The 129,603-nt window shown below is 49.6% G+C and overlaps 3 protein-coding genes and 1 pseudogene across 3 annotated transcripts; 2 read left to right on the forward strand and 2 right to left on the reverse strand.

Moving 5' to 3' along the window:
- The first annotated feature begins 10,305 nt into the window (after positions 1-10,305).
- Positions 10,306-11,661, forward strand: LOC129401807 (zinc finger protein OZF-like; annotated as a pseudogene).
- Positions 11,662-48,014: 36,353 nt separating this feature from the next.
- On the reverse strand, positions 48,015-82,590 carry LOC129401808 (zinc finger protein 239-like). The gene is made up of 4 exons (XM_055124680.1): positions 82,488-82,590; positions 76,431-76,531; positions 76,171-76,289; positions 48,015-48,738 (listed from the first exon to the last, which is right to left on the reverse strand). The coding sequence occupies exons 1-4, from the start codon at positions 82,588-82,590 to the stop codon at positions 48,015-48,017; spliced, it is 1,047 nt and encodes a 348-aa protein (XP_054980655.1).
- A 4,226-nt stretch (positions 82,591-86,816) lies between these two features.
- LOC129401809 (zinc finger protein 239-like) lies at positions 86,817-111,363 on the reverse strand. Its single transcript, XM_055124681.1, has 3 exons — positions 111,251-111,363; positions 87,568-87,675; positions 86,817-87,402 (listed from the first exon to the last, which is right to left on the reverse strand). The coding sequence occupies exons 1-3, from the start codon at positions 111,361-111,363 to the stop codon at positions 86,817-86,819; spliced, it is 807 nt and encodes a 268-aa protein (XP_054980656.1).
- Positions 111,364-111,387: 24 nt separating this feature from the next.
- Positions 111,388-111,923, forward strand: LOC101559351 (olfactory receptor 7A5-like). The gene is made up of 2 exons (XM_055124682.1): positions 111,388-111,581; positions 111,647-111,923. Exons 1-2 carry the CDS (start codon positions 111,388-111,390, stop codon positions 111,921-111,923), a joined length of 471 nt encoding a protein of 156 aa, XP_054980657.1.
- Positions 111,924-129,603: the final 17,680 nt, after the last annotated feature.

Consider the following 129,603-nt stretch of genomic DNA (forward strand, 5'->3'; position numbering starts at 1 on the left):
ACCATAGAAAAGGGGGAGATGTGAGAAACGGCTAAGTCACCTCTTCTCACTCTGGCCATAAGGTTTGTAGGAGACCAGCTCAGGCCAGGAAGGATATATGGCTTAACTGAGGTAATTGATTAACAGTACCACTTGGTGGGAAGCAGCCCTGGCCATGAAGGATATATGACTGAGCTAATGAAATAAAGGTGTTAACTGGTGTTTACACCGACAGGGAGCTGGAAAGTTAACACACCTGTGTCTTGTATCCTGCGTCTAACTGATAAGTATCTAACTGAGAAGATGCTTACCTGATGTATGGGAATTGGGAATGACCCCCTAATTGGGAATGTCTTCTTGATATATTGTTCCTGTATGCTTTTGTTCACTTATGAGATGTTTAAAGCCATTTCTGCCTCTGGAATTGTTTATCTTTGTGCCAACTCCTGCAGCCTGTGTGCCCAGGATGGCTATATAAACCCTCTGCTGTAAGCCCTCGGGGTCGAGCTCTGGCCTCCCGCTTCCGCAGGACAGCTCTGCCCCAGCTAACTGGAATAATAAAGTCTCGGTGTGTGTTTTGCAATCCAGCGGGACTCTGTGTCTCTCTGAATACTGAGGGGTGGTCGAAGTCCTAACAATCACAGTGCTCCTGAGGCACTTCCACTCCACTGAGTTTATCTGTAAACTCCTCTCCATGCTTTCTTCCCCAACCAGTCTATCACCTTCCCCCTGATCAGACGCTGTTAACTTGTTTGGTCAGATTCCTCAGAAATCTATGATTTCATATGCATGAGTGAAATATTGTCTTTCTTCTACCTTTATGTCTTTTGAATAGTTTAGTTTAAAGCAATGTCCTTTTTGTATGGACAAAGGAAGACATTTAATATTATGCTTTATAATTTGGGGTTTAATTGACTTTGAATATTATTCACTCCCGGGCATCTGCTTTCTTGACTTAAGCCTCAGTTGCCCTTAGCTCCTAGCACCCCAAAAGCTGGGTCCTGATGAAAACTGAAGGGACTCAGGACAAGCTGTGAGCTACCCTGGCATCAATATGGGCCAGGCCAAAGTGCCACGATTCTTAATTATAAGTTAAGAGCTTGATCATGGACAAGTGCTGTCATGATCCAAAACCAATGACGAGACTAGGATGCTGCTAGGGATAGGAAAGCACTGTACATTGGCCTGAACACTGTAGTCTGAGATCTAGATGGCCCCAGGAGAGCAATTCTATAACCATAATGTATCTCTTACTGTGTCTGTACAAAATGACTAATATTGTGAATGTATGCTTGTTGGACCAATGAGAATGAAGTAGCATGGAGGAGGAAGAAGCAGGAGGAGAAGCAGAGGATAATGGAGATGGGAATGGAATAAACTGCAACTGAGACCAAGCAGCCTGTCCCTCATTCCTTCCTTCGCCTGACCATCATCGTTGGCCTTCCCGGGGTGGGAGAAGCTGCGTGAGACTCCTGAATGTGGATGGCGGCGGTGGGAGAGATAGAGCGCCTCTGCCCTGTACACCTTCTTTGTGTTTACACAATCATGGTTAAAAATCTGTCCTAAACAAAAAGAGGGAGATGTTTGGCTGGACTGAGCTACCAGGGAGAGCCCATGTAGACTGTACAATACAATGGACAGCAACATAGGGACCCATAAAAATGGGCGACATTTTCCCTGTGTCCTGATTGTTCTGGATAAAGCTGAACATTTGCCCCCTTTAAGCTGCCTTCAGAAAATAATCTCAGTATGTTAAAATGGGCAGTTTTCCTTTTCACAGAGAAGCCTGGCTGGTCTTTGACATGCATATATCCTGTCTCATCTTTGACCTAATCTCATAGGCCTAATCATTGACAATGTAGATTGCTAGCTCTGGCCCAGCCTAATGTTTGAGATGCAGATGTCAGGTGACTGCCCAGCCTTGTATTTGGGATGTAAATCCAAGTGCTTATCCCCGAAGAAAGGTTTTGTTTTTGTATTTTCTTTCCAGAGGCCAAAATTACTGGCCTGCAGATGCAAGGAAACAAGGCATGTTTTGCTGCCTCAATGTTCTTTCTGTAACTTCTCTTGATGCCATTGATGACATCACTGTATTGTGCCATTTAGAGGTACCATGATCAATACAAGGAGATTACTGAACTCTCTACCTTTGCCACAGAGTCAGAGAGCACCTGGACCCACCATGACATACATTTCTTCCGCATTCCTTGTCTCAGCACCTGCGACTGCATGAACCTTAATGCAACGGTTTATGGTGAAGAGGAGTGTGCTACCATATTCTCTGCAAGCAATCCTTTGCTCCCAGTTATTTGAAATTCAGGGCTGGAGTAATACTGAGTTGGGGGAGAGGGGGTGCTTGCCCTGAATTCAGCGGACCTGGGTTCGATGCATGGAATCCCATCTAGTCCCTTAGTCCTAGAGTGATTCCTGAGAGCAGAACGAGGAGTAAACCCTGAGCACTGCCTGGTGTGACCCCCTCTCCCCCAGAGAATTCTGAGAAGTGTCTTAGGTTCCCACTTGACCCAGCTCCCATCCCAGAACAATGTGTGAGGAAACTGATTCTTCACTGTTGGGGCACTGTTCTGGATCTCAGACCACAGACAAGGACCACAAAGGAATGCAATTAGTAAGCAGGTAGTTTGTTAAGGTGGCTAGCCAGGATTGTGCATACGCACACAGCGACATGCAGGTCCTGTGTGCGAGGCAAGACCCCGAGCTTCTCCAAAAGAGATCTTATATAGGCCTTCACCGGCCGGTACAGCAGAGCCCGCACATTTTATAGCTAAAAGATTTGTAACATTACAAAGTTTCTTAACCAATCCATTTAAAAGGACATCACTCCTTAGCCCATGGTTTTAGAGATCAGCATTCGCGCCAATATTCAGGAATGTCCCAGCTCTGGGGGCAGTCATGGGTCTAGTAACATGGTCTTGTGAGAGGCATCTTGTTATCTGGTCTGACCACCACTCTTCTTGCGACCTGGAGCACCTGTATCCGAATTCCTTGCTCAGGGGCAGAAAATCAAGTTATTCTGCAAGGTGGGCTCCTGTAAAAAGAGTCCTGTGGTCTGTCCAGGGCCAGTCCTTCACATTGAGAAAGCTAAACTAATTCCTACGGTCTGTTCTGGGCTAATTCCTCACACCCGCTTGCTGATTGCATTCCTGCGTGGTCCTTGTCGGTGGTTGGAGATCCAGAACCGTGCCCTAACACTGGGAACCCACACAAAGAGTTCAGCGAGTAATGTAACACAGAACTGGAGTTTATTAAGTCAGCTAGCTGAGGTCAAGATTTAGGCATGCAGGCCCGAGCAAGACCCTGAACAAGGGAAAAGTCACATATTTAACATATTTTAGTCAGTGCTTCTATCATAGCCTATACTGATGAATGTTTTCAAAAACATAAATGAAAATGCAAATTTCACAATTCAGAAGAAAACATACTTTCAAATAGTACAAACAAGGAGTTACAGATAGGTGATCTAGACACGTGTTCAGAACATTCTGGCAGCTACACACCCTGCTTATGTCTTGATGGCTTCTATAGACAGTGAATAGCAGTTATAAACTACTTGCCATGGAGAGTTTGCAGGACATTTCTTCTACTTCTCTTGCTGATGGGAGGTGGGGGGTTGGGTGGGGTGGGGGGGTCAAGCGAGGTTTTAAGAAAAACAAAAAGGTTTAAGTAAAACAAAACGTGAAACAGGAACCAGGCATGATGGAGTTGCTCCTGCCCTGCTCTGTGTCCAACAAGGGGAAAGGCCCCCTGGCTGTGGTGTGGGATCTCAGCAGCAACTAGGAGACCCTGCTTGGATGTTTTCCTGGACCTTAAGTATTAGTCCTCAAGCCTTATCCTACCTGATATCTGAAAGGACTGGAAGGATTTGAGCCTGTGAAAGCGGAAAGGCGGGGCGGCAGGTAATCAAAAATGCATCTGATTGGCCCTTTCCATCTCACCCGCTCTCACCTTCATCCAATCAGAGGTAGGGAATCGGCGGTGGGGGCGGGGAAAAAACCGCTGCTGAAGAGGCTCCCTGAACTCCATCAAGCCTGGCGCTGGACCCGCGGGGCCACCAGCTCCTGGGGAGGAGCGATAAGGCAGACAGATTACAGATCCAGAAGCACTGCCCGGCGCGCGAAGACGGCCTAGGTATTAGACCAGGCGGTCAGGAAGAAGCAATCGGGACCAGGTGAGGGAGGGTGGAGTCTTGGAGTGGGAAACGGGGAGAGGGATGAGTGACGTCATACCCGAGGCTTGTGAACCCAACAACTGAGGAGTTTAATGAAGTTACTTTTTTTGAGGTGGGGGCTCACGCCCAGTGATGCTTAGGCATTACTCAAAAATTACTACTTGCGGTGCGTGGGGTACCTCTGGGATGCTCGCGATTGAACCTGGGTCAACCGCACGCAAAGCAAACGCCCTACCCACTGTGATGTTGCTCTGGCACCTTAATGAACTTTCCTACTTTGGGGCGGGGTGGGGGGGCGAGGGAGGTCACACCAGCAATGCTCAGACATTCTTTCTGACTCTGTATTCGGGGATCACTTCTGGCAGGGCTATGGGAACCCAGTGGGGTGATGGGAATCGAACCCTCCCCATTTGTCCGCAAGACAATTCCATTAACCTGTTTCAGGGTACTTAAGAGTGAACAACTTTTTTTGGATTGTTTCATTTTGCTTCGGCCACACTTGGTAATGCTCAGAGGTTACTCCTGGCTCTGTACTCAGGAATTACTCCTGGTAGTGCTCAGGTGACCCTATAGGATGTGGGAATCAAACCGGTGACCACGTTCTCCTCGCTCTACTCTGGCTCAGGCCTCATGAACTTTTGTTTTTCCTTGTAGGGTTACACCTGACGATGCACAGGTGTTACTCCTGGTACTGCAGTCAGGAATAACTCCTGGCGGTGCTGTGGGAACATATGGGATGCTGGGAATCGAACCTGGGTTGGATGCGTGCAAAGCAAATACCCTATCCTCTGTGCTATCGCTCCAGCCCAAAATTGATGAACTTGTAAGCATCTGAATTTTGTCTGCAGATCAGTTCTGAAGAACCCACGCACTCTGGAGTGAAACCTCCATGGTACTAACATACTTGTTATTTTTCTTGCAGCAAGTCTGGAAGCTTCCCCATGTAGCTTCTTCTTATGTCCAGATCCACTGTCCCCTGACCTCCAACCTGCTGAAGTAAGATGGTGAGTTTGGGCTTATTTTTTTTTTATGATTATGATGACAATGATGCTGATAATTGTGTCTTTTGGGCCTCACACGGTGGGTGCTCAGGGCTGACTCCATGTTCTGTGATCAGGGATCACCTCTGCCGGGTCCTAGTGCCTCTATGGGATTGCAGATATGGAACTTGGTTTGGGCTCATACAAGGGAAGTGCATCCCCTCTGTCCTATCTGCCCTTCCTCTCTTTTCCCAGCTTTTATACTGGTTAGTGGCTGAGAATTCCATGCCAGTCAGCCTATGGATGGGTTTCACCTGTGTGGTGACCCCGCCCCCCAATTTGAACCCCTTGAGTTCTGCTGCTAAGGTGTGATGGCAGGCAGATGAGGAGAAAGAGGCAAGAGAGGACAAGCCTGAGGAAAGTAGGTGGAGTCTGTTCTCAAGGTTATGTCCAGAGGTTTTACCCAGAAGTTGTTCGTGCCCTGCCTTGGGTGTTCTTAATGAGGACTTTCATAATGCAGACAGAAAGGTTGAATCATTAGTGCTTTGTGGTTGATTTCTATAAATTTAACCACAGAAGTCTTTACGGATTGCTGTCGGTGTGCCCCACAAGGAACTTATGTAAAGTGGGGAGGACAAAGACGGTCACTATCTCCCCCATCCTCCTTTGCCACCCGGGACCCAGGGTTTCGGGATTCCTGTCTCATCTTGCAGAAAGGAATTTCAGGAGTAGTAGTTCAGTGAAATTACAGTTTTTATTTGGAGGTTTCAAAGGGGAGGAGGGAGAGAAAGCGAGAGAGAGCGGAGAGAAACAGCGCTCAAGAGCCAGAGAGAGCCCCTACACACATCCCAGCATTAGACAGGAAAGCATGAAAATCCACATCTCAAGAGGGGAGATGCTGGTGACACATGTGCTCAGGCACCATGTGTGCTTGGGCAAGTGGGGGCAGGCAGCTTTTGGGCTCAGACATCCTATGAGCTCCCTTCCTTTGTACAAGGTGGCCTCTATGAAGGTTTTCCAAACTGTCCCCCTGTGGGGTTTCAACCTAGGTAAAATTCCATGGCTAAGACGGTTGCCAAAGAATTGGGAGTGATGGTGGTCTTCTTTGAAATTCCTTTCCGGGTCTTTTATGTCTTTCAGACCTTCTCTGGGTCTGTTGCTATAGATAGGTGCGGGTCTTACCAAATCTAAATTCCTGTTTCTCTGCAAGGTTGGCCTTTGCAACTTCAGTGCAATTACTTCCAAGGAAATTTTCTGTCATCACCTAGGGAGGGGCCTTCCCTATCTGCCAGCCAACCTACATCAGAATGACTCCTGACTCTGAGCTCAGGGATCTTGGCTCGGGGTCCTGGGGGACCTAATGGGAGTTTGGCGATAGAACCTGGTTGGAGCATGCAATGCCAGCGCCCTTCCCACTCTGCCATTGCTCCTGCTCCATAAGCAAGTCTTCCTGTTGGCCATTGTTAGGCCCCTTGATGCTACATTGACAGACAGCAGGATCTCTCCAGGCCTTTAGGGAATCCTGCAGGTCGCCAAGAATTATCTGTCTGAGCAAGGAGTCTCTGGGGTCTGAGGAGTTGAGCAGAAGCTTCCTTTTTTTTTTAACTTCTTATTTATTTATTTATTTATCTATTTATTTATTTATTTATTTATTTGCTTTTTGTGTCACACCGTGATGCACAGGGGTTACTCCTGGCCTTGCATTCAGGAATTCCTCCTGGCAGTGCTCGTGGGGACCATATGGGATACTGGGAATTGGACTCGGGTCAGAAGCGTGCAAGGTGAACGCCCTACATAGTGTATTATGTCTCCGACCACAGAAGCGTCTCTTAGGCATCACTTTATAACAGGAATCTTGGTCTAGGTCTTGGGAATGTGAAGTGGGTTTCCCCACATGATGCAGTTAGGTCACCCACCAATTCTTGGGGGTGAATGGGAAGGGCTAGTCACAAGGCCACTGTCAGTTTCCACATTTTTTGTGTTGTTTTTTTTTTTTTTTGGCTTTTTGGGTCACACCTGGCGATGCACAGGGGTTACTCCTGGCTCTGCACTCAGGAATTACCCCTGGCCGTGCTCAGGGGACCATATGGGATGCTGGGATTTGAACCTGGGTCGTTCGCGTGCAAGGCAAACGCCCTACCCACTGTGCTATCTCTCCAGCCCCAGTTTCCACATTTTTTGAACAAAGATTCCCCTTGTCACTCCCACTTTTGCTTTTGGGGTAACACGCAGAGATGCTCAGGCCTTACTCCTTGCTCTGCATTCAAGGATCACTCCTAACAGTGCTCAGGGAACATTAAGAACGCCAGAAATCGAATATACGTCCGCCATGGCCATGTGCAAGACGAGTGTTGTCCATGCTGTGTTTTTGCTGAAGCCCCGTCCCTTTGTCACTCTTTTGAAAAGTCCCCTCAGAGTTTTCCTATGTGTCTTGGCCTGGTGCTGTCATAGTTCATGGCTTTCAGCCCTTGCTACTGAGCTCTGCGTTCTGCACACATCCTGGTGTTCCCCGTGGGGACCCTGATTGTTTAAAGTAGATTAAAGTAGGGGCTGGAGCAATAGCACTGCGGGTAGGGCGATTACCTTTCACGAGACTGACTGTGTTTGATTCCTAGTATCACATATGTTCCCCTGAATACTGGCAGGAGTGATTCCTGAGTGCAAAAACCAGGAGTAATCCCTGTGCATCACTGGGTGTGCCTCAGAAACCAAATATAAATAAATAAATAAATAAATAAATAAAGTAGATTAAGTAAAACCCAGGAACCTAATGTCGCCCCCCTGCGTCCCGCTGCCCCCCACCACCCAGGATGCAGAGGGACCTGGCTGGTTGGCATCTGTGTGTGTTTCAGGAGTCAGTCACCTTTGAAGACGTGGCTGTGATCTTCACCCGGGCCGAGTGGTCTCTCCTGAATCCTGCCCAGAGGTGCCTGTACAGAGACGTGATGCTGGAGGCCTGCAGGCACCTGTCCTTCATGGGTGAGGCTCAGGCTCGACCCTTTCCCACAGCTCAGGGCACGGAGTCCGCTGCCCGCATTCTCGATGGGGCCATGGAACAGGGCTGTAGGGAAGGAGGGGCCTGTTAATGGGCACCCTAGCCCTGCCGAGGGGCATTTCCGGCAGGCAGACGGATTCAGCCTAAGTGCTTTTTCTCTCATTTAGGGCCACACGGGGTAGAGCGGGGTGTCAAGGCCACTGCCTGCACCTCTGTCTCTTGCTGTGATCCTAATGCTGGTGGTTGGTTCCCCCAGTGATCAGGGGCCCAGGGATTATCCCCACAGTGCTGGGTGAGGGAGATGGTGTCCACGATTATATTGAGGGCCAGGAACATGCAAGGCATTGTGCTACATTGGAGCTTCTTCCTGGTGGCACAGGCCCCACACCTGGAGTTCCAGAAACACTCTTGTTCATGCTCAAGGGACACTGTGGGGTGCGGGAGTCTGACCCACCTCATTCAAGGCAGCTGCTTCCATGTCTGTTGAAGCAAACCAGTTGCATCAGTCCTATTCCAGTTCTTTTATGTTCCCGCAGAGCATCTTTTTTTTTTTTTTTGATATACACACCTGGTGATGCTCAGTGCTGATGCCTGGCATTGCTTGGAGGAGCCTATTGGTTGATGGGGAGTGACCCGGGTCAGTTGTGTCCAAGGCAAGTGCCATCCCGGCTGTCCTATACCTCTGCCCCTCCCCAGAGCCTTCCTTAGGGACTGAATTGTCTTCCTGCTTGTTGCAGAGGGTTTCTCTCCAGGAAAAGACAGTGGTGCTCTTGGGCGTGGCTTGGAGAATAAGTTGTTCAGTGAGGACATCACTGTGGCGTTCATGAGCAATGATTTCTGTAATCATTTAGGAGAGAAGCAGATGTTCCCTCATGCTAGTGACCAGCAGCAAACGCAGAAGCGACAACAGAAGTGAGTGAATTCGCCAAGAGGGGAAGGGAGGAGGGTGTTGTTGGCGGGTAGAGGGGTGGCGGAAAACATCTTGGGAGTCTCCAATGTCTTTCGAAGTAAAACCAGTATGTCAAAGTAGTGCAGGACTGAGTAGTTTCCCGTTCACACTGTCCCTTGTGGGCCTCCTCTATTTACCACACCTGTGATGAGCATGGCTGACTCCTGGCTCTGCACTTAGCAATCCCTCCTGGATGGATTATGGGGTCCAATTTGACCTGAGTCCTGCAAGGTGAGGGTCCTGGGGCATGGCTGGCAGCCTCCGCTCGCTTCTTAAGTGGTTTCTACCCAGCACCCTTCTCGGAGAGAAGTTCCTTCTCCCGCTTCCCCCATACTACCCCACCATTTACAGGTTTAAAACAGGGCTCTGCATGTAAGGCTTTGATGAATGATAAATCAAGGATTTATTCAGAGGAATATCCAGAAAGCCCTACAGTCAGGCCTGAGGCTATAGTACAATGCTTAAGGTCTAATCTCCAACATGGTTTTTGGCTTCGGATTTCTTGCTTCTGAGTGATCCCTGTGTCCATAGCAAGGAGTAGACCCTGAGCATTGAAGAGTGTGGCCCCAAGATAGGAGGAAAAAAATAAACCCCCAACCAAAAAACCAAAACAAAACATGATCAAGACTGGTGATTGATTGTTGATATTCATTTATTATTTTGTGTAGTGAGCATTGCCTAGTCCTGAATCCTGGTCTTACGCTTAGGAATCATTCCTGGGAGCGCTTGGGGGACTTGATGGTGTGCAGGGGATGGGTCCAGGGCAGCATGAAACACGGTTCCCGCTCTCCCACTGTCCTGTGGCCTCAACCGTCGGGATGATCTTGCTTTTTTATTCATTGTGTCTCATCATTGGCAGATACCTCTTTCCAAACAGTCTCGGTTATGATCATGAAGCTCCTGCACAAGCCAGAGGAAACTCGAGGCATACTCAAAGCCTCACTGCACCCCAAAATCCTGCTACTTCTTCAGAATGTTCTTCACTCCAGCAACCCCCAACGCTTCCCCACAGCTCTCTTCCACGTGACCTCTTCAGGAGGGCATCTGCTGTCTGGCCGCTGAGGGGACCCCCTCTCCCAACTCGGGTGTCTTCAGGCGATGCACTCTGTTGGGTGCTGGCACCTGGAGCCCAACATCCCAAGAACGCAAAGTGTGTGGGGAGACTTTCAGTGTCACCAACCTGCTGACGCGTCATATCAGGGAGCGCCATGAGGAGATGCCTTATGTGTGTGAGCTCTGTGGGAAGGGCTCCTGCTACCCCACATACCTGCAGGCTCATGCTGAGATCCATGTTGACCTCAAGAGGCCCTTTAAGTGCCCTGAGTGCCCACAGAGGTTCCAGTATCCCTGTATGCTGCGCGACCACGGTAAAGTGCACTCTGCGATCAGGCCATTCACCTGTGAGCCGTGTGGGGAAAGCTTCAGGACTCACTCGCAGCTGCTGAAGCACAGCCGCACCAAAACTAGGGAGAGGCCGTATGACTGTGAGCAGTGTGGGAAAAGCTTTGGGAGTCGCTGGGACCTGCATATGCACAACCAGACCCACAGTGGGGAGAGGCCTTATGACTGCGAGCAGTGTGGGAAAAGCTTCAGTACTTGCTCAGGCCTGCGTATTCACAGCCGGACCCACACCGGGGAGAGGCCGTATGCTTGCGAGCAGTGTGGAAAAAGCTTCAGAACTAGTTCAAACCTGCATGTGCACACCCGGACCCACACAGGGGAGAGGCCGTATGACTGCGAGCAGTGTGGGAAAAGCTTCAGGACTCACGGGGTCCTGTGTATGCACAAACGGACCCACACCGGGGAGAGGCCGTATGACTGCAAGCAGTGTGGAAAAAGCTTTGGGACTCGCTCGGACCTACTTAAGCACAGCCGGACCCACACCGTGGAGAGGCCGTATGCCTGCGAGCAGTGAGGGAAAAGTTTCGGGACTCGCTCGGAACTGCTTAAGCACAGCCGGACCCACACCGGGGAGAGGCCTTATGACTGCGAGCAGTGTGGGAAAAGCTTCGGGACTCACTGGGTCCTGCGTGTACACAAACGGACCCACACCGGGGAGAGGCCGTATGACTGCAAGCAGTGTGGAAAAAGCTTCGGGACTCGCTCCGACCTACTTAAGCACAGCCGGACCCACACTGGGGAGAGGCCGTATGCCTGCGAGCAGTGTGGGAAAAGCTTTAGTACTTGCTCAGGCCTGCATATTCATAGCCGGACCCACACCGGGGAGAGGCCGTATGACTGTGAGCAATATGGGAAAAGCTTCAGCACTAGCTCAAACCTGCGTAAGCACAGCCGGGCCCACACCGGGGAGAGGCCATAGGACTGTGAGCAGTGTGGGAAAAACTTCAGCACCAGCACACTGTTGCATAAGCACCGATGGACCCACACTGGGGAGAGGCCTTATGTCTGCCTGGAGTGCGGGAAGGCGTTCCGGGACAGCAGCTCAAGGACCAAGCACATGCGTATCCACAGGCGAGCGGCCCTACATGTGCCCACATTGCGAGAATATTTTCGCAGCCCAGACACCCTCCTGTTTCGTCTGATGGCGCACACGAACCACAGTCCTTTATAGTGTCCTGAGTGCGGCAAGGCCTTCGTCTGCCGATCCTACTTCAGAGGTCACCTGCAGACTCACCAGTCGACTCAGCCCCTCACCTGCGGGGAGTGTGACAGAGTCTTCAGCCCCCCCCCCCCCCCCCAGCACCTCAACGAGCACGTCAGGAAGCATTTTGAGGAGCAACCATTTGTGTGCCACTGCGGGCAGGGTTTTGGCCAGGCTGCAACTCTGCACACGCACGTCTGCCTTTCCCACCTTGGGGAGAAGCTCTGAACGAATCTTCTGCCCTATGCCAGAATACTCCCCTGTTTTCTACCAACCTGTGGGTAAAGAAACCTTGATTTTGCAATAGCATGTGGGGACAACTCTGTGCCTCAGTTTTCCCCCATACCCCAAAGCTCAGGGTAAATCTATTTCTTTTTAAAATCATGTTGGAACTACAACTGATGATGCTCAGGAATGGCTTTGAAGTTCTGTTCCCAGCAAATTAGTCCTGGTGATTATCAGGGGATCCTTTGGGATGCTGGGATCGAAACCTGGGACAGCCACATGGAAGGCCAGTGCCCTACCTGCTGTGCTATTGTGATGGGCCCCGGAAACTGTAATCTCGGCTGCTGTGAAGTTATTTATGACTTATGGAGCCTCAGGAGAGAGTCTAGTGGGGAATTATATTAGAGTGATGTTATGTTTTTTGTGTTTATATTTCTTTGGAGCCCACACCTGCTGCTGCTCCAGGCAAATTCCTGGCTCTGATCTCAGGGATGAATCCCGCGTGCATTGGGGGACCCTGTGATATGTCCCAGGTCCCACCCAGGTCAATTGCTGCATGGACAGCACCTTCATCTTTACTATGGCTCAGCTCTAAAATTCTATTTTATTTTAACTGCTCCATGATTTCCACGACTGTTTCAGGTCGAGTTTGCAAGCATCAGGTATTTCAGAGAATTTTTTTTTTATCTGGACACTGGTTGGTTCTCAGGGTTTCCTCCTGGTTTTGGAGTCAGGGATCACTCCATCAGTGCTTGGGGATTGTTCAGGGTGTTGAGAATAATCCCGGATTGGCTGCATGCAAGCTGGGCCCCCTGCTTACTGTCTTACTGCTCTGATGACACTGATGGAGGCAAAGCTAGCACTGACCACAGTGAAGATGCCCGTGGCTCAGCCGACTAAAAGCTGCCCTGTGAGGCCAGTACGATGTTCTGCCTCAGGACCCGGAGAAAGAGAAATGCTGGCACCGGAGGCAGACAGACGGTGGCACGAGTTGGTGTTGATTCAACACCCAGAGTGGAATCTCTTCACAGATCTGGGCTCAAAGATCATTTTTCTTCAGTCACACTCATAGGTACATCATGTCACATGAGCTTTGGTCACTATGATAAACATTGGTGGCTGGTCAGTTGGACAATAATCCTCCTAGCTGCTTAGACCTGTGCATCCACTTACCCTATTGTGTGAACATTTAGAGACGTTAGTGACTCTACACTAAATGTCCATTCATAATGAATGTCCGTTTTTTCATTTCCCAGGGGAAGCATTTTGGTTTATTCGCCCTACCCTATCAATGTGAGAAAAGAATCTCCCTCTCTCTATAGCCAGAGAGACCCTTTATTGTGCTCTGTTGTTGAACGAAGTGAAGGTTCCATGTATGAGAAATGGAGTGGGTCGCTGTGCCATGGGGACCACTTGCTCTATTGGCAATTGTGGTAGGAGTTTCTACATCGAAAGACAGAACAGTGGAGAGCATTCTGGCCTGGCACACAACCGCCAGGTTCTGTGTGAGTTTCCACCAAAGAACTTGCTGTGTGTCCAGTATTCTATGGAGCCTTTGGAACTGTGATAAATCCATTACAGTTTTTCCTGGATGTTGACGAACTCAGGTGGGTTGCAGTGAACTAATGGCCACATTGAGTTCCATATAGGTTTGTAGGGGTGGGAGGCCTGGGTAAACCTGAGCCCAGATCCTCTAATTAGGGTGAGCAGACTGACCCAAGTCATTGAGTGCTGGGGTTTCTTTTTTTTGAGGGGGGGTTACACACCTACTGTTTTCAGGGCTAACTCCTGGCTTGATGCTCAGTGATCAATTGTGGTTGGATGGGGGGCCTTTATGGGATGCCAGAGATTAAACTGGGGTCTGCCACGCATAGGGTAGGTTCTCTAACCACTGAACTCCCATCCCTGCTCCCTGAGGTTTCTGAAAACTGAATACTTTGAAGGGTTTTTTTTTTTCAGGGGTTGTGGGGTCCCACACAAGACGATGTTCAGGGATCACTCATGAAAGTGGTCGGGGAACTATATGGGTGCTGGGGATAGCTTAGAATTGCCGCCTACCTGGCTAGTGCTCCACCACTGTCCTTTCTACCCGGTCCCCGCTCTTTTCCAATTCCTTTTTTGCCTACTGAGGGGTAATCCTCACTATGTTACTAAAGGATCCCATCTTGCACTTTGGTCGTGATGCTGCTGTTTCTCTTTCTTGTCTGGAGTCCAGACTGCCGGTTCTGGGTTGCTGGAGGTGAGAACTTTCAGCCCTTTCTCCTCTGTTAAAGCCAGAGGAACTCGGTGTAACAAACTGTTTTCCTTTAGGTTATACCCAGCAGTACTCAGGTATTATTCCTGGCTTTTTACCCAGAAATTTGGGGGGTGCTGGGGATTGAAACAGTCAGTTGCATGCAAGGCAAGTGCCCCATCAGCTGAAAATGTGGGTGACTCTTACCCTGGTGAATTGTTCCTTGTTTTTATTCAAGAATATCATTATCCATTGGTGGAGTAGTAGTACAGTGGGGAAGTCACTTGCCTTTCCCATGGCTGACTGGAGGTGCATCCCTGGTATCGCTTATGGTCTCTGAGCACTGCCAGGAGTGATTTCCTGAGTGCAGAACTAGGAGGAATCCCAGAGCATCGCTGAGTGAGGCCCCAAAACCAAAATAAGACAATATCACTCTTCCTATGCTCAAACTGAATGAGGGCAACTCATCACAGCAGAGTTGAGGTGTTATAAATGAAAAGCATTTTCAGGTGACTTTAGGGGAAAGTTAAAGACATACACTTAGTTGCCATGGTGTAATATTTTCAAATCAAGTAATAATTATTTGAGGGAAATAGGGGAAATCATTTGGCATGAGGAGGGAGTGTTACAAAATCTCAGGTGTCTGTGAAAGAGTCCAACCTCTCTTGATTCAAAGCTTGGAAAGTAACTTTGGGAAATACCCTGAACTGGATGGTTAAAAAAATGTTTCTGTGGGCCCAGAGCAGGTAGGTCACTTATCTTGCACATGGCTGACCTGGGTTCAAAGCCTGGCATCCCACAGGATCTACGGATCTCGGCCAAGAGTGATCCCTGAGTGCATAGCCAGGAGTCAGCCCTGAGCATTGGTGGGTTTGACCCCCAAATTTTTGCATGAGAGCAGATGCTTAATAAAGTGAATGTGGGCTGGAACAGCAGGAAAGGCTCTTGGCTTGCACAAGAGTGGCCTGGGTTCAATCCTAGGCATCCTATTACGGTCTACAGAGCCCTGCCACTAGTCAGCTCTGAGTGCAGGGGCAGAAGTCAGCCATGGCAAAGCCAGTTATGTCTGCCAGATATATATATATATATATAATTATATATTTATATATTTCTTTTATGTCATACCCGGCAATTCATAGGGATTACTCTTGGTTCTGTACTCAGGAATTACCCCTGGTGGTGCCCTGGGGACCATATGGGATGTTGGGAATCGAACTCAGGTTGGCCGCGGGCAAGGCTAATGCCCTACCCACCTTGCTATGACTCAAGCCCAGATATTTTTAATTAAAAAAAAAACTGAAGAAAGTAAACTATTGAGTTTGTATAGAAGTCATTCCAAGTGAATGAACTTTCCTGGACATCCAGAATCAACTTATAATGAAGATCAGGTGGGAGGAGAGCAATTTTCTGCCTCTGCGTCTGTCATCAGAGGCCATTCCGCTCTCCGGGATAAGGGGCCTTTCAGGCACTCACAGTGTCAAGATTTCTTTTCAGAGCCCTTTTTTTTTTTTTTTCTTTTTGGGTCACACCCGGCGATGCACAGGGGTTACTCCTGGCTCTGCACTCAGGAATTACTCCTGGCTCTGCTCAGGGGACCATATGGGATGCTGGGAATCGAACCCGGGTCGACCGCGTGCAAGGCAAACGCCCTACCCGCTGTGCTATTGCTCCAGCCCCATCAGAGCCCTTTTTAAGTCTTTGTTCCTGAGGGTGTAGATGAAGGGTTCAGCATGGGGGTGACCACCATGTAAATCACTGAGGCCATGTTGCTGGAACAGGAGCTGTGGGAGGCAGAAGAACTCAGCCCATGCAGTAGAAGAGGGGGACCACGGAGAGGTGCGAGACGCAGGTGGAAAATTCCTGAGACTTGCCCGAGTGTAGCCATGCTGCTGATGGAGAAAATGATCTTTGTGTGGGAATAAAGGATGCCCGTGAAGGGTTTGCCTTCCAGCACCCAGATGGCGGTGTACAGCACGATGCCATTCAGCAGAGTGTCGGAACAAGCCTGTCAAGCCACTTGATTAATTTCACAGAAAAAATGGGGGATTTCCAGTACCATGCAGAAGGACAGTTGCAGCACCATGAAACTATGCAGTATGGAGTTTGGGGCGCTCATGACCCAGTATCCTACAGATCTGGGTTCATGATGACCGTGTAGTGCAGGTGTGGTACATGGCCACAAAGTGGTCATAGGCCATCATGGTCAGCAAGAAGTTGTCCAGTATGGCAAAGATGATGTGAAAATGCATAGGTGGTTGCTGCCCTTGTAGGAGATGCCTTGACTTTTCGCCTGGATGTTCTGTAGCATATTGGGGACGGTGGTGGAGATGGAGCAGATGTCCACCAAGGATACGTTGGAGAAAAAGAAGTTCGTGGGTGTGTAGAAGTGGGGGTCCAGAGTGATGGCCAGGATGATGAGCAGGTTCCATTTGACAGTGACCAGGTATGTGGATAGGAGTAGCTGAAGATGTGGGGCTGCAATTCTGCCTTCTTTGATAGTCCCAGAAGGAAGAATTGTGAAATTCTGATATAATTCTCTGTTTCCATGTATAGGTAAACACCAGGAAGGGGGGAAATTGAAAACATAACGGCTAGTTTTCTCCAAACAGAACATGACTAATGTAAGTTGAAATTCTACAGTTGCTATTTTTTAGAAAAAAACTTTGGCACTCTGGCATGGAAATTGTAAGAATCCCCTAGGTCTTATATGAATAGGAATTTGTCTTATTCAGTCTCCCACCTCCAAACGAATGTATTGTATGAATATATTTTACTTTAATTTTCAGTGGGATGGGAGCAATTTTTAGGGAGGGCCATACCTGGTGGTGCTCAGGACTTACTCTTGACTCTGCACTTAGGCATCAATCCTGGTGGTGCTCAGGGACCCTATGGAATGCTGAGGATAAAACCTACCTCAGCCACATGCAAGGCAAATGTCATACTCACTGTACCATTGTTCTGGCTCCTGAAAGAAATTTTGTGATTTTTTTTTTCTTTTTGGATCACATTCGGCAATGCAGAGGGGTTACTCCTGTCTCTGCACTCAGAAATAACTCCTGGCGGTGCTCAGGGGACCATAGGGAATGCTGAAATCGAAACCAGGTCGGCCCCGTGCAAGGCAATGCAATACCCACGTTGCTATCACTCCAGCCCCAAAATTCAATATTTTTGAACTGAACTATTTTTGTTTTTGTTTTAGGGCCACTCAGGCAGTGCTCTGGGCTTACTCTCTCCTCTGTGCTCATAAATCACTCCTGACAATGCTTGGCGGACCATATGGGAGTTTAGGGATCAAACCTCACTCAGCTGCTGGCAAGATAAGAACTCCAGCCACTATACTATCACTCAGGCTCCTAAAATACTTTTTTATTTAGGAACACTGTTATTTATTCAGCCACTGATTAAGCTGAATGAAGCAGACATGAACTCCACATTACTTAAAAAAAATTTAATTGAATATTCATGAGCATGAAAATTACAATTTGATCATTATTGGGCTTCAGTCATACAGTGATCCAACACCCATCCCTCCCCCAGTGTACATTGCTCACCACAAATGTCCCATTTCCATCCCACCATCCCACATTATCTCACCCCCACCCCCAGCCTCCCTCCATGACAGGCACTTTCCTTTTTGCTCTCTGTCTCCTTTTCCTTTTCTGCATTATGGTTTGCAATACATGTACTAATAGGTCATCATGTTTGCTCAGGGCATTCAGTGTTGAAATAAAATTCTTTATTTTTTCGGGGCCGGAGTGATAGCACAGTGGGTAGGGCGTTTGCCTTGCACGCAGCCGACCCGGGTTCGATCCCCAGCATCCCATATGGTCCCCCAAGCACTGCCAGGAGTAATTCCTGAGTGCAAAGCCAGATGTAACCCCTGAGCATCGCTGGGTGTGACCCAAAAAGCAAAAAAAAGCAAAAAAAAAAAATTCTTTATTTTTTCTTTTTGGGTCACACCCAGCAATGCTCACCAACTTGGCGTGTTCTGAGCTGTATTTTGCTATATTCATGCCTCCTCTTCCTTGTAGAGGAGCGTTGGGGCACCCTCAGAACGTGAGGTGATGGTGTGTAGGGTTGACTATAACAGGAATTCTTTCCAAAGGGCTTAGTCAAACAGAGCAAAGTGGGTTCAGAACTCTTCTTGTTCATAGTGAAGAGAACAACAAAAGAATCTTGCCCTGGTTGTGGCTGACCAGGTTCAATCCCAGGTACTCAATGCTCCCCAGAACCCTGTGGGCCCCCACGAATATCCCCCCAAAAAAATCCTCGGTGCCAGAGCTAAAGTACAGTGGGTAGGGCATTCGCCCTGCATGCAGCTGACCCAGGTTCAACCCATGCCATCCCATAGGGTCCCCCAAGCACCAGCACGAGTCCTTCCTGAGTGCAGAGCCTGGAGTAACCATTGAGCATCACTGGATGTGACCAAAAACAAAAAAACATCCTAGGCAGAAGTGACATATTTAGAATTTCCTGTGTCCCCCTGTTCATTCTCAGGCAGCTGGCTCTGGAGCACTGCTCACTGGGTGCCCCTCCATGCTGAGTTTGAGTGGGGTGAGCCCCAGGCAGCATGGACACCTGGACACAGTTCACCAGTTTATTCTTTGATGTGAGGCCCAGCAGGGCGGGGCAGGGCCGGAAGTTGCTGGACTCTCATCCCTTGCAGCCCTTCGCGGGTGTAAGCGAGTCGAATCCACCAGAGGCAGTTTCCTCTGGCACATGGATCCCTCAGGAATGAAGGCAGCATCACTGGGATCTGGGGTAACACCTGAACCCCCACTCCACCCCACCCAGTGCACACCTCCTGATCTGGCCAGGTGATTCAGGGGAGGAGGGGTCGGAGGCAGGGGTGCGGCAGCGTCCAGAGTTGAGCTGAGGCAGTTGGGGGCACACAGCTCCACCAGGGGACCCGGTTCCTTCTGGGGTTCGACTTTGTTCCTTCACTCGGGTACCGCCCCATCTGTCCAGCTCCCCAAAATGTCACGAGAAGCTAACGAGCAGTCTCAGTCGAACAGGAAGGAATCCAGTGGTCAACAAGGAGGTCCGGAAGCAGCAGAGTTTTGGGGGCACAGGGCAGGAGGCAGGTTATGGGAGGCCTGTACCATCTGCGAGCTGAACGTCCTTTGTATGGGGTACAGAGATGCTAAATTTCTAGCTAAACTTCTGCTGTGCCCCACAAGAAAGGAGTGGAGAGGTTTGGGGTCTCCCTGGGGGCTGAAGCAGGAAGGAGATTTCTCTTGCCTGACTGTGAGGCAGTTGCAGGAGAAGATAAATGGGGCAACTTGAGCCGCAGCTCCATGTGTGCCCACCTGGGGGTGTCCGGTCTGTTCCCCCCTCCTGCTATGCAACCCTGGAGACTCTCAGCTACCCAAAGAGAGGAGCCCCAGCTGGAAGCGACCTTCTGTTCGGGCTGTCCTGTCCGAAGCCCGTGGCTGCCTTGTGGAGCAGCTGCAGGACGCTTCCCTGGTGGCACTGAATTCCAGCAGGGTCAGGCTCAGGCTGTCCGGAGCCGGCGGCCAGGAAGCCCGTGAGGGGTCCGCCATCCAGCACCCAGACAGCATCGTACAGCACGATGCCATTCAGCAGAGTGTTGGAACAAGCCTGTCAAGCCACTTGATTAATTTCACAGAAAAAATGGGGGATTTCCAGGACCATGCAGAAGGACAGTCGCAGCACCATTAAATTTTGCAGTATGGTGTTCGGGGCGCTCATGACCCAGTATCCTACAGATCTGGGGTTCATAATGACCGTGTAGTGCAGAGTGTGGTAGATGGCCACAAAGTGGTCATAGGCCATCACGGTCGGCAAGATGTTGTCCAGTATGGCAAAGATGATGAGAAAATGCATGGGTGGATGCTGACCTTGTAGGACATGGCTTGGCTTTTCACCTGGATGTTCTGTAGCATCTTGGGACGGTGGTGAAGATGAAGCAGATGTCCACTTAGGACAGGTTGGAGAAAAAGAAGTATGTGGGCGTGTGGAAGTGGGGGTCCAGACTGATGGCCAGGATGATGAGCAGGTTCCGTTTGACAGTGACCAGGTCATTTGACAGGAATAGCTGAAGATGTGGGGCTGCAATTCTGGCTCCCTTGATAATCCCAGAAGGAAGAATTGTGAAATTCTGGTATAATTCTGTTTCCATATGTAGGAAACTACCAGGAAGGGGGGAAATTGAAAACATAATGGCTAGTTTTCTTGAAACAGAACATGACTAACGTAAGTTGAAATTCTACAGTTGCTATTTTTTAGAAAAAAACTTTGGCACTCTGGCATGGAAATTGTAAGAATCCCCTAGGTCTTATATGAATAGAAATTTGTCTTATTCAAAGTCTCCCACCTCCAAACGTATGTACTGTATGAATATATTTTACTTTAATTTTCAGTGGGATGGGAGCAATTTTTAGGGAGGGCCATACCTGGTGGTGCTCAGGACTTACTCTTGACTCTGCACTGAGGCATCAATCCTGGTGGTGCTCAGGGACCCTATGGGATGCTGAGGATAAAACCGGCGTCAGCCACATGCAAGGCAAATGTCATACCCACTGTACTATTGTTCTGGCTCCTGGTAGAAAATTTGTGACTTTTTTTTTTGGATCACATCCGGCGATGCACAGGGGTTACTCCTGGCTCTGCACTTAGAAATTACTCCTGGCAATGCTCAGGGAACCATAGGGGATGCTGGGAATCGAACCCAGGTCAGCCACCTGTGAGGCAGACGCCCTACCCACTTTGCTGTCACTCCAGCCCCAAAATTCAATATTTTTTATCTGAACTATTTTTGTTTTTGTTTTGGGGCCACTCAGGCAGTTCTCTGGGCTTACTCTGTCCTCTGTGCTCAGGAATCACTCCTGGCAGTGCTTGGGGGACCATATGGGAGTTTAGGGATCAAACCTCACTCAGCTTCTGGCAAGACAAGAACTGCAGGCACTGTACTATCACTTTGGCTCCTAAAATAATTTTTTACATAGGAACATTGTTATTTATACAGCCAGTGATTAAGCTGAACAAATCAGGCATGAACTCCACATTACTTTAAAAAAGTTAATTGAATATCCATGAGCAAGACAATTACAATTTGTTCGTTTGGGTTTCAGTCATACAGTGATCCAACACCCATCCCTCCACCAGTGTACATTGCCCACCACAAATGTCCCGTTTCCATTTCACCATCTCCCAGTACCCCACCTCCACCTCCCTCCATGACAGGCACTTTCCTTTATGCTCTCTGTCTCCTTTTCCTTTTCTGTATTATGGTTTGCAATACATGAACTATTTATCAAAAATAGTTCAGATAAAAAATATTGAATTTTGCCCTTTGGACCTTGCTGCGGAGCGAGCATGATGGAAGAGCCCAAGGAAGTTCCCTTGGACTCCAAGCAGCCCACTGAACTAATTCCGGCACGGGATTGGAGAACCCACGGCGGGCTGAGACAGTGGAAACCGGGGTCCCCCAACTCTTTTAACCTCTCTCTCTCAACCCCTTCCTCCCGAGCACAGCGCAGGGTCCGCGGCTTTCTGAGCGCAAAATGGAGACACCGAGCCTCTCTCTCTAGGTTTCTCCATCTTATGAGCACCATAAAAGGGTAACAGTTTATAGTGATGTTATTTCTGGTTGTACTTTCCCTGGACTTTATACAGAAACCCAAAACCTAATGTCATCTAAGCATCAGCAATATGTAATGGTTCCTTTTCAATGGGTCAGACTTTTGTGGGAGATCCTAACAAGAATAGTAAGTCTTTTGCTGAAATATTGAAGGCAATCAAAGTTGTAGCCATCTCTCTAGACTGAACTAAGCTATATCCCCACGCCGGCTGAGAAGAAATTTTCTTCTTTCTCGGGAAGAAACGCGGCGTGGCGTCAACCATAGTGTGATGTCCATTAAGCAAACAGACCTGGTGGCGTGGGAATGGGATATAAGGGGGAAAATTATGTACATGGGACAGTGGGACGCTGGTGGAATCTCGAGCCGGAGCCGATACCAGCACAAGACCTTTGGTTCCAGAAACTGCTTGCAGACACTCTACTAGACTATCAACTAAGCCAGAGCCCCACGCCTGCTGATGACGGGAAATAACCATCCTTTTCGGTTTTTTTTTTCCCCTTGTCAGGCAGCGTGGTGATTACTAAACAGGCGTGAACTCGGTGGCACGGGGCAAGGGGGAAAAAGAGAAGTTATGTAACAAACAGCGGGACTTAATATCTCTATATTCTTAGCAATGGAGAACTACCAAATGCCTCCTTGGCAATAGGACTGTCTTTTTCTTTTTTGGGGGAAACCTCAACAACGGTAGTGAGTTGTGTGTTGAAACATGGAATGTAATCGAGATAAAGCGTAAACGAAGTGAAACTTATCACTTACAAGGGTGGGGACTGGGGAGGTGGGAGGGGACGGCAGGTATACTGGAGGGGTTGGTGATGGAAGATGGGCACTGGTGAAGGGAAGGGTGTTTGAGTATTGTATAACTGACATAATCCTGAGAACTATGTAACCCTCCACATGGTGATTCAATGAAATTTAAAATAAATAAATAAAAGTATGCAAATTGTCAAAAAATATTGAATTTTGGGGCTGTAGTGATACCAAAGTGGGTAGGGCGTCTGCCTTGCAGGTGGCTGACCTGGGTTCGATTCCCAGCATCCCCTATGGTTCCCTGAGCAATGTTTGTTCAGGGCATTCAGTCTTGAAACAAAATTGTTTATTTATTCTCTCTGGGGCACACCCAGCAATGCTCACCAACTTGGGGTGTTCTGATCTGTATCTTGCTATATTCATGCCTCCTCTTCCTTGTAGAGGAGCGTTGGGGCACCCTCAGAACGTGAGGTGGTGGTGTGTAGGGTTGACTATAACAGGAATCCTTTCCAAAGGGCTGAGTCAAAGAGAGCAAAGCGGGTTCAGAACTCTTCTTGTTCAAAGCAAAGAGAACAACAAAATAATCTTGCCCTGCTCGTGGTTTACCAGGTTCAATCCCAGGTACTTAGTGCTCCCCACAACCTTGTTGTACCACACGAAAGTCCCCCCAAAAAATCCTCGGTGCCAAAAATAACGTACAGTGGGTAGGGCATTTGCCTTGCATGCAGCTGACCCAGGTTCAACCCATCCCATCCTATAGGGTCCCCCAAGCACCAGCAGGAGTCCTTCCTGAGTGCAGAGCCTGGATTAACCCTTGAGCATCACTGGATGTGACCAAAAGGAAAAAAACATCCTAGGCAGAAGTGACGTATTTTGAATATTTGTGTCCCCCTGTTCATTCTCAGGCAGCTGGCTCTGGAGCACTGCTCACTGGGTGTCACTCCATGCTGACTTTGTGTGGGGTGAGCGTCAGGCAGCATGGACACCTGGACACAGTTCACCAGTTTATTCTTTGATGTGAGGCCCAGCAGGGCGGGGCAGGGCCGGAAGTTGCTGGACTCTCTCATCCCTCCAGCCCTTCGGAGGGTATAAGGGAGTTGAATCCACCAGAGGTGACTTCCTCTGGCACATGGATCCCTCAGGAATGAAGGCAGCACCACTGAGATCCAGAGTAACACCTGAACCTCCACTCTACCCCACCCGGTGCACACCTCCTGATCTGGCCAGGTGATTCAGGGGAGGGGGGTCGGTGTCCAGAGTTGAGCTGAGGTAGTTGAGGGCACACAGCTCTGCCAGGGGACCCAGTTCCTTCTGAGGTTCGACTTTGGTCTTTCACTCGTGGACCGCCCCATCTGTCCAGCTCCCTCAAATGTCAACAAGCAGTGTCTATCGAACAGGAGGGAATCTAGTGGTCAACAAGGAGGTCTGGAAGCAGCAGTTTTGGGGGGGACAGGGCAGGAGGCAGGTTAAGGGGAACCTGTACCATCTGCCAGCTGAAAGTCCTTTGTATGGGGAACAGAGATGCTAAACTTCTAGCTAAACTTCCGCTCTGCCCCACAGGAGAGGAGGGGAGAGGTTTGGGGCCTCCCTGGGGGCTGAAGAATGAAGGAGATTCCTCTTGTCTGACCGTGAGGTAGTTGCAGGAGAAGGTAAATAGGGCGACTTGATCCTCAGCTCCTTGTGTGCCCATGTGGGGGTGTCCCGTCTGTTCCCCGCCGCCCTTCTGCTCCTGCAACCCCCGAGACTCTCAGCTACCCAAGCAGAGGGGCTCCAGCTGGAAGCGAATTTCTGTTCCGGCTGTCCTGTCTGAAGCCCGCGGCTGCCTTGTGGAGCAGCTGCAGGACGCTTCCTTGGTGGCGCTGAATTCCAGCAGGGTCAGGCTCAGGCTGTCCGGAGCCGGCGACAACCAGGTCGAGCAGCGGCAGGATGCGTCCCTGGCGGCACTGAATTCCAGCAGGGTCTCAGCCTGGCCCTACCGGAACTTCGGGATTGCGGGCAGAGCGGGTCAGGGGTACAGTGCATGGACGCGAGGACCCCACTGCGCCCTCCCGCCGCCCACTCTGCGGACCTGGCAGTCGTCCTGGGGGTCCGAAGACCGGCCACCGCCATCTGGTTGAGGCCCAGCGCCTGGCGTAAGGCCCCCTGGAAGCGAAGCGCGAGGCCCTGGCACCCCGCACCGCGTCCAGCCTGGTGGTCAAGTTCTGGCACTGGCAGGAGAAGGTCTGCCTGGAGCCGGTGGCCGGCGCTCAGCAGGGACAGGAAGGTCACCCGCACAGTGCTCACCAGGCGCCGTCTGTGTCCACGCAGGAGAACTGCTGGTGCCCAGGCAGGAGTCAGGGGCCAGCGGGCCACCAGGGTCAGGTCGGCCAGCCCTGGCTCTTCCTTCTGTTTGCACTTTGTGTTTGTTTTTGCACACCTGGCGGTGCTCAGGGATGACTCCTGGCGGGCCTCAGGGGAAACTATGTGGTGCCTGGGATCCAACCCCGATAGACGAGTACAAGGCCAGCGCATCCCTGCTGGACATCGCTGCGGCCCAACAAATAAAAAAAGAAAATTTTAAGCTTATAGTGTTGCATACTTCACATTCTGCCCCTGGGATACTAGTACAAGGAAATAATATTGTGGAATGGAGTTTTTTACGTAATAAGCCTACAAAACAAATTGACCACTTATGTGTATAAAATATCTCAAATAATTATAAAAGGAAGAAAGAGGACTAGACAATTAATAGGGAGTTCCAGTGCCAGATCCAGATCCAGATCAAGACTGAGAAGGAATGATTTCCTCTAGACAGTATTCCATGTATTCTTGTATTAATCCATCTATGAGACTCCTCGAGGGAAGAAGTTTTTATTTTTCAGAGCCTGAGTAGTGTTTAAATGCTGGAGACTTTTCATTGACCATGGGAGAAGAATCCAACGACTGGAGCGCTTTGTCAAACCAATCAGCTATCTTCTTTGATGGATCAAGAGATTCCTTGGGCTGCTCATAGCTGCTATCATGGGGCTCATAACAGAGACCCCAAAAATGGCCGTGGCAGACATAGCTCTTGTTAGGACGAGACCACCCCTCAGTACTCAGAGAGACACAGAGTCCAGCGGGATTGCAAAACACACACCGAAATTTTATTATTCCAGCTAGCTGGGGCCGACCTGTCCTGCTGAAGCAGGAGGCCAGAGCTCAACCCCGAGGGCTTACAGCAGAGGGTTTATATAGCCATCCTGGGCACACAGGCCTCAGGAGTTGGCACAAAGATAAACAATTCCAAAAGCAGAGATAACTTCAAACAATTCATAATGAACAAAAGCACATAGGCAAAAACAGAAGTAACCTAAAATATAATGAACAAAAGCATTGAGGAACAATATATCAATATGACATTCCCAATTCTATACATCCAGAAAACAAGGCATTCCCATAGATCAAGAAAGCATGGGGGCTGGAGCAATGGCACAGAGGGTAGGGCATTTTCCTTGCTCTCTGAGACCCAAGTTCGATTCCCTGCATCCCATATGGAACCCTGAGCACCGCCAGGAGTAATTCCTGAGTGCAGAGCCAGGAGTAACCCCTGTGCATCAGTGGGTGTGACTTAAAAAGCAAAAAAATTTAAAAAAGCATCTTGTCAGTTCAATACTTATCAGACACAGGATACAAGACAGGAGGCATCTACTCCTGACTTTCCAGCTCCATGTCTGTGTAAACACCAGTTAGTTCCTTTATTCTACTAACTCAGTCATAAATCCTTCATGGCCAAGGCTGCTTTCCACCAAGTGGTACTGTTAAAAAATTAGATCAGTTAAATCATATATCCTTCTGATGTAGGCAGGTAGATAGGGAATGGCCCTTGGCAATGAAACAGATTATGAAAGTCTCTGGGAAGGAGAATCCTGAGACTGACCCACCTTGTGGATACAGAAAACAGACCTGATAAGACCTTCAGCAGACCCTGAGGAGGTTGCACCCCTCCCCATGAAGTTCTTGGAATTCTATGGACCTCTCCCTTAATCTGATTAAAATGTGATCCAGCCTAAAGAAGACCCACCCTCCCTGGTAACCTCCTTAGCAACGGACTTTTACCTGGGAAGAAGCCCCATGTGGGGGCAGGTTGAAGAAACCCTATAAAGGCCACCTTGAACAAAGGAAGTGTGCACATATGCTGCCTGAGCCCCTGTGCTGCTTGTGCCCACGTGGCTGAGCACATGTGGTGCCCGAGCACATGTGTCGCCCGCATCTCCCCCGTTGAGATGTGTACTTTCATGCTTTTGTGTCCAGTGCTAGGATGTGTGTAGCACTCTCTCCACCCTTGGAGAAGCCCACGTTCTCTCTTGAGTGCGTTATTCACACTATTCTCTCTCCTACTTATCCCTTCCTCCTTCCCTCAGAAACCTCTGAATAAAATCTGTTACTTCACTGCTCATCTACTCCTGAAATTCTTTTTCGAGAGCGAGACAAGAACCCAGTAACTCTGGGTCCTGGGTCGTAGAGGTGGCTGGGGAGAAAGTGACCGTCTTTCTCCTCCCCGCTTCATGTTCGTCACCCGTGGGGCCCACCGACATCACATCCTGGCCTGAAATGTCTCCTACACACCTTATGGCCAGAGTGAGAAGGGACCAGTTCAGCCACTTCTCAGATCCCCCGCGCATTTTCTATGGTCATACTGAGGAATCTGCCTCTCACAATACAATGATGGTTAAAGTCTGTCCTAAACGAAAAGGGGGAGATGTTGGGGCTGGACTGAGTTATCAGGGCGAGCCCATATAGACTGTACCATACTACGGACAGGAACATAGACACCCACAAATATGGGCGAGATTTCTCCTGTGTCCTGACTGGTTTGGATGAAGCTGAATATTTCCCCCTTCAAGCTACCTTCAGAAAATAATCTCAGTATATTGAAAGGGGCAGTTTTCCTTTTATAAGAGGAGCCTTGACATGCAGATATCCTGTCTGATCTTTAACCTGATCACCTAGGCCTAATCCTTGACATTGTAGATTGCTGGCTCTGGCCCAGCCTAGTGTTTGAGATGTAGATTTCAGATGCCTGCCCAGCCTTGTATTTGGGATGTAAATCCAAGTGCTTATCACCCAAGAAAGGTTTTGTTTTTGTATCTTCTTTCCAAAGGCCAAAATTACTGGCCTGCAGATGCAAGGAAACAAGGCATGTTTTGCTGCCTCAATGTTCTTTCTGTAACTTCTCTTGATGCCATTAATGACATCACTGTATTGTGCCATTTAGAGGTACCATGATCAATAAAAGGAGATTACTGAGCTCTCTACCTTGGTCACAGAGTCAGAGAGAACCTGGACCCACCATGACATACATTTCTTCCAAATTCCTTGTCTCAGCATCCCTTGTCATCAGCACCTGCGACTGCATGAACCTTCATGCAACAGTTTATGGTGAAGAGGAGCAACAAAATAATCTAGTCTTGATCGTGGCCGCCAAGGTTCAATCCCAGGTACTCAATGGTTCACTGAACCCTGGGGGTCCACACACTCCTCCACCACCACCAAAAAAAATCCTCGGTGCCAGAGCTCTAGTAGAGCGAGTAGTGCGTTTGCCTTGCATGTAGCCGACCCGGGTTCAACCCCTGCCATCCCATAGGGTCCCCCAAGCACCACCAGGAGTCATTCCTGGAGTAATCCCTGAACATCGTTATCCTCAGCAGGCAGAAATAATGTTTTTAGAATTTCCATGGAAGGAGATTGCCAAGTCTTAGGCTCATTATTACTGTGTTAATTAAAATTCTTCTTAACCCACCCCCAGTTATTCTGACCGCTGTCACCGTCACCCCAGACATCTAGAGATGCTGGAGGTGAATCTCGCCTCTGTCACCCTCCTCCATGGAGAACAAAGGGCTTGGGAATTCTCATATGTCTAGGAACCCCAAAACTCCCAGGAAGGAGATGACATCCTCAGAAATGTGGGGTGCTGGGGTGTGGGGACGAGGGGCTGGAGACCTTGTGAACCGGTTGGTTTGAAGGGATGGTCCTGTGGCAGGGCACAGCCTCTCCTGTGTCACCCTGTTCGCTCTCTGGCAGCTGGCTCTGGAGCACTGCTCACTGGGTGTCCCTCCACGCATAGAGTGAGTGAGGCGAGCCCCAGGCAGCACGGACACCCGGACACAGTTCACCAGTTTATTCTCTGACCCTAGGCCCCGCAGGGTGCGGGCAGGGCTGGAAGATGCTGGACTCTCTCATCCCCTTCAGCTCTTGGCGGGTGTAAGCGAGTTGAATCCACTAGAGGAGGCCTCCTCTTGGCCCAGGGATCCCTCGAGAATGATAGTGGCATGTGGGGTCCAGGGTCACTTCCCAATCCCCACTCCACCCCTCCCCAGGCCACTGCTCCTGACCTGGCTGGGTGATTGGGGGAGGGGGTTAGAAGCAGGGGTGGGGCAGCATCTGGAATGGGGCTGAGGCGGTGGGGGAGGGGGGCATACAGCTTTGCAGGGGTCCCCAGTTACTTCTGGATTTCGACTTTGGTTCCGACACTCGGGGAACCCCCACCTGCTCTGCTCCCCTAAATGTCAGGGGAAGCCTCAAGCCATCTCGGGCTGACCAGGAGGGAATCCAGTGGTCAACAAGGAGGTCCGGAATCAACAGAGTTTTGGGGGGACAGGGCAGGGAGGCAGGTATGGGGGGCCCTGTATCAGCTCAGGCTGGAAGTCCTTTCTCTGGGGTGTAGGGGTGCTAAACTTCCAGCTAACCTTTAGGTGAGGCCCACCCCCCCCAAGAGAGGACGGGAGAGGTTTGGGGTTTCCCCGGGGACTGAAGAAGAAAGAAGATTCCTCTTGTCTGACCTTGAGGCAGTTGCAGAAGATAAATAGGGCGGCTGGAGGCCTCAGCACCATCAGTGCCCCCGTGGGGTCTTTCCGTCTGTCCCCCTCCCCCGACCCCCGAGACTCTCAGCTACTGAAGCAGACGGGCCCCACTGGAAGCCGAACTTCTGGTCGGACTGTCCGAAGCAGGTGTCCGCCACTTTGACCAGCTGCAGGACGCGTCCCTGGGTGGCGCTGAATTCCAGCAGGGTCTCCGCCTGGCCCTTCCAGAACTGTGGGGGTGCAGGCAGGGCGGGTCAGGGGCGTAAAACAAGGACACAGGGATCCCCCTGCGCCCTCCCGTTGCCTGCTCCTCGGACCCAGCAACCATCCTGGGGGCTCCTGAGTGCAGCAGCCGTTATCTGGTTAAGGTCCAGCTCCTAGCCTTCGGCTCCCTGCCAGCACTCGTGGGGCCCTGGCCCCCGGAGGCTGCATCCCGCCTGGTGGCCGAGTTCTGGCACAGGCAGGTGAAGGTCTGCCTGGCGCCAGCGCTCAGCCACAGCAGGGACAGGAAGGTCAGCTTCATGCTGCTCAGCGGGCCGCCCTCTGCGTCCCCTTAGGAGAACTGCCTGTGTTTGGCAGGAGAAAGGGCCAGCGGGCCGCCAGGGGCTAGAGCCGGCAAGCCCAGGCTCTTCCTCCCGTTTGAACTTATTATTCTCTTTGAATACCTGGCGTGCTCAGGGATGACTCCTGGCGGGGTCAGGGGACATGAAGTGCCCAGGATTGAACCATGGTCGATGCGTGCAAGGCCAGCGCATCCCCGCTGGACATCGCAGCGGTCCTGCTGCGCCTCTTTCCCTCTAGAGATGCCTGTGCTCTCTCCCTAGCGCGTGCTTCTCTCTAAACCTTTCTTTTTAAAATATTTTTATTTTTTTTATTAATTTGCCGTGAGATACAGTAACAAAAATTTCATGTTTGAACTTCCATCATATGGTCATCCAACACCCATTCCTTCACCAGTGCACATTTTCCATCACCCAAATCCCCAGTATTCCCCACCCCCCTCACTTTCCATACCTCCGCCTCTAGGAAACCCCGAGTCCCGAGTTGCCACCCTTCTGGCTGCTGATCAAGCTGTTTATCGGCCAGGATCTCATAGACTCAGAAACAAACCTCAGAACCCAGTGGCTTTTGGCAGAAATGTGTCCGGACAACGCATTAGGTTTCCAATACCGGACCACCCCAGGTGGGAATGGGTTTCGTGCCTTGGCCTGTTTCCCTTGGCGGCTAGGTTGCTGCCACCATCTTCCAGAGGCCTAGGGACAACCAGGAAGGGGCCCGCAGTGATGAGGAATGCGGAGCCTCATGGGACGGGGGCAGAACCAGTCCATTAGATTACAGTTTCCGGGGGCTATCACAATAGCACAGCAGGTAAGGCACTGGCCTTCCATGTGGCTGACCCAGGTTTCGATCCCAGCATCCCAAAGGATCCCCTAATTATCACCAGGACTGATTTGCTGGGAACAAAACTTCAAGCCATTCCTGAGCATCATCGGTTGTAGTTCCAACATGATTTAAGAAAGAAATAGATTTACCCTGAGCTTTGGGGTATGGGGGAAACTGAGGAACAAAGTTGTACCCCACATGCTCTTGCGACACCAAAGTTTCTTTCCCCACAGGTTGCTAGAAAACAGAGGAGTATCCTGGCATAGGGCAGAAGATTCGTTCAGAGCTTCTCCCCAGTGTGGGTACAGCAGACGTGCGTGTGCAGTATTACAGCCTGGCCAAAACCCTGCCCACAGTGGCGCACAAATGGTTGTTCCTCAAAAGGCCTCCTGACGTGCTGGCAGAGGTGCTGGGGGTGACTGAAGACTCTGCCACACTCCATGCAGGTGAGGGACTGGGTCGTCTGGTGAGTCTGCAGGTGGCCTCTGAAATAGGAGAGGAAGCGGTAGGCCTTCCCACACTCAGGACACTAGAAGAGACTGTGGTTTCTGTGCGCCACCAGATGAACCAGGAGGGTGTCTGGGCTGTGGAAACCTTTCTCCCAATGTGGGCGCGTGTAGGGCCTCTCGCCTGTATGGATACGCATGTGCTTGTTCCTTGCACATGCTTGTTCCTTGCACATGCCACTCCCCAGGAACCCCTTCCCGCACTCTGGGCAGACATACGGCCTCTCCCCAGTGTGGGTCCATCTGTGCCTACGCAACGCTGAGCTAGTGCTGAAGTTTTTCCCAAACTGCTGGCAGTCATACGGCCTCTCACCGGTGTGGGTCTGGCCGTGTTCATGCAGGTTTGAGCTAGTTCTGAAGCTTTTCCCAAATTGCTTGCAGTCATACGGCCTCTCCCCGGTGTGGGTCCGGTTGTGCGTACGCAGTTCCGAGCGAGTCCCGAAGCTTTTCCCACACTGCTCGCAATCATACGGCGTCTCCCCAGTGTGGGTCCAGCTGTACTAAAGCAGTTCCGAGTGAGTCCCGAAGCTTTTCACACACTGCTTGCAGTCATACGGCCTCTCCCAGGTGTGGGTCCAGCTGTGCATATACAGATTCGAGCGAGTACTGAAGCTTTTCCCACATTGATCCCAGTCATACGGCCTCTCCCTGGTGTGTGTCTGGCTGTGCTTATGCAGGTTTGAGCTAGTTCTGAAGCCTTTCCAACATTGCTTGCAGTCATAAGGCCTCTCCCCGGTGTGGGTCCGGCTGTGCTCACACAGATTCGAGCTAGTCCTTGAAGCTTTTCCCACACTGCTTGCAGTCATACGGCCTCTCACCGGTGTGGGTCCGGCCGTGCTCAGGCAGGTTTGAGCTAGTTCTGAAGCTTTTCCCACACTGCTCACAGTCATAGGGCCTCTCCCAGCTGTGGGTCCGGCTGTGCTTACGTAGGTCTGAGCAAGTCCTGAAGGTTTTCCCACACTGCTCACGTCATACGGCCTCTCCCCGGTGTGGGTCCGAATGTGCGTACGCAAGTCCGAGCAAGTCCCGAAGCTTTTCCCACACTGCTCGCAGTCATACGGCCTATCCCCAATGTGGGTACGACAGTGCCAAAGGAGAGATGAGCGAGTCCTGAAGCTATTCCAGCACTGCTTGCAGTCATATGGCCTCTCCCCAGTGTGGGTCCGGCTGTGCTCATGCAGCTGCGAGTGAGTCCTGAAGCTTTTGCCACACGGTTCACAGGTGAATGGCCTGATCCCAGAGTGCACTTTACCATGTTCGCGCAGCATACAGGGATACTGGAACTTCTGTGAACACTCAGGGCATTTAAAGGGCCTCTTTAGGTCAACATGGATCTCGGCATGACCCTGCAGGTATGTGGGGTAGCAAGAGCCCTTCCCACAGAGCTCACACACATAAGACATCTCCTCATGGCGCTCCCTGATGTGACGCGTCAGCAGGTTGGTGACACTGAAAGTCTCCCCACACACTTTGCGTTCTTGGGATGTTGGGCTCCAGGTGCCAGCACCCAACAGAGGGCATTGCCTCAGGGCACCAAAGGTGGGAGAGGGGGTCCCCTCAGCGGCCGGGCAGCAGATGCCCTCCTGAACGAGGTCACGTGGAAGAGAGCTATGGGAAAGTGTTGGGGGATGCCTGGGAGAAGAACATTCTGCAGAAGAAGTAGCAGAATTTTGGGGTGCAGTGAGGCTTTGAGTTTGCCTCGAGGTTCCTCTGGCTTGTGCAGGAGCTTCGTGATCATAACCGAGACTGTTTGGCAAGAGGTATCTGCCAATGATGAGACACAATGAGTAGAAAAGCAATATCATACCAAAGGCTGACGCCACAGGACAGTGGGAGAGCGGGAACTGTGCTTCATGCTGCCCCGGACCCATCCCCTGCACACCATCAGGTCCCCTAGCGCCCCCAGTATTGATTCCAGATCGTAGAACCAGGAGTCAAGAATACGAAATGCTCACAACATGAAATAATAAATGAATATCAACAATTAATCACCAGCCTCGATTATGTTTTGTTTTCGTTTTTTGGATTGGGGTTTATTTTTTTCCTCCTACTTGGGGCCTCACTCTGCTGTGCTCAGTTTCAGGGTCTACTCCTAGCTGTGGACACAGGAATCACTCAGAAGCAAGGCCTTGGAAGCCCAAAACCATGTTGGAGATTAGACCCTAAGCACTGTACTATAGCCTCAGGAATGACTCTAGGGCTTCTTGAATATTCCTCTGAATAAATGCTTGATTTATCATTCATCAAAGCCTTACATGCAGGGCCCAGTTTTAAGCCTGTAAATGGTGAGGTGGCATGAGTGGACTTGGAGAAGGAACTTCTCGCCGAGAAGGGTCCTGGGTGGAAAACACTTAAGAAGCCAGCGGAGGCTGCCAGCCTTGCCCCAAGACCCTCACCTTGCAGGACTCAGGTCAATTCGGACCCCATAGTCTGGCCAGGAGGGATTCCTGAGTGCAGAGCCAGGAGTCAGCCATGCTCAACATGGGTGTAGAAAATAGAGGAGGCCCACGAGGGACAGTGTGAAGAGGACACTACTCAGTCCTGCACTAGTTTGACACACTGGTTTTACTTCGAAAGACAATGGAGACTCCCAAGATGTTTCCAGCCACCCCCCTCCCCAACAACAACACCCTCCTCCCATCCCCCTCAGCCACTTCACTCACTTCTGTTGTCGATTCTGCGTGTGCTGCTGGTCACTAGCATCAGGGAACATCTGCTTCTCTCCTAAATGATTGCAGGAATTATTGCATATGAACCCCAAAGTTCTCTCTTCACTGAAGAACTTATTCTCCAAGACACGCCCAAGAGCACCACTGTCTTTTCCTGGAGAGAAACCCTCTGGAACAAGCAGGAAAACAATTCAGTCTCCAAGGAAGACTGTGGGGAGGGGTAGAGGAATAGGACAGCCGGGATGGCACTTGCCTTGGACACAACTGACCCGGGTCACTCCCCAGCACACAATAGGCTCCTCCAAGCAATGCCAAGCCCCAGCCCTGAGCATCACCAGGTGTGTATATCAAAGAAAAAAGATGCTCTGCGGGAACAAAAAAGAACTGGAATAGGACTGATGCAACTGGTTTGCTTCAACAGACATGGAAGCAGCTGCCTTGAATGAGGTGGGTCAGATTCCCGCACCCCACAGTGTCCCTTGAGCATGAACAAGAGTGTCCCTGCGGGGCTGGAGCGATAGCACAGCGGGTAGGGCGTTTGCCTTGCACGCAGCCGACCCGGGTTCTAATCCCAGCATCCCATATGGTCCCCTGAGCACCGCCAGGGGTAATTCCTGAGTGAAGAGCCAGGAGTAACCCCTGTGCATCGCCGGGTGTGACCCAAAAACCAAAAAAAAAAAAAAAAAAAAAAAAGAGTGTCCCTGCAACTCCAGCTGTGGGGCCTGTGCCCCCAGGAAGAAGCTCCAAGGTAGCACAATGCCTGGCATGCTCCTGGCCCAGAATATAATCGTGGGCACCAGCTCCCTCACCCAGCACTATGGGGTTCAGCCCGGGACCCCCAATCATTGGGGGGACCAACCAGCAACATTAGGATCACAGCAAGATCCAGAGGTGCTGGCAGTGGCCCTGACACCCTGCTCTACCGGTGTGGCCCTGAATCACAGAAAAGTCAGTTAGGCTGAATCCATCTGCCTGCCCAGGAATGCCCCGCGCCTGGGCTAGGGTGCCCATAGACAGGCCCCTCCTTCCCTGCAGCCCTGTTCCATGGCCCCATCGGGAATGCGGGCAGCAGACTCCGTGCCCTGAGCAGTGGGAAAGGGTCGTGCCTGAGCCTCACCCACGAAGGTCAGGTGCCTGCAGGCCTCCAGCATCACGTCTCTGTACAGGCACCTCTGAGCAGGATTCAGCAAAGACCACTCGGCCCGGGTGAAGATCACAGCCACGTCCTCAAAGGATACTAACTCCTGAAACACACACAGATGCCAATCAGACAGGTCCCTCTGCATCCCGGGGGAGTGGGGGGCAGCGGGATTTAGGTGGGCGACATTAGGATCCTGGGTTTTACTTTAATCTACTTCATTTATTTATTAATTTATTTTTGGTATCTGGGTCACACCCAGCAATGCACAGGGATTAATCCTGGCTCATGCACTCAGGAATCACTCCTGGCGGTGCTCAGGGGACCATATGGGATGCTGGGAATCGAACCTGGGTCAGCCGAGTGCAAGGCAAACGCCCTTCCCACTGTGCTATTACTCCAGCCCCTACTTTAATCTCCTTTAAACAATCAGGGTCCCCACGGGGAACACCAGGATGTGTTGAGAATGCAGAGCTCAGTAGCAAGTGCTGCGAGGCAGAAACCATGACAGCACCCAGCCAAGACACGTATGGAATCTCTGAGGGGTCTTTCAAAAAGAGTGTCAAAGGGACGGGGCTGCAGCATAAACCCAGGAAGGACAACATTTGCCTTGCACATGGAGGACGTATATTTGATCTCTGGCATCCTTAACGGTCCCTGAGCACTGCAAGGAGTGATCCTTGAATGCAGAGCAAGTAGTAAGTCCTGAGCATCTCTGCGTGTGACCCCAAAAGCAAAAGTGGGAGTGACGAAGGGAATCTTTGTTCGAAGAATGTGGAAACTGACAGGGGCCTGGTGACTAGCCCTTCCCATTCACCCCCAAGAATTGGTGGGTGACCTAACTGCATCATGTGGGGAAACCCACTTCATATTCCCAAGACCTAGACCAAGATTCCTGTTATAAAGTGATGCCTAAGAGACACTTCTGTGGTCGGAGAGATAGTACACTCTTTAGGGTGTTCACCTTTGCACGCTGCTGACCTGGGTCCAATTCCCAGTATCCCATATGGTCCTCACGAGCACTGCCAGGAGGAATTCCTGAATGCAAGGCCAGGAGTAACCCCTGTGCATCACAGGTGCGATAAAAAAAAAAGCAAATAAAAAAATAACAAGTTATCAAAAAAGGAAGCTTCTGCTCAACTCCTCAGACCCCAGAGACTCGTTGCTCAGACAGATAATTCTGGGCAACCTGCAGGATTCCCTAAAGGCCTGGAGCGATCCTGTTGTCTGTCAATGTAGCATCAAGGGGCCTAACAAAGGCCTCCAGGAAGAGTTGCTTATGGGGCAGGAGCAATGGCAGAGTGGGAAGGGCGCTGGCATTGCATGCTCCAACCACGATCTATCTCCAACATCCCATTAGGTCCCCTAGGACCCCCAGCCGAGATCCCTGAGCTCAGAGTCAGGAGTCATTCTGATGTAGGTGGGCAGGCAGATAGGGAAGGCCCCTCCCCAGGTGATGACAGTAAATTTCCTGGGAAGTAATAGCTTTGAAGTTGCAAAGGCCAACCTTGTAGAGAAACAGGAACTAAGGCTTGATAAGACCCTCACCTATCTATACCAACAGACCCAGAGAAGGCCTGAAAGACACAAAAAGCCAGGAAAGGAATTTCAGAGAAGACCACCACCACTCCCAACTCCTTGGCAAACTTCTTAGCAATGGACTTTTACCTAGGTTGAAGCCACACCGGGGGACAGTTTGGAAAATCTTCATAGCGGCCACCTTGTACAAAGGGAGTTCATAGGATGCCCGAGCCCAAAAGCTGCCTGCCCCCACTTGCCCAAGCACACATGGTGCCTGAGCACATGTGTCACCAGCATCTCCCCTCTTGAGATGTGCATTTTCATGCTTTCCTGTCTAATGCTGGGATGTGTGTAGGGGCTCTCTCTGGCTTTGGAGAGGCCCGGGTTCTGTCTTGAGCGCTGTTTCTCTCCACTCTCTCCCACTTTCTCTCCCTCCTCCCTTTAGAAACCTCCAAATAAAAACTGTAATTTCACTGAACTGCTACTTTTGAAATTCCTCTCTACAAGATGAGATAGGAATCCCGAAATCCTAGGTCCAGGGTGGCAAAGGTGGATGGGGGAGATAGTGGCCATCTCTCTCCTCCAAACTTCACATAAGTCACTTGTGCGGCACACCGACAGCAATCTCTAAACACTTCTTTGGCTAAATTTATATAACCACAAAACACTAATGATTCCACCTTTCTGTCTACATCATGAAAGTCCCCATAAGAACACCCAAGGCAGGGCAGGAACAACTTCTGGGTAAAACCTCTGGACTTAACCTTGAGAAAAGACTCTACCTACTTTCCTCAGGCTTACCCCTCTTGCCTCTTTCTCCTCATCTGCCTTCGATCACACCTTAGCAGCAGAACTCAAGGGGTTCAAATTGTGGGGAGGGGTCACCACAGAGGTGAAACCCACCCATAGGCTGACTGGCATGGAAATCTCAGCCACTAACCAGTATAAAAGCTGAGAAAAGAGAGGTAGGGCAGATAGGACAGAGGGGATGCACTTACCTTGCATGAGGCCAAACCAAGTTCCATATCTGCCTGGGAAGCTGGGAATCGAACCTGGGTCAGCTTGTGTGCAAGGCAAATGCCCACCCATCTGTGGTATTGCTCCAGCCCCACCTTTGTCTCTCTTTTTGGGGCAGAAGGCCTGTTCCCAGTTGTCCACAGGTGTCTGGGTGGGGCGTAGTCTGCGAGTTAGTGATATGGCTCTCAGCACTTGCCACTGTAATATTCCCAGGGAACGGGGCGGGGAGAGGGAGTTGAGCTATATTCCAAGGCACTACTTTTGCCCCCCTGAGTGCCTCTGTCGCCTGTGGATGTCAGGGGGCCTGCCTATTGGCATCTGTGTGTGTTTCAGGAGTCGGTATCCTTTGAGGACGTGGCTGTGAACTTCACCCGGGCTGACTGGTCTTTGCTGGACCCTGCCCAGAGGCGCCGGTACAGAGCCATGATGCTGGAGGCCTGCAGGCACCTGGCCTTCGTGGGTGAGGCTCAGGCGTGACCTCTCCCTGGGGCTGAGGACACGGAGCCTGCTACCCACTTTCACAAGGGGTCACAAAATGGGGCTGCCAGTAAGGAGAGGCCTGTCTGGGCACCCTGGCCCAGGTGCGGGGCTTACCCGGGCAGGCAGACAGGTCCATGATTAAATGCCCGTTCCCTGATTCGGGGCCACACCTGGACAAAGCTGGATGTGAAGGCCACTGCCAGCACCTCTAGCTCTAGCTGTGACCCTAACAGTTCTGGTTGTTCCCTCCAGTGTTCGAGGCCCCAGGCTGCACCCATCAGTGCTGGGTGAGGGAGGTGGTGCCCAGACTTCTATTCTGGGCCAAAAGCATGCCAGGCACTGTGCTACCTTGGAGCTTGTTCATGGGGCACAGGGCCCACACAGTCATTGAGTGCTGGGGTTTCTTTGTTTTTTTTTGGAGGGGGGGGTTTCACACCCACTGTTTTCAGGGCTAACTCCTGGCTTGAGCAAAGGGATCACTCGAGGTGGGATGGGGGGGCTTTATGGGATACCAGAAATTAAATTGGGTCAGCCACGTGCAGGACAGGTTCCCTAACCACTGTCCAGATCCCTGCTCCCTAGGGTTTCTGAAAATAACTTTGAGGGTTTTTTTATCTGGGGTTTTGGGGAACCCATACCCGGTGATGCTCAGGGATCACTTATGACAGTGGTCAGGGAAACCCATGGGTGCCAGGGATCTATCTTAGAATGGCTGTCTGCCAGACCAGTGCTCCTCGGCTGCCCTTTCTCCCCGGCCACCACTCTCTCCCGATTTCTGTTGTGCCTAGTGAGGGGTGACCCTGGGTTGTCAAAATGCCTCATCTCACACCTGGGTCCTGATGCTGCTGTTTCTGTTTCTTGTGGGGAGTGGTTGCTGGAGGTCAGACCTTCCAGCACTTTCTAATCTGCATTTGGTCAAAGCCAGAGGAACTCAGTCTAACAAACTTGTTTGTTTAGTTGTAGGTTACACCCAGCAGTGCTCAGTTGTTATTCCTAGCTTTTTGCTCAGGACTTGAAAGGCTGCCTTGGCATGCTGTAGGATCTCATCAGTCTCTGGGAGAACCTGTTTGGATGTTTTCCTGAGGCTTCTGCTACCTGAGGTCAGAAAGGACTTGGAAGGATGTGAGCCAGAGGGAGCAGAAGGGTGGAGCACCAGGTCATCTAGGTCCATCTGACTGGCCCTTTTCTTCTCATCTGCTCTCACCGTCATCCAATCAGAGGTAGAGAATGGGCAACTGGGGGCGGGGAGATAGCAGCAGGCAGAAGGCCCCAGGCCTGAACCTGCTCCTGGCTCCCTGGGCTCTGCCCAGAATGGCTCGTTGACCCCCAGGGCCGTCAGCTCCTGGGCAAAGGCTCTAAACTAGACAGATTCCAGATTAGGAAGCACTGCGCGGAGCCCGAAGATGGCCTAGGAATTAGACCAGGTGACCCTGAAAAAGTAATCGGGACCTGGTGAGGGTGGAGTTATGGAGCTATGAAGTGCACCATCTTGTTGCATTTCAGCGTAACTACCGCGGCTCGATTTTCCCATGCTTAAGCCTTCCAGCCCTTTTCATTGCTTCCATGGTAAGTACAGGGTCATTAAGGATCAAGCAAGTTGCTTGGGTCTCTGCAGCCTGAGCAGGGCCTTTAGGGCTCTTGCCTTGAATCCATAGGACCCGGGTCCATTCGTAGGCTCCCCATAGGGTTTTCCAGTCTTGCTGGTGTGATACCTGAGTGCAGAGTCACTAGAACCCCTGAGCTTTGCTGGGTTTGTGGCCCCCAAACCATGAACAGACCAGATAAAACCAAAGCAGCCTCAGTACCGTGATGGCAGACCTCTCACCCCAACTTGGGGGGTTCTGAGCGGTATCTGGCTGTATTCATGTTCCCTCCTCCTTGTAGAAAAGTTTTGGGGCACCCTTAGAAGATGGGGTGATGGCATCTCTAACAGGAAACCTCTCCAAAGGGCTGGGTCACAGAGCAGAGTGGGGTCGGAACTTTTCATGCTCATTGCGAAGAGAACAGCCATGACAATAACACCCAAAATAGCCTTATTTTGTTCATGGCTGACTAGGTTCCATCCCTAGTACTCATAAGGGTCTCCAGAACCCCGCAGGCTCACACCAACCCCCCAAATGGTGTATTTAGAATTTCCAGGTATGGAGATTGCCTGGTCTTAGGCTCATTATGACTGTTTTAACCAAAGTTCTTTTCAACCCGCTCCTGATTTCGCTTATGGTAGTTTCACCCCAAACCTTTAGAGATGCTGGAGTTGAGTCTGGCCTCTGCCACCCTCCTCCACAGAAAACAGAGGACTTGGTTCCTGTACCGGTCATACCCACACCTTCGCGGTTTTCCGTGGAGGAAGGTGGTGGAAGCAAGACTCAGCTCAGCATCTCCAAGTTTGGCGTGAAGGAATCCACCATGGTAGCCTTTGGTTTGAGTTTCGGGGTCCACACCCGGCGATATTCAAGGGTGACCCCTGACCCCGCACTAAGGAATCACTCCTGATGGTGCTTGGGGAAGCGTATGGGCTACAGGGATAGAACCCGGGTCACCCCATACAAGCCAATCCCCTTTCCGGATCAGTATTTGATTCATGGCCCTAGGCTGTGTGCTTAATCCTTAATGACCACATACTGAACATTGAAGCAAAACCAAGAGTGGAAAATTCTTAGAGAAATGAGCCTGGGGACGGACCGAAACTCCCACACCATCAGCTTGTGGCGTTTCACCAGAACTACCAGAGCCCGAATTTTTCCAAGCTCAAGATTTCCTTAAGAAAGCCCTTTTTGGGAGCTTGAGCAATAGTACAGCAGGTACTAAGGTGTGTGCCTTGCATGCGGCCAACCCGGGATCGATTCCCAGTATTCCATATGGGCCTCTGAGCACCGCCAGTGTTGATTCTTGAGTGATTCCTGATTCAGGAGTAACCCCTGTGCATTGCCAGATGTGACCCAAAAAGGAAAAAAAAAAAAAGCCCTTGAGACTATGCATTGGGAGCAGAGCAGTTAGGGCTCTTGCTTGCAGTCACAGGACCCTGGTTCTCTCTTTGGCTCTCCATACGGTCCCACCATCATGCCAGAGTGATTCCTGAGTCAGAGCCAAGAGAACCCCTGAGTGTTGCTGGATTTGTGTACCCCCAAACTATAAACAAAGCAAATAAAAGCAAAACAATGTCAGAGCCTTGATGGCAGATTCTCTCACCCCAACTTGGTGTGTTCTGAGCTGTATCTCGCTGTATCCATATCCCCTCTTCTTTGTAGAAGAGGGTTGGGTCACCCTCAGAACGTGAGGAGACAGCATGTGGGGTTGAATTTAACAGGAAATCTTTCCACAGGGCTGGGTCAGACAGAGCAAAGTGGGTTCAGAACTCTTCTTGTTCAAAGCAAAGAGAACAACAACAAAATAATCTAGCCCTCATTGTGGCCGATCAGGTTCAATCCCAGATACTCAAAGGCTCACTGAACCCTGTGGGTCCACATCCTCCTCCCCCACTAAAAAAAATCCTCAGTGCCAGAGCTCTAGTAGAGTAAGTAGGGCTTTTGCTTTGCATGCAGCCAACCCATGTTCAATCCCCGCCATCCCATAGGTTCCCCAAGCACTGCCAGGAGTCATTCCTGAGTGTAGATCCTGGAGTAATCCCTGAGCATCATTATCCTCGGCAGGCAGAAATAATGTTTTTAGAATTTCCATGGAAGGAGATTGCCCAGTCTTAGGCTCATTATTAATGTGTTAATTAAAATTCTTCTTAACCCACGCCCAGTTCCTCTGACAACTGTGACCATCACCCCAGACATCTGGAGATGCTGGAGGTGAATCTGGCCTCTAAAACCCTCCTCCACGGAGAACAAAGGGCTTGGGATTTCTCATATGTCTAGGAATCCCAAAACTCTCAGGAGGGAGATGGCATCCTCAGAAATGTGGGATGCTCCCATAGGGTCCCCCAAGCACTGCCAGGAGTGATTCCTGAGCACAGAGGAGAGAGTAAGCCCAGAGCACTGCCAGAGTGGCCCCAAAACAGAAACAAGAATAGTTCAGTTAAAAAATATTGAATTATGGGACTGGAGTGATAGTAAAGTGGATAGGGCGTTTACCTTACAGGTGGCTGACCTTGGTTCGATTCCCAGCATCCTCTATGGTCCCCTGAAAACACCAGGAGTAATTTTTTTAAAAAAATTATTTTATTGAATCACCATGTGGAAAGTTACAAAGTTCTCAGGTTTATGTCTCAGTTATACAATGCTAAAACATCCGTCCTTTCACCAGTGCCCATATTCTACCACCAAAAACCCCAGTATACCTCCAACTCCCGAACCCTCCCACCCCTGCCTGCATAACTAATAAATTTCACTTCAGTTTCTCTTTACCTTGATTGCATTCCATATTTCAACACAAAACTCACTATGGTTGGAGTTTGAACACAGAACTCACTATTCCTTTTGGAGTTTATCCCCCCAAAATACGGCCCGACTGACAAGGAAGCATTTGATAATTAGTTTTCCACTGATGAGAATGAAGAGATATAAAATCGTGGGTTGAGGTCGCGGCCTTGCAGCTTAGGATTTCTGTATTTTAGTAATTAAGTCGTCCAGGGAGATTTATGTTGGAGATTGCATCATTTCCCTTCCTGGGGTAGCATGGAGCAAAAGCTTAGTTCACAGTCTGGAGACATGGCTGCAAGCACGTGCTGGGACCAGAAGTAATGTAGCTGGCTCTGGATCTTGGACGTTCAGCAGCAAAGTGGCCATGGAAAAGCATGGCCACTGAGGTCGAATCTTGGTGGAGCTCAAGCTGGTATCGGCACCAGCCCGAGACTGCAGGAGTAATTTCTGAGTGCAGAGCCAGGAGTAACCCCTGTGCAACGCCGGATGTGATCCAAAAAGAAAAAAATCACAAATTTTCTGTCAGGAACTAGAACAATGGTACAGTGAGTATGACATTTGCCTTGCATGTGGCTGATGCAGGTATTATCCTCAGCATCCCATAGGGACCCTGAGCACCACCAGGATTGATCCCTGAATGCACAGAAAAGAGTAAGTCCTGAGCACCACCAGGTGGGGCCCTCCCTAAATATTGCTCTCATCCCATTGAAAATTAAAGTAAAATTTAATTGTACAATACATACATTTGGAGGTGGGGGACTTTGAATAAGACAAATTCCTATTTATATATAACCTAGGGGATTCCCACAATTTCCATGCCAAACAGCCAATGTTTTTTTTCAAAAAAATAGCAACTGTAGAATTTCAACTTACGTTAGTCATGTTCTATTTGGAGAAAACTAGCTGTTACGTTTTCAACTTCCCCTCTTCCTGGTAGTTACCTACACATGGAAACAGAGAATTATACCAGAATTTCACAATTCTTCCTTCAGGGATTATCAAGGGAGCCAGAATTGCAGCCCCACATCTTCAGCTGTTCCTGTCAAATGATCTGGTCACTGTCAAACGGAACCTGCTCATCATCCTGGCCATCAGTCTGGACCCCCACTTCCACACGCCCACGTACTTCTTTTTCTCCAACCTGTCCTAGGTGGACATCTGCTTCATCTTCACCACTGTCCCAAGATGCTACAGAACATCCAGGTGAAAAGCCAAGCCATGTCCTAGAAGGGCAGCATCCACCCATGCATTTTCTCATCATCTTTGCCATACTGGACAACATCTTGCCGACCGTGATGGCCTATGACCACTTTGTGGCCATCTACCACACTCTGCACTATACGGTCATCATGAACCCCAGATCTGTAGGATACTGGGACATGAGCGCCCCAAACTCCATACTGCAAAGTTTCATGGTGCTGCGACTGTCCTTCTGCATGGTCCTGGAAATCCCCCATTTTTTCTGTGAAATTAATTAAGTGGCTTGACAGGCTAGTTCCGACTGTCTGATGAATGACATCGTGCTGTACACCGCCATTGGGTGCCGGATGTCGGACCCCTCACGGGCATCCTTTACTCCCACACAAAGATCGTTTCCTCCCTCAGGGGCATGGCTACACTCGGGGCAAGTCGAAGGCATTTTCCACCTGCATCTCCCGCTGACCGGGGTCCCCCTCTTCTACTGCATAGGTATTGGCATGTACCTGAGTTCTGCCGCCTCCCGCAGCTCCCGCTCCAGCGACATGGCCTCGGTGATTTACAAGGTGGTCACCCCCATGCTGAACCCTTCATCTACACCCTCAGGGAAAAAAAACTTAAACAGGGCTCTGAAAAGAAACCTTGGCGCAGCGAGTGCCTGAAAGGGCCCTTGTCTAAGAGCTTGGAGTAACAAGTCACACAGAGGCAGGAAATTGTTCTCCTACCACTGATCTTCATTATAAGTTGAGTCTGGATCTCCAGAAAGGTTCATTTACTTGGAATGACAAACTCAACAGTTCACTTTTTTTTTTTAAATTAAAAATATCTGGGGCTGAAGTCATAACACAGCGGGTAGGGCATTTGCCTTGCTCTCGGCCAACCTAAGTTCGATTCCCAGCATTCCCTATGGTCCCCTGGGCACCACCAGGGGTAAATCCTGAGTACAGAACCAGGAGTGACCCCTGTGCATCGCCGGGTGTGACCTAAAAAGCAATATATTGCAATATATGGCGGGGGGGGGCATAACTGGCTTTGCTCAGGGCTGACTTCTGCCTCTGCACTCAGAGCTGACTCCTGGCAGGGTTCTGTGGACCATAATAGGAACATAATATTACACCATGGCACCTAAGTGTATTTCTTTAACTTTCCCCTAGAGGCACCTGAAAATGCTTTTCATTTATAACACCTCAACTCTGATGTGATGAGTTGCCCTCATTCAGTTTGAGCATAGGAAGAGTGATATTCTCTTATTTTGGTTTTGGGACCTCACTCAGCGATGCTCTGGGATTCCTCCTAGCTCTGCACTCAGGAAATCACTCCTGGCAGTGGTCAGAGACCATAAGCGATACCAGGGATCCACCTCCGGTCAGCCATGGGAAAGGCAAGTGATTTCCCCACTGTACTATTAAACCAACAGTGGATAATAATATTCTTGAAGAAAAATGACGAACTATTCACCAGGTGAAGAATCACCCACATTTTCAGCTGATGGGGCACTTGCCTTGCATGCAACTGACTGTTTCAATCCCCAGCATCCCCTTAAATTTCTGGGTAAAAAGCCAGGAATAATACCTGAGCACTGCTGGGTGGAACCTAAAAGAAATCAGTTTGTTACACTGAGTTCATCTGGCTGTAACAGATTAGAAAGGGCTGGAAGTTCTTACCTCCAGGAACCCAGACCCAGCAGAGTCTGGATTCCCCACAAGAAAGAGAAACAGCAGCATCACGACCAAACTGCAATATGGGATCGTTTAGTAATCCTAGTGAGGATTACCCTTCAGTAGGCACAACAGGAATCGGAAAAGAGCGGGGACCGGGTAGAAAGGGCAGTGGTGGAGCACTGGCCAGGCAGGCGGCCATTCTAAGCTATTTCCCCGGCACCCATAGGCTTCCCCGACCAATGTCATGAGTGATCCCTGAGCATTGTCTGGTCTGGGTCCCCACAACCCCTGAAAAAAACCCTTCAAAGTTGTTTTCAGAAACCTCAGGGAGCAGGGATGTTAGTTCAGTGGTTAGAGAACCTACCCTATGCATGGCGGACCCAGTGTAATCTCTGGCATCCCCAAAAGGCCTCCCATCCCACCACAATTGATCACTGAGCATCAAGCCAGGAGTTAGCCCTGAAAATAGTAGATGTGTAACCCCCCCCTCAAAAAAAAGTAAGAAACCCCAGAACTCAATGACTGGGGTCACTCTGCTCCATCCTAATAAGAGGTTCTGGGCTCCGGTTTACCAAGCCCTCCAACCCCCACAAACCTATATGGAACTCAATGTGGCCATTATTTCACTGCAACCCACCTGAGTTAGTTAATATCCAGGAAAAACTATAAAGGATTTATCACAGTTCCAAAGGCTCCATGGAATACGGGACACGCAGCAAGTTCTTTGGTGGAAACTCACACAGAACATGGCAGCTGTGTGCCAGGCCAGAATGCTCTCCATTGTTCTGTCTTTCGATGTGAAAACTCCTACCACAATTGCCAAGAGAGCAAGTGGTCCCCATGGCACAGCGACCCACTCCATTTCTCATACAAGGAACCTTTACTTGGTTCAACAACAGAGCACAATGGAGGGTCTCTCTAGCTCTGGAGGGAGGGAGATTCTTTTCTCACAATTCCAGGGTTAGGCGAATAAACCAAAATGCTTCCCCTGGGAAATGAAAAAACTGACATTCATTATGAATGAACATTTAGTGTAGAGTCACTAACATCTCTAAATGTTCACACAATAGGGTAAGCAGATGCGCAGGTCTAAGCAGCTAGGAGGATTATTGTCCAATTGAGCAGCCACCAATGTTTATCACAGTGATCAAAGCTCATGTGACATGATGTACCTATGATTGTGACTGAAGAAAAATGATCTTCTTTGAAGCACAGATCTGTGAAGAGATTCCACTCTGGGTGTTGAATCAACACCAACCCCTGCCACCTGTCTGTCTGCCTCCGGTGCCAGCATTTCTCTTCATCCGGGTCCTGAGGCAGAACATTGTACTGGCCTCCAGGGCTGCTTTTAGTCAGCTGAGCCACAGGCATCTTCACTGTGGTCAGTGCTAGCTTTGCCTCCATCACTGTCACCAGAGCAGTAAGACAATAGGCAAGGAGCCCAGCTTGCATGCAGCCAATCCAGGGTGATTCTCAACACCCTTAAAAGTCCCCAAGCACTGATGGAGTGATCCCTGACTTCAGGATCACAGGAGAAAACCCTGAGTACCAACCTGTGTCCAGATTAAAAAAAAAAAATCTCTGAAATACCTGATGCTTGTAAACTCTACCTGAAACAGTCGTGGAAATCATGCAGCAGCTAAAATAAAATAGAATTTTAGTGCTGAGCCATAGTAAAGACGAAGGAGCAGTCCATGCAGCAATTGACCCGGGTGGGGCTGGGCACATATCACTTGGACCTACAAGGCACGCAGGATTCATCCCTGAGAGCAGAGCCAGGAATCTGCCTGGAGCACCATCAGGTCTGGGCTCCAAAGAAATATGAACACAAAAAACATAATGTCACTGTAATATAATTCCACACTAGACTCTCTCCTGAGGTGCCACAAGTCATAAATGACTTCACAGCAGCCGAGATTACAGTTTCCGGGGGCTATCACAATAGCACAGCAGGTAGGGCACTGGCCTTCTATGTGGATGTCCCAGGTTTCGATCCCAGCATCCCAAAGGATCCCGATAATCACCAGGACTATTTTGCTGGGAACAGAACTTCAAGCCATTCCTGAGCATCATCAGTTGTAGTTCCAACATGATTTAAGAAAGAAATAGTTTTACCCTGAGCTTTGGGGGGGGATACTGGGGCACAGAGTTGTACCCCACATGCTCTTGAAACACCAAGGTTTCTTTCCCCACAGGTTGGTAGAAAACAGGGGAGTATCCTGGCATAGGGCAGAAGATTCGTTCAAAGCTTATCCCCAGTGTGGGTATGGCAGACGTGCGTGTGCAGGCTTGCAGCCTGGCCAAAATACTGCCCGCAGTGGCACACAAATGGTTGCTCCTCAAAATGCCTCCTCATGTGCCGGCGTTGGTGCTGCGGGTGTCTGAAGACTCTGCCACACTCCCTGCTTGTGAGGGGCTGGGTTGTCTGGTTAGTCTGCAGGTGGCCTGTGAAGTAGGAGTGGCAGTGGTAGGCCTTGCTGCATTCAGGACACTAGAAGGGACTGTGGTTTGTGTGCGCCACCAGATGGACCTGGAGGGTGTCTGGGCTGCGGAAACATTTCTGGCAATGTGGGCACATATAGGGCCGGTCGCCTGTGTGGAGAAGCATGTGCTTGGTTTTTGCGCCGCTCTCTTGGAACGCAATCCCGCACTCCAGGCAGACATAAGGCCTCTCCCCAAGTGTGGGTCCATCTGTGCCTACGCAACACTGTGCTAGTACTGAAGTTTTTCCCACACTGCTCTGTTATATGGCCTCTACCCGGTGTGGGTAAGGCTGTGCTTACGTAGGTTTAAGCTATTTCTGAAGCTTTTCCCACATTGTTCACAGTCATATGGCCTCTCCCCGGTGTGGTAAAGGGTGTGATTATGCAGGCCCGAGCAAGTACTGAAGCTTTTCCCACACTGCTCGCAGGCATACGGCTTCTCCCCAGTGTGGGTCCAGCTGTGCTCACGCATGTTTGAGCTAGTTCTGAAGCTTTTCCCACATTGCTTGCAGTTATACGGCCTCTCCCCGGTGTGGGTCCGGCTGTGATTACGTAGGTTCGAGCTAGTCCCGAAGCTTTTTCCACACTGCTCGCAGGCAAACGGCCTCTCCCCGGTGTGGGTCTGGCTGTGCTTAAGCAGGTCAGAGCGAGTTCCAAAGCTTTTCCCACACTGCTCGCAGGCATACGGCCTCTCTCCGGTGTGGGTCCGGCTGTGCACACGCAGGTTTGAGCCTGTTCTGAAGCTTTTTCCACATTGCTTGCAGTCATATGGCCTCTCCCCGGTGTGGGTCCCGTTGTGCTTACGCAGGTCTGAGTGAGTCCTGAAGCTTTTCCCACACTGCTCGCAGTCATATGGCCTCTCCCCGCTGTGGGTCCTAATGTGCCGACGTAGACATGAGGGAGTCCTGAAGCTACTCCCACACTGCTTGCAGTCATACGGCCTCTCCCCAGTGTGGGTCCGACTATGTTGAAGGAGAGACGAGCGAGTCCTGAAGCTATTCCAACACTGCTTGCAGTCATACGGCCTCCCCGCAGTGTGGGTCCGGCTGTGCTCATGCAGCTGCGAACAAGTCCTGAAGCTTTTCTCACAGGGCTCACAGGTGAATGGCCTGACCCCAGAGTGCACTTTAGTGTGGGCGTGCAGCATACAGGGATACTGGAACCTCTGCGGGCACTCAGGGTATGTAAAGGGCCTCTTGAAGTCAACATGGATCTTGGCATGACCTTGCAGGTATGTAGGGTAGCAGGAGCCCTTCCCACAGAGCTCACACACATAAGGCATCTCATCTTGTCTCTCCCTGATGTGACACGTCAGCAGGTTGGTGACACTGAAGGTCTCTCCACACACTTTGCGTTCTTGGAATGTTGGTTTCCAGGTGCCAGCGCCCAACCGAGGGCATCGCCTGAGGGCCTCCGAGTTGGGAGAGGGGGTCTCATCATTGGCCGGGCAGCAGATGCCCTCCTGAATGAGGTCACGTGGAAGAGAGCTGTGGGGAAGTGTTGGGAGGTGCTGGGGGTAAGAACATTCTGCAGAAGAAGTAGCAGGATTTTGGGTTTCAGTGAGGCTTCGAGTTTGCCTCGAAGTTCCTCTGTCTTGTGCAGGAGCTTCGTGATCATAACCGAGACTGTTAGGCAAGAGGTATCTGCCAATGATGAGACACAATGAGTAGAAAAGCAAGATCATCGCGACAGTTGAGGCCACAGAACAGTGGGAGAGCGGGAACCGTGCATCATGCTGCCCCGGACCCATCCCCTGCACACCATCAGGTCCCCCGAGCCCCCTCAGGAATGATTCCTGAGCGTAGGACCAGGAGTCTGGCCTAGGAAATGCTCACAACACAAAATAATAAATGAATATCAACATTCAATCACCAGCCTTGATCATGTTATGTTTTGGTTTTTTGTTTTGGGGGTTATTTTTTTCCTCCTACTTTGGGGCCACACTCTGCAGTGCTCAGTTTCAGGGTCTACTCCTTGCTGTGGACACAGGAATCACTGAGAAGCAAGGCCTTAGAAGCCCAAAATAATGTTGGAGATTAGACCCTAAGCACTGTACTATAGCCTCAGGCATGACTGTAGGGCTTTTTGGATATTCCTCTGAATAAATGCTTGATTTATCATTCATCAAAGTCTTACAAGCAGAGCCCTGTTTTAAGCCTGTGAATGGTGGGATAGCATGGGGGGAGTTGGTGAAGGAACTTCTCTTCGAGAAGGGTCCTGGGTGGAATCCATTTAAGAAGCCAGTGGAGGCTGCCAGCCTTGCCCCAGGACCCTCACCTTGCATGACTCAGGTCACTTCAGACCCCATAGTCCAGCCAGGAGGGATTCCTGAGTGCAGAGCCAGGAGTCAGCCATGCTCATCATGGGTGTGGTAAATAAAGGAGGCCGACAAGGGACAGTGTGAAGGGGACACTACTCAGTCCTGTACTAGTTTGACACACTGGTTTTACTTTGAAAGACATTGGAGACTCCCAAGATGTTTTCCGCCACGCCCCTCCCCGACAACAACACCCTCCTCCCTTCCCCACTGGCCACTTCACTTACTTCTGTTGTCGTTTCTGCGTGTGCTGGTGGTCACTTTCATCAGGGAACATCTGCTTCTCTCCTAAATGATTGCAGGAATCATTGCTCATGAACCCCACAGTGTTCTCTGCACTGAACAACTTATTCTCCAAGACACACCCAAGAGCACCACTGTCTTTTCCTGGAGAGAAACCCTCTGGAACAAGCAGGAAGACAATTCAGTCCCCGAGGAAGGCTCTGGGGAGGGGCAGAGGAATACGACAGCCGGGATGGCACTTGCCTTGGACACAACTGACCCGGGTCACTCCCCAGCACAAAATATGCTCCTCCAAGCAATGCTAGGCATCAGCCCTGAGCATCACCAGGTGTGTATATCAAAGAAAAAAGATGCTCTGTGGGAACAAAAAAGAACTGGAATAGGACTGATGCAACTGATTTGCTTCAAGCAGCTGCCTTGAATGACGTGGGTCAGATTCCTGCACCCCACTGTGTCCCCTGAGCACGAATAAGAGTGTCTCTGGAACTCCATGTGTGGGCCCTGTGCCCCAGGAAGAAGCTCCACGGTACACAATGCCTTGCATGCTTCTGGCTCTGAATATATACTTGGGTAACAGCTCCCTCACACAGCACTGCCGAGTTCAGCCCTGGGCCCCTGATCACTGGGGAAACCAACCAGCAACATTAGGATCACAGCAAGAGCCAGAGGTGCAGGCCGTGGACCTTACACCCCGCTCTGCCGGTGTGACCCTGTATCAGAGAAAAGACAGGCTGAATCCGTTTGACTGCCCGGGAATGCCCCTCGGCAGGGCTAGGGTGCCCATAGACAGGCCCTTCCTTCCCTACAGCCCTGTTCCATGGTCCCAACGGGAATGCGGGCAGCGGACTCCGTGCCCTGAGCTGTGCGAAAGGGTCACGCCTGAGCCTCACCCACGAAGGCCAGGTGCCTGCAGGCCTCCAGCATCACGTCTCTGTACAGGCACCTCTGTACAGAGACCGAGCAGAGACCACTCGGCCCGGGTGAAGATCACAGCCACGTCCTCAAAGGATACTGACTCCTGAAACACACACAGATGCCAATCAGCCAGGGCCCCTCTGCATCGCGGGGGGCAGCGGGACTCAGGTGGGTGACACTTGGATTCTGGGTTTTACTTAATCTACATTATTTATTTATTTTTGGTTTCTGGGTCACACCCAGCAATGCACAGGGATGACTCCTGGCTTATGCACACAGGAATCCCTCCTGGCGGTGCTCAGGGGGCCAAATGGGATGCTGGGAATTGATCCCAGGTCAGCTGAGTGCAAGGCAAACGCCCTACCCACTGTGCTATTGCTCCAGCCCCTACTTTAATCTACTTTAAACAATCAGGGTGCCCACGGGGAACACCAGGATGTGTGCAGGACGCAGAGCTCAGTAGCAAGTGCTGCGAGCCATGAACCATGACAGCACCCGGCCAAGACACGTATGGAATCTCTGAGGGGTCTTTCAAAAAGAGTGACAAAGGGACGGGGCTGCAGCAAAAGCACAGCACGGACAACACTTGTCTTGCACATGGCCATGGCGGATGTATATTTGATCTCTGGCATCCTTAACGGTCCCTGAGCACTGCAAGGAATGATCCTTGAATGCAGAGCAAGGAGTAAGGCCTGAGCATCTCTGCGTGTGACCACAAAAGCAAAAGCGGGAGTGACAAAGGGAATCTTTGTTCAAAGAATGTGGAAACTGACAATGGCCTGGTGACTAGCCCTTCCCATTCACCCCCAAGAATTGGTGGGTGACCTAACTGCATCATGTGGGGAAACCCACTTCACATTCCCAAGACCTAGACCAAGATTCCTGTTATAAAGTGATTCCTAAGAGACGCTTCTGTGGTCGGAGAGATAGTACACTGTGTAGGGTGTTCACCTTGCACACTGCTGACCCAGGTCCAATTCCCAGTATCCCATATGGTCCCCACGAGCACTGCCAGGATTAATTCCTGAATGCAAGGCCAGGAGTAACCCCTGTCCATCACAGGTGTGACACAAAAAGCAAATAAATAAATAAGAAGTTACCAAAAAAAGGAAGCTTCTGCTCAACTCCTTAGACCCCAGAGACTCATTGCTCAGACAGATAATTCTGGGCGACCTGCAGGATTCCCTAAAGGCCTGGAGAGATCCTGCTGTCTGTCAATGTAGTATCAAGGGGCCTAACAAAGGCCTCCAGAAAGACTTGCTTATGGGGCAGGAGCAATGGCAGAGGGGAAGGGCGCTGGCACTGCACGCTCCAACCTAGGTTTTATTCCCAACATCCCATTAGGTCCCCCAGGACCCACAGCCGAGATCCCTGAGCTCAGAGTCAGGCGTCATTCTGATGTAGGTGGGCAGGCCGATAGGAATTCCCCTCCCCAGATGATGACAGTAAATTTCCTGGGAAGTAACAGCTTTGAAGTTGCAAAGGCCAACCTTGCAGAGAAACAGGAACTTAGACTTGAGGAGACCCTCACTTATCTAATAGCAACTGACCCAGAGAACATCTGAAAGACACAAAAGGCCAGGAAAAGAATTTCAAAGAAGACCACCACCACTCCCATCTCCTCAACCTTCTTAGCAATGGACTTTTGCCAAGACTGAAGCCCCACATGGGGACAGTTTGAAAAATCTCCATAGAGGCCACCTTAGACAAAGGAAGGGAGCTCATAGGATGCCCGAGTCCAAAAGCTGCCTGCCCCCACTTGCCCAAGCACATGCAGTGCCTGAGCACATGGGTCCCCAGCATCTCCCCTCTTGAGATGTGCATTTTCATGTTTTCCTGTCTAATGCTGGGATGTGTGTAGGGGCTCTCTCTGGCTTGGAGAAACCCGGGTTCTCTCTCTTTTTTTTTTTTTTTTTTTTTTTTTTTGCTTTTTGGGTCACACCTGGCGATGCACAGGGGTTACTCCTGGCTCTGCACTCAGGAATTACCCCTGGCCGTGCTCAGGGGACCATATGGGATGCTGGGATTTGAACCCGGTCGGCCGCGTGCAAGGCAAACGCCCTACCCACTGTGCTATCTCTCCAGCCCTCTCTTGAGCATTGTTTCTCTCCACTCTTCCCACTTTCTCTCCCTCCTCCCTTTCTCTCTGTCCTCCAAATAAAAACTATAATTTCACTGAAGTTCTACTCCTGAAATTCCTTTCTGCAAGATGAGACAGGAATCCCGAAACCCTGGGTCCCAGGTGGCAAAGGTGGATGGGAGAGATAGTGACCATCTGTTTCCTCCCCACTTCACATAGGTCAGCGTGGGGCACACGACAGCAATCCCTAAAGACTTCTTTGATTAAATTTATATAAATCTACCACAAAGCACTAATGATTCGACCTTTCTGTCTGCATCATGAAAGTCCCCATTAAGAACACCCAAGGCAGGGCAGGAACAACTTCTGGGTAAAACCTCTGGACTTAACCTTGAGAACAGACTCCACCTACTTTCCTCAGGCTTGTCCTCTCTTGCCTTTTTCTCCTCATCTGCCTGCCATCACACCTTAGCATCAGTACTCAAGGGGTACAAATGGGGGGTGGTGGTCACCACAAAGGTGAAACCCACCCATAGGCTGATTGGCATGGAAATCTCAGCCACTAACCAGTATAAAAGCTGGGAAAAGAGAGGAGGGGCAGATAGGACAGAGGGGATGCACTTCCCTTGTATGAGGCCAAACCAAGTTCCATATCTGCCATCCCATATAGGCACTAGGACCCATCACATGTGATCCCTGATCACAGAGCCTGGAGTCAGCCCTGAGCACCGATGTGTGAGGCCCAAATGACACAATTATCATCATCATTATCATCATAATCATAAAAAGATTTAAGCCCAAACTCACCATCTTACTTGAGAAGGTCCGAAGTTAGGGGACAGTGGATCTGGGCATATGAAGAAGCTACATGGGGAAGCTTCCAGACTTGCTGCAAGAAAAATAACAAGTATGTTAGTACCACGGAGGGTTCACTCCAGAGTGGGTGGGATCTTCAGAACTGATCTGCAGACAAAATTCAGATGCTTAAAAGTTCATCAGTTTGGGGCTGGAGCAATAGCACAGAGGATAGGGTGTTTGCCTTGCACGCATCCAACCCAGGTTCGATTCCCGACATCATCCCATATAATCCCCCCACTCCGCCACGAGTAATTCCTGACTGCACTACCAAGAGTAACACCTGTGCATCATCAGGTGTAATCCTACAAGAAAAAGAAATAGTTCATGAGGACTGAGCGAGAGTAGAGCTAGGAGGGTGTGGCCACCAGTTTGATTCCCACATCCTATAGGTCATCTGACCAACACCAGGAGTAATTCCTGAGTACAGGGTCAGGAGTAACCTCTGAGCATTACCAAGTGTGGCCCAAACAAAATGAAACAATCCAAAATAAGTTGTTCACTCTTAAGTACCCTGAAACAGGTTAATGGAATTCTCTTGCAGACAAATGGGAAGGGTTTGATTCCCATCACTCCACTGGGTCCCCATAGCCCTGCCAGAAGTGATTCCGGACTACAGAGTCAGAAAGAAGGTCTGGGATTGCTGGTGTGACCTCCCCTCCCTCCCACAAATGTAGGAAAGTTCATTAGGGTGACGGAGCAACATAAGAGTGGGTAGGGCGTTTGCTTTGCGTGGGGCTGACCCAGGTTCAATTCCCTGCATCCCAGAGGTCCCCCAAGCACCGCAAGGAGTAATTTCTTAGTAATACCTAAGCATGCTGGGTGTGAACCCCCCAAAAAATAGTAACTTCATTAAACTGTTCAGTTGTTGGGTTCAGAAGCCTCGGCTATGACGTCACTCATCCCTCTCTTCCCCGTGTCCCACTCCAAGACTCCACCCTCCCTCACCTGGTCCTGATTGCTTCTTCCTGACCGCCTGGTCTAATACCTAGGCCGTCTTCGCGCTCCGGGCAGTGCTTCTGGATCTGGAATCTGTCTGCCTTATCGCTCCTCCCCAGGAGCTGTTGACCCCGCCGGTCCAGCGCTGCGCTTGGCCGAGTTCAGGAAGCCAAGAGCCGGCTCAGGGCTGGGGCCTCTTCAGCAGAGGTTATTTCCCCACCCCCACCGCCGATTCTCTACCTCTGATTGGATGACGGTGAGAGCGGGTGAGATAGAAAGGGCCAATCAAATGCATTTTAAATTACCTGGCGCCCCGCCTTTCGGCTTTCACAGGCTCACATATTTCCAAGTCCTTTCAGATATCAGGTAGTATAAGGCTTAAGGAGTAATGCTTAAGGTCCAGGAAAACATCCAAACCGGCTGTCCTAGATGCTGCTGAGATCCCACACCACAGCCAGGGAGCCTTTCCCCTTGTTGGACACGGAGCAGGGCAGGAGCAACTGCATCATGCCTGGTTCCTGTTTCACGTTTTGTTTTACTTAAACCTTTTTGTTTTTCTTAAAACCCGCTTCACCAGCCACGTCCCCCCTCCCCCCCATCTGCAAGGGAAGTAGGACAAATGAACTGTAACCTCTCCTTGGCAAAGAGTTTCATAACCGCTATTCACTGTTTATAAAAGCCACCCAGACACAAGCAGGGTGGGTAGCTGCCAGAATGTTCTGAAAACATGTCTAGATCACCTATCTGTAATTCCTTGTTTGTACTATTTGAAAGTATGTTTTCTTCTGAATTATGAAACTTGCATTTTCATTTATGTTTCAAAAAAAATCCATCAGTGCAGGCTATGATATAAGCACTGCCTAAAATATGCGACTTTTCCCTTGTTCAGGGTCTTGCTCGGGGCTTCGTGCCTAGAATCTTGACCTCTGCTAGCCGACTTAATAAACTCTGCTCTGTGTTACATTCCTCGCTGAACTCTTTCTGTGGGTTCGGGGAGGGGGATATAATCAACTCCGGACCCTAACACCTTGCACACAGCTGACCTGGGTTATAACCCCTCCCCATGAAAATCACACCAGGAGTGATCGGAGAGCACAGAACCAGGGGTGCCCCCAAAACAAAATAAAATCAGAGTCCCTGCTCACTTAATCAGTGGTGTCTGGGAGAATCTAGACGCCCAGCCCATTAGGGAGAAAATCCCTCCAGCTCCTGGTCTCCAAGTGCGAATGAGAATGGGAATGTGAGGATTTGGCCCAGAACACACCTTAGGAATTAGTTTAGCTTTCTCAAGATTCTTTTTACAGGAGCCCACATTGCAGAATAACTTGTTTTTCTGCCCCTGAGCAAGGAACTCGGATACAGGCACCCCAGCTTGCAAGTCAGACCAGATAACTATTTGCCTCTTAGATGCCTCCTACAAAACCCATGCCACTAGACCCATGACTGCCCTAAAACCCAGGACATTACTGAACACTGACACAAATGCTGATGTCTAAAACAATAGGTCAAGGAGTGATGTCCTTCTAAACGGATTGGTTTGGAAAATATGTATCATTACAAATCTATTGGCTATGAAATGCGCGGGCTCTGCTGTACCGGTCAGTGAAGGCCTATATAAGATCTTTGGAGAAGCTCAGGGCCTTAGTCGCACAGAGGACCTGCATGTCGCTGTGTGCGTATGCACAATCCTGGCTAACCAGCTTAATGAACTACCTGCTTGCTAATTGCATTCCTGGTTGGTCCTTGTCTTCGGTCTGAGATCCAGAATCGTGCCCTAACAGTGAAGAATCAGTTTCCTCACACATTGTTATAGGATGGGAGCTGGGTCAAGTGGGAACCTAAGACACTTCTCAGAATTCTCTGGGGGAGAGGGGGGTCACACTAGGCAGTGCTCAGGGTGTACTCCTAGCTCTGCTCTCAGGAATCACTCTAGGACCAAGGGACTAGATGGGATTCCACGCATCAAACCCAGGTTTGCTACATTCAGGGCTGTGGAAGTCGATGTGGAGGTCTCGTTCTGTTCAGCAGGGCGAACCCTTCATAGGGCGCAGCCGAAAGAACAGACGCAGAGCCCGGAGGAGAGAGAAAAGGCATTTATTCTATGGCAGTTACAGTATTTATACCTCCCTGTTGGGAGGAGATGGTGCCAGGACCCCCAACAGAAATGCAGGGTGTGGCACGGGATTTAGCTAGTAATAAACAAATGTTGATAGGATAAGATCAGTAAGATTAGGAGTGGCAACCTTTGCTAGGTGTGGCATGGGGTTAGCTAGTGATTAAACAAATAGTGACAGGATAAGATCAGTAAGGTAAAATGGCTCCCTACATCTCCCCCTGTTTTGTTTTAAATTAAATGTGGTCAGGGGAGGCATTGTCCGGTATCCCTTGTGACATAAAGACTCCATTTTTGCAGGGAGAGGAAGGAAAGGATGATCGGGTCTATGCAGGGGGCTCCTCATAGGCCCCATCAATCCTTGGTTTTGGAGTAACCTCTAAGCTATACCGGAATACCTCGCAGGGAGCCGGGCCAGGGTATCAGCCCTCCCTTGCAGTGCTTTGCCTGGCAACCTGATCCACAAGAATAAATCCTTGGGAGCCCGGCATCCTCAAGGTAAAGAACTGGGGGAAGATGAGGTCCTACAAATCAAGCCAAAGATCCTTAAACACTCGAAAATCTCATTTGTTACTCTAAGATATTAACCCAGCCCTGGACCCAAAGTAGCACTTGCTGTAGAGTGTCCAATTGTTGCTCAACATCATGGTTGACAGTAGCCTGCATTGTCCCAAGGTGGTAAGAGTCATTTTGTCATGTTTAGACGAAGTTGTGTGTCTGGACCGAGGCTTGAAGAACTATTCCTGCAACAGCATCAGTGGTGGTTACAGCAATGAGTCCAGGATAGCTGTGATCAGAGGCCCAAGGAATCATCAGGAGCGCCGGAGCAGTTGTGTCAGATCTTCAGTCAGGAGCCCTTTATCGGGGGAGCGTTGCCATTCTCTGGTCAGGTTCACTGGTAACCATATGCGATCCGGCCCTTAATAAAATTATACTGTGGGGAGAATCTTGGATTGAGAGGGAAGAATTGAGACAGGTAGATAATGCACAATCACCAGAAAAGAAAAATCTTTTTGTGAGTGATCAGAGGTAGTATGAATTTGGGACTTGGTATGAATCCAAGTCTGAAAGTGAAGAGGGAGACAGGGAGGCACTCCAATGCAGACAGGATCAAGTGAGTATCCTAGAGAAAAAATTAAAAGGTGTTTCTTCTTTATTCGGCAGCTGAGGCATCTGTGAATCCCATGGAGGGGGTAAAAGAAAGGAATTGTTAGCCCAGATACTGGGTCCTGGCATGGTCCAATCTACAACCTGTAAAAGTGGAGGGTGAGGAATGTAAGTCCAATAGATATGTTCAGCTTACTAGAATTCAAGAGGATTTCAACTGTTAATAACTATTAATGTTCTCCCAATATGAAATCTGGATTGAAAATTTCAATTTCTTTGTAGGCGCCACATTCTGATTAGAAATCTTTGTTTAGACCTGAATCTAGCAAGCTCCAAAGATACTTAGATCTTTTAAATTGCTGGGCTCCATATCACTCTGACCTCCCTTGATTTTGTTTGCCCAGATCTAAGAATTACTGACTTTAAACTAGCTCTAATACTCGAGTGTTCCACAGACAGAGACAGACAGTCAGACAATAAACATCACACATGTGCACAAATATATACTTGATCGATCAATCTGACCCTTCAAGAATGGCAGGAAAAAACTGATAGACTGAGAAAGGAAAGAGCAGTCCCCAGGGCAAAGTGAGCCCTGTCGGCCGATTGGGAACATTGCTCCCCGTTTCTCTGCCTGAGCAGCCAGTTTCCTGCTTGTTGAAAAAACTGGTCAAGAAATCACTTTTGTTGATATAAGCTGGCAAAACCTTCTCAAAAGTTGTTGAAAACTAAGCAGAATTAAGAAAGATAATGAGACAATTGCACACACACTAGGAGCACACACACAAATCTTACTCCTGCACACACTCGGACCGGTCCTTCTTTCACGCGGGTGCGCACCCCACTCACCACATTCACACTGAGACTCCCGATCCTGCCCTACGGGCATCATCTTCGGTCTTGAAGTAACGCTGGTTCCTGCTCCAGCCAGGCCAAGTCTGAATAACTGTTCTGTGAGTGAGACCACTAGTTGGTCACTCCCGACGCGGCTGACTGAGCAGAAGCAAGTTCCTGGGCAGTGGCAGAAGGGACACTGTCCTCAGAGGATTCATTTATTCTCTGGGTGGAAATTGGTTCAGCCAGAGCAGGTGTGTCGACCTGCCTTATCAGTCGTTCGGGGAGCCAGCGGGCTACACTATCAGCAGCATCAAATATGCAGGCTGATCCTCGGCCCCATATAAGGACTGGATCAGGGCCCTTCCATAGACCACTCAGAGGGTCTTTCCACCTTACTTTTGCATAAGTGTGGCTGGTGGAAGTATGCCAGAAACGGTCCGCTGCGCTGCGACCTTCTTTATCCAGTATAAGAAAGTTCATGACAAACAAAGCGTGAGATAGTAACGTCTTAGGGGAAAGTGAGGCTGGGTACAGTTCCTTTTCTGTCCGGAGCTTTTGAATATATGTTTTAAGAGTGAGATGGGCTCGCTCCACTATCCCCTGCCCTTGAGGGTTATAGGGGATCCCTGTATGATGGGAAATCTGCAGCTTCTTACAAAAATGCTCAAACTTTTTTCCAGTGTATCCTGGACCATTGTCTGTTTTTATTAGCTGTGGTTTGCCCAGTACAGAAAAGCAGTGCAAGACATGAGCAATGACATTTTTTGAGGCCTCTCCAGTCTGGGCTGAGGCGCAAATAAACCCACTAAAGGTATCAATAGTCACATGCACATATTTAAGCTGCCCAAAGGAATGAATATGAGTGACATCCATTTGCCAGATGGCATTAGGGACTAGTCCTCGGGGATTGACCCCTAAGTGAGGCACGGGTAGAAGGGATACACAGGAAGGGCACTGGCGCACAATCTGCCGTGCCTGCTCACGCGTGATTTTAAACATAAGGCGGAGAGTTTGAGCATTCAGATGGTGAAGGGCATGTGCAGTTGTGGCCTCCTGCAGCGGATCTGCTTGTAGAGTTAGCGCTGTGAAAGATCGGGTTGCCAAATCTGCCAAGTGATTACCTGCCGCCAGTGGCCCAGGGAGGTTAGTGTGGGCACGAAGATGACCTATAAAAAATGGAGCTCGCCGGGAGCGAATATACTGTTGGATTTGCAAAAACAATGACGTTGCGGGGGAGGAGGGTTTTATGTAACTAATAGTCTCCAGTAATGGTATAGAGAAGGCCACATAGGCACTATCCATGTATAAATTGAAAGGAAGAAGGGAAAAATTTTAAAAAAACATTAGAACAGCTGTGAGTTCAACCAGCTGAGCAGAGGACTCCTTTGTGGAAAAAGAAACAGTCTCACCCTCACAGGCATAGGCGGCCTGGCCATTAGAGGATCCATCAGTGAAAATCACTTTAGCCCCAGGGATAGGGCTGGTCTTAGTGACAACAGGAAAAACCCATTGATGTAAAGCCATAAATTGTATCAACTTATTGGGGGGATAATGATTATCTAAAATTCCTGAAATGGAAGCGCAGGCGATGGGCCAATCATCAGTATTTTGAAGAAGCCAATCTATCTGTTCCTTATTGTAGGGTTGAATAACAGAAGCCGGTTCAAGACCAAAGTGTCTGCGAGAGAAACTCCTTCCTTCAATAATTAAGGATGCCACTAAGAGATAGTAGGGTACAAGAACTTTCTTTGGTGTGGCAGGAAGGTGAATCCAAGAAACAGGGTTTTCCTGCCAAATTAAGCCTGTAGGAGAATGAGGAGTAGCGAAGATAAGGAGGTGAAAAGGGCGCTGATAATCTAGAGAGCAAACAAAGTGACCTTCAATCGCTTTTTCTATGAGAACTAGGGATTCTCGGGCTGCTGGTGTCAGACTCCGAGGGGAAGAAGGGTCAGCATCACCGCGCAAAAGGTCATACAGGGGCATAAGGTCTCCTTTGGTAAGTTTCAGATAGGGACTGAGCCATGTAATATGCCCAAGCAGTTGTTGAAAATCATGTAGTGTCTTTAATGAAGTAAGCTTCAGCTGCGTTTTTTGCAAAAGTACACGGGACCCCTGAAGACGAAATCCAAGAAAGGTATAAGAGTCAGCGATCTGAATTTTTTCGGGGGCAATTTGAAAGCCAGACTGAGTAAACGCACGGATCACCTGATTGCAACAGAGCATAGTGGCCTGTGGGTCAGATCCAGCAAGCAGTATATCATCCATATAATGGATCATATAGATGTCGGGCCATTGTGCCCTAATGGGAGCAAGAATTTGAGCCACAAATTTTTGACACAGTGTGGGGCTATTTGCCATTCCCTGGAGTAAAACCTTCCATTGAAAACGTTGCATGGGCTCTTTATAATTAATAGCTGGCAAACTAAAGGCAAAACGGGGGCGATCATCAGGATGCAAGGGAATTGAGAAGAAGCAGTCTTTTAAATCGAGTACTATCTTATACATTTCTGAAGGGATGGCTGCTGGGGACGGCAGTCCAGGTTGAAGCGCCCCGAAAATGACCATGGTTTTATTTACTGCTCGTAGATCCTGTAGCAGTCGCCAACTGCCGTTTTTCTTTTTTATAACAAAAATGGGTGTGTTCCAGGGGGAAGAGGTGGGTTCTATGTGTCCCGCTGCGAGTTGTTCCTGCACTAACAACCTGGCGGCCTGTAATTTTTCAGTGGGAAGCGGCCACTGGTCCACCCATACAGGCTCATTGGACTTCCATATGATCTTATCCGTATGGGGTGCAGGAGGAGCAGTGGCAGTTACTGAGAATAAACCTAAGCCTGCGCGGTCATTTTTCACTGGGTCGAGGGCTAGCGGCGCAGGCGTGCCCTGGAGGTATTTTCCTAGAACCTTTCCGGGAGAGTAACCTGCTGCAAGGAGCATGTCTAGGCCCTTGGCATCAATTAGTATAAGGTCCATTTGTGAAAGAATATCCCTGCCCCAGAGATTGAGTGGGAGCCCGGGCAGAACATAGGGGCGTACCATCCCGGATTTTCCCTCCTTGGTGCGCCAATCAAGCGTAAATGAGCTTAACATAGGGTTTTGGGATTGACCTATACCCTGAAGGTGAGTCAGTGAGGGAGTGAGGGGCCACCTTTTTGGCCAGTCTTTTTCAGCAATGACCGTTACATCCGCACCAGTGTCAATCAGACCTAAAAATTCCTTCCCGTTGATCTCTAAAGTCATCAAGCCCTTGTGATTAAGAATGCGTTGGGCAAAAAATGCAAAAGTCTCTGACATTGGGGGTGGTTTTTGTACTGTTGTTATTGGAATGAGTATTAGCTGTGCTAGCCGCGCACCAGCGTCCAAGACTGAAAATGGGGAGAGTGATTCAACTACTACTCCAATCTGCCCTTGAAAATCAGCATCTATAATCCCGGGGAGTACTTGCACGCCCTGAGGGAGCATATTGCCTCGCCCAATAATTAGGCCAAAAGTTCCAGATGGCAAAGGGCCACAGGCGTTGACATACACTATCTGGGGTCCCTGTTCTTTAACTAATATTGTGCGGGAGGTGGCACAGAGATCCAATCCGGCTGAGTATGGGATGGCTCTGCAGAGGGATTGGGTGCCGATGGGTTGAACAGCCCATGATTTTGAGGTGCCCCGGTCATGGGAGAGGGAGCGAATTGGGGGCTGGACGCCGATGGGTTGAACGGCCCATGATTCTGAGGTGCCCCAGACACGGGAGAGGGAGCGGACTGGGGGCCCTGGGGCTGGCCCTGTGCCCAGTTTCCCGGCCTGGCCTTCTGGCGGCACTCTGACGCCCAGTGGAAACCCTGTTTGCACTTAGGGCAAGGACTTCTAGGTCTGGGCCGCGATTTTTTATTGGGACAGTTTCTTAAGAAATGTCCAGGCTGCCGACAGCCAAAGCACAGCTTGTTCTGACTGCTCGATGGTTGAATAGAGAACTGTTTGAAGGCAGCCCCTATAGCATGCCGTATTTTTTGGGTGGTGGGATCAACCTCGGAGCATAGCCGAATGTATTCTGAGAGGGTCTTCCCACGCTTATAGGGGCGGAGTGTGGCCTGGCAGATGGGATTAGCATTCTCATAGGCCAAATGGCGGATCAGCTCATTATCCGTCTCTTCATTTCCCATGAGTTTTTCAGCCGCCTCCGTGAGGCGCCCTATGAAATCACTATAGGGCTCGTTAGCTCCCTGACGAACCTTGGCTAAGGATGTTACCACCGACCCTTTAGAGGGAAGTGCCTTCCAGGCCCGGAGGGCAGCCACATGTATTTGGGCAAGTAGCCCTGGGGGAAATTGAGCCTGCACCTCATTAGAATCAAAGGGTGCCTGACCCTGAAATTTAGCAAAGATCCAGGATGAGGAAGAGCCTCCTGCCTCGATGTTGCGGCACGCCATTTCTTGGCATCGTTCTAAATAATCTGCTTTCCACAAGAGATAGTCTCCCCTACTCAGGACAGCCTTAGCGACTGAGAACCAGTCGTTCGGCGTGAGCCATCCCTCACAAAAGGAGTCCAAAAGGCCAAGCGTAAAAGGAGCAGTGGGGCCGCAAGAAGAGACAGCAGCCTTTAAATCTTTCAGGTCTTCGAATTTCAATCTACGGTAGCTTTGGCGGATTGGTGCCTGCGGAGCTACGTCCTGAGGGGAATTTTCCTCTTGGGAATGTGCCCCTTCCTCAGGCTGATCGGCCTCCTCAACTTCTCTGTCTGAGGGATCATCATCAGGTGGAGCCGTGGCAGAGGTGGGGTATTTGGGGGCCCGAGAATGGGACCTGGTAACTGGGAAGGCAGCCATAGGTTTTGAAGCTAGAGTGTGGCAGGGCGGAGGAGAGACCGAATTTGCACTAGATTCTTGGGAGAGGGTAGAAGGCTGCAGGGCACTCACTAGTTCTTGAACCACCTGCCTTATTAAGGCAGCGGTGTCCTGGGCAAGCTGGCGGGGTGCCTCACTGGTGTATGGGGGATTAAAAAAGGCAGTGTCATGGGACAGATAATGGAGTGGTGGAGCTGACGGCTGACACCTCTCCTCCTCATCTACCTGGGTAGCCTTGTCCTCCAGCTTACACCTCTCCTCCTCATCTACCTGGGTAGCCTTGTCCTCCAGGGGCAAGGATTTAAGTTCCGGAGGAGAGGGATCGGGGATATCAGAAGTCACAGGATAAAGTCTCGGAGGTGCCTCTGCGCGGGAGGAGTCAGTCCCCTGCATGAGGGGTGCCTCATCCCCAAAGACTGAGGAAGCCTCTGAACTCTCATACTTTTTCCTCAAAAAAATCTCAATTTCGGAAACACGGTGCTGAATCTCTGAAAATGGCTGACTTTTTCTCCCCTTAAAAATCTCATTTAAGATCCAAATAAAATTAGCGAGACAAAGGATGCAAATAACACAAAGGATGCAATTAACTGGGGATTCCCAGGAGTAGGTAGGGATGGAGGAATCAGAGGGTAAGTAGGCCATTCCCGCACCACGGTGTGTGCCAAGAGAAAGGCGACCCTCAGAAATACTCACTTTTTCCGTGAATTCGACAGCCACGTTGGGCGCCAGGTGTGGAAGTCGATGTGGAGGTCTCGTTCTGTTCAGCAGGGCGAACCCTTCGTAGGGCGCAGCCGAAAGAACAGACGCAGAGCCCGGAGGAGAGAGAAAAGGCATTTATTCTATGGCAGTTACAGTATTTATACCTCCCTGTTGGGAGGAGATGGTGCCAGGACCCCCAACAGAAATGCAGGGTGTGGCACGGGATTTAGCTAGTAATAAACAAATGTTGATAGGATAAGATCAGTAAGATTAGGAGTGGCAACCTTTGCTAGGTGTGGCATGGGGTTAGCTAGTGATTAAACAAATAGTGACAGGATAAGATCAGTAAGGTAAAATGTCTCCCTACACAGGGCAAGCACCCCTCTGCCCCAAGTCACTATTACTCCAGCCCTAAATTTTAAATAACTGGGAGCAAAGGGTTGCTTTCAGAGAATATGGTAGCACACTCCTCTTCAGCATAAACTGTTGCGTGAACATTCATGCAGTCACAGGTGCTGAGAAAAGGAACACGGAAGAAATGTATGTCATGGTGGGTCCAGATTCTCTCTGACTCTGTGGCAAAGGTAGAGAGCTCAGTAATCTCCTTTTATTGATCATGGTACCTCTAAATGGCACAATACAGTGATGTCATCAATGGCATCAAGAGAAGTTACAGAAGGAACACTGAGGCAGCAAAACATGCCTTGTTTCCTTGCATCTGCAGGCCAGTAATTTTGGCCTCTGGAAAGAAGATACAAAACCAAAACCTTTCTTGGGTGATAAGCACTTGGATTTACATCCCAAATAAAAGGCTGGGCAGGCACTTGAAATCTACATCTCAAACACTAGGCTGGGCCAGAGCCAGCAATCTACAATGTCAAGGATTAGGCCTAGGTGATCAAGTCAAAGATCAGACAGGAGATCTGCATGTCAATGACCAGCCAGGCTTCTCTGAGAAAAGGAAAACTGCCCCTTTCAATGTGCTGAGATTATTTTCTGAAGGCAGCTTGAAGGGGGGAAATGTTCAGCTTCATCCAAACCAATCAGGACACAGAAATCTCGCCCATTTTAATGGGTCCCTCTGTTCCTGTCCATAGTATGGTACAGTCTACATGGGCTCGCTCTGATAGCTCAGTCCAGCCCCAACATCTCCCCCTTTTCATTTAGGACAGATTTTAACCTTCATTGTGTTGTGAGAGGCAGATTCATCAGTATGACCATAGAAAAGGGCTGGGAGGTGAGTTGAGAAGTGGCTGAAATTGTCCTTTCTCACTCTGGCCATAAGGTTTGTAGGAGACAGTTCAGGGCAGGAAGGATATATGATTTAACTGAGCTAATGGTTTAACAGTACCACTTGGTGGGAAGCAGCCTTGGCCATGAAGGATTTATGACTGAGCTAGTAGATTAAAGGAACTAACTGGGGCTGGAGAGATAGCACAGTGGGTAGGGCGTTTGCCTTGCACGCGACCGACCCAGGTTCAAATCCCAGCATCCCATATGGTCCCCTGAGCACGGCCAGGGGTAATTCCTGAGTGCAGAGCCAGGAGTAACCCCTGTGCATCGCCAGGTGTGACCCAAAAAAAAAAGCCAAAAAAAAAAACAACACAAAATAAAGGAACTAACTGGTGTTTACACAGACACGGAGCTGGAAAGTCAGGAGTTGATGTATCCCTGTCTTGTATCCTGTGCCTAACTGTTAAGTGTTTAACTGATAAAATGCTTTTTTTTTTTTTTGGCTTTTTGGGTCACACTCTGTGATGCACAGGGGTTACTCCTGGCTCTGCACTCAGGAATTACTCCTGGCGGTGCTCAGGGTTCCATATGGGATGCTGGGAATTGAACTTGGGTCTCAGAGAGCAAGGAAAACGCCCTACAAGCTGTGCCATTTCTCCTGACCCCATGCTTTCTTGATCTATGGGAATGCCTTATTTTCTGGATGTATGGGATTGGGAATTTCATATTGATATATTGTTCCTGTATGCTTTTGTTCATTTTGAGATATTTTAGGTTACTTCTGTTTTTGCCTATGTGCTTTTGTTCATTATGAATTGTTTAAACTTATCTCTGCCTCTGGAATTGTTTATCTTTGTGCCTACTCCTGAGGCCTGTGTGCCCAGGGTGGCTGTATAAACCCTCTGCTGTAAGCCCTCAGGGTTGAGCTCTGGCCTCCCGCTTCAGCAGGACAGCTCGGCCCCAGCTAGCTGGAATAATAAAGTCTCGGTGTGTGTTTTGCAATCCCGCTGGACTCTGTGTCTCTCTGAATACTGAGGGGTGGTCTCGTACTAACAAGAGCTATGTCTGCCACGGCCATTTTTGGGGTCTCTGTTATGAGCCCCATGATAGCAGCTATGAGCAGCCCAAGGAATATCTTGATCCATCAAAGATAGCTGATCGGTTTGACAAAGTGCTCCAGTCGTTGGATTCTTCTCCCATGGTCAATGAAAAGTCTCCAGCATTTCACACTACTCAGGCTCTGAAAAATAAAAACTTCCTCCCTCGAGGAGTCTCATAGATGGGTTAATACAAGAATACATGGAATACTGTCTACAGGAAATCATTCCTTCTCTGCCTTGATCTGGATCTGGATCTGGCACTAGAACTCCCTATTAATTGTCTAGTCCTCTTTTTTCCTTTTATAATTATTTGAGATATTTTATACACATAAGTAGCCAATTTTTTTTGTAGGCTTATTACGTAAAAAACTCCATTCCACAATATTATTTCCTTGTACTAGGATCCCAGAGGGAGAATGTGAAGTATGCAACACTATCTGCTTAAAATTTTCTTTTTTTTATTTCTTTTCTCTTTTTTAATTTTTTTTAGCGTTTTGGGTCACACCCGGCGATGTACAGGGGTTATTCCTAACTTTTCACTCAGGAATTATCCCTGGCAGTGCTCAGGGGACCATATGGGATGCTGGGAATCGAACCAGGATCGTCCAACTTTTAAACCCATGACTCTAATTCATACATTGCAGCTTCATAATCCTTCTGCAAATTTGCCTGACGTTCAGCAGTAATTAGAATATCATCCATATAATGGATATTTTTAATCTCAGGTTACTGTGTCCTTACGGCATCCAATGGTTGATTAACAAAATATTGGCACATTGTCGGTCTGTTCATCACCCCTTTGGCACAACAGTTTACTGACATCTTTCTTAGCAGGATGCTCATTATTTAAAGAAGGCACAGTAAAAGCAAATTTCTCTCTATCCTCTTCCCTTAACGGAATGTTGGAGAAACAATCTTTGAAATCAATTATAATAATATTCCACTGTAAAAAACATCTGCCAGGGGGTGACCAGGAAAAGAGCCCCGGCGGCTCTCAGCATCGGCCGCCCCGGGGTGTTCAGGGGGTTCGTTCCCGGGTCGCTCTCCCAGCCTGAGCGGTTTGGGCCATGAGGCAGACAGAAGAGGAAGCGAGGGCCAAGCCGGTTGATTGATCAGTTGCCGTTTACTCCATTCTCTCCAGTCTCTCTCCTTCTCTCCCGGCTCACAATCTCTCCTCTCTCTGGATTCTACTGCTCAATTCTCTTTCACTCCTCTCTCCCCCTACTTGTCTCTCCCACCTGGCCCTCTGGGCTACACGCAGTCAGGTAGCAAAAGCAACACAAGAAAGCCCTTCCTGAGGGCCGGCATTCCAAAGCCCTTCCTGACTGTCAGCAGGAAAAATACCTCTTAAGGTTTTTCTCCTTTCCTTAGTCCAAGAACTTATTCACATCTTAATTCTAGTTATTTTTGTATGAATACAGTTAAGAAATACATTGAGGCTTGTAGGGCAGCTCTCCTGGTAACCTCTTGCAGACTCAGACTACAGCACTCAGGCCAGATTAATCATTTCTTACCGTAGCAGGGTCCGAATCTAGTTATATTACTTTTTGGATCATGACAGCATTTGTCCATGACCAAGCTCTTTACTTATAGTTAAGCATTAAGCACTTTGTCCAGGCCCATCTCGATGCCAGGGTAGCACATAACTCACCGCTTGCCCTGGGTCCTTCCCATCCCTTGTCGGGACCCTGCTTTTGGGGGTGCTAGGAAGTAAGGGCAGCTGAGGTTTAGGTCTAGAGAACAGATGCCCAGGAGGAAAATATCATGTAGAGTCAAATGACTCTCAGGTGACCACAGAATAACATTTGCTACAGTTTTCCTGTGCCCATACAAAAGGACTTGGCTCTGAATAAACTATGTAAAGGACTCAAGGAGAAGAGAAAAGCAGTATTTACAAGTCAACAGAACAGGAAGAAAGAATGGGAGCACTGTGATTGGAGTAACCCAATAAACCTAAACTACCTGAGGCTATGTTATCCTACACTTACAAGTCCTTTGTCACCTTTTTTTTTTTTTTTTTTGCATTGTGGGTAACACCCAGCAATGTACAGGGGTTACTCCTGGCTCTGCACTCTGACGATACTCAGGGGACCATATGGGAAACTGGGAATCGAACCTGGGTCAGCTGTGTGCAAGGCAAATGCCCTACCCACTGTGGTATTGCTCCAGCCCCACCTTTGTCACTCTTTTCGGGGCAGAAGGCCTGTTCCCAGTTGTCCACAGGTGTCCGGGTAAGGCGTTGTCTGGGAGGTGGGGATATGGCTCAAAGCACTTGCCACTGTAATATTCCCACGAACCCAGGTGGGGCGGCTGAGGTAGATTCCAAGGCACTACTTTTGCCCCCCTGAGTGCCTCTGCCGCCTGTGGACGTAGATGGGGCCTGCTGACTGGCATCTGTGTGTGTTTCAGGAGTCGGTATCCTTTGAGGACTTGGTGATGAATTTCATCCGGGCCAAGTGGGCTTTGCTGGATCCTGCCCAGAGGCGCCTGTACAGAGACATGATGCTGGAGGCCTGCAGGCACCTGGCCTTCGTGGGTGAGGCTCAGGCGAGACCATTTTCCACAGCCCAGGGCATGTAGTCCGCTGCCCTCTTTCCTAATGGGCCACGAAAGGGGGCTGCCAGGAAGGAGGGGCCTGTCTCTGGGCACCCTGGCCCATGTGTGGGGCTTCCCCGGGAAGGCAGATGGGTCCATGGTTAAATTCCTTTTCCCTGATTCGGGGCCACACCTGGATAAAGCTGGGTGTTAGGGCCACTGCCAGCACCTCTAGCTCTAGCTGTGACCCTAACAGTTCTGGTTGTTCCCCCCAGTGTTCAAGGCCCCAGGCTGCACCCAGCAGTGCTGGGTGAGGGAGGAGGTACCCAGGATTATATTCTGGGCCACAAGTATGCCGGGCACTGTGCTACCTTGGAGTCTCTTCATGGGGGCACAGGGCCCACACAGTCATTGAGTGCTGGGGTTTCTTTATTTTTTGGAGGCGGGGGTTTCACACCCACTGTTTTCAGGGCTAACTCTTGGCTTGAGCAAAGGATCACTCGAGGTGGGATGGGGGGCTTTATGGGATACCAGGGATTAAATTGGGGTCAGCCACGTGCAGGACAGGTTCCCTAACCATTGTACTATCATCCTTGCTCCCTGGGGTTTCTGAAAACAACTTGGAGGTGTTTTTTTTTTTATCAGGACTTGTGGGGGACCCACACCCGGCGATGCTCAGGGATCACTCCTGACAGTGGCCAGGGAACCCCATGGGTACCGGGGATCTAGCTTAGATTGGCCGCCTGCCAGGCCATTGCTCCTCCACTGCCCTCTCTATCCAGCCCCGCTCTTTCCCGATTCCTGTTGTGCCTAGTGAGGGGTGACCCTGGGTTGTTAAAATGCCTCATCTCACACCTGGGTCCTGATGCTGCTGTTTCTGTTTCTTTGGGGAGTGATTGCTGGAGGTCAGGCCTTCCAGCACTTTCTAATCTGCATCCATTTGGTCAAAGCCAGAGGAACTCAGTCTAACAAACTTGTTTGTTTAGTTGTAGGTTACACCCAGCAGTGCTCAGTTGTTATTCCTAGCTTTTTGCTCAGGATTTGAAAGGCTGCCTTGGCATGCTGTAGGATCTCATCAGTCTCTGGGAGAGCCTGTTTGGATATTTTCCTGAGCCTTCTGCTACCTGAGGTCAGAAAGGACTAGGAAGGATGTGAGCCAGTGGGAGCAGAAGGGTGGAGCACCAGGTCATCTAGGTCCATCTGACTGGCCCTTTTCTTCTCATCTGCTCTCACTGTCATCCAATCAGAGTTAGAGAATGGGCAACTGGGGGCGGGGAGATAACAGTGGGCTGAAGAAGGCCCCTGGCCTGAACCTGCTCTTGGCTCCCAGGACTCTGCCCAGAATGGCTCCTTGACCCCCAGGGCCGTCAGCTCCTGGGCAAAGGCTCTAAACTAGACAGATTCCAGATAAGGAAGCACTGCGGGGAGCACAAAGATGGCCTAGGAATTAGACCAGGTGACCAGGAAAAAGTAATCGGGACCTGGTAAGGGTGGAGTTGTGGAGCTATGAAGTACAGAAAAGGGTAGGGGAGGGATGATTTTTTTTGCTTTTTTGCTTGGGTCACACCCAGGGAAGCTCGGTGGTTACTACTCGCTCTGCACTCAGGAGTTACTCCTCGCGGTGCTTGGGGGATCTATGGGATGCCAGAGATTGAACCTGGCTTGGCTGCATGCAAGGCAAATGCCCTACCTGCTGTACTATTGCCCCAAACCCTTAATGGATGTTTTCTTTCTTTCTTTTTTTTTTTTTGTCTTGAGTCACACCCAGAAATGCTCAGAGCTTCCCCCAGGCTCTGTAGTGTGGGATCACTCCTGGCAGGACTGGGGCCCCAGTGGGGTGCTGGGGATCCAACCCAGGTCATTTGTCTGCAAGACAATCACTTTAATGGGTTTCAGGGCCTCTAAAAGTGAACAACTTTTGTTTGTGGGCCGCACCAGTCATGCTCAGGAGTTACTCTAGCTCTGCACTCAGGAATTACTCTTGGCACACTTTGGGGCACTCCATGGGATGCCAGGGACTGAACCTGGGTTTGCAGAGTGCAGGGCAAATGTCCTCCACACTGTACTATTGCTCTGGCTCCTTCATTTGGAATCTTTGTTACGTCAGAGGGTCTCTGTACCTTCAGCAAGCTGCTGAGAGTATGGTAAAACATCGGTGGCTGGTCAACTGGACAATTATCCTCTTAGCTGCTTAGACCTGTGTATCTGCTTTTATGTCAAAATTTAGACACACTGATGAATCTACAATAAATGTCCATTCGCGGGGCTGGAGCGATAGCACAGCGGGTAGGGCGTTTGCCTTGCACTCGGCCGACCTGGGTTCAAATCCCAGCATCCCATATGGTCCCCTGAGCACCGCCAGGAGTAATTCCTGAGTGCAGAGCCAGGAGTAACCCCTGTCATCGCTAGGTGTGACCCAAAAAGCAAAAATAAATAAATAAATAAATGTCCATTCATAATGAATGTCAGTCTTTTCATTTCCCAGAGGAAAGCATCTTTGTTTATTCTCTCGCCCCTGGATATGGGAGAAGTGAATCTCTCTGCCTCAGGCACTAGGGTGACCTTTCATTGCTGATAACAATGTTGAACATTGCTGCCTGATCCCCATTCCTCATAGCCCTGGGATCTGTAATAAACATCTTTCAATTTTTCCTGGATGTTGGTTAACTCAGGTGAGTGTTGCAGTGAAAATGATGGCCACGTTGAGTTTGACTCAGCCTGTTATAGTCTGAGTGGAAAGGTTTCCTGTTATAGTCGACCCCACATACCACCACCTCACGTCCTGAGGGTGCCCCAACGCTCCTCTACAAGGAAGAGGAGGCATGAATATATCAACATACAGCTCAGAACACCCCAAGCTGGCGTGAGGGAATCTGCCATCAAGGCTCTGATGCTGTTTTCTTGTATTTGATTTGTTCATGGTTTGGGGGCTACAAACCCAGCAACACTCAGGGGTTCTCCTGGCTCTGACTCAGCAATCACTCCTGCATGGCGAATCTGTTTGGGACTGTGGGGAGTCAAAGAAAGAACCGGGGTCCTGTGACTGCAGGCAAGAGCCCTAACTGCTCTGCTCCCTCTGGAGCAGCCAAAAGGCTTACTTGATCTTTAATGACCCTATGCCTAAAACTAAAGCAAAGCAAAGGGCTGGAAATCTTAAACTTGGGAAAATCGGGCCGCGGCAGTTCCTCCGAAATGCCACGAGTTGGCGATGTGGGCGTTCCCGTTCCTCCCCAGGGACATTTCTCTAAAAACTTTCTCCCTTGGGTTGCTTCAGTGTTAGGTATGGGGTAATTAAGGATCAAGCACACCGCCTCATCCAGTTCTGCGGGAGCTGAGGGGTTAGAACCCTTGCCGTTGCCTTCACAGGGCCGTCATCCGTCCATTGGCTCCCCATATGGTGCCCCAGTCGTGCCTGGCCGGATTCCTAAGGGCAGAATAGGAATGTCCCCTGAGCATCTCTGGGTGTGGCCCGAACTGCAAACAAACAAACCAACAAGAAAATAAAAACAAGGCCCCCTCAGTCCCTTGATGGCGAATTCCCTCACCCCACTTTGGGAGTTCAGCTGCACCTGTGGAAGTTGCATGCTTGATCCTGAATTACCCTATACTTAACACTGAAGCAAAGCCAAGGTTGGAAAATTCTTAGAGAAAGGAGCCTGGGAGAGACCGAAACTCCCACAGCACCATCTTGTGGCGTTTCACAAGAACTACCGGAGCCCGAATTTTCCCACGCTCAAGATATCCTTAAGAAAGCCCTATTTTGGGGCTGGAGGGATAGCACAGTGGGTAGGACATTTGCGTTGCACGCGTTCGACTCGGGTTCGATTCCCAACATCCCATATGGTCCACCAGGAGTAATTCCTGAGTGCAGAGCCAGGAGTAACCCCGGTGCATCGCCGGGTGTGACCCAGGGGGGGTAAAAAAAGAAGAAAGCCCTTTTTTGGGGCTGGAGCAAAAGTACAGCGGGTTGGACGTGTGTCTTGCATGCGGCCAATCCGAGTTCGATTCCCAGCATCACATATGAGCATTTGAGCACCGCCAGGGTTGATTCTTTTTTTTTTTTTTGCTTTTTGGGTCACATCCGGCGATGCACAGGGGTTACTCCTGGCTCATGCACTCAGCAATTACTCCTGGCAGTGCTCGGAGGACAATGTGAGATGCTGGGAATCGAACTCAGGTCTGCCATGTGCAAGGCAAACGCCCCACTCGCTGTGCTATTGGTCCAGCTCCCCAGGGTTGATTCTTGAGTAATTCCTGATTCAGGAGTAACCCCTGTGCATTGCCAGATGTGACCCCCCCCCCAAAAAAAAAGCCCTTGGGACTATGCAGTGGGTGCAGAGCAGTTAAGGGTCTTGCCTGTAGTCACAGGACCCTGGTTCTCTCTTGGCTCTCCATACGGTCCCACCAGCAGGCCAGAGTGATTCCTGAGTCACACCCAAGAGAGCCCCTGAGTGTTGCTTGATTTGTGCACCTGAAACCATGAACAAAGCAAATAAAAGCAAAACAATGTCAGAGCCTTGATGGCAGATTCCCTCACCCCAACTTGGTGTTTTCTGATCTGTATCTTGCTGTATCCATATCCCCTCTTCCTTGTAGAAGAGGGTTGGGTCACCCTCAGAACGTGAGGAGACAGCATGTGGGGTTGAATTTAATAGGAAATCTTTCCAAAGGGCTGGGTCAGACAGAGCAAAGTGGGTTCAGAACTCTTCTTGTTCAAAGCAAAGAGAACAACAAAATAATCTAGCCCTGAACGTGGCCCCCAAGGTTCAATCTCAGGTACTCAATGGCTCACTGAACCCTGTGGGACCACACCCTCACCCACACCAAAAAAAATCCTCCATGCCAGAGCTCTAATAGAGCGAGTAGCGCGTTTGCCTTGAATGCAGCCGACCCGGGTTCAACCCCCGCCATCCCATAGGGTCCCCCAAGCACCACCAGGAGTCATTCCCGGAGGAATCCCTGAACATCGTTATCTTCGGCAGGCAGAAATAATGTTTTTAGAATTTCCATTGAAGGAGATTGCCCAGTTTTTTTTTTTTTTTTTACTTTTGCTTTTTGGGTCACAACCGGTGAGGCACAGGGGTTACTCCTGTCTCATGCACTCAGAAATGTCTCCTGGCGGTGCTTGGGGGACCATATGGGATGCTGGGAATCGAACCCGGGTCGGCCGAGTGCAAGGCAAACGCCCTACACGCTATCACTCCAGCCCCGATTGCCCAGTCTTAGGCTCATTATTACAGTGTTAATTAAAATTCTTCTTAACCCACCCCCAGTATTTCTGACCGTTGTTACCGTCACCCCAGACATCTGGAGATGCTGGAGGTGAATCTGGCCTCTGTCACCCTCCTCCATGGAGAACAAAGGGCTTGGGACTTCTCATATGTCTAGGAACCCCAAAACTCTCAGGAAGGAGATGGAATCCTCAGAAATGTGGGGGGCTCTAGTGTGGGGCTGAGGGGTTGGAGACCTTGTGAACAGGTTGGTTTGGAGGGATGGTCCTGCGGCAGGGCACAGCCTCTCCTGTGTCACCCTGTTCGCTCTCTGGCAGCTGGCTCTGGAGCACTGGGTGTCCCTCCACGCATAGAGTGAGTGGGGTGAGCCCCAGGCAGCATGGACACCCGGACACAGTTCACCAGTTTATTCTCTGACCCAAGGCCCAGCAGGGCCCGGGCAGTGCTGGAAGAAGCTGGACTCTCTCATCCCCTCCAGCTCTTGGCTGGTGTAAGCGAGTTGAATCCACTAGAGGAGGCCTCCTCTTGGCCCAGGGATCCCTCGAGAATGACAGTGGCACATGGGATCCAGGGTCACTTCCCAACCCCCACTCCACCCCTCCCCAGGCCACACCTCCTGACCTGGCTGGGTGATTGGGGGAGGGGTTAGAAGCAGGGGTGGGGCAGCATCTGGAATGGGGCTGAGGCGGTGGGGGAGGGGGGCACACAGCTTTGCAGGGGTCCCCAGTTCCTTCTGGAGTTCGACTTTAGTTCCAACACTCAGGGAACCCCCACCTGCTCTGCTCCCTTAAATGTCAGGGGAAGCCTCCAGCCATCTCGGGCTGACCAGTAGGGAACCCAGTGGTCAACAAGGAGGTCCGGAAGCACCAGAGTTTTGGGGGGATAGGACAGGGAGGCAGGTTTGGGGGCCCTGTATCAGCTCCAAGCTGGAAGTCCTTTGTTTTTTTTTTTTTTTTTGCTTTTTGGGTCACACCTGGCGATGCACAGGGGTTACTCCTGGCTCTGCAGTCAGGAATTACTCCTGGCAGTGCTCAGGGGACCATATGGGATGCTGGGAATCGAACCCGGGTCGGCCGCGTGCAAGGCAAACGCCCTACCCGCTGTGCTATTGCTCCAGCCCCTGGAAGTCCTTTTTATGGGGTGTAGGGGTGCTAAACTTCCAGCTAAATATTAGCTGGGCCCCCCACTCAAGAGAGGAGGGGAGAGGTTTGGGGTTTCCCCCGGGGCTGAAGAAGGAAGAAGGTTCGTTTTCTCTGACCTTGAGGCAATTGCAGAAGATAAATAGGGCGGCTGGAGGCCTCAGCACCATCAGTGCTCTTGTGGGGTCTTTCCGTCTGTCCCCCCTCCCACGACCCCCGAGACTCTCAGCTACTGAAGCGGACTGGCCACACTGGAAGCCAAACTTCTGGTCCGACTGTCCGAAGCAGGTGTCTGCCACTTCGAGCAGCTGCAGGCCGCGTCCCTGGGTGGCGCTGAATTCCAGCAGGGTCTCAGCCTGGCCCTTCCAGAACTGCAGGGGTGCAGGCCGGACAGGCCACCCAAAAATTGAGCCTTCTGGCTGCTCATCAAGCTGTTTATCGGCCATGATCTCAGAGACTCAGAAACAAAGCTCAGAACCCAGTGGCTTTTGGCAGAAATGTGTCTGGACTACACGATTAGGTTTCCGGCACCGGACCACCCAGGTGGGAATGGGTTTCATGCCTTGGCCTTTTTCCCCTGGCGGCTCGGTTGCCGCCACCATCTTCCAGAGGCCTAGGGACAACCAGGAAGGGGCCCGCATTGATGAAGAATGTGGGACCTCATGGGATGGGGGCAGAGCCAGTCCATTCCCCCACCCCACCCCTACCAGACCCCAAGTTACCACCCACGAATGAGCCCTTTGGCTGCTGATCGAGCTTCTTATCTGCCATGATCCCAGAGACTCAGAAACAAAGCTCGGAACACAGTGACTTTTAGCAGAAATCCTTCTGGATTTAATTATTAAAACTTCGCAATTCCAAAATCGTGCGCCTGCAATAGCAGTCCCACATCATCATATGCAATGCATAACCAGCAATAGAAAACAAATTGTCTAATGTTGCCTTTCGTCAGATCTGAGTGTTGGGGTAAAATCCCAAATAATAATGGTGGATTTGGTGTCGAAATGTGGAATGTAATCAAATCAGAGAGAGAGTAACATAGAAATCATATGCCACGGCTTCCTTTTGGATCCTGATGCGGAGCGAGCACGATGGAAGAGCCCAAGGAAGCGCCCTTGGACTCCAAGCTGCCCACTGAACTAATTCCGGCACGGGACCAGAGACCCCACGGCGCTGAAACAGTGGGAACCGGGCATCCCCCAATTCTTTTAACCTCTCTCTCTCTCAACTCCTTCTGAGCACAGCGCAGGGTCCGCGGTTTTCCTGAGCGCAAAATGGAGACACCGAGCCTCTCTCTAGGTTTCTCCATCTTATGAGCACCATATAAGGGTAAAAGTTTGTAGTGATGTTATTTCTGGTTGTACTTTCCCTGGACTTTATACACAAACCCAAAACCTAATGTCATCTTAGCATCAGCAATATGTAATGGTTCCTCTTTAACAGGTCGGACTTTTGTGGGAGATCCTATCAAGAATAGTCTGTTGCTGAAATATTGAAGGCAATCAAAGTGGTAGCCATCTCTCTAGACTGAACTAAGCTATATCCCCACGCCGGCTGAGAAGAAATACCCTTTTTTCTCGGGAAGAAACGCGGCGTGGTGTCAAACATAGTGTGATGTCCATTAAGCAAACAGACCTGGTGGCGTGGGAATGGGATATAAGGGGAAAATTATGTACATGGAACAGTGGGACGCTGGTGGAATCTCGAGCCGGAGCCGATACCAGCACAAGACCTTTGGTTCCAGAAACTGCTTGCAGATACTCTACTAGTCTATCAACTAAGCCAGAGCCCCACGCCTGCTGATGACGGGAAATAACCATCCTTTTCGGTTTTTTTTTTCCCCTTGTCAGGCAGCGTGGCGATTACTAAACAGGCGTGAACTCGGTGGCGCGGGGCAAGGGGGAAAAAGAAAAGTTAGGTAACAAACAGCGGGACTTAATATCTCTATATTCTTAGCAGTGGAGAACTATCAAATGCCTCCTTGGCAATAGGACTGCTTTTCTTTTTTGGGGGAAACCCCAACAACGGTAGTGAGTTATGTGTTGAAACATGGAATGTAATCGAGATAAGGCGTAAAGGAAGTGAAACATCACTTACAAGGGTGGGGACTGGGGAGGTGGGAGGGGGCGGCAGGTATACTGGGGGGGTTGGTGATGGAAGATGGGCACTGGTGAAGGGAAGGGTGTTTGAGAATTGTATAACCGACATAATCCTGAGAACTATGTAACCCTCCACATGGTGATTCAATAAAATTAAAAAAAAAAAAAGAAATCATATGCCACTCATGAGGGGGAGGATCTGGGATGGGGGGATATTGGGGTTTTTGGTGGTGGAAAATGTGCACTGGTGAAGGGTCGAGTGTTTCATCATTGTATGACCGAGACTTAAACAAAAGACTCTGTAACTGCTCTCACGCTGTTTCAATAAAAATTAAAAAATAGGGCCGGAGCGATAGCACAGCGGGTAGGGCGTTTTCCTTGCACACGGCCGACCCGAGTTCTATCCCCGGCATCCCATATGGTCCCCCAAGCACTTCCAGGAGTAATTCCTGAGTGCTAAACCAGGAGTAACCCCTGAGCATCGCTGGGTGTGACCCAAAAAGCAAAAAAAAATAATAATAAATAAAAAATAAATTAAAAGACAACTTTCAAAAAAATTAAACCTTTCTAAGTAAGTTTCTATAAAAACTATCTGTGGGGACCCACGCAATGGTACTGTGGGGAGTATGCTGACCTTGCACACAGCAGACCGGGTTTGATTCCCGACATCCTGTAGGGTTCCTCTGAGCACAGCCAGGAGTAATTCCCAGATGCAGAGCCAGGAATCAGCCCTGAGCATCGCAGGTACAGCCCAAAAAGAAAAAGAAAATGAGAAAATGATCTTGCCTCACACACACACATACACACACACACACAGCTCCCACGCAACTTCAACAGCACCACCATACTAAACCCCTTTACATATATATATGTGTATATATATGTATGTATATATATATATATATATATATATATCTCCTCAGGATCAAGGACATCAAGAGAGCCCTGAAAGTTTTCTTTGTAAGAAGCTACACAAAGAAAAGTTGACTCCAGCATGAAAGAGTGTCCCTGGCTACAGAGGTCAACCTCAGAAATTGTGCATTAGGAACTGGAGCCATAAGACAGCTAGGAGGGTGTTCTCCTTGCATGCAGCCAACCTGGGTTCAATTCCCGGCACTTTTAGGGTCCTCCGAGCCCCACCAGGAATAATACCTGAGGACAAAAAAGAGTGATACTCAAGAATGCTAAGGTTGCTATTTTGGATTATGTCATTCTGGAGGAGGATGCATAATGTTTGAGCCCGGTGCCTTTTCACTTTACTTGCCCTTGGTTCGTGTGAAACTTCTTTACGGAGTTGATCCACAGGGGTCTGACATTGTTATGATTTGTGAAAACACACTTTCAAACAAACATGGGCACGTTGCTTCCGACTTTGCTGTTTGTCATTTCATTCTTCTATGGGTATTAGGGATGTGGCTGGGTGGGGGTGGTGGGGTTGGTGGCATTTATGAAGACTTGTAAATTCTGTGCAGATAATTCTATCATCAGTTACATTATCGATTAGTTGCTTCCAACTGTTACTTTCTGAAAAGTGAAGCAGCTTCCTGCACTGTCAGTGTTACCCCCTGTTCTTTTTTATGTTGTGTGTTCCTACGGCTCGCTGTCTGTCTCTAGGAATACCATATTGCTTTGGTGCTTAAACAGCACTTTTTTATTCCCCGTGAGGACATCCTTTGGCACTTTATTGATTTTCTCAGATTTTTCCTATCAGTATATATGTATCCACTTACATTTAACCTTGGGGAACATTCCAACCATTTATCTCAAAGCAATTAAATTGTTAGTTTCTTGTTTTTTTTTTCTTTGGGGGGGGTCTAGGGGCACACCCAGTGATGCTCAGGGGTTACTCCCAGTTCTGCATTCAGGAATCACTCCTGACGGTGCTCGAGGGGCCCTATGGGATGCCAGGGATAGAACTACAGTTGGCTACATACAAGGCAAGGACCTTACATCCTGTACTATCTCTCTAGCCCTTAGTCTAGTATATTTTTTTACTTTTCATTTCCAGGTCTTAAACACGTTAAATTTGATTTGTAGATGCACCTCAAGGTGGCAACATTTATGTTTGTTCCGTTTGGGTTTGGGGGGCCACAGCCTGAGATGCTCAGGGTTTGCTCCTGACAGACTCAGGAAATCATATGCAGTGCTGGGGAAAGAACCCAGGATAGTCACATGTAAGGCAAGCTGCTGTGCAATCTCCCTGGCCGGAAAAATTAGTTAGTATTTTGTCTTTTCTCTCAGAGGTAAGTATTGAATTTCTATTAAGATTTTAGCGGCTGGAGCAATAGTACAGCAAATAGGGCATTGGCCTTTCATGCCTCCAAATCAGGATCAATCCCCGGCATCCCAGATGGTTTCCCAAAGCACCCCTAGGACTGACTCCTGAGTGCAGAGCAAGGAGTAACCCCTGAGCATTGCTGGGTGTGACCCAAAAAGAAAAAATAAAGAGATTTTGTTTCAACACTGAATGCCCTGAACAAACATGAAGACCTATTAGTACATGTATTGCAAACCATAATGCAGAAAAGGAAAAGGAGACAGAGAGCAAAAAGGAAAGTGCCTGTCATGGAGGGAGGCTGGGGGTGGGGGTGGGGTACCGAGGGATGGTGGGATGGAAACAGGGGATATTTGTGGTGGGCAATGTATACTGGTGGAGAGATGGGTGTTGGATCACTGTATGACTGAAACCCAATAATGAACAAATTGTAATTGTCTTGCTCATGGATATTCAATTAAAAATTTTTTAAGTAATGTGGAGTTCATGCCTGCTTCATTCAGCTTCATCAGTGGCTGAATAAATAACAGTGTTCCTACATATAAAATTATTTTAGGAGCCACAGTGATAGTACAGTGGCTGGAGTTCTTGTCTTGCCAGCAGCAGAGTGAGGTTTGATCCCTAGGTTCCCATAGGGTCCTCCAAGCACTGCCAGGAGTGATTCCTGAGCACAGAGGAGAGTAAGCCCTGAGCACTGCCAGAGTGGCTCCAAAACAAAAACAAATATAGTTCAGTTAAAAAATATTGAATTTGGGGGCTGGAGTGATAGCATAGTGGCTAGGGCGTTTGCCTTGGACGCGGCTGACCTGGGTTGGATTCCCAGCATCCTCTATGGTCCCTTGAGCACCACCAGGAGTAATTTTTTTTTAATTTATTTTATTGAATCACCATGTGGAAAGTTACAAAGTTCTCAGGCTTATGTCTCAGTTATACAATGCTAAAACACCCGTCCTTTCACCAGTGCCCATATTCCACCACCAAAAACCCCAGTATACCTCCAACTCCCCAACCCCCCCACCCTGCCTGCATAACTGATAAATTTCACTTCAGTTTCTCTTTACCTTGTTTACATTCCATATTTAAACACAAAGCTCACTATTGTTGTTGGAGTTTCAACACAGAACTCACTATTCTTCTTGGAGTTTATCCCCCAAAAATACGGCCCGACTGACAAGGAAGCATTTGATAATTAGTTTTCCACTGATGAGAATGAAGAGATATAAAATCGTGCAGTCGAGGTAGCCGCCGTGCGGCTTAGGATTTCTGTATTTTAGTAATTAAGTCGTCCAGGGAGATTTATGTTGGAGATTGCATCATTTCCCTTCCTGGGGCAGCATGGAGCAAAAGCTTAGTTCACACTCTGGAGACATGGCTGCAAGCACTTGCTGGGACCAGAAGTAATGTAGCTGGCTCTGGATCTTGGTTGTTCAGCAGCAAAGTGGCCGTGTAAAAGCATGGCCACCGGGGTCAAATCTCAGTGGAGCTCCAGCCGGTATCGGCCCCGGTCCGAGACTGCAGTAATTTCTGAGAGCAGAGCCAGAAGTAACCCCTGTACAATGCCAGATGTGATCCAAAAAGAAAAAAAATTACATACTTTCTTTCAGGAGCCAGAATAATGGTACAGTGGGTATGACATTTGCCTTGCATGCGGCTAACGCAGGTTTTATCCTCAGCATCCAATAGGGTCCCTTAGCATCACCAAGATTGATCCCTGAGTGCAGAGTCAAGAGTAAGTTCTGAGCACCACCTGGTGGGCCCCTCCCTAAAAATTGCTCCCATCCCATTGAAAATTAAAGTAAAATTTAATCGTACAATACATACATTTGGAGGTGGAAGACTTTGAATAAGACAAATTCCTATTTATATATGACCTAGGTGATTTCCACAATTTCCATGCTAAAGTGTTATTGCTTTTTTCTAAAAAAATAGCAACTGTAGAATTTCAACTTATGTTAATCATGTTCTGTTTGCAGAAAACTAGCCGTATGTTTTCAATTTCTCCTCTTCCTGGTAGTTACCAACACAAGGAAACAGAGAATTATACCAGAATTTCACAATTCTTCCTTCTGGGACTATCAAGGCAGGCAGAATTGCAGCCTCACATCTTCAGCTGCTCCTGTCCACGTACCTGGTCACTGTCAAATGGAACCTGCTCATCATCCTGGCCATCAGTCTGGACCCCCACTTCCACACACCCACGTACTTCCTTTTCTCCAACCTGTCCTTGGTGGACATCTGCTTCATCTCCACCACCGTCCCCAGGATGCTACAGAACATCCGGGCGAAAAACCAAGCCATCTCCTACAAGGGCAGCATCCACCCATGCATTTTCTCATCATCTTTGCCATACTGGACAACATCTTGCCGACCGTGATGGCCTATGACCACTTTGTGGCCATCTATCACACTCTGCACTACACGGTCATCATGAACCCCAGATCTGTAGGATACTGGGACACGAGCGCCCCGAACTCAATACTGCAAAGTTTCATGGTGCTGCGACTGTCCTTCTGCATGGTCCTGGAAATCCCTCATTTTTTCTGTGAAATTAATCAAGTGGCTTGACAGGCTTGTTCTGACACTCGGCTGAATGGCATCCTGCTGTATGCCGCCATCTGGGTGCTGGATGGCGCACCCCTCACGGGCATCCTTTACTCCCACGCAAAGATCGTTTCCTCCCTCAGGAGCATGGATACGCTCGGGCAAGTTAAAGGCATTTCCACCTGCGTCCCCCTCTTCTACTGAATAGCTATTGGCATGTACCTGAGTTCTGCTACCTCCTGCAGCTCTGATCCAGCGACAAGGTCTCAGTGATTTACACGGTGGTCACCCCCATGCTGAACCCCTTCATCTGCACCCTCAGGAACAAAGACTTAAACAGGGCTCTGAAAAGAATCCTTAGCACGGCAGTGCCTGAAAGGGCCCTTGTCCCTAAGCTTGGAAAGGCCCGTGATGAAATGCAGAGGCAGGAAATTGCTCTCCTACCACCTGATCATTATAACTTGATTCTCGATATCCGTTTACTTGGAATGACTTCTGTATAAACTCAATAGTTCAATTTGTTCATCTTTTTATTTTTTAATTAAAAATATCTGGGGCTGAAGTCATAGCACAGTGGGTAGGGCATTTGCCTTGCTCACGGCCAACCTGAGTTCAATTCCCAGCATCCCATATGGTCCCCTGGGCACCACCAGGGGTAATTCCTGAGTACAGAACCAGGAGTGACCCCTGTGCATCACCGGGTGTGACCTAAAAAGCAATATATTGCAATATATGGGGGGGAGGTGCATAACTGGCTTTGCAAGGGCTGACTTCTGCCTCTGCACTCAGAGCTGACTCCTGGCAGGGCTCTGTGGACCATAATAGGATGCCGGAGATTGAACCCAGGCCGGCCTTGTGCAAGCCAAGAGCCTTTCCTGCTGTTCCAGCCCACATTCACTTTATTAAGCATCTGCCCTCATGCAAAAATTTGGGGGTCACACCCAGCAATGCTCAGGGCTGACTCCAGGCTATGCACTCAGGGATCACACTTGGCCGGGATCCATGGATCCTGTGGGATGCCAGGCTTTGAACCCAAGTCAGCCATGTGCAAGATAAGTGACCTACTTGCTCTGGGCCCACAGGAACATTTTTTTAACCATCCAGTTCAGGGTATTTCCCAAAGTTACTTCCCAAGCTTTGGGTCAAGAGAGGTTGGACTCTTGCACAGACACCTGAGATTTTGTAACACTCACTCCTCAAGCCAAATGATTTCCCCTTATTTCCCTCCAATAATTATTACTTGATTTGAAAATATTACACCATGGCACCTAGGCATATTTCTTTAACTTTCCCCTAGAGGCACCTGAAAATGCTTTTCATTTATAACACTTCAACTCTGCTGTGATGACTTGCGCTAATTCAGCTTGTGCATATGGAGAGTGATATTCTCTTATTTTGGTTTTGGGGTCTCACTCAGCGATGCTCTGGGATTCCTCCTAGCTCTGCACTCAGGAAATCACTTCTGGCAGTGCTCAGAGAGCATAAGCGATACCAGGAATCCACCTCTGGTCCACCATGGGAAAGGCAAGTGATTTCCCCACTGTACTATTACTCCACCAGTGGATAATGATATTCTTGAATGAAAACAAGGAACTATTCACCAAAGGAAGAGTCACCCACATTTTCAACTGATGGAGCACTTGCCTTGCATGCAACTGACTGTTTCAATCCCCAGCACCCCCTAAATTTCTGGGTAAAAAGCCAGGAATAATACCTGAGCACTGCTGGGTGTAATCTAAAGGAAAACAGTTTGTTACACTGAGTTCCTCTGTCTTTAACAGATTCGAAAGGGCTGGAAGTTCTCACCTCCAGGAACCCAGACCCAGCAGAGTCTGGACTCCCCACAAGAAAGAGAAAGGACAGCATCACGACGAAAGTGCAAGATGGGATCCTTTAGTAATATAGTGAGGATTATACCTCAGTAGGCACAAGAGGAATCGGAAAAGAGCAGGGATCAGGTAGAAAGGCCAGTGGTGGAGCACTGGCCAGGCAGGCGTCCATTATAAGCTAGATCCCCGGCACCGATAGGGTTCCCCAACCACTGTCATGAGTGATCCCTGAGCATCGTCTGGTGAGGGTCCCCCACAACCCCTGAAAAAAAAAAACCTTCAAAGTTGTTTTCAGAAACCTCATGGAGCAGGGATGGGAGTTCAGTGGTAAGAGAACCTACCCTGTGCATGGCTGACCCAGTGTAATCTCTGGCATCCCAAAAAGGACCCCATCCCACAATGGATCACTGAGCATCAAGCCAGGAGTTAGCCCTGAAAACAGTAGGTGTGTAAACCCCCTCAAAAAAAAGTAAGAAACCCCAATACTCAATGACTTGGGTCAGTCTGCTCCGCCCTAATCAGAGGATCTGAGCTCAGGTTTACCCAGGCCTCCCTCCCCCACAAACCTATATGGAACTCAATGTGGCCATTATTTCACTGCAACCCACCTGAGTTAGTCAACATCCAGGAAAAACTGTAAAGGATTTATCATAGTTCCAAGGGCTCCATGGAATACGGGACACACAGCAAGTTCTTTGGTGGAGACTCACACAGAACCTGTATGTCAGGCCAGAATGCTCTCCACTGTTGTCTTTCGATGTGGAAACTCCTACCACAATTGCCAAGAGAGCAAATGGTCCCCATGGCACAGCAACCCACTCCATTTCTCATACATGGAAACTTCATTTTATTCAACACACAGAGCACAATAAAGGGTCTCTCTAGCTCTGGAGGGAGGGAGATTCTTTTCTCACAATTCCAGGGTCGGGAGAATAAATCAAAATGCTTCCCCTGGGAAATGAAAAAACTGACATTCATTTTGAATGGACATTTATTGTAGAGTCACTAACGTCTCTAAATGTTCACACAATAGGGTAAGCAGATGCACAGGTCTAAGCAGCTAGGAGGATTATTGTCCAATTGACCAGCCACCAATGTATATCATAGTGACCAAAGCTCATATGACATGATGTACCTATGATTGTGATTGAAGAAAAATGATGTTCTTCGCAGCCCAGATCTGTGAAGTGATTCCTCTCTGGGTGTTAAATCAACAGCAATCGCTGCCACTCGGCTTTCTGCCTCCAGTGCCAGCGTTTCTCTTTCTCCAGATATTGTGGCAGAACATCAAACTGGTCTCTCAGGGTGGCTTTTAGTCGGCTGAGCCACAGGCTTCTTCACTGTGGTCAGTGCTAGCTTTGCCTCCATCAGTGTCACCAGAGCAGTAAGACAGTAGGCAGAGAGCCCAGCTTGCATGCAGCCAATCTGGGGTGATTCTCAACATCCTGAACAGTCCCCAAGCACTGACAGAGTGATCCCTGACTCCAGAACCAGGAGAAAACCCTGAGTACCAACCTGTGTCCATCTAAAATAAAAATCACTGAAATACCTGATGCTTGTAAACCCTACCTGAAACAGTCGTGGAAATCATGCGGCAGCTAAAATAAAACAGAATTTCAGCGCTGAGCCATAGTAAAGACGAAGGTGCTGTCCATGCAGCAATTGACCCGGTGGGACCTGGGACATATCACAGGGTCCCCCAACGCACGAAGGATTCATCCCTGAGAGCAGAGCCAGAAATCTGCCTGGAGCAGCAGCAGGTGTGGGCTCCAAAGAAATATAAACACAAAAAACACAAAAAACATAACGTCACTCTACTATAATTCCCCACTAGACTCTCTCCTGAGGTGCCACAAGTCATAAGTGACTTCACAGGAGATTAGAGTTTCCGGGGGGCTATCACAATAGCACAGCAGGTAGGGCACTGGCCTTCCAAGTGGCTGACCCAGGTTTCGATCCCAGCATCCCAAAGGATTCCCTGATAATCACCAGGATTAATTAGCTGGGAACAGAACTTCAAGCCATTCCTGAGCATCAACAGTTGTAGTTCCAACATGATTTGATAAAGAAATATATTTACCCTGAGCTTTGGGTTGCCGGGGGGGGGGGGGGGTAAACTGAGCATAGAGTTGTACCCCACATGCTCTTGCAACATCATCGCCTGTGGATAAGCATGTGATTGGTCCTTTTGCTGCTGTCCCGGAACCCCTTCCCGCACTCCGGGCAGACATAAGGCCTCTCCCCAGTGTGGGTCCATCGGTGCCTACGCAACCCTGAGCTATTGCTGAAGTTTTTCCCACATTGCTTGCAGTCATATGGCCTCTCCCCGGTGTGGGTCCGGCTGTGAATACGCAGGCCCGAGGAAGAACTGAAGCTTTTCCCACACTGCTCGCAGTTATAAGGCCTCTCCCCGGTGTGGGTCCGGCTGTGCTCACACAGGTTTGAGCTACTTCTGAAGCTTTTCCCACACTGCTTGCACTCATACGGTTTCTCCCCGGTGTGGGTCCGGCTGTGAATACGCAGGCCCAAGCAAGAACTGAAGCTTTTCCCACATTGCTTGCAGTCATATGGCCTCTCCCCGGTGTGGGTCCGGCTGTGAATACGCAGGCCCGAGGAAGAACTGAAGCTTTTCCCACACTGCTCGCAGTTATAAGGCCTCTCCCCGGTGTGGGTCCGGCTGTGCTCACACAGGTTTGAGCTACTTCTGAAGCTTTTCCCACACTGCTTGCACTCATACAGTCTATCCCCGGTGTGAGTCCGAACGTGCTGAAGTAGACATGAGCGAGTCCTGAAGCTATTCCCACACTGCTTGCAGTCATACGGCCTCTCCTCGTTGTGGGTCCGGCTGTACGTACGCAGGTTTGAACTAGTGCTGAAGCTTTTTCCACATTGTTTGTAGTCATACGGCCTCTCGCCGGTGTGGGTCCGGCTGTGCTCACGCAGGTTGGAGCTAGTTCTGAAGCTTTTCCCACACTGCTCGCAGTCATATGGCCTCTCCCTGGTGTGGGTCTGGCTGTGACTATATAACACTGAGCAAGTCTCGAAACTTTTCCCACATTGCTCGCAGATATAAGGCCTTTCCCCAGTGTGGGTTCTTCTATGACTGCACAACGCTGAGCAAGTCTTGAAGGTTTTCCCACACTGCTCGCAGACATAAGGCGTCTCCCCAGTGTGGGTCCATCGGTGCTTAAGGAACACTGAGCAAGTCCTGAAGCTTTTCCCACACTGCTCGCAGTCATATGGCCTCTCCCCGCTGTGGGTCCGAGTGTGTTGAAGGAGAGACGAGCGAGTCCTGAAGGTATTCCAACACTGCTTGCAGTCATACAGCCTCTCCCCAGTGAGGGTCCAGCTGTGCTCATGCAGCTGCGAAGGAGTCCTGAAGCTTTTCCTACACAGTTCACAGGTGAAAGGCCTGACCCCAGAGTGGAATTTAGTGTGGGCGCGCAGCATAAAGGGATACTGGAACCTCTGTGGGCACTCAGGGCACGTAAAGGGCCTCTTGAGGTCAACATGGTTCTCGGCATGGCCCTGCAGGTATGTGGGGTAGCAGGATCCCTTCCCACAGAGCTCACACACATAAGGCATCTCATCTTGGCTCTCCCTGATGTGACACTTCAACAGTTTGGTGACATTGAAGGTCTCCCCACACACTTTGCATTCTTGGAATGTTGGTCTCCAGGTGCCAGCCACCAACAGAGGGCATTGCCTGAGGGCCTCTGAGGTAGGAGAGGGGGTCTCCTCAGTGGCTGGGCAGCAGATGCCCTCCTGAACAAGGTCACGTGGAAGAGAGCTGTGGGGAAGTGTTGGGCGTTGCTGGGGGGAAGAACATTCTGCAGAAGAAGTAGCAGGATTTTGGTGTGCAGTGAGGCTTTGAGTTCGCCTCGAGGTTCCTCTGGCTTGTGCAGGAGTTTCATGATCATAACCGAGACTGTTTGTCAAGACGTATCTGCCAATAATGAGACACAATGAGTAGAAAAGCAAGATCATCCCGACAGCTGAGTCCACAGGACACTGGGAGAGCGGGAACCAAACATCATGCTGTCCCGGACCCATCCCCTGCACACCATCAGGTCCCCCGAGCCCCCTCAGGAATGAATCCTGAGCATAGGACCAGAGTCAGGAGTAGGAAATGCTCACAACACAAAATAATAAATGAATATCAACATTCAATCACCAGCCTTGATCATGTTATGTTTTGGTTTTTTGTTTTGGGGGTTATTTTTTTCCTCCTACTTTGGGGCCACACTATGAAGTGCTCAGGGTCTACTCCTGGCTGTGGACACAGGGATCACTCAGAAGCAAGGCCTTGGAAACCAAAAACCATGTTGGAGATTAGACCCTAAGCACTGTACTATATCCTGAGGCCTGAATGTAGGGCATTTTGGATATTCCTCTGAAAAAATGCTTGATTTATCATTCATCAAAGCCTTACATGCAGAGCCCCGTTTTAAGCATGTAAATGGTGGGGTAGCATGGGGGGAGTTGGAGAAGGGACTTTTCTCCGAGAAGGATCCTGGGTGGAAACCACTTAAGAAGCCAGTGGAGGCTGCCAGCCTTGCCCCAGGACCCTCACCTTGCATGACTCAGGTCACTCGGACCCCACAGTCCCGCCAGGAGAGATTGCTGAGTGCAGAGCCAGGAGTCAGCCATGCTCATCATGGATGTAGTAAATAGAGGAGGCCCACGAGGGACAGTGTGAAGGGGACACTACTCAGTCCTGCACTAGTTTGACACACTGGTTTTACTTCAAAAGACATTGGAGACTCCCAAGATGTTTTCCGCCACCCCCCTCCCCAACAAAACCCTCTCCCTTCCCCCCTCGGCCACTTCACTCACTTCTGTTGTCGTTTCTGTGTGTGCTGCTGGTCACTAGCATCAGGGAACATCTGCTTCTCTCCCAAATGATTGCAGGAATCATTGCTCATGAACTCCACAGTGCTCTCATCACTGAACAACTTATTCTCCAAGACACGCCCAAGAGCACCACTGTCTTTTCCTGGAGAGAAACCCTCTGGAACAAGCAGGAAGACAATTCAGTCCCCAAAGAAGACTGTGGGGAGGGGTAGAGGAATAGGACAGCTGGGATGGCACTTGCCTTGGACACAACTGATCCGGGTCACTCCCCAGTACACAATAGGCTGCTCCAAGCAATGCCAAGCCCCAGCCCTGAGCATCACCAGGTGTGTATATCAAAGAAAAAAGATGCTCTGCGGGAACAAAAAAGAACTGGAATAGGACTGATGCAACTGGTTTGCTTCAACAGACATGGAAGCAGCTGCCTTGAATGAGGTGGGTCAGATTCCCGCACCCCACAGTGTCCCTTGAGCATGAACAAGAGTGTCCCTGCAACGCCAGGTGTGGGGCCTGTGCCCCCAGGATGAAGCTCCAAGGTAGCACAATGCCTGGCTTGCTCCTGGCCCCGAATTTAATCCTGAGCACCAGCTCCCTCACCCAGCACTATGGGGTTCAGCCCAGGGACCCCCAATCATTGGGGGGACCAACCAGCAACATTAGGATCACAGCAAGAGCCAGAGGTGCAGGCGGTGGCCCTGACACCCCGCTCTACTGGTGTGGCCCTGAATCAGAGAAAAGGCAGTTAGGCTGAATCCGTCTGCCTGCCCAGGAATGTCCCGTTCCTGGGCTAGGGTGCCCATAGACAGGCCCCTCCTTCCCTGCAGCCCTGTTCCATGGCCCCATCGGGAATGTGGGCAGCAGACTCCGTGCCCTGAGCTGTGGGAAAGGGTCGTGCCTGAGCCTCACCCACGAAGGTCAGGTGCCTGCAGGCCTCCAGCATCACGTCTCTGTACAGGCACCTCTGAGCAGGATTCAGCAAAGACCACTCGGCCCGGGTGAAGATCACAGCCACGTCCTCAAAGGATACTGACTCCTGAAACACACACAGATGCCAATCAGACAGGTCCCTGTGCATCCCGGGGGAGTGGGGGGCAGCGGGATTTAGGTGGGCGACATTAGGATCCTGGGTTTTACTTTAATCTACTTCATTTATTTATTTATTAATTTATTTTTGGTATCTGGGTCACACCCAGCAATGCACAGGGATTAATCCTGGCTCATGCACTCAGGAATCACTCCTGGCATTGCTCAGGGGACCATATGGGATGCTGGGAATCGAACCTGGGTCAGCCGAGAGCAAGGCAAACGCCTTCCCACTGTGCTATTACTCCAGCCCCTACTTTAATCTCCTTTAAACAATCAGGGTCCCCACGGGGAACACCAGGATGTGTGCAGAACACAGAGCTCAGTAGAAAGGGCTGAAAGCCATGAACCATGACAGCACCCGGCCAAGACACACAGGAAAACTCTGAGGGGACTTTTCAAAAGAGTGACAAAGGGACGGGGCTTCAGCCAAAACACAGCATGGACAACACTCGTCTTGCACATGGCCATGGCGGACGTATATTTGATTTCTGGCATTCTTAACGTTCCCTGAGCACTGTTAGTAGTGATCCTTGAATGCAGAGCAAGGAGTAAGGCCTGAGCATCTCTGCGTGTTACCCCAAAAGCAAAAGTGGGAGTGACAAGGGGAATCTTTGTTCAAAAAATGTGGAAACTGACAGTGGCCTTGTGACTAGCCCTTCCCATTCACCCCCAAGAATTGGTGGGTGACCTAACTGCATCATGTGGGGAAACCCACTTCACATTCCCAAGACCTAGACCAAAATTCCTGTTATAAAGTGATGCCTAAGAGACGCTTCTGTGGTCGGAGACATAATACACTATGTAGGGCGTTCACCTTGCACGCTTCTGACCCGAGTCCAATTCCCAGTATCCCATATGGTCCCCACGAGCACTGCCAGGAGGAATTCCTGAATGCAAGGCCAGGAGTAACCCTTGTGCATCACGGTGTGACACAAAAAGCAAATAAATAAATAAATAAATAAATAAATAGATAAATAAATAAATAAATAAGAACTTAAAAAAAAAAGGAAGCTTCTGCTCAACTCCTCAGACCCCAGAGACTCGCTGCTCAGACAGATAATTCTGGGCAACCTGCAGGATTCCCTAAAGGCCTGGAGAGATACTGTTGTCTGTCAAGGTAGCATCAAGGGGCCTAACAATGGCCAACAGGAAGACTTGCTTATGGGTAGGAGCAATGACAGAGTGGGAAGGGCGCTGGCATTGCATGCTCCAACCAGGTTCTATCGCCAACCTCCCATTAGGTCCCCCAGGACCCCGAGCCAAGATCCCTGAGCTCAGAGTCAGGAGTCATTCTGATGTAGGTTGGCTGGCAGATAGGGAAGGCCCCTCCCCAGGTGATGACAGAAAATTTCCTTGGAAGTAATTGCATTGAAGTTGCAAAGGCCATCCTTGCAGGGAAACAGGAATTTAGATTTGGTAAGACCCGCACCTATCTATAGCAACAAACCCAGAGAAGGTCTGAAAGACATAAAAGGCCAGGAAAGGAATTTCAAAGAAGACCACCATCACTCCCAACTCCTTGGCAACCGTCTTAGCAATGGAATTTTACCTAGGTTGAAACCCCACAGGGGGACAGTTTGGAAAACCTTCATAGAGGCCACCTTGTACAAAGGAAGGGAGCTCATAGGATGTCTGAGCCCAAAAGCTGCCTGCCCCCACTTGCCCAAGCACACACGGTGCCTGAGCACATGTGTCCCCAGCATCTCCCCTCTTGAGATGTGGATTTTCATGCTTTCCTGTCTAATGCTGGGATGTGTGTAGGGGCTCTCTCTGGCTTTGGAGAAGCCTGGGTTCTCTCTTGAGCGCTGTTTCTCTCCGCTCTCTCCCACTTTCTCTCCCTCCTCCCCTTTGAAACCTTCAAATAAAAACTGTAATTTCACTGAACTAGTACTCCTGAAATTCCTCTCTGCAAGATGAGACAGGAATCCCGAAACCCTGGGTCCCGGGTGGCAAAGGAGGATGGGGGAGATAGTGACTGTCTTTCTCCTCCCCGCTTCACATAAGTTCCTTGTGGGGCACACCGACAGCAATCCGTAAAGACTTCTGTGGTTAAATTTATAGAAATCAACCACAAAGCACTAATGATTCAACCTTTCTGTCTGCATTATGAAAGTCCTCATTAAGAACACCCAAGGCAGGGCACGAACAACTTCTGGGTAAAACCTCTGGACTTAACCTTGAGAACAGACTCCACCTACTTTCCTCGGCTTGTCCTTCCTTGATTCATACTCCTCATCTGCCTGCCATCACACCTTAGCAGCAGAACTCAAGGGGTTCAAATTGGGGGGCGGGGGTCACCACACAGGTGAAACCCACCCATAGGCTGACTGGCATGGAAATCTCAGCCACTAACCAGTATAAAAGCTGGGAAAAGAGAGGAGGGGCAGATAGGACAGAGGGGATGCACTTCCCTTGTATGAGGCCAAACCAAGTTCCATATCTGCCATCCCATAGAGGCACTAGGACCCGGCAGAGGTGATCCCTGATCACAGAGCCTGGAGTCAGCCCTGAGCACCCACCGTGTGAGGCCCAAAACACAATTGTCATCATAATTATCATCATAATCATAAAAAAGAAATAAGCCCAAACTCACCATCTTACTTCAGCAGGTTGGTGGTCAGGGAACAGTGGATCTGGACATATGAAGAAGCTACATGGGGGAGCTTCCAGATTTGCTGCAAGAAAAATAACAAGTATGTTAGTACCATGGAGGTTTCACTCCAGAGTGGGTGGGTTCTTCAGACTGATCTGCAGACAAAATTCAGATGCTTAAAAGTTCATCAATCTTTGGCTGGAGCGATAGCATAGAGGATAGGGTGTTTGCTTTGCACGCATCCAACCCAGGTTCGATTCCCAGCATCCCATATGTTCCCTCAGCACCGCCAGGAGTTATTCCTGACTGCAGTACCAGGAGTAACACCTGTGCATCGTCAGGTGTAACCCTACAAGGAAAAACAAAAGTTCATGAGGCCTGAGCCAGAGTAGAGCGAGGTCACCGGTTTGATTCCCACATCCTATAGGGTCACCTGAGCACCACCAGGAGTAATTCCTGAGTACAGAGCCAGGAGTAACCTCTGAGCATTACCAAGTGTGGCCGAAGCAAAATGAAACAATCCAAAAAAAGTTGTTCACTCTTAAGTACCCTGAAACAGGTTAATGGAATTGTCTTGCGGACAAATGGGGAGGGTTCGATTCCCATCACCCCACTGGGTTCCCATAGCCCTGCCAGAAGTGATCCCCGAATACAGAGTCAGAAAGAAGTTCTGAGCATTGCTGGTGTGACCTCCCTCGACCCCCCCCCCAAAGTAGAAAAGTTCATTAGGGTGCCAGAGCAACATCACAGTGGGTAGGGCGTTTGCTTTGCGTGCGGTTGACCCAGGTTCAATCGCGAGCATCCTAGAGGTCCCCCACGCACCGCAAGGAGTAATTTTTGAGTAATGCCTAAGCATCGCTGGGCGTGAGCCCCCACCTCAAAAAAAGCAACTTCATTAAACTCCTCAGTTGTTGGGTTCACAAGCCTCGGGTATGACGTCACTCATCCCTCTCCCCGTTTCCCACTCCAAGACTCCACCCTCCCTCACCTGGTCTCGATTGCTTCTTCCTGACCGCCTGGTCTAATACCTAGGCCGTCTTCGCGCGCCGGGCAGTGCTTCTGGATCTGTAATCTGTTTGCCTTATCGCTCCTCCACAGGACTCGGTGGCCACGCGGGTCCAGCGCCAGGCTTGACGGAGTTCAGGGGGCCAAGAGCCGGTTCAGGGCTGGGGCCTCTTCAGCAGCGGTTTTTTCCCCGCCCCCACCGCCGATTCCTTACCTCTGATTGGATGACGGTGAGAGCGGGTGAGATGGAAAGGGCCAATCAGATGCATTTTTGATTACCTGTCGCCCCGCCTTTCCGCTTTCACAGGCTCACATTCTTCCAAGTCCTTTCAGATATCAGGTAGGATAAGGCTTAAGGAGTAATGCTTAACGTCCAGGAAAACATCCAAGCAGGCTCTCCTAGATGCTGCTGAGATCCCACACCACAGCCAAGGGGCCTTTCCCCTTGTTGGACACGGAGCAGGGCAGGAGCAACTCCATCGTTCCTGGTTCCTGTTTCACGTTTTGTTTTACTTAAACCTTTTTGTTTTTCTTAAAACCTCGCTTCACCCCCCCCCCAACCCCCCGCCTCCCATCAGCAAGAGAAGTAGAAGAAATGTCCTGCAAACTCTCCATGGCAAATAGTTTATAACTGCTATTCACTGTCTATAGAAGCCACCAAGACACAAGCAGGGTGTGTAGCTGCCAGAATGTTCTGAAAACGTGTCTAGATCACCTATCTGTAACTCCTTGTTTGTACTATTTGAAAGTAGGTTTTCTTCTCAATTATGAAATTTGCATTTTCATTTATGTTTTTGAAAAAATTCATCAGTGTAGGCTATGATAGAAGCACTGACTAAAATATGTTAAATATGTGACTTTTCCCTTGTTCAGGGTCTTGCTCGGGCCTGCGTGCCTAAATCTTGACCTCAGGTAGGCGACTTAATAAACTCCGCCTCTGTGTTACATTACTCGCTGAACTCTTTGTGTGGGTTCGGAGTGTTAGGGCATGGTTCTGGGTCTCCAACCACCGACAAGGACCACGCAGGAATGCAATCAGCAAGCGGGTGTGAGGAATTGGCCCAGAACAGACCGTAGGAATTAATTTAGCTTTCTCAATGTGAAGGACTGGCCCAGGTCAGACCACAGGACTCTTTTTACAGGAGCCCACCTAGCAGAATAACTTGTTTTTCTCCCCTGAGCAAGGAATTTGGATACAGGTGCCCCGGGTTGCAAGAAAGGTGGTTGTCAGACCAGATAACCAGATGCCTCTCACAAGACCATGTCACTAGACCCATGACTGCCCCCAGAGCCGGGACATTCCTGAATACTGGCTCGAATGCTGATCTCTAAAACCATAGGCTAAGGAGTGATGTCTTTTTAAATAGATTGGTTAAGAAAGTATGTATTATTACAAATCTATTGGCTATGAAAGGTGCGGGCTCTGTTTTAACAGCCGGTGAAGGCCTATATAAGATCTCTTTTGGAGAAGCTCGGGGTCTTGCCTCGCACACAGGACCTGCATGTCGCTGTGTAGGTATGCACAATATTAGCTAACCAGTGTAATAAACCACCTGCTTGCTAATTGGATTCCTGTGTGGTCCTTGTCTGTGGTCGGAGATCCAGAACCGTGCCCTAACAGTGAAGAATCAGTTTCCTCACACATTGTTCTGGGATGAGAGCTGCGTCAAGTGGGAACCTAAGACACTTCTCAGAATTCTCTGGGGGAGAGGGGGTCACACTAGGCAGTGCTCAGGGTTTACTCCTAGCTCTGCTCTCAGGAATCACTCTAGGACCAAGGGACTAGATGGGATTCCACGCATCAAAACCTGGTCCGCTGCGTTCAGGGCAAGCACCCCCCTTCCCCAACTCACTATTACTCCAGCCCTGAATTTTAAAATAACTGGGACCAAAGGGTTGCTTGCAGAGAATACGGTAGCACACTCCTCTTCACCATAAACTGTTGCATGAAGGTTCGTGCAGTCGCAAGTGCTGATGACACGGGATGCTGAGACAAGGAATTCGGAAGAAATGTATGTCATGGTGGGTCCAGGTTCTCTCTGACTCTGTGACCAAGGTAGAGAGCTCAGTAATCTCCTTTTATTGATCATGGTACCTCTAAATGGCACAATACAGTGATGTCATCAATGGCATCAAGAGAAGTTACAGAAGGAACATTGAGGTAGCAAAACATGCATTATTTCCTTGCATCTGAAGGCCAGTAATATTGGCCTCTGGAAAGAAGATACAAAACCAAAACCTCAAAACCTTTCTTGAGGGATAAGCACTTGGATTTACATCCCAAATACAAGGCTGGGCAGGCACCTGAAATCTACATCTCAAACACTAGGCTGGGCCAGAGCCAGCAATCTACAATGTCAAGGATTAGGCCTAGGTGATCAGGTCAAAAATCAGACATGAGATCTGCATGTCAAAGACCAGCCAGGCTTCTCTGAGAAAAGGAAAACTGCCCCTTTCAATATACTGAGATTATTTTCTGAAGGCAGCTTGAAGGGGGAAAATGGTTTTTTTTTTTTTTTTGGTTCACACCCGTTGATGCACAGGGGTTTCTCCTGGCTCTGCACTCCGGAATTACTCCTGGCAGTGCTCAGGGGACCATATGGGATGCTGGGTATCAAACCTGGTCGGCTGTGAGCAAGGCAAACTATGTAAACGACTCAAGGAGAAGAGAAAAACAATATTTACAAGTCAACAGAAGACAAAAAAAGAAGTACAAATAAACACAGAGGAATGGGAGCACTGTCATGGGAGTAATCCAATAAACCTAAACTACCTGAGGCTATATTATCCTACACACACAGGTCCTTTCTCACTTTTTTTTTTTTTTTTTTTTTTTGCTTTTTGGGTCACATCCAGCAATGTACAGGAATTACTTCTGGCTCTGCACTCAGGGGGTACTCAGGGGACCATAAGGGAAGCTGGGAATCGAACCCGGTTCAGCTTGTGTGCAAGGCAAATGCCCACCCATCTGTGGTATTGCTCCAGCCCCACCTTTGTCACTCTTTTTGGGGCAGAAGGCCTGTTCCCAGTTGTTCACAGATGTCTGGTGGGGCGTTGTCTGAGAGGTGGGGATATGGCTCCCAGCACTTGCCACTGTAATATTCCCAGGGAACGGGGCGGGGGTGGGGGTGTTGAGCTATATTCTAAGGCACTACTTTTGCCCCCCTGAGTGCCTCTGCTGCCTGTGGATGTAAGGGGGCCTGCCTATGCGCATCTCTGTGTGTTTCAGGAGTCGGTATCCTATGAGGACGTGGCTGTGAACTTCACCTGGGCCGAGTGGGCTTTGCTGGACCCTGCCCAGAGGCGCCTGTACAGAGACGTGATGCTGGAGGCCTGCAGGCACCTGGCCTTCGTGGGTGAGGCTCAGAGGTGACCTCTCCCTAGGGCTGAGAACACGGTGCCTCCTGCCCTCTTTCCCAATGGGGCCACAAGATGGGGCTGCCAGTAAGGAGGGGCCTGTCTGGGCACCCTGGCCCAGGCGCGGGGCTTAGCCGGGCAGGCAGACAGGTCCATGATTAAATGCCTTTTCCCTGATTCGGGGCCACACCTGGATAAAGCTGGGTGTGAGGGCCACTGCCAGCTCCTCTAGCTCTAGCTGTGACCCTAACAGTTCTGGTTGTTCCCCCCAGTGTTAGGGGCCCCAGGCTGCACCCAGCAGTGCTGGATGATGGAGGTGGTGCCCAGGATTATATTCTGGGCTACAAGCATGCCGGGCACTGTGCTAACTTGGAGCTTCTTCATGGGGGCACAGGGCCCACACAGTTATTGAGTGCTGGGGTTTCTTTGTTTTTTTTTTGAGGGGGGGGGTTTACACCAACTGTTTTCAGGGCTAACGCCTGACTTGAGCAAAGGGATCACTCGAAGTGGGATGGGGGCTTTATGGGATACCAGGGATTAAATTGGGGTCAGCCACGTGCAGGATAGGTTCCCTAACCACTGTACTATCATTCCCGCTCCCTGGGGTTTCTGAAAACAACTTTGAGGGTTTTTTTTATCTGGGGTTTTGGGAGACCCACACCCGGCGATGCTCAGGGATCACTCCTGACAATGATCAAGGAACCCTATGGGTGCCGGGGATCTAGCTTAGATTGGCCGCCTGCCAGGCCAGTGCTCCTCCGCTGCCCTTTCTACCTGGCCCCCGCAATTTCCTGATATCTGTTGTGCCTAGTGAGGGGTGACCCTGGGTTGTCAAAATGTCTCATCTCACACCTGGGTCCTGATGCTGCTGTTTCGGTTCATTGTGGGGAGTAGTTGCTGGAGGTCAGACCTTCCAGCACTTTCTAATCTGCATCCATTGGGTCAAAGCCAGAGGAACTCAGTCTAACAAACTTGTTTGTTTTGTTTTAGGTTACACCCAGCAGTGCTCAGTTGTTATTCCTAGCTTTTTGCTCAGGACTTGAAAGGCTGCCTTGGCATGCTGTAGGATCTCATCAGTCTCTAGGAGAGCCTGTTTGGATTTTTCCTGAGCCTTCTGCTACCTGAGGTCAGAAAGGACTAGGAAGGATGTGAGCCAGTGGGAGCAGAAGGGTGGAGCACCAGGTCATCTAGGTCCATCTGACTGGCCCTTTTCTTCTCATCTGCTCTCACCGTCATCCAATCAGAGGTAGAGAATGGGCAACTGGGGGCGGGGAGATAGCAGCAGGCAGAAGAAGGCCCCAGGCCTGAACCTGCTCCTGGCTCCCAGGGCTCAGCCCAGCTTGGCTCCTGGACCTCCAGCGCCGTCAGCTCCTATGCAAAGGCTCTAAACTAGACAGATTCCAAATTAGGAAGCACTGCTCGGAGCCCGAAGATGGCCTAGGAATTAGACCAGGTGACCAGGAAAAAGTAATCGGGACCTGGTGAGGGTGGAGTTATGGAGCTATGGAGTGCACCATCTTGTGGCATTTCAGCGTAACTACCGCGACTCGATTTTCCCATGCTTAAGCCTTCCAGCCCTCTGGAAGGCATCTCTGTTTATTCTCTCGCCCCTGGATATGGGAGAAGTGAATCTCTCTGCCTCAAGCAATAAGGTGACTTTTCGTTGCTAATAACAATGTTGAACATTGCTGCCTGACCCCCATTCCTTATAGCCCAGGGATCTGTAATAAACATCTTTCAATTTTTCCTGGAAGTTGGTTAACTCAGGTGAGTGTTGTAGTGATAATGATGGCCACTTTGAGTTACACATAGATTTGGTCAGGAACATGTGGGTGACTCCTCCCCAGGTGAATGGTTGCTTGTTTGTCATCAAGAATATCATGATCCACTGGTGAAGTAGTAGTACAGTGGGAAAAGCACTTGCCTTTCATTCAGCTGACCCGGGTTTGATCTCTGGCATCCCTTTTGGTCTCTGAGCACTGCCAGGAGTGATTTCCTGAGTCCAGAGCTAGGAGGAATCCCAGAGCATTGCTGAGTGAGGCCCCAAAACAAAAGTAGGAGAATATCACTTATGATATTCAAATATGATAGAATATCCGTATGCTTCAACAGAATTAGGGCAACATGTCACAGCAGTAGTTAAGGTTGTTGTAGCTGAAAAACATCTTCAGGTACCTCTATAGCTAAGTTAGGAAAATAAACTTAGGTGCCAAGGTATAGTATTTTCAAATCGAGTGATGATTATTGAAGGGAAACAAGGGGAAATCCTTGGGCATGAGACGAAGTGTGTGCTACAACATATCAGCTGCCAGTGAAAGAGTGCAACCTCTCTTGATCCAAAGCTTGGAAAATAACTGGGGAATACCTCAAACTGGATGGTTAAAAAACTGTTCGTGTGGGGCCAGTGCAAGTAAGACACTTCTCTTGCACATGGCTGACCTGGGTTCAAAGCCTGGCATCCCACAGGGTCCACAAAACCCTGCAGGAGTGATTCTTGAATGCAGAGCCAGGAGTCAGCCCTGAGCATTGCTTCGTGTGGCCTGCAAATTTTTGCATCAGAGCAGAAGCTTAATAAAGTGAACTTGGGCTGGAGCAGCAGGAAAGGCTCTTGGCTTGCACAAGGCTGACCTGGGTTCAATCCCCGGCATCCCATTACGGTCTACAGCCCTGCCAGGAGTCAGCCCTGAGTGCAGAGCCAGAAGTCAGCCCTGAGCATTGCCAGGTATGCTCCCCCCACCCTAGATTTTTTTTTTTTAAAGAGGGGCTGGAGTGATAGCACAGCGGGTAGGGCTTTTGCCTTGCACGTGGCTGACCCGGGTTTCATTCCCAGCAACCCATATGGTCCACTGAGCACCACCAGGAGTAATTCCTGAGCGAAAAGCCAGGAGTGACCCCTGTGCATCGCCAGGTGTACCCCCCCAAAAAAAAGGGGAAAAAATGAGCTATTGAGTTTGTACAGAAGTCATTCCGAAAAAACGAACCTTCTCAGAAATCCAGAATGAAATACTAAAGATGATCAGATGGGAGGAGACCAATTTCCTGCCTCTTCATCTTGGTTACTGCTTGCTCTGCACCTAGGAATTACTCCTGGTGGTGCTTGGGGAATCTATGAGATGCCAGAGATTGAACCTGGCTCAGCTGCGTGCAAGGCAAATGCCCTACCTGCTGTACTATTGCTCCAAACCCTTAATGGATATTTTCTTTCTTTCTTTCTTTTTTTTTTTTTTGTCTTGGGTCACACCCAGAAATGCTCAGAGCTTCCCCCAAGCTCTGTAGTGTGGGATCACTCCTGGCAGGACTATGAGGCCCCAGTGGGTGCTGGGGATCAAATCCAGGTCATTTGTCTGTAAGACAATCACTTAACTGGTTTAATGGCCTCTGAAAGTGAACAACTTTTGTTTGTGGGCCACACCGGTCATGTTCAGGAGTTACTTCTGGCTCTGCACTCAGAAATTACTCTTGGCAGAGTTTGGGGGTACCCTATGGGATGCCACGGACTGAGCCTGGTTTTGCTGAGTGCAAGGCAAATGCCCTCCACACTGTACTATTGCTCTGGCTCCTTCATTATGAATCTTAGTTACGTCCAAGGGTCTTCAGCAAGCTGCCGCCAGTATGGTAAAACATCGGTGGCTGGTCAACTAGACAATAATCCTCTTAGCTGCTTAGACCTGTGTATCCGCTATTGTGTCAAAGTTTAGAGACGTTAATGAATCTATAATAAATGTCCATTCATAATGAATGTCAGTGTTTTCATTTCCCAGAGGAAAGCATCTTTGTTTATTCTCTTGCCCCTGGATATGGGAGAAGTGAATCTCTCTGCCTCGGGCACTAGGGTGACCTTTCATTGTGATAACAATGTTGAACATTACTGCCTGACCCCCATTCCTCATAGCCCTGGGATCTGTAATTAACATCTTTCAATTTTTCCTGGATGTTGGTTAACTCAGGTGAGTGTTGCAGTGAAAATGATGGCCACGTTGAGTTTGACTCAGCCTGTCATAGTCTGAGTGGAAAGGTTTCCTGTTATAGTCAACCCCACATACCACCACCTCACGTTCTGAGGGTGCCCCAACGCTCCTTTGCAAGGAAGAGGAGGCATGAATATAGGAAGATACAGCTCAGAACACCCCAAGTTGGGGTGAGGGATTTCACCATCAAGTTTGTGATGCTGTTTTGCTTGTATTTGATTTGTTCATGGTTTGGGGGCTACAAACCCAGCAACACTCAGGGGTTCTCCTGGCTCTGACTCCTGCATGGAGAGTCTGTTTGGGACTGTGGGGAGTCAAAGAAAGAACCGGGGTCTTCTGACTGCAGGCAAGAGCCCTAACTGCTCTGCTCCCTCTGGAGCAGCCCAAATGGCCTACTTGATCCTTAATGACCCTATACCTAACACTAAAGCAAAGCAAAGGGCTGGAAATCTTAAACTTGAGAAAATCGGGCCGCGGCAGTTCCTCCGAAATGCCACGAGATGGCTCAAAGGGCTTGAACGTCCCTCCCCAGGGACATTTCTCTAAAAACTTTCTCTCTTGGGTTTGCTTTAATGTTAGGTATGGGGTAATTAAGGATCAAGCACACCGCTTCATCCAGTGCAGCGGGAGCTGAGAGGTTAGAACCCTTGCCGTTGCCTTCACAGAACCGTCATCCGTCTTTTGGCTCCCCATATGGTGCCCCAGTTGCGCCTGGCGGGATTCCTAAGGGCAGAGTCAGGAATGTCCCCTGAGCATCTATGGGTGTGGCCCAAACCGCAAACAAACAAACCAACAAGAAAATAAAAACAAGGGGCTGGAGAGATAGCACAGCGGGTAGGGCGTTTGCCTTGCACGCGGCCGACCCGGGTTCAAATCCCAGCATCCCATATGGTCCCCTGAGCATGGCCAGGGGTAACTCCTGAGTGCAGAGCCAGGAGTAACCCCTGTGCATTGCCAGGTGTGACCCAAAAAGCAAAAAAAAAAAAAAGTAAAAAAAAAAAAGAAAATAAAAACAAGGCCCCCTCAGTCCCTTGATGGCGAATTCCCTCACCCCACTTTGGGAGCTCAGCTGCACCTGTGTAAGTTGCGCGCTTGATCCTTAATTACCCATTCTTAACATTGAAGCAAAGCTAAGGATGGAAAATTTAAGGAGAAACGAGCCTGGGGAGAGACCGAAACTCCCACAGCGCCATCTTGTGACGTTTCACCAGAACTACCGGAGCCCAAATTTTCCCACGCTCAAGATTTCCTTAAGAGAACCCTTTTTTGGGGGCTGGAGGGATAGCACAGTGGGTAGGACATTTGTCTTGCACGAGTTCGACCCGGGTTCGATTCCCAGCATCCTATAAGGTCCACCAGGAGTAATTCCTGAGTGCAGAGCCAGGAGTAACCCCTGTGCATTGCCAGGTGTGACCCAGGGGGGAAAAAAAAGAAAGCCCTTTTTGGTGGCTGGAGCAAAGTACAGCCGGTAGGGCGTGTGTCTTGCATGCGGCCAACCCGGGTTTGATTCCCAGCATCCCATATGGGCATCTGAGCACCGCCAGGGTTGATTCTTGAGTGATTCCCAAAAAGGGAAAAAAAAAAGCCCTTGGGACTATGCAGTGGGAGCAGAGCAGTTAAGGGGCTTGCCTGTAGTCACAGGACCCTCGTTCTCTCTTTGGCTCTCCATACGGTCCCACCAGCAGGCCAGAGTGATTCCTGAGTCACACCCAAGAGAACCCCTGAGTGTTGCTGGATTTGTGTACCTGAAACCATGAACAAAGCAAATAAAAGCAAAACAATGTCAGAGCCTTGATGGCAGATTCCCTCACCCCAACTTGGTGTTTTCTGAGCTGTATCTTGCTGTATCCATGTCCCCTCTTCCTTGTAGAAGAGGGTTGGGTCACCCTCAGAACGTGAGGAGACAGCATGTGGGGTTGAATTTAACAGGAAATCTTTCCACAGGGCTGGGTCAGACAGAGCAAAGCAGGTTCAGAACTCTTCTTGGTCAAAGCAAAGAGAACAACAAAATAATCTAGCCCTGATCGTGGCCGCCAAGGTTCAATCCCAGGTACTCAATCGCTCACTAAACCCTGTGGGTCCACACACTCCCGCCCCACCAAAAAAAATCTTCCATACCAGAGCTCTAATAGATCGAGAATCATTCCTGGAGTAATCCCTGAACATCGTTATCCTCGGCAGGCAGAAATAATGTTTTTAGAATTTCCATGGAAGGAGATTGCCCAGTCTTTTTTTTTTTCTTTTTGGGTCACACCCGGCGATGCACAGGGGTTACTCCTGGCTCATGCACTCAGAAATAACTCCTTTTGGTGCTTGGGGGACCATATGGGATGCTGGGAATCGAAGCTGGGTTGGCTGCATGCAAGGCAAACGCCTTACCTATTGTGCTATCACTCCAGCCCCGATTGCCCAGTCTTAGGCTCATTATTACAGTGTTAAATAAAATTCTTCTTAACCCACCCCCAGTATTTCTGACCGTTGTTACCGTCACCGCAGACATCTGGAGATGCTGGAGGTGAATCTGGCCTCTGTCACCCTCCTCCATGGAGAACAAAGGGCTTGGGACTTCTCATATGTCTAGGAACCCCAAAACTCTCAGGAAGGAGATGGCATCCTCAGAAATGTGGGGGGCTGGGGTGTGGGGATGAGGGGTTGGAGACCTTGTGAACCAGTTGGTTTGAAGGGATGGTCCTGCGGCAGGGCACAGCCTCTCCTGTGTCACCCTGTTCGCTCTCTGGCAGCTGGCTCTGGAGCACTGCTCACTGGGTGTCCCTCCACACCGAGAGTGAGTGGGGTGAGCCCCAGGCAGCATGGACACCCGGACACAGTTCACCAGTTTATTCTCTGACCCAAGGCCCAGCAGGGCGCGGGCAGGGCTGGAAGATGCTGGACTCTCTCATCCCCTCCAGCTCTTGGCGGGTGTAAGCGAGTTGAATCCACCAGAGGAGGCCTCCTCTTGGCCCAGGGATCCCTCGAGAATGATAGTGGCACGTGGGATCCAGGGTCACTTCCCAACCCTCACTCCACCCCTCTCCAGGCCACACCTCCTGACCTGGCTGGGTGATTCGTGGGAGGGGGTTAGAAGCAGGGGTGGGGCAGCATCTGGAGTGGGGCTGAGGCGGTGGGGGAGGGGGCACACAGCTTTACAGGGGTCCCCAGTTACTTCTGGAGTTCGACTTTGGTTCTGACACTTGGGGAACCCCCACCTGCTCTGCTCCCCTAAATGTCAGGGGAAGCCTCCAGCCATCTCGGGCTGACCAGGAGGGAACCCAGTGGTCAACAAGGAGGTCCGGAAGCACCAGAGTTTTGGGGGGATAGGGCAGGGAGGCAGGTTTGGGGGACCCTGTATCAGCTCAGAGCTGGAAGTCCTTTGTATGGGGTGTAGGGGTACTTAAACTTCCAGCTAAATTTTAGCTGTGCCCCCCCCCCCCCACCGAAGACAGGAGGGGAGAGTTTGGAGTTTCCCCCGGGGCTGAAGAAGGAAGGAGATTCCTCTTCTCTGACCTTGAGGCAATTGCAGAAGATAAATAGGGCGGCTGGAGGCCTCAGCACCATCAGTGCCCCCGTGGGGTCTTCCCATCTGTCCCCCCTCCCACGACCCCTGAGACTCTCAGCTACTGAAGCAGACTGGCCCCAGCTGGAAGCCAAACTTCTGGTAGAACTGTCCGAAGCAGGTGTCTGCAACTTCGAGCAGCTGCAGGACGCGTCCTTGGGTGGCACTGAATTCCAGCAGGGTCTAGGCCTGGCCCTTCCAGAACTGCGGGGGTGCAGGCAGGGCGGGTCAGGGGAGTGGGGCACGGACACAGGTACCCCCCTGCGCCCTCCCGTTGCCTGCTCCTCGGACACAGCATCCGTCCTAGGGGGCCCTGAGCGCAGCAGCCGTCATCTGGTTGAGGCCCAGCTCCTGGCCTTTGGCTCCCTGCAAACACAGCGTGGGGCCCTGACCCCCCGAGGCCGCCTCCCGCCTGGTGGCCGAGTTCTGGTACAGTCAGGTGAAGGTCTGCCTGGCGCCAGCGCTCAGCCTCAGCAGGGACAGGAAGGTCAGCTTCATGCTGCTCAGCGGGGCGCAGTCCGTGTCCCCTTAGGAGAACTGCCTGTGTTTGGCAGGAGAAAGGGCCAGCGGGCAGCCAGGGGCAAGAGCTGGCAAGCCCAGGCTCTTCCTCCCATTTGCACTTATTATTCTCTTTGAATACCTGGCGTGCTCAGGGATGACTCCTGGCGGGGTCAGGGGACATATGGGGTGCCCAGGATTGAAGCATGGTCGATGCGTGCAAGGCCAGCGCGTCCCCGCTGGACATCGCAGTGGTCCTGCTGCACCTGTTTTCCTCTAGAGATGCCTGTGCTCTCTCCCTAGCGCATGCTTCTCTCTAAACCTTTCTTTTTAAAATTTTTTTATTTTTTTTATTAATTTGCCGTGAGATACAGTAACAAACATTTCATGTTTGAACTTCGATCATACGGTCACCTAACACCCATTCCTTCACCAGTGCACATTTTCCATCACCCAAATCCCCAGTATTCCCCACCCCACTCACTTTCCATACCTCCGCCCCTAGGAAACCCCACGTCCTGAGTTGCTGCCCTTCTGGATGCTGATCAAGCTGTTTATCGGCCATGATCTCAGAGACTCAGAAACAAAGCTCAGAACCCAGTGGCTTTGGCAGAAATGTGTCCGGACTACGCATTAGGTTTCTGGCACTGGACCACCCCAGGTGGGAATGGGTTCCGTGCCTTGGCCTGTTTCCCCTGGCGGCTCGGTTGCCGCCACCATCTTCTAGAGGCCTAGGGATAACCAGGAAGGGTCCCACAGTGATGAGGAATGTGGAGCCTCATGGGATGGGGGCAGAGCCAGTCCATTCCCCGACCCCACCCCTATGAGGCCCCAACTTACTACCCATGAACGAGCCCTTTGGCTGCTGATCGAGCTTCTCATCGGCCATGATCCCAGAGACTCAGAAACAAAGCTTGGAACACATTTACTTTTAGCAGAATTTTTGGAATTCCAAAATCGTGCGCCTGCAATAGCAGCCCCGCATCATCATATGCAATGCATAATCAGCAATAGAAAACAAATTGTCTAATGTTACCTTTTTGGCAGATCTGAGTGTTGGGGGAAAATCCCAAATAATAATGGTGGGTTTGGTGTCGAAATGTGGAATGTAAGCAAAGTAGAGAGAGAGTTACATAAAAATCGTATGCCACTCAGGTAGGGGGAGGGTTTGGGATGGGGGGGATATTGGGGTTTCTGGTGGTGGAAAATGTGCACTGGTGAAGGGTCAAATGTTTCATCATTTGACTGGTTGAGGAAACTTTGGTACATCTATACAATGGAATACTATGCAGCTGTTAGAAAAAAGGAGGTCAAACTGCTGGGAATATATCCCAGAGAGGCAAAAAAGTACAATCGAAACAACATCTGCACATGTATGTTCATCGCAGCACTGTTTACAATAGCCAGAATCTGGAAAAAACCCGAATGCCCCAGAACGGATGACTGGTTGAGGAAACTTTGGTACATCTATACAATGGAATACTATGCAGCTGTTAGAAAAAAGGAGGTCAAGAATTTTGTAGTTAAGTGGATGGGCATGAAAAGTTTCATGCTGAGTGAAATGAGTCAGAAAGAGAGAGACAGACATAGAAAGATTGCACTCATCTATGGTATATAGAATAACAGAGTGGGAGACTAACACCCAAGAACTGTAGAAATAAGTACCAGGAGGTTGACTCCATGGCTTCGAGGCTGGCCTCACGTTCCGGGGAAAGGGCAACTCAGAGAAGCGATCACCAACTACATTGTAGTCGAAGGCCATGTGGGGGAAGGGAGTTGCGGGCTGAATGAGGGCTAGAGACTGAGCACAGAGGCCACTCAACACCTTTATTGCAAACCACAACAGCTAATTAGAGAGAGAAAACAGAAGGGAATGCCTTGCCACAGTGGCAGGGTGGGGTGGGGGGGAGATGGGATTGGGGAGGGTGGGAGGGACACTGGGTTTACGGGTGGTGGAGAATGGGCACTGGTGAAGGGATGGGTTCCCAAACTTTGTATGAGGGAAGTATAAGCACAAAAGTGTATAAATCTGTAACTGTACCCTCACGGTGATTCTCTAATTAAAAATAAATAAATTAAAAAAAAAAATGTTTCATCATTGTATGACCGAGACTTAAACAAAGACTTTGTAACTACTCTCACGGTGTTTCAATAAAAATTAAAAAATAAATTAAAAGAGGGGTCAGAGCGATAGCACAGTGGGTAGGGCGTTTGCCTTGCACGCGGCCGACCCGGGTTTGATCCCCGGCATCCTATATGGTCCCCCAAGCACTGCCCGGAGTAATTCCTGAGTGCAAAGCCAGGAGTAACTCCTGAGCATCACTGGGTGTGACCCAAAACCAAACAAAAAAAATTAAAAGAAACCTTTCAAAAAAAATAAAACTTTCTAAGTAAGTTTCTATAAAAACTATCTGTGGGGACCCACGCAATGGTACTGTGGGGAGTATGCTGGCCTTGCACACAGCAGACCGGGTTTCATTCCCGACATCCTGTAGGGTTCCTCTGAGCACAGCCAGGAGTAATTCCCAGATGCAGAGCCAGGAATCAGCCCTGAGCATCGCAGGTACAGCCCAAAAAGAAAAAGGAAAAAGAAAAGGAGAAAATGATCTTGCCTCACACACACATACACACACACACACACACACACACACACACACAACTACCATGCAACTTCAACAGCACCACTGTACTAAACCCATATATATATATATATATATATATATATATATATCCTCAGGATCAAGGACATCAAGAGAGCCTTGAAAGTTTTCTTTGTAAGAAGCTACACAAAGAACAGTTGACTCCAGCATGAAAGATTGTCCCTGGCTACAGAGGTCAACTTCAGAAATTGTGCATTAGGAACTGGAGCCATAAGACAGCTAGGAGGGTGTTCTCCTTACATGCAGCCAACCTGGGTTCAATTCCCGGCACCCTTAGGGTCCTCCGAGCCCCACCAGGAATGATACCTGAGGACAAAAAAGAGTGATACTCAAGAATGCTAAGGTTGCTGTTTTGGATTATGTCATTCTGGAGGAGGATGCATAATGTTTGAGCCCGGTGCCTTTTCACTTTACTTGCCCTTGGTTCGTGTGTAAGTTCTTTACGGAGTTGATCCACAGGGGTCTGACATTGTTATGATTTGTGAAAACACACTTTCAAACAAACATGGGCACGTTGCTTCCGACTTTGCTGTTTGTCATTTCATTCTTCTATGGGTATTAGGGGTGTGGCTGGGTGGGGGTGGTGGGGTTGGTGGCATTTATGAAGACTTGTAAATTCTGTGCAGATAATTCTATCATCAGTTACATTATCGATTAGTTGCTTCCAATTGTTACTTTTTGAAAAGTGAAGCAGCTTCCTGCACTGTCAGTGTCACCCCCTTTTCTTATGTTGTGTGTTCCTATGCCTGGCTCTTTGTCTCTAGAAATACCATATTGCTTTGGTGCTTAAACAGCACTCGTTGATTCCCCGTGAGGAAATCCTTTAGCACTTTATTGATTTTCTCAGATTTTTCCTATCAATACATACTTATCCACTTACATTTAACCTTGGGGAACATTCTAACCATTTTTCTCAAAGCAATTAAATTGCTAGTTTCTTGTTTTGTTTTGTTGGGAGGGGGCTTAGGGGCACACCCGGTGATGCTCAGGGGTTACTCCCAGATCTGCATTCAGGAATCACTCCTGGCTGTCCTTGAGGGGCCCTATGGGATGCCAGGGATAGAACTACAGTTGGCTACATACAAGGCAAGCACCTTACATCCTGTACTATCTCTCCAGCCCTTAGTCTAGCATATTTTTTTACTTTTCATTTCCAGGTCTTAAACACGTTAAATTTGATTTGTAGATGCACCTCAAGGTGGCAACATTTATGTTTGTTCCGTTTGGGTTTGGGGGGCCACAGCCTGAGATGCTCAGGGTTTGCTCCTGACAGACTCAGGAAATCATATGCAGTGCTGGGGAAAGAACCCAGGATGGTCACATGTAAGGCAAGCTGCTGTGCAATCTTCCTGGCCGGAAAAATTAGTTACTATTTTGTCTTTTCTTTCAGAGGTAAGTATTGAATTTCTATTAAGATTTTAGTGGATAGAGGGATAGTACAGCAGATAGGGCATTGGCCTTTCATGCCTCCAAATCAGGATCAATCCCCGGCATCCCAGATGGTTTTCCAAAGCACCCCTAGGACTGACTCCTAAGTGCAGAGCAAGGAGTAACCCCTGAGCATTGCTGGGTGTGACCCAAAAAGAAAAAAATAAAGAGATTTTGCTTCAAGACTGAATGCCCTGAACAAGCATGATGACCTATTAGTACATGTATTGCAAATCATAATGCAGAAAAGGAAAAGGAGACAGAGCAAAAAGGAAAGTGCCTGTCATGGAGGGAGGCTGGGGGTGGGGGTGGGGTACTGGGGGATGGTGGGATGGAAACAGGGGACATTTGTGGTGGGCAATGTACACTGGTGGAGGGATGGGTGTTGGATCACTGTATGACTGAAACCCAATAATGAACAAATTGTAATTGTCTTGCTCATAGATATTCAATTAAAAAAATTTTAAGTAATGTGGAGTTCATGCCTGCTTCATTCACCTTAATCAGTGGCTTAATAAATAACAGTGTTCCTACATAAAAAAATATTTTAGGAGCCAAAGTGATAGTACAGTGGCTGGAGTTCATGTCTTACCAGCAGCTGAGTGAACTTTGATCCCCAGGCTCCCATATGGTCCCCCAAGCACTGCCAGGAGTGATTCATGAGCACAAAGGAGAGAGTAAGCCCAGAGCACTGCCTGAGTGGCCCCAAAACTAAAACAAAAATAGTTCAGTTAAAAAATATTGAATTTGGGGACTGGAGGGATAGCATAGTGGGTAGGGCGTTTGCCTTGCACGCAGCTGACCTGGGTTGGATTCACAGCAATTCTATGGCCCCCTGAGCACCGCCAGGATTAATTTCTTTTTTTTAAAATTTATTTTATTGAATCACCTTGTGGAAAGTTACAAAGTTCTCAGGCTTATGTCTCAGTTATACAATGCTAAAACACCCGTCCTTTCACCAGTGCCCATATTCCACCACCAAAAACCCCAGTATACCTCCAACTCCCCAACCCCCCAACCCCTGCCTGCATAACTGGTAAATTTCACTTCAGTTTCTCTTTACCTTGTTTACATTTCATATTTCAACACAACGCTCACTATTGTTGTTGGAGTTTCAACACAGAACTCACTATTCTTCTTGGAGTTTATCCCCCAAAAATACGGCCCGACTGACAAGGAAGCATTTGATAATTAGTTTTCCATTGATGAGAATGAAGAGATATAAAATCGTGTGGTCAAGATAGCGGCTGTGCGGCTTAGGATTTCAGTATTTTAGTAATTAAGTCCAGGGAGATTTATGTTGGAGATTGCATCATTTCCCTTCCTGGGGTAACTGTAGAATTTCAACTTAAGTTAGTCATGTTCTATTTGAGAAAACTGGCTGTTATGTTTTCAATTTCCCCCCTTCCTGGTAGTTACTGACACACAGAAACAAAGAATTATACCAGAATTTCACAATTCTTCCTTCTGGGACTATCAAGGGAGGCAGAATTGCAGCCCCACATCTTCAGCTGCTCCTGTCCACGTGCCTGGTCACTGTCAAATGGAACCTGCTTATCATCCTGGCCATCAGTCTGGACCCCCACTTCCACATGCCCATGTACTTCTTTTTCTCCAGCCTGTTCTTGGTGGACATCTGCTTCATCTCCACCACTGTCCCCAAGTTGCTACAGAACATCCAGGGGAAAAGCCAAACCATCTCCTACAAGGGCATCATCCACCCATGCATTTTCTCATCATCTTTGCCATACTGGACAACATCTTGCTGACCGTGGTGGCCTATGACCACTTTGTGGCCATCTATCACACTCTGCACTACACGGTCATCATGAACCCCAGATCTGGAGGATACTGGGACATGAGCGCCCGAACTCCATACTGCAAAGTTTCTTGGCGCTGCGACTGTCCTTCTGCATGGTACTGGAAATCTCCCATTTATTCTGTGAAATTAATCAAGTGGTTTGACAGGCTTGTTCCAACAGTCTGCTGAATGGCATCGTGCCATACGCCGCCAATTGGGTGCTGGACAGCGGACCTCTCACGGGCATCCTTTACTCCCACACAAAGATTGTTTCCTCCCTCAGCGGCATGGTTTCGCTCAGGGCAAGTCGAAGGCATTTTCCACCTGCGTCTCCCCATGACCGTGGCCCGCTCTTCTACTGCATAGGTATTGGCATGTACCTGAGTGCTGCTGCCTGCCGAAGCTCCTGCTCCAGTGACATGGCCTCAGTGATTTACACGGTGGTCAACCCATGCTGAACCCCTTCATCTACACCCTCAGGAACAAAGACTTAAAGAGGGCTCTGAAAAGAATCCTTGGCACCGGAGTGCCTGAAAGAGCTCTTGTCCCTAAGCTCAGAAAGGCCCATGATGACGAGATGCAGAGGCAGGAAATTGCTCTCCTACCACCTGATCTTCATTATAACTTGAATCTCGATCTCCATTTACTTAGAATGACTTCTGTACAAACTCAATAGTTCACTTTTTTTGTTTTTCTTTTTTTAATTAAAAATATCTGGGACTGAAGTCAGCACAGCGGGTAGGGCATTTGCCTTGCTCTCGGCCAACCTGAGTTCGATTACCAGCATCCCATATGGTCCCCTGGGCATCACCAGGGGCAATTCCTGAGTACAGAACCAGGAGTGACTCCTGTGCATCGCTGGGTCTGACCTAAAGAGCAATATATTGCAATATATTCGGGGGAGGAGCATAACTGGCTTTGCTCAGGGCTGACTTCTGCCTGTGCACACAGAGCTGACTCCTGGCAGGGCTCTGTGGACCGTAATAGGATGCCGAGGATTGAACCCAGGCCGGCCTTGTGCAAGCCAAGAGCCTTTCCTGCTGTTCTAGCCCACATTCACTTTATTAAGTATCTGCTCTCATGCAAAAATTTGGGGTCACACCAGCAATGCTCAGGGCTGACTCCTGGCTATGCACTCAGGGATCACTCTTGGACGGGATCCGTGCATCCTGTGGGATGTCAGGATTTGAACCCAGGTCATCCATGTGCAAGATAAGTGACCTACTTGCTCTGGGCCCACAGGAACATTTTTTTAACCATCCAGTTCAGGGTATTTCCTAAAGTTACTTTCCAAGCTATGGATCAAGAGAGGTTGGACTCTTTCACAGACACCTGAGATTTTGTAACACTCACTCCTCATGCCAAATGATTTCCCCTTATTTCCCTTTAATAATTACTTGATTTGAAAGTATCACACCATGGCACCAAAGTGTATGTCTTTAACTTTCCCCTAGAGGCACCTGAAAATGCCTTTGATTTATAACACCTTAACTCTGCTGTGATGAGTTGCCCTCATTCAGTTTGAGCATATGGAGACTGATATTCTCTTATTTTGGTTTTGGGACCTCACTCAGCGATGCCTGGGATTCCACCTAGCTCTGCACTCATGAAATCAAACCTGGCAGTGCTCAGAGACCATAAACAATACCAGGGATCGACCTCCAATCAGCCATGTGAAAGGCAAGTGATTTCTCCACTGTACTACGACTCCACCACTAGATAATTATATTCTTGAATAAAAACAAGGAACTATTCACCAGGGGAAGAGTCACCCACATTTTCAGCTAATGGGGCACTTGCCTAGCATGCAACTGACTGTTTCAATCCCCAGCACCCCCTAAATTTCTGGGTAAAAAGCAAGGAATAATACCTGAGTACTGCTGGATGTAACCTAAAAGAAAACAGTTTGTTACACCGAGTTTCTCTGACTTTAACAGATTCGAAAGGGTTGGAAGTTCTCACCTCCAGCAACCCAGACCCGGCAGAGTCTGGACTCCCCACAAGAAAGAGAAACAGCAGCATCATGACCAAAGTGCAAGATGGGATCCTTAAGTAATATAGTGAGGATTACCCCTCAGTAGGCACAACAGGAATTCGAAAAGAGCAGGGACCATGTAGAAAGGACAGTGGTGGAGCACTGGCCAGGCAGGCGGCCATTCTAGGCCAGATCCCCAGCACCCATAGGCTTCCCCGACCACTCTCATGAGTGATCCCTGAGCATCGTCTTGTGTGGGACCCCACAACCCCTGAAAAAATACCCTTCAAAGTATTCAGTTTTCAGAAACCTCAGGGAGCGGGGATGCTAGTTCAGTGGTTAGAGAACCTATCCTATGCATGGCTGACCCTGGTTTAATCTCTGGCATCCCATAAAGGCCCCCCATCCCACCACAATTGATCACTGAGCCAGGAGTTAGCCCTGAAAACAGTAGGTGTGTAACCCACCTCAAAAAAAAGTAAGAAACCCCAGCACTCAATGACTTGGGTCAGTCTGCTCCGCCCTAATCAGTGGATCTGGGCTCAGGTTTACCCAGGCCTCCCACCCCCACAAACCTATATGGAACTCAATGTGGCCATTATTTCACTGCAACCCACCAGAGTTAGTCAAATCCAGAAAAAACTGTAAAGGATTTATCACAGTTCTGAAGGCTCCATTGAATATAGGACACACAGCAAGTTCTTTGGTGGAAACTCACAGAGAACCTGGCGGCTGTGTGCCAGGCCAGAATCCTCTCCACTGTTCTGTCTTTCGATGTGGAACCTCCTACCACAATTGCCAAGAGAGCAATTGGTCCCCATAGCACAGCGACCCACTCCCTTTCTCATACATGGAACCTTCACTTCGTTCCACACACTGAGCACAGTGAAGGGTCTCTAGCTCTGGAGGGAGGGAGATTCTTTCTCACAATTCCAGGGTCGGGCGAATAAAACAAAATGCTTCCCTTGGGAAATGAAAAAAGGGACATTCATATTGAATAGACATTTATTGTAGAGTCACTAACATCTCCAAATATTCACACAATAGGGCAAGCAGATGCGCAGGTCTAAGCAGCTAGGAGGATTATTGTCCAATTGACCAGCCACCAATGTTTATCATAGTGACCAAAGCTCATGTGACATGATGTACCTATGATTGTGATTGAAGAAAAACAATCTTCTTCGAAGTCCAGATCTGTGAAGAGATTCCACTCTGGGTGTTGAATCAACACCAACTACTGCCACCTGTGTGTCTGCCCCCAGTGCCAACGTTTCTCTTTCTCCGCGTCCTGTGGCAGAACGTCGTACTGGCCTCTCAGGGCTGCTTTTATTCGGCTGTGCCACGGGCATCTTCAGTGGTCAGTGCTAGCTTTGCCTCCATCAGTGTCACCAGAACAGTAAGACGGTAGGCAGGGAGCCCAGAAAGCATGAAGCCAATGTGGGGTGATTCTCAACACCCTAAACAGTCCCCAAGCACTGATGGAGTGATCCCTGACTCCAGAACAGGAGGAAACACTGAGTACCAACCTGTGTCCAGATTGGAAAAAAAAAATCTCTGAAATACCTGATGCTTGTAAACTCTACCTGAAACAGTCGTGGAAATCATGCAGCAGCTAAAATAAAATAGAATTTCAGCGCAGAGCCATAGTAAAGACGAAGGTGCTGTCCATGCAGCAATTGACCCAGGTGGGACCTGGGACATATCATAGGGACCACCAAGGCACATAGGATTCATCCCTGAGAGCAGAGCCAGGAATCTGCCTGGAGCAGCACCAGGTGTGGGCGCCAAAGAAATATAAACACAAAAAACATAACGTTACTCTAATATAATTCCCCACTAGACTCTCTCCTGAGGCTCCACAAGTCATAAATGACTTCACAGCAGCCGAGATTGCAGTTTCCGGGGGCTATCACAATAGCACAGCAGGTAGGGCACTGGCCTTCCAAGTGGCTGACCCAGGTTTTGATCCCAGCATCCCAAAGGATCCCCTGATAATCACCAATACGAATTTGCTGGGAACAGAACTTCAAGCCATTCCTGAGCATCATCAGTTGTAGTTCCAACATGATTTAAAAAAGAACTAGATTTACGCTGAGCTTGGGTTGGGGCGGGGAACTGAGGCACAGAGTTTTACCCCACATGCTTTTGCAACACCAAGGTTTCTTTACCCACATGTTGGTGGAAAACAGGGGAGTATCCTGGCATAGGGCAGAAGATACATTCAGAGCATCTCCCCGGTGTGGGCACGGCAGACTTGCGTGTGCAGAGTTGCAGCCTGTCGAAAACCCTGCCCTCAGTGGTACACAAATGGTTGCTTCTCAAAATGCTTCCTGACGTGCCGGCAGAGGTGCTGGGGGTGGCTGAAGACTCTGCCACATTCCCCGCAGGTGAGGGGCAGGGTCGTCTGGTGAGTCTGCAGGTGGCCTCTGAAGTAGGAGCAGCAGCCGTAGGCCTTGCCGCACTCAGGGCACTATAAAGGACTGTGGTTTGAGTGCGCCATCAGATGGAATAGGAGGGTGTCTGGGCTGTGGAAATATTTCTCGCAATGTGGGCACATGTAGGGTCGCTCGCCTGTGGATACACATGTGCTTGGTCCTTACGCTGCTGTCCCGGAACGCCTTCCCGCACTCTGGGCAGACATAAGGCCTCTCCCCAGTGTGGGTCCATTGGAGCCTACGCAACACTGTGCTAGTGCTGAAGTTTTTCCCACACTGCTTGCAGTCATAGGGCCTCTCCCCGGTGTGGGTCCGGCTGTGAATACGCAGGTCCGAGTGAGTCCCGAAGCTTTTCCCACACTGCTCGCAGTCATAGGGCCTCTCACCGGTGTGGGTTTGGCTGTGCTTATGCAGGCTCGAGCGAGTCCCAAAGTTTTTCCCACACTGCTTGCAGGAATACGGCCTCTCCCCGATGTGGGTCCGGCTGTGCCTAAGCAGGTCCCAGCGAGCCCGGAAGCTTTTCCCACACTGCTCGCAGTCATATGGTCTCTCCCCGGTGTGGGTCCGGCTGTGCTTCCACAGGTTTGAGCTATTCCCGAAGCTTTTCCCACACTGCTTGGAGTCATAGGGCTTCTCCCCGGTGTAGGTCCGGCTCTGCTCACGCAGAACCAAGCGAGTTCTGAAGCTTTTTCCACACTGTTCAGAGGTGAAAGGCCTGATCCCAGAGTGCACTTGAGCGTGGTCGCGCAGCATACAAGGATGCTCAAACCTCTGTGGGCACTCAGCGACATTAAAGGAACTTTTGAGGTCAACATGGATTTCAGCATGAGCCTGCAGGTATGTGGGGTAGCAGGAGCCCTTCCCACAGAGCTCACACACATAAGGCATCTCCTTGTGGCGCTCCCTGATGTGATGCGTCAGCAGGTTGGTGACACTGAAGGTCTCCCCACACACTTTGCGTTCTTGGGATGTTTGGCTCCAGGTGCCAGCACCCCACAGAGGGCATCGCCTGAGGTCACCCGAGTTGGGAGAGGGGGTGCCCTCAGCGGCCAGGCAGCAGATGCCCTCCTGAACAAGGTCACGTGGAAGAGAGCTATGGGAAAGTGTTGGGGGGTGCCTAGGAGAAGAACATTCTGAAGAAGAAGTAGCAGGATTTTGGGGTGCAGTTAGGCTTTGAGTTTGTCTCGAGGTTCCTCTGGCTTGTGCAGGAGCTTCGTGATCATAACCGAGACTGTTTGGCAAGAGGTATCTGCCAATGATGAGACACAATGAGTAGAAAAGCAAGATCATCCCGACGGCTGAGGCCACAGGGCAGTGGGAGAGCGGGCACTGTGCATCATGCTGCCCTGGACCCATCCCCTGCACACCATCAGGTCCCCTAAGCACCCCCAGGAATGATTCCTGAGCGTAGGACCAGGAGTCAGGACTAGGAAATGCTCACAATACAAAATAATAAATGAATATCAACAATCAATCACCAGCCTTGATCATGTTTTGTTTTGTTTTTTTGGTTTGGGGTTTATTTTTTCCTCCTACTTTGGGGCCACACTCTGCAGTGCTCAGGGTCTACTCCTTGCTGTGGACACAGGAATCACTCAGAAGCAAGGCCTTGGAAGCCCAAAACCATGTTGGAGATTAGACCCTAAGCACTGTACTATATCCTGAGGCCTGACTGTAGGGCTTTTTGGATATTCCTCTGAATAAATCCTTGATTTATCATTCATCAAAGCCTTACATGCAGGGCCCTGCTTTAAGCCTGTAAATGGTGGGGTGGCATGAGGGGAGTTGGAGCAGGAACTTCTGTCTGAGAAAGAAGGGTACCGGGTGGAAACCACTTACGAAGCCAGCGGAGGATGCCAGCCTTGCCCCAGGACCCTCACCTTGAATGACTCAGGTCAATTCGGAGCCCATAGTCCGGCCAGGAGGGATTCCTGAGTGCAGAGCCAGGAGTCAGCCATGCTCATCATGGGTGTTGTAAATAGAGGAGGCCCACGAGGGACAGTTATAAGGGGACACTACTCTGTCCTGCACTAGTTTGACACACTAGTTTTATTTCAAAAGACATTGGAGATTCCCAAGATGTTACCCACCACCCCCCTACCCACCAACAACACCCTGCTCATTTCCCCCTCGGCCACTTCACTCACTTCTGTTGTTGCTTCTGCATTGGCTGCTGGTCACTAGCTTCAGGGAACGTCTGCTTCTCTCCCAAATGATTGCAGGAATCATTGCTCATGAATCCCACAGTGCTCTCTTCACTAAACAACTTATTCTCCAAGACACGCCCAAGAGCACCACTGTCTTTTCCTGGAGAGAAACCCTCTGCAACAAGCAGGAAGACAATTCAGTCCCCGAGGAAGGCTCTGGGGAGGGGCAGAGGAATAGGACAGCCGGGATGGCACTTGCCTTGGACACAACTGATCCGGGTCACTCCCCAGCACCCAATAAGCTCCTCCAAGCAATGCCAGGCACCAGCCCTGAGCATCACCAGGAATGTATATCAAAGAAAAAAGATGCTCTGTGGGAACAAAAAAGAACTGGAATAGGACTGATGCAACTGGTTTGCTTCAACAGACATGGAAGCAGCTGCCTTGAATGAGGTGGGTCAGACTCCCGCACCCACAGTTTCCCTTGAGCATGAACAAGAATGTCCCTGAGTACAGAGTGTGGGGTCAGCCCCAAGGAAATTTAGGTGTGGGCCCGGTGCCCCCAGGAAGAAGCTCCAATGTAGCACAATGCCTGGAAAGCTCGCTCAAGCAGCACTACGAGGTTCAGCCCTGGGCCCCCGATCACTTTGGGGGACCAACCAGCATCATTAGGAACACAGCAAGAGCCAGAGGTGCTGGCAGTGGCCCTGACACCCCCCTCTACCCGGTGTGGCCCGGAATCAGAGAAAAGGCGGTTAGGCTGAATCCGTCTGCTTGCCCAGGAATGCCCCGCGCTTGGGCTAGAGTGCCCATAGAAAGGCCCGTCCTTCCCTGCAGCCCTGTTCCATGGCACAATCGGGATTGCGGGCAGCAGACTCCGTGCCCTGAGTTGTGAAAAAGGGTAATGCCTGAGCCTCACCCACAAAGGCCAGGTGCCTGCAGGCCTCCAGCATCACGACTCTATACAGGCACCTCTGGGCAGGATTCAGCAAAGACCACTCGGCCCGGGTGAAGTTCACAGCCATGTCCTCAAAGGATACCGACTCCTGAAACACACACAGATGCCAATCAGCCAGGGTCCCTCTGCATCCCGGGGGGTGGGGGTGGGCAGCAGGACTCATGGTGGGACGGGGTGGGGGTGACATTAGGATCCTGGGTTTTACTTAATCTACTTTATTTATTTATTTATTTATTTATTTATTTATTTATTTATTTATTTATTTTTGGTTTCTGAGACACACCCAGTGATGCACAGGGATTACTCCTGGCTCATGCACTCAGGAATCACTCTTGGCTGTGCTCAGGGACTATATGGGATGCTGGGAATCAAGTCCAGGTCATCTGGGGGCAAGGCAAACGCCCTACCCTCTGTGCTATTGCTCCAGCCCCTACTTTAATCTACTTTAAAAATCAGGGTCCCCACGGGGAACACCAGGATGTGTGCAGAATGCAGAGCTCAGTAGCAAGTGCTGGAGGCCATGAACCATGACAGCACCTGACCAAAACGTGTATGGAATCTCTGAGGGGTCTTTCTAAAGCGTGACAAAGGGACGGGGCTGGAGCAAAAGAACAGCAGGGACAACACTCGCCTTGCACATGGCGGACGTATATTTGATCTCTGGCATCCTTAATGGTCCCTGAGCACTACTAGGAGTGATCCTTGAATGCAGAGCAAGGAGTAAGTCCTGAGCATCTCTGACTGTGACACCAAAAGCTAAAGCAGGAGTGACAAAGGGAATCTTTGTTCAAAGAATGTGGAAACTGACAGCGGCCTGGTGACTAGCCCTTTCCATTCACCCCCAAGAATTGGTGGGTGACCTAACAGCATCATGTGGGGAAACCCACTTCACATTCCCAAGACCTAGACCAAGATTCCTGTTATAAAGTGATGCCTAAGAGACGCTTCTGTGGTCGGAGAGATAGTACACTCTTTAGGGTGTTCACCTGACACGCTGCTGACCCGGGTCCAATTCCCAGTATCCTATATGGTCCCCAGAGCACTGCCAGGAGGAATTCCTGAATGCAAGGACAGGAGTAACCCCTGTGCATCACAGGTGTGACACAAAAAGCAAATAAATCAATCAATAAATAAGAAGTTAAAAAAAAAAAGGAAGCTTCTGCTCAACTCCTCAGACCCCAGAGACTCGCTGCTCAGACAGATAATTCTGGGCAACCTGCAGGATTCCCTAAAGGCCTGGAGAGATCCTGCTGTCTGTCAATGTAGCATCAAGGGGCCTAACAAAGGCCTCCAGGAAGACTTGCTTATGGGGCAGGAGCAATGGCAGAGTGGGAAGGGCGCTGGCATTGCATGCTCCAACCAGGTTCTATCCCCAACATCCCATTAGGTCCCCAGGACCACCAGCTGAGATCCCTGAGCTCAGAGTCAGGGGTCATTCTGATGTAGGTGGGCAGGCAGATAGGGAAGGCCCCTCCCCAGGTGATGACAGTAAATTTCCTGAGAAGTAATAGGTTTGAAGTTGCAAAGGCCAAACTTGCAGAGAAACAGGAATTTAGACTTGGTAAGACCCTCACCTATCTATAGCAACAGACCCAGAGAAGGTCTGAAAGACATAAAAGGCCAGGAAAGGAAATTCAACGAAGACCACCACCACTCCCATCTCCTTGGCAACCATCTTAGCAATGGACTTTTGTCTATGTTGAAGCCCCAAGTAGGGACAGTTTGGAAAATCTCCATAGAGGCCACCTGGAACAAAGAAAGGGAGTTCGGGGCTGGAGTGATAGCACAGTGGGTAGGGCGTTTGTATTGCATGCGGACGACCCGGGTTCGATTCCCAGAATCCCATATGGTCCCCTGAGCACTTCCAGGAGTAGTTTCTGAGTGCAAAGACAGGAGTAACCCCTGAGCATCGCTGGGTGTGACCCAAAAAACAAAAAAAAATGGAAGGGACCTCATAGGATGCCCGAGCCCCAAAGCTGCCTGCTCCCACATGGCCAAGCACACGTGGTGCCTGAGCACATGTGTCACCATCATCTCCTCTCTTGAGATGTGGATTTTTATGCTTTCCTGTCAAATGCTGGGATGTGTGTAGGGGGTCTCTCTGGCTTTGGAGAAGCCCGGGTTTTCTCTTGAACACTGTTTCTCTCCACTCTCTCCCAGTTTCTCCCCTCCTCCCTTTTGAAACCTCCAAATAAAAACTGTAATTTCGGGGGCTGGAGTGATAGCACAGTGGGTAGGGCATTTGCCATGCACCAGGCCGACCCTGGTTCCATTGTCCGCATCCCATATGGTCCCCTGAGCAACGCCAGGGGTAATTCTGGAGTTCAGAGCCAGGAGTGGCCCCTGTGCATCGCCGGGTGTGACCCAAAAAGAAAAAAAAAACAAAAAACCCTGTAATATCACTGAACTACTACTCCTGAAATTCCTCTCTGCAAGATGAGATAGGAATCCTGAAACCCTGGGTCCCGGGTGGCAAAGGTGGATGGGGGAGATAGTGACCATCTTTCTCCTCCAAACTTCACATAAGTCACTTGTGCGGCACACCAACAGCAATCCCTAAAGACTTCTTTGGTTTAATTTATATAACCACAAAGCACTAATGATTCGACCTTTCTGTCTGCATCATGAAAGTCCCCATAACAACCCCCACGGCAGGGCAAGAACAGCTTCTGGGTAAAACCTCTGGACTTAACCTTGAGAACAGACTCCACCTACTTTCCTCAGGCTTGCCCCTCTTGCCTCTTACTCCTCATCTGCCTGCCATCACACCTTAGCAGCAGAACTCAAGGGGTCACCACAGAGGTGAAACCCACCCATAGGCAGACTGGCATGGAAATCTCAGCCACTAACCAGAATAAAAGCTGGGAAAAGAGGGTAAGGGCAGATAGGACAGAGGGGATGCACTTACCTTGCATGAGGCCAAACCAAGTTCCATATCTGCCATCCCATATAGGCACTAGGACCCACCAGAGGTGATCCCTGATCACAGAGCCTGGAGTCAGCCCTGAGCACCCACCATGTGAGGCCCAAAAGACACAATTATCATCATCATTATCATCATAATCATAAAAAAGAAATAAGCCCAAACTCACCATCTTACTTCAGCAGGTTGGAAGTCAGGGGGCAGTGGATCTGGGCATATGAAGAAGTGACGTGGGGAAGCTTCCAGACTTGCTGCAAGAAAAATGACGATTATGTTAGTACCACGGAGGGTTCACTCCAGAGTGGGTGGGTTCTTCAGAACTGACCTGCAGACAAAATTCAGATGCTTAAAAGATCATCAGTTTTGGGCTGGAGCGATATCACAGAGGATAGGGTGTTTGCATTGCACGCATCCAACCCAGGATGACTGCAGTTCCAGGAGTAACACCTGTGCATCGTCAGGTGTAACCCTTATCGATTTCAATCGGGCACCACTAACGTCTCTGTTTTTGGCATATTCAATACGCATGGGTAGCTTGCCAGGTTCTGCCATGCGGGCTGCATACTCTCGGTAGTTTGCTGGGCTCTCTGAGAGGGGCGGAGGAATCGAACAGGGGGAGCCCGCGTGAAAGGCGAACATCCAACCGCTGTGCTATCGCTCCCTACAAGGAAAAAATAAAGTTCATGAGGCCTGAGTGAGAGTTGAGCGAGGAGGGCATGGCCACCGGTTTGATTCCCACATCCTATATGTCACCTGAGCACCACCAGGAGTAATTCCTGAGTACAGAACCAGGAGTAACCAAAGCAAAATGAAACAATCCAAAAAAAAGTTGCTCACTCTTAACTGAAACAGGTTAATGGAATTATCTTGCAGACAAATGGAGAGGGCTCAATTCCCATCACCGCACTGGGTTCCCATAGCCCTGCCAGAAGTGATCCCGGACTACAGAGTCAGAAAGAAGGTCTGAGCATTGCTGGTGTGACCTCCCCCCCCCCACATACACAAATGTAGGAAAGTTCATTAAGGTGCCAGAGCAACATCACAGTGAGTAGGGCGTTTGCTTTGCGTGCGGCTGACCCAGGTTCAATCCCCTGCATCCCAGAGATCCCCCAAGCACCGCAAGGAGTAATTTCTGAGTAATGCCTAAGCATTGCTGGTGTGAGCTCCCCCTTCAAAAAAAAAGTAACTTCATTAAACTGTTCCGTTGTTGGGTTCAGAAGTCTCGGGTATGACGTCACTCATTCCTCCCTTTCCCCGTTTCCCACTCCAAGACTCCACCCTCCCTCACCTGGCCCCAATTGCTTCTTCCTGACCATCTGGTCTAATACCTAGGCCGTCTTCGCGCTCCGGGCAGTGCTTCTGGATCTGGAATCTGTCTGCCTTATCGCTCCTCCCCAGGAGCTTAGGACCCCACGGGTCCAGAGCCAGGGTTGACAGCGCTCAGGGAGACAAGAGCCGGTTCAGGGCTGGGGTCACTTCAGCAGCGGTTATTTTCCCGCCTCCACCGCGGATTCCCTACCTCTGATTGGTTGACGGTGAGAGCGGGTGAGATGGAAAGGGCCAATTAGATGCATCTTAGATTACCTGTCACCCCACCTTTCTGCTTTCACAGGCTCACATCCTTCCAGTCCTTTCAGATATCAGGTAGGAAAAGGCTTAAGGAGTAATGCTTAAGGTCCAGGAAAACACCCAAACAGGCTGTCCTAGATGCTGCCGAGATCCCACACCACAGCCAGGGGGCCTTTCCCCTTTTGGACACGGAGCAGGGCAGGAGCAACTCCATCATGCCTGGTTCCTGCTTCACATTTTGTTTTACTTCAACCTTTTTGTTTTTCTTTAACTTCGATACGCCCCCCGACCCCCGTCTGCAAGAGAAGTAGAACAAATGGCCTGCAAACTCTCTCTTGCAAATAGTTTCATAACCTCTACTCACTGTCTATAGAAGCCACCCAGACACAAGCAGGGTGGGTAGCTGCCAGAATGTTCTGAAAACGTGTCTAGATCATCTATCTGTAACTCCTTGTTTGTACTATTTGAAAGTATGTTTTCTTCTGAATTATGAAACTTGCATTTTTATTAATGTTTTCGAAAAAATTCATCAGTGTAGGCTATGATATAAGCCTGACTAAAATATGCGACTTTTCTCTTGTTCTGGGTCTTGCTCAGGCCTGTGTGCCTAAATCTAGACCTCAGCTAGCCGGCTTAATAAACTCCGGTTCTGTGTTACATTGCTCGCTGAACTCTTTGTGTGGGTTCCCAGTGTTAGGGCACGGTTCTGGATCTCCAACTGCCAACAAGGACCACGCAGGAATGCAATCAGCAAGCCGGTGTGAGGAATTGGCCCAGAACAGACCGTAGGAATTAGTTTATCTTTCTCAATGTGAAGGACTGGCCCAGGACAGACCACAGGACTCTTTTTACAGGAGCCCACCTTGCAGAATAACTTGTTTTTCTGCCCCTGAGCAAGGAACTCGGATACAGGCGCCCCAGCTTGCAAGTCAGACCAGATAACCAGATGCCTCTTACATGCCTCCTACAAAACCCATGCCACTAGACCCATGACTGCCCTAAAACCCAGGACATTCCTGAACATTGACGCAAATGCTCGTGTCTAAAACTATAAGCTAAGGAGTGATGTCCGTCAAAATGGATTGCTTGTGAAAATATGTATCATTACAAATCTATTGGCTATGAAATGCGCGGGCTCTGCTGTACCGGTCAGTGAAGGCCTATATAAGATCTCCTTTGAAGAAGCTCGGGGCCTTGCCTCGCACACGGGACCTGCATGTCAATGTGTGCAGATGCGCAACCCTGGCTACCCAGCTTAATAAACTACCCGTTTGCTAATTGCATTCCTGTGTGGTCCTTGTCAGCGGTCCGAGATCCAGAACCGTGCCCTAACAGTGAAGAATCAGTTTCCTCACACATTGTTCTGGGATGGGAGCTGGGTCAAGTGGGAACCTAAGACACTTCTCAGAATTCTCTGGGGGAGAGGGGGTCACGCTAGGCAGTGCTCAGGGTTTACTTCTAGCTCTTGCTCTCAGGAATCACTCTAGGACCAAGGGACTAGATGGAATTCCACGCATCAAACCCAGGTCCGCTGAATTCAGGGCTAGCATCCACTCTCCCCCAATTCACTATTACTCCAACCCTGAATTTTAAATAACTGGGAGCAAAGGGTTGCTTTCAGAGAATACCGTAGCACACTCCTCTTCACCATAAACTGTTGCATGAAGGTTCGTGCAGTCGCAGGTGCTGAGACAAGGAACGCAGAAAAAATGTATGTCATGGTGGGTCCAGGTCTCTCTGACTCTGTGACCAAGGTAGAGAGCTCAGTAATCTCCTTTTATTGATCATGGTACCTCTAAATGGCGCAATACAGTGATGTCATCAATGGCATCAAGAGAAGTTACAGAAAGAACATTGAGGTAGCAAAACATGCCTTGTTTCCTTGCATCTGCAGGCCAGTAATATTGGCCTCTGGAAAGAAAATACAAAACCAAAACCTTTCTTGGGGGATAAGCACTTGGATTTACATCCCAAATACAAGGCTGGGCAGGCACCTGAAATCTACATCTCAAACACTAGGCTGGGCCAGAACCAGCAACCTACAATGTGAAGGATTAGGCCTATGTGATCAGGCAGGAGATCTGCATGTCAAAGACCAGCCAGGCTTCTCTGAGAAAAGGAAAACTGCCCCTTTCAATGTACTGAAATTATTTTCTGAAGGCAGCTTGAAGGGTGAAAATGTTCAGCTTCATGCAAACCAGTCAGGACACAGGAGAAATCTTGCCCATTTTTATGGGTCCCTCTGTTCCTGTCCATAGTATGGTACAGTCTACATGGGCTCGCCCTGATAGCTCAGTCCAGCCCCAACGTCTCCCCCTTTTTGTTTAGGACAGATTTTAACCATCATTGTGTAAACATAAAGAAGGGGCACAGGGCAAAGGCGCTCTATCTCTCTCACTGCTGCCACCCACATTCGGGAGTCTCACGCAGCTTCTCGCACCCCGGGAAGGCCAATGATGATGGTCAGGCGAAGGAAGGAATGAGGGCCAGGCTGGGTGGTCTCAGTTGCAGTTTATTCCATTCCCATCTCCATTATCCTCTGCTTCTCTCCTGCTTCTTCCTCCTCCATGCTACTTCATTCTCCTTGGTCCAACAAGCACACATTTATAATATTAGTCATTTTGTACAGACACAGTAAGAGATACATTAGCTTATAGAATTGCTCTCCTGGGGCCATCTCGATCTCAGACTACAGTGCTCAGGCCAGATTAGTCTTTCCTATCCCTAGCAGGGTCCTAGTCTCGTCGTTGGTTTTGGGTCATGACAGCACTTGTCCATGATCAAGCTCTTCACTTATAATTAAGAATCAAGCTCTTCACTTATAATTAAGAATCGTGGCACTTTGGCCTGGCCCATATTGATGCCAGGGTAGCTCACAGCTTGTCCTGAGTCCCTTCAGTCCTCATCGGGACCCTGCTTTTGGGGTACTAGGAGCTAAGGGCAACTGAGGCTTAAGTCGAGAAAGCAGATGCCCGGGAGTGAATAATATTCAAAGTCAATTAAACAACCCCAAATTATAAAGCATAATATTAAATGTCTTCCTTTGTCCATACAAAAAGGACATTGCTTTAAACTAAACTATTCAGGGGGTGGAGAGGTAGCACAGCGGGTAGGGCGTTTGCCTTGCACACGGCCGACCTGGGTTCAAATCCCAGCATCCCATATGGTCCCCTGAGCACGGCCGGGGGTAATTCCTGAATGCAGAGCCAGGAGTAACCCCTGTGCATCGCCAGGTATGACCCAAAAAGCAAAAAAAATAAAAAATAAATAAATAAAAATAAACTAAACTATTCAAAAGACATAAAGGTAGAAGAAAGACAATATTTCACTCATGCATATGAAATCATAGATTTCTGAGGAATCTGACCAAAGAAGTTAACAGCGTCTGATCAGGGGAAAGGTGATAGACTGGTTGGGGAAGAAAGCATGGAGAGGAGTTTACAGATAAACTCAGTGGAGTGGAAGTGCCTCAGGTGCACTGTGATTGTTAGGACCCCGACCACCCCTCAGTATTCAGAGAGACAGAGTCCAGCAGGACTGCAAAACGCACACCGAGACTTTATTATTCGAGCTAGCTGGGGCCGAGCTGTCCTGCCAAAGCAGGAGGCCAGAGCTCAACCCCGAGGGCTTACAGCAGAGGGTTTATATAGCCATCCTGGGCACACAGGCTGCAGGAGTTGGCACAAAGTTAAACAACTCCAGAGGCAGAAATGGCTTTAAACATCTCATAAGTGAACAAAAGCATACAGGAACAATATATCAAGAAGACATTCCCAATTAGGGGGTCATTTCCAATTCCCATACATCAGCTAAGCATCTTATCAGTTAGATACTTATTAGTTAGACACAGGATACAAGACACAGGTGTCTTAACCTTCCAGCTCCCTGTCGGTGTAAACACAAGTTAGTACCTTTAGTTCAATTCTATCTAGTTGAGCCTTATTTACAATTTTCTCAATTCATTCCAATTCGCCTTCAGCTGCAGAGCTGAGTTGCCTCGGGCTCTTAGGAGAAGAATCACCTTCCAATGTATGGACCAAGTTTTGTAAGGCATAGGTCGGAATGCCTAGAGAAGGCCATAGCCAATTTATATTTCCAAATAGTTCCTGAAAATCATTTAAGGTGTTGAACGTATCGCTCCAAATTTCGACCTTTTAGGCATCAATTTACTCTCCATATTACTTGTCCTAAAAATTCCCAACGAACTTGGCGTTGAATTTTATCCTGTGCAACTTTTTTTTTTTGTTTTGTTTTTTGTTTTTGTTTTTGGGTCACACCCGGCGATGCACAGGGGTTACTCCTGGCTCTTCACTCAGGAATTACCCCTGGCGGTGCTCAGGGGACCATATGGGATGCTGGGATTAGAACCCGGGTCGGCTGCGTGCAAGGCAAACGCCCTACCCGCTGTGCTATCGCTCCAGCCCCTCCTGTGCAACTTTTAAACCCATGACTCTAATTCATAAATTACAGCTTCATAATCCTTCTGCAAATTTGTCTGAGGTGCAGCAGTAATTAGAATATCATCCATATGATGGATATTTTTAATCTCAGGGTACTGTGTCCTTACGGCATCCAATGGTTGATTAACAAAATATTGGCACATTGTCGGTCTGTTCATCACCCCTTGTGGCAAAACAGTTCACTGACATCTTTCTTAGTAGAATGCTCATTATTTAAAGAAGGCACAGTAAAAGCAAATTTCTCTCTATCCTCTTCCCTTAAAGGGATGTTAGAGAAACAATCTTTGAAATCAATTATAATAATATTCCACTGTAAGAAACATCTGCCAGGGGGCGACCTGGGGAAGAGCCCCGGCGGCTCTCCCTATTGGCCACCCCCAGGCGTTCAGGGGGTTCGGTCCCGGGTCGCTCGCCCAGCCGGAGCGGTCTGGGTCATGGGACAGACAGAAGAGGAAACGAGGGCCAAGCCGGTTGATTGATCAGTTGCCGTTTACTCCATTCTCTCCAGTCTCTCTCCTTCTCTCCCGGCTCACGATCTCTCCTCTCTCTGGATTCTACTGCTCAATTCTCCTTCACTCCTCTCTCCCCCTACTTGTCTCTCCCACCTGGCCCTCTGGGCTACCCGCAGTCAGGTAGCAAAAGCAACATGAGAAAGCCCTTCCTGAGGGCCGGCATTCCAAAGCCCTTCCTGACTGTCAGCAGGAAAATACCTCTTAAGGTTTTTATCCTTTCCTTAGTCCAAGAACTTATTCACATCTTAATACTAGGTTTTTTTTTTTGTATGGACACAGTTAAGAAATACATTGAGGCTTGTAGGGCAGCTCCTGCTAACATCTTGCAGACTCAGACTATAGCGCTCAGGCCAGATGAATCATTCCTAACCCTAGCAGGTCCGAATCTAGTTCTTACTTTTTGGATCATGACAGCATTTGTCCATGACCAAGCTCTTAACTTAGAGTTAAGCATTAGGCACTTTGTCCAGGCCCATCTCGATGCCAGGGTAGCACATAACTCACCGCTTGCCCTGGGTCCTTCCCGTCCCTTGTTGGGACCCGGCTTTTGGGGGTGCTAGGAAGTAAGGGCAGCTGAGGTTTAGGTCTAGAGAACAGATGCCCAGGAGGAAAATATCATGTAGAGTCAAATGACTCCCAAGTTACCAAAGAATAACATTTGCTACAGTCTTCCTGTGCCAAAGGACTTGGCTCTGAATAAACTATGTAAAGGACTCAAGGAGAAGAGAAAAACAATATTTCCAAGTCAACAGAACACAAAGAAAGAAGTACAGGGGCTGGAGTGATAGCACAGCGGGTAGGGCGTTTGCCTTGCACGCGGCCGACCCGATTTCAAATCCCAGCATCCCATATGGTCCCCTGAGCACCGCCAGGAGTAATTCCTGAGTGCAGAGCCAGGAGTAGCCCCTGAGCATCGCCAGGTGTGACCCAAAAACCAAAAAAAAAAAAAAAAAGAAAGAAGTACAAATAAACACAGAGGAATGTGAGCACTGTGATGGGAGTAACCCAATAAAACTAAACTACCTGAGGCTATGTTATCCTATACTCACAGGTCCTTTGTCACTTTTTTTCTTCTTTTTGGGTCACACCCAGAGATGTACAGGGGTTAATCCTGTCTCTGCACTCAGGTGGTACTCAGGGAACCATATGGGAAGCTGGG

Source organism: Sorex araneus, chromosome 2 (genome assembly GCF_027595985.1).
Source record: "Sorex araneus isolate mSorAra2 chromosome 2, mSorAra2.pri, whole genome shotgun sequence".
Taxonomy (NCBI): domain Eukaryota; kingdom Metazoa; phylum Chordata; class Mammalia; order Eulipotyphla; family Soricidae; genus Sorex; species Sorex araneus.

What these genes read in the sequence shown, in the direction of transcription:
- LOC129401808 (XM_055124680.1), bottom strand. Translation starts at nt 82,590, where the DNA reads ATGGCTTGGTTTTTCGCCCGGATGTTCTGTAGCATCCTGGGGACGGTG. An exon ending in GGAGAAAAGGAAGTACGTGG is followed by an intron (nt 76,532 to 82,487) that starts GTGTGTGGAAGT and finishes GGTTGTCCCTAG; the next exon opens with GCCTCTGGAAGATGGTGGCG. An exon ending in GGTGCCGGAAACCTAATCGT is followed by an intron (nt 76,290 to 76,430) that starts GTAGTCCAGACA and finishes GCACCCCTGCAG; the next exon opens with TTCTGGAAGGGCCAGGCTGA.
- LOC129401809 (XM_055124681.1), bottom strand. Translation starts at nt 111,363, where the DNA reads ATGGTTTGGCTTTTCCCCTGGATGTTCTGTAGCAACTTGGGGACAGTG. An exon ending in AAGTACATGGGCATGTGGAA is followed by an intron (nt 87,676 to 111,250) that starts GTGGGGGTCCAG and finishes ATATAGTCACAG; the next exon opens with CCAGACCCACACCAGGGAGA. An exon ending in ACCCACACCGGCGAGAGGCC is followed by an intron (nt 87,403 to 87,567) that starts GTATGACTACAA and finishes CACCGGGGATAG; the next exon opens with ACTGTATGAGTGCAAGCAGT.
- LOC101559351 (XM_055124682.1), top strand. Translation starts at nt 111,388, where the DNA reads ATGCATTTTCTCATCATCTTTGCCATACTGGACAACATCTTGCTGACC. An exon ending in TGCGACTGTCCTTCTGCATG is followed by an intron (nt 111,582 to 111,646) that starts GTACTGGAAATC and finishes TTGTTCCAACAG; the next exon opens with TCTGCTGAATGGCATCGTGC.